General features: G+C 53.0%; 1 protein-coding gene across 1 annotated transcript; it reads right to left on the bottom strand.

Annotated features, from left to right (window-relative positions):
- Window positions 1–439: 439 nt before the first annotated feature.
- Window positions 440–77,045, bottom strand: JPH3 (junctophilin 3). Its single transcript, XM_061386959.1, has 5 exons — window positions 76,236–77,045; window positions 44,928–45,705; window positions 5,689–5,813; window positions 3,806–4,704; window positions 440–2,247 (listed from the first exon to the last, which is right to left on the bottom strand). The coding sequence occupies exons 1-5, from the start codon at window positions 76,615–76,617 to the stop codon at window positions 2,167–2,169; spliced, it is 2,265 nt and encodes a 754-aa protein (XP_061242943.1). The 5' UTR covers window positions 76,618–77,045; the 3' UTR covers window positions 440–2,166.
- Between the last annotated feature and the right edge of the window lie 41,510 nt (window positions 77,046–118,555).

Raw genomic sequence — 118,555 nt, 5'->3', positions numbered from 1 at the left:
GCTTGTTGGGAAACCCGGGGTGCCAACAGGTTGGCCGGCCAGCCGGCCTGCGGGGCAGTCCCGTCTTTGACCACCATCTGGAAACCGGTTAAAGACTAGCTTGCGGAGCCCGTCAGCCCCAGGGTGTGATGGTCTTGGCGGAACCCACCTGGGATTCCCCATTCAAGCAGGCGCTGCTCTGTTTTTCAGGGGTGCTGCCAGCAGCCGGACGCGGGATGGGATGCCAGCCTGCCTGCGGTGAGACCCCTGCCTCGAATGATGGGTGTTTGTGCTGCCGCTGTCTTGCATGCGGCTCAGGGTGTTTGCATGTGAATGAAAACCTGTGCGGGTACCTGCCTGCGCGGGTACCATCTGTGTCCTGCAGTGCCCGGAATGTACCAGAGGTCTCTGACCTTTACCAAGTGTCGCGGATGGAATCACAGGACACACACCCAGCACAGACGACGCGCAGAGCTGCGAGGAGCAGGCATGTTTATTTGGTTCTCTCCAGGGCTGCGGCAACCACGCGGTAGTAAAAAAAAAAAAAAAAAGAACCAAAGATGTACAAAAACATGGAACATCCCTTTAGAATGTAACAGCATCAGAAATGTATCTTCTGCAGATCCTCCCTCCCTCTCCTGTGTCCCCCACTCCCCCGAAGAAGACCCCCAAACTCAACCCAACTGGGAAAAGGAACAGGGGGTGAGTCTGTAACAGAAAAAAAAAAAAAAGAACTGAATTTAACTGGAACATGCTCTAATCTTTAGTTTATTTCTGGTTAAAAATATAGCAATCCAGTGCAGTGTAGTAAAGAAATCTGCTCGAAACGCAGCAGAGAGACAGCTGAACAGAAGCAGAGCAAGCAGAGCCCACGGGCGCCGAGCCCTGGGCCTTCCCAGGCTGAGCGCGGGCCCCACACACGCATCCGCGCACGCGGCCCGCCAGGCGGGCACCCAGACGGTCTGGGACCTTGGTGTTTAGTTTGGATGGTGGACAGCGCTGGCGGCAGACACACCAGAACCTGGTCTTGTGGGGCTGAAACAAGTACGTTGCATATTCTGGAGGTGGATATGTCATGACTGCTCAGGAGCTGTCAAGCCCCCCTGGGTTGCGACCACATTCCTGTCCTGGGACCCGACCAGCCCCCAAGTGCGCGTGAGGCATCTAGGAAGAAAACGCGTGTCTGCCGGGGCAGTGGAGGCAGGCACAGGACGAGAATGTGGAGACTGCGGGCTCAGAGACAGCCAGAGAGGACCACGTGGCGTGGGGGCCGACCGTGCTGTGGACCTCAGCAGGAGCCTGGACTGTGGACCTCGGCAGGAGCCTGGACAGTCATCTTGCGCCCGCAGTGCACGAGCGCCACGTGCTGGGGCCCAGGCCCAACGGCAGGCTGTCCCCATGAGGCCTCTCCCCCATCCCCAACCACAGTGCTCCCTCTCTCCTGCCCCCAGTGCCAGTCCCCTGGACGCCCACTGCACAGCAGCCCTGGGGGCCTGGGTCGGTGGGAGAGGGAGAGACAGAAAAATAAGGACTTGGCTATAAGACTTGGTGTGGGGAGGTGGCCTTGTGAGGAGGGCCGTGGGGCAGTGCCAGGGACCGGGGTGTGATGGCTTCACGGGCAGGAGAGAGGGCAGATGCCTGCCCCGCCTCCTGGTGTGCAGCAGAGGTCTGAGACGGAACAAGGCCCAGGGGATGCCCACGCCTATCACCCGCTCGTCCAGAACAGGAACGCAGGGTTACTGGACTCCCTGTGTGCAGCCCGTCCCCAGCCGCTGGCCCCCGCCCCACCCCGCCCCATCCCCCCACGGCTGGACCACCAGATCCTCTGCCCAGGCTGCCCCCTCCACGTCCCAGATGGAGTGTGATGACGACGACGATTTTTTTTTTTTGCCGCGGACTTGCCGGGATCCCTTTTCTTTCCACGTCAAGCTGGAGGGTCGGCGTGCTGGCCTCCTTCTGCCATGCCACACAGCACAGTGTTATACAAGCAAGGAACTGTGGCTAAAATCCAAAAAACATTACCCAGAAAAAAAGGCAAACTGTGAGTAATACCCAATCGTGTGGTTCTGTGAAAAGACTCGGAAGTTGTCATTGGGTGTCCAAGCGACGAGCCTTCCCTTTTGTTGTTTCGCTTTGAAACGTCTCCTGTTTGTACCCCAACTGTTTTTTGCGAACGTGACAATCTCCTCAGATGAAAAAGTTAATAAACAAAATGGCGACTCCGATGTTTAGCAAGATCACCATGGCAACCAGGATCGGCGCAGAGCCCTGGAACAGAAGGAGAAAAGGTGAGGTGAGCCTGAGGCCGCTCCCCTCCTCCTGAGCCAAACTAGGGGTTCCAGGAGGCTGCGGGGGGACGGACATGGATCACTGAGGAACCAGTCAGAGGCTCCCTCGAGCGTCCAAGTCTGGACTCTGAAGCCCTTCAGGCCCGCACCTCTCCTGCCCCGGGTCTCTGAACACGGTCGCCCCCTGGCCTACGGTGTCGCTGCCTCCAGCTCTGCACAACCAGGCTTCAGAAGTGGCCCCTCCACCCAAGCGTGGCCCCAACCCAGGGAGGGCAGAGCTCTCCCAGTCCTCTCCACAGGCTTGTGGCGTGCAGCCGCTGGGAGCCCCCTGTGCAATCCTGGGACACGCAGCCCACCAGGGCACGCGGACCCCAGCCCTTCCCTCCCTGGACCTCAACTCTCTGCAGGCCCCAGGGCTGTACAGGGACAAACAGAGCGCTGCCCCCGCCACCCCAGGTCTCTGTGGGAAGCCCTTCCATGGAAGGGTTCGGCAGTGGTGGTGCTCCCATAAGTAGCTTTGTCTTAAAGCACCCAAGACGCGCTTTAAGAGGTTTTAAAGCAGGAGCACGGTTCAGGGGGCTAAGTATAAAGCCCTTCCTGCATCTCCCACTCTGCCCATTGCTTGGCTTCCTAAACTAACCGCGTGTGCGTGCACACACACCACACGTTTCTGAAGGAGAGCTGGGTGCTCAGTCCGCGAGGACCACCTGGGTTCAGAGAGGGCAGGCGTGTCTCAGGACAGCCCTCCACTTGGACACAGGCTCACACTGGCTGCTGGGGACTGGGCACGCTGCGAGGGGCCCTGAGGGCTGGTCACACGGGGCGTCTGTCAGCCGCTGGGCCGTGGTCGGAGAAGTTTCATGGGTCCTGCCTGCTGCCATGCGGTCGAGGAAGCAGGGAGTGTCTACTTCCAGGTGGGAGCCAGGGGTGGGGTGAGCAAGGGACCTGGGGGGTCCCTCCAGGGTGCAAGAGCCCCAGCGCTCAGTCTGGCCCAGGTCTCTGTCCTCTCCTCCAAACCGCCTGCCCTCCGCGGTGGGTGTGCAGGAGACAACGTGGACTTCACAGCTGAGCAGGAGGCGCCCCACCCCCAACAGGCCCGAGGAACCTGGCTCACACCCCGCCCCGGGTATCTGATCCCAGGGGCCTGAGGCACTATATCCATCTCACCCACGTAGGAGCGGACACGCCTGTGTCCCACCTGCTCTGTCTGGCCTCTGGGTTTCCGTCCAAGACACACAACTTTTCTTAAAGGTGAGGACAGCAGGGGGAGAGGTCTGAGAAAGCTGGAGTAAGGTCTGGGGGTGGGCGTTCCAGGATGCCCATTTCTTTTGGGGGAGCTTTCAGAACCACCCAGGTGCTTTTGCTGGAAAGATGGCCCGGGGGAGTAACCCTCTCCTGGAGCTGTCAGAGGCAGTTGGGGAATCCCCGTAGGTGGGCTTCCTGCGGGGGAGGGTACTGAGAGCTGGATGGGCGGGGTCGGGCTCTCGCTGTCCACCCCCCATCCCCGACCCTGCCCCGGACAGCTGGTGCCCACTCACTGTGCTGGCCTTGAGCTCGTCCCCGTTCTCATCGTCAGACTCCAGCGCTACGGGCGAGGACCTCTGGGGTGGGGAGAAGGTCAAGTCCCAGCGCAGCAGCCGCGGCTCCGCCCTGTCCCCCAGCCTCAGGCTCTCCAGCCTCTGCACTGCGGGCTCCGCGCAGGGGGCCGGCCTGGCGTGCTCCTTGTTCTGGGACTTGGACCGCAGTCTCTGGGCCCCGAAGGCCCGGTCCTCGGGGCGGTGGTCCTCCCCGGGGCCCCGGCCGGCGCCCCCCTTGCTGTAGCGTCTTTTCGGGGGGTGCACGTCCTGTGCGTACGAGTCCATCCTCAGCAGGGGCTTCATCTCCATCTCGTAGTTGCTCAGCTTCTCCTCGTCCAGCTCCAGCAGCTTGGGGCCCCCGGGGCCGGGGTTGCCGGCCCGGTGGTGGGAAGTCCAGGAGAACGTGGTGGGGGACTCCGTCCGCCGGTCCCGGGGCTTGGGGTTGCCGGACTGCTTGTGGCCCGCGCCCCGGGTGCGGAAGTCATCGGCTGGCTGGCCGCTGCGGAGGACGCCGCTGCGGACGCCGCGGGAGCCTCCGGCCTTCTCCTCGGCCCAGCTGTTGCGGGTGTAGTCCCCTCCCCTGCCCTCCAGCAGCATCTGGATGTCCCCGCCCCGCTCCTCGTCCACCGAGACCTGCCGGGAGAAGTGGGCCATCTTGTTCCTCGCGGAGGGGGCCGGGGGTGGGGTGGCCGTGGGGCTGGCGGGGAAGCTCTGCAGGGGGCTGTCGTCGGGGGTCAGGTCCGAGGGGGTGGTGCCCTTGCGGTACAGCTCGGGGCTCTCCTGCTGCGGGGGCGTCCCCGTGGAGGTCACCTCGATGTCGTCGCTGGAAAGCTGATGCTTCGGCCGCTGGTACTCGAGCCCTGTGGCAGGGAGGAGACAGGTGCCGGCGGGCAGGTAACTCGGGGGGTTCTGTGCTCAGGCCCAGAGGGGACCAGGATTGGGCCAGGCAGCACTCACTGCCTGCCAGCGGGTGGCGGGGGTGCAGAGAAAGTGGGAGGACAGTGTTCTCAAAGTCCCGAGGAGACCCCCATCCCCATCTGTGGCCACTTTTGAGGGTGACCGGATCAGGATGATGGGGTGGCCCCCAGCTGCAGAGGTGACCCGAGGTCCGAGAGTGCATCCCCAGGCTGCACCCCCATGCGTTCCTGCTGAGGACAGAGTGTCTTGTGCTGGGTGACCCTCCGCAAGGCAGGACGTGGAGTTTAAGTGACAGTCCCACTGCCCCTGCCCCATCCTGGGTCCTGGGGTTCTCCAGGCCGCTGTGAAGGCAGGACTGAGAGCAGAGCTCCAGAGGGTGGTCCCAGGATGGATCCGACCCCAGCACCTCAAGAGCCTCAAGTCGCTCTGGGAGACGTGCATCTAGAGGAGTGACCCTGAGCTGCGTGAGGAGGGTGGCTGGTGGGCTGCCAGGACCTCGGCCTCGGCAGGCCCTTGGACCAGTCACCCCCCTGCTCCCGAGGAGGGAGGAGGGTCCCCAGTCTGGCTGACTCGAGGGGCTTCTAACTCCTTTCATCCGCTTCCCGCTCCGAGAGCACAGGTGGGCACCCCCTGAGCGTCTCCGAGCTTCACTGACCAGCTCGGCCACCAGCTCAGTCATGTGTGGCTGCTGATGTTTAAATGTGGACTGAAGAGCAGGCTAGGGGCTTCAGCGGTCACAGTTTCTGCGTGGCGGGCAGCCACCTGGTCGGGCAGAGCAGGGACAGAGTTTTAGAACAGCCCTGGGGGGTGCGGAGCACACCGGAGTCTTGGGGGACAGGCAGGCAGGAGGGATGCAGTGGGCTGGCAGGGGGCTCTGGGGCACAGCCTGTGGGAGACGTCCAGGGACCCCGGCCGCGTGGACTCACCATTTTCCCGGTGCTGGAAGGAAGGGGAGAACTCTTTGGCAGTGATCCGGGCGATGCGCGCCTCCTCCTGGGCCTTCTGGGCCGCGGTGAGGGCTGCCTCCGCCTTGGCCCGGGAGTGGGAAGTCCTGGGCGGGGGAGACGGGAGGGCAATGAGGGCCCGGGATGGGCCAGGACAGGGTGCCCGACACCTCACTCACCCACACAGTCCCACCAGGGCCTCGGTGTCCTCCAGCCGCTTCGGGCACAGGGCAGGCCACACTCGAGAGCGGAACCTGGCCTGGGACGAGCCCAGTCCTGCCTGAGGAGTGTTCCTCCTCCCCGGGTCCTGGCCACAGACTAGACCCCTGGCTGACTCGTCTCAGCCTCCAGGGGTGGGCTGGTGCTCAGTGTGGCCCTGACCAGAGACGGGGATTCTGGGGGTGGCTATTCCCTGATGGACAGGGCAGCCTGGTATGCTGCAGTCCACGGGGTCGCAAAGAGCTGGACATGACTGAGCGACTGAACTGAACTGAACTGATGCCACCGCCACCAGCGCTCAGAGTGGGCCGTGCTCCAGGTGGCCGGCCTGAAGTAGGAAGGGGCAGGACCCACCAGCCTGGCATAGAGAGTGTGCCAGGGCCCAAGGAGTGTGGCCTGCCTGCATACCAGCTCTGACCTGCCCCAGGCGACCGCTTAGCCTCTGTCCCACCCTGTGTGAAGGGCCCTCACTCAACCCAGCTGAGCCAAGAGCTGCGCAGCTCCCATTCCCAGGACACAGGCCAGGATGGGTTTGCTGGCCCCTGGCCCCCAGCCCAGCATTTCTTCCCCCCAGACCCTGTCCCGGCCACCACAGTGTCTCTGCAGGCTGGTGCCACCAACCCTGTGGACGTGGAGGAGACACACCCAGGGGGTCTGAGAAAACCTCCCAACGTGGGTGGGAGCCGTGGTCTCCAGGTGCTGAGAGAAGGCGAGGCCTGACTCCCCTTAGCACTCAGGGTGATGGTTCTCTGCAGTCACTTGGATTTGGTGATGGCACTGCCCTCATGTGGGGGCACAGGCCCAGCGTGGGGACCTCACACCCCAGGGTGGACACGGGAGCCACAACTCCAAACAAGCTTGATGTACGGCCCAGAAACTTCCAGAAGGACAGCCTCCGGCCCAACGCTCGGACCTGTCCCTCCCCAGCTGAGTCCACATGAGACACGCTGGGGGCAGGGCTGGGTCACCCAGATGGAGGGTCTCACCTGCCTCTGGGTTCCACTTGTTCCTGCCTCCTGTCCTGGCTCCAGGGGCCTGCTTCCCAACCGCCAGTCCCCTGAGACGATTGCAGCCTGCCCCTCCAGGGGTCTGCTCCCTCCCCCGGAGCGCTCTGAGCAGCCTGGCCACACACCCCTCAGCGCCCATGGGACCTGCTCCATGGGTTCCACCTGGAGACCCCTCACTCCTTGTAAGCCACAGGGTTCTGTTTTTTTCAGAATGCCCCTGTGCTAACCAGGATGAGTTTACAGAAGAAAACAGGGTGTGACATACAAAGAGAGTGTGCACGTCATCACGTGAGCAGGAGTGCAGGACCCAGAGCAGCCGCCTCCAGGCTCCCCCTGCCCGCCAGCCCGCCGCCTCACCTGGGAGCCGGCCGCTAAGACAGAATTAACCGTAAAAGCGCAGTGTTGGGGAAATTCTTCCCTTCCACACGGTTTCCGAACAACGGGGAAAGACAGAGTCCCTCAGTGTGGCTGCCGCCCGGGCCCCTCGGAGTGGAAGTGGAGAAGCAGCGCCCTGTGGACGACCCCTAGGGGAACCCGTGGTTGTCATCATGACAGACGAGGGGCAGGAAGCTTGGGGGGCGGCAGAGCCAGTAACGCGGGACCAATTTCGAACACGGAGCTCATCGGTTGTCATCAGTTGATAAGCCATGGCTGCAGACCACGGGCTCCCGCGGGGTGTCCCCCACCTGCACCCCTGAAGGCACAGGGCGTGTCTGTGGCCCTCAGGGGCTGTCCCGTCTGCCCTGATGGGGGCACAGCTGGCCGAGGCCCGTGTTCACTTTGAGAACTGGCAGGGTTGCGTCAGACCCGGCGAGGGCCACTGTGAGGCCCTGGCCGCCCAGGCCCATCTTGGGGCCAGAGCCCTGGGGACAGAGGGGCAAGAACCGAGGCAGGGTTTCCGGCTGCGGGGGTCCCGTCGGGTGAGCCAGCTCCCCTCCACGTCTCCCCCTCCTTCTCTGCCCGTCTGCCGCATGGGACCCGGTGAGCGACCCCTTCATGGAAACCCCGACCTGGAGACCAGGGCACCCTGAAATCGTACTCGAAGTGCTCCACCTGCTTCCTCCTTCCCCTCAGCAGGGGCCCACAGTTTTCATCTGACCCCGTGAGGCCCCACAGCCCCACACACGCTGGACTGGACCAACGGTCCAAGACTCACACCGTCTTGGACTGACGGTGTGACCTGGTTCCTGTAAGGCAGCTCCCGTAGCTGAGAGGGCTGCGGTCGGGGCAGGAGGCCAGCTCCCTTGGAACCTGCCCGTGGGCCGGGGCTTGCCTCAGCTGATGCTGCAGCTTCTCCAGAATGTGCCAGGGGCTGGCTTTTGTAGTAACACTTTATTGAGATATAACTCAGAGTGTGTATATATATATATATATATATATATATATATATATAATATATATAATAATGTATATATATATAATATATATGTAATAGTGTGTATATACATAGAACAGTGTGTGAATATATATATCGGTGTGTGTATATATAATTGTGTGTATTCATATATAATAGCATGTGTGTGTGTATAATAGTGTGTATGTATATATATAATAAGTAGTGCAGTGGTAAAGCGGAGAAGGCAATGGCACTCCACTCCAGTACTCTCGCCTGGAAAATCCCATGGACGGAGGAGCCTGGTAGGCTGCAGTCCATGGGGCCGCTAAGAGTTGGACACGACTGAGTGACTTCACTTTCACTTTTCACTTTCATGCATTGGAGAAGGAAATGGCAACCCACTCCAGTGTTCTTGCCTGGAGAATCCCAGGGATGGTGGGGGAGCCTGGTGGGCTTCCGTCTATGGGGCCGCACAGGGTCGGACACGACTGATGTGACTTAGCAGCAGCAGTGGTAAAGAATCTGCCTGCCAATGCAGGAGACGCAAGAGATGAGGTTCAATCCCTGGGTTGAGAAGATCCCCTGGAGGAGGAAATGCAACCCACTGCAGTATTCTTGTCTGGAGAATCCCATGGACAGAGGAGCCTGGTGGGCTACAGTCTATGGGGTCACAAAAGAGTCGGACACGACTGAGCACACATCCACACACACATGTATGTAGTAATGTGTGTGTGTCTATATCACAGTGTCTGTGTATACACATTAGTGTGTGTATATTGTATGTTAGTGTATTATTTAATAGTGTGTGTATATATATATGTATTGTGTGTATATAATAGTGTGCATGTATATACTGTAGTGTGTATATATAAAATCGCATGTGTATCTGTAATAGGGTATCTATAACAGTGTGTGAATATGTATAATTGTGTGTATATCTATAATAGTGTGTGTGTATGTATAAATATAATAGTATATGTATATATATAAAAGGGCTTCCCTGGTGGCTCAGTGGCAAAGGATCCGCCTGTCAATGCAGGAGACGTGGGTTCAGTCTCTTGGGTGGTAAGAGCCCCTGGAGAAGGAAATGCAACCTACTCCAGTCTTCTTGCCTGGAAAATCCCATGCTTAGAGGAGCCTGGCTGGCTAGAGTCCTTGGGGTCACAAACGAGTCGGACATGACTTAGTGACTAAACAACAATACGTATGTAACAGTGAGTGTCTGTATAATACATGCACATGTGTATATGTGTGTGTATATGTATGTATCTGTAACAGTGTGTGTGTATATATAATACTGTGTATCTATAACAGTGTGTGTCTATGTGAGTTTGTATATATAACAGTGTCTGTATACATATATATAGTTAAGTGAAAGTGAAGAAAGCAGAGCTGCCCAGTCATGTCCGACTCTGTACGACCCCATGGACAGTAGCCCACCTGGCTCCTCCGGCCATGGGATTTTTCAGGCAAGAATACTGGAGTGGGTTGCCATTTCCTCCTCCAGGGGATCTTCCCCACCCAGGGATTGAACCTGGGTCTCCTGCACTGCAGGCAGACTCTTTACCATCTGAGCCACCAGTGAATCCCATATATATATATATACACACACACGCACACACACACACAATATGTATATATAAAAATGTGTGTATATATAAAATAGGGTGCATATATAATTGTATATAATAGTGTGTATCTATAATAGTTTGTGTATATGTGTGTTTATAATAGTGTGCATGTCTATAATACTGTGTCTATATAATAGTGTGTGTCTACAAAATTGTATCTATATAATAATGTCAGTATATATAATAGTGTGTCCATATAATAGTGTTTGTATCTATATAATAGCGTGTGTATATATAATAGTGTGTATACCATATCTAAAATAGATAGCCAATGGGAATTTGCTGTATGGCTCAGGAAACTAAAACAGGGGCTCTGTATCAACCCAGAGGGGTGGGATGGGGAGGAACATGGGAGGGAGGTTCAAGAGGCTGGGGATATATGTATATCTATGGCTGATTGATGCTGAGGTTTGACAGAAAACAATAAAATTCTGTAAAGCAATTATCCTTCAATTAAAAAATAAATTAAAAAAACAGTGTATATATACATTAGTGTGTGTATATATGTGTGTGTATATATACATGGATATATAGTATATATATTATATACACACAACTATTGTATATACACCCACTATTATATATAAAATACTGTGTATCTGTGTAACAGTTACAGTGTGTTGTATATAATATATATGTAATAGTGTGTGTGGAAGATCCCCTGGAGAAGGAAATGGCAGCCCACTCCAGTTTTCTTGCCTGGAAAATCCCATGGACCGCAGAGCCTGGTAGGTTACCATCCATGGGGTCGCAAAGAGTCGGACACGACTGAGCGACTTCACTTTCACTTTCATACATATAATAGTGACTATATACACATAATATATACATATATAACTCGCCCATCTGAGGAGTACAATTCGGTGGTTTTAGTCCATTTGTGGAGCTGTACTACAACCACTGCAGTCAATCTTAGAATCTTCTACCCACCCCCAAAGACCCCGCTCCCTCTATCAGTCACCCCCATCTCCCCCAGAGCCTCCCCACCAGCCCTCGGTGGTCAGCAGGGTTCCCTCTGTGGACGTTTCATGCATGTTTGAGTTGACCGAGGGAGACGCACGTCACAAGGGCGCCGCCTGGGAGGTTGCAGGGCAGGGGTGTCCGGCACGTCCACAGGCCACGCAGCCACCACCCCTGTCCAGTGCCGGGACCTTCGCACCAGCCCCAAACAGCTGCCTCCCCAGGGCAGTCACTCCCACCTGCACCCCCAGCCCAGCACCAGGGGTCTGAGCCTCAGTTCAGCCCCTCCCATCGCTGCATGGAGACGGTGACCCCCTCCTGGGTGGAGTGGCGGGGGGAGTCCCAGGGCTGCTCCTGGGGTCTGAGTGGCGCGCCGCCACCACCCTGTGCTGTCCCTACTCCCGGGGACCCGGGGTCGTCACCTGGCTAACGAGTGTCCCCCAAGCCGGTGACGTCCACGCTGAGCCTCCTGAAGGCCCTCAGACGTGACGTCGGGACGGGCCTGGCCCCCAAGTTGAGTGTGCTCCTGTCATAGACAATGGAACCCTGAGAAGTAAACGTGTCCGGGTTGTGAGCCGAGCAGTGGAAGCGCCTCAAGCGAGGAGGCTGCAAGGACAGGAGGGTGGGGACAGGGCTCGTGTGTCTCCAGGTGTGCCTGTCATTGGAGCGGGTGCCTCGAAGCCCTAAGAGTTCCAGGGACAAGGTAGGTGATTAAATCGTTACTCCCACTGGGGGTTGGAAGCAAAGAAAAAAGTATGGGAGACCCTGTATGTTCACGTCACTCCAGAAAGCAGGTTTGCTTATCCCCAAAACCATGCAATAGGAGCAGGAAACATACCCTAAAACAGCAGAATGGTGGTGGCACGAGACCCGCTCCCTGCCCAGGGGGCTCAGGCAGTTACTGATTCCTAGGACGTGTTCATTAAAGCTATAAGGAAAAGGCGACATGATACTGAAGCCTGGGATGATGTCCCATTTTTAGCATATGTTACCACCTTTTCGCTCATTTCCAATGCCTCACAACAGTCCTGGATTGACCAAGCAGGGACAAGAAGACTCCCCTGCCCAACCTGGAGGAGAAGCTGATGATGGAAGCCTGACGCCTACTCAAGAATGAGGAAGAAGGTGGTCTTTTTCTCCTCCCCAGTCTTCCTTTGACTATAGAGCTGTAGCCCACCTCGTCCACCCACCTGTAAGCCTCACAAGCTTCCTGTTCTAATAAGCGGCTTCTTATCTATGGTGTTGTGTGCTCGTGCGCGGATGCTAGGTTGCTTCAGTCGTGTCTGGCCCTTTGCGACCCCATGGACCGTAGCCCACCAGGCTCCTCTGTCCATGGGAATTCTCCGGGCAAGAACGCTGGAGTGGGTTGCCAGGCCCTCCTCCAGGGGATCTTCTTGATCCAGGGATGGAACCCGAATCTCTTGTGTCTCCTACATTGTCAGGTGGGTTCTTTACCACTAGTGCCCCCTGGGAAGCCCTATCTATGACTTTGCCTCTTGCTAACTTCTTTCCATGCTGAGCAGGCTGATGCATGAACAGACAGTGGGGTATTCTAGGGTCAGGAAGAAGGAAGGATGTGGGCTGAGCACAGAGAGGGTGCTGGAGGGCCCGGGCCGGGGAAGGACTCTGAGCTCCCCGGGGCCCAAGGCAGGCTTGAAACAGCATCGATCCCATTCAGGGGGTTTGCCGGACGGAATTAAAGCCTCGGCTCAGGAGAGAGGTGGCCAGCCTGGAGGAAGCGTCTTGGCTTCCAGCCTTCCTCAATGCAGGATGGGGAGCCACACAGGCTGAGTCCAGTACTAAGTGTGGAAGGCTGGAATGACCCAGAGATCAGCACTGTGGGCCCGGAGGGGACAGTGCACGTCCGAGTAGGTTTGGTGACTCCACGTCAACACCCCTCCCCCACCTCCAGGGAGCATCCCCTGACGCCCGCTAACGGCAGGTCCCCACACTCACTGTGACAAATGCCGATGCTGGAGCCCAGGGATGGGGCGGCAGGAAGAGGGCCGCAGGGGAGCGTGGGCAGGGCAGGCCCCTGGGGCAGAGGCAGGGCCAGACTGCGGGCCATGGGGGATGTGGCACAAGGAGGGTTTGTGCGCTGTGAACTAGTGGGGCTGCTGGTCCGTCATTAGAGGAATGACGTGAACCTTACTGTATCAGCGCCCACCTGGAAGAACTCAGTGCAAATTCCCCCAGAGGTCAGGCCAACAGGCGTCACCTAGCGCATCTCTGCACACACATCCTGTGTAAACACGCGTGTGCCATCCCCCCTGTCCCAAGGGAGACGTGGCTCAGACATGACAGCAACTCTGGGGACGGCTCATCCAAGAGGCTGATGGAGGCCCTGCTTTCATCAGGCCCAGCGTGATGGGCTGTTTCCCTGTTTATTCTGAGCCCATGGAACTAAGAATAAGCACCTCCTGCCCACCCTCCTGGGAGGCCCGGCTGGACGGCGGGAGCTGGGTCCCCATCCTCAGACAGCCACCTTGGCCTGGCCTCAAAGTCAGCGTGGTGGGTGTGGCTGAGCCCCAACCCCCATATCCAGCCCCCTTCATGGTCTATTTGGTGAACACCCCCTCGACCGGAGGCTCCCAGAGAGGAGGTCCCGCTGTTCCCGCCTGCTCGGGAACACACACACACACACCCCCCTCCCCGAGAGGGAGGGATGAGAGACATCCCAGAGGGGCCGCGGTCTGGTTCCTGCAGCTTTGCTTAGTAAAAACACACGGACATTAATCCCCCAACATCATACGTATATTTACACATATACGTTCACACATATATAAAAAGAACACGCTGCGGCAACCCTAAAATAAAATTAAATCAAGCAACTGCATTTAATAGAGAAGAAACCTCCCAAGGCATCGCGAAGGTTCCCCGGAAGTGAGACATTCAGGGCTCTCGGCTGGCAGTGAGGTGACGGCCCCCATGGGGACCTGCCCGCTGGGGATGCTGAGCAGGGTTCGGGCCGGCACTGTGAGCCGGCTGGGGAGTGCTGGGTCCCTACCACCTGGCAGGTCCACCTGGTGCCCTGCACCTCTGCCCCCTGTACCCCAGCTCCCAGAGAGGAGGGCCGGGCGTTCCCGCCAACCAGGGGGACACCACCTCCCAGACACAGGGCTGCACAAAACAAGGCCATAGGTGCATCAGACGGATGGACAGATGGGTGGGGCGTGCAGTGACCTGCCTGGGTCCCCTCGAGCTCTGTCCATCTGGGAACTGGCAATGTCACCTTATTTGAGGGTGGGGTGTGTGTGATAAAACCCCAAATGGCCAAGCCCCTCCAAGTGTCTGACTCAGCAGGTCTGGGCGGGCCTGGGAACCTGAGCTTGTCTGCAGCCAGCCCTCTGCCCCCAGCTTACACTGCAGTGAACTGGTTCGACGTGTTCCCACACCCCAGACTGAGGCGTGCCCACCCCCGGGGCTGCCCCTGGCCGCCCAGCTCACTGTCTGCTCAGCAGGAGGTGTGTGGTCCCACTCGTGGCCGCCAGCCCCCCTCCCCAAGTCCAGGCTTGACCTTCTCATGCCCAGATTCAATTCAGCACTTGTTGAGCGCCTGCTGTGTGCGTGTGGGGATGCCCAGGGTTCAGGGGTCCTCTACACACTGTTGTGGGCCCTGTTGACCCTGGAAGCTGGCTGGTTTCCACACCTGTGATGACCCTGAGGTCGGTGTGTGGGTCACTCCTCAATGACCAGTCAGGAGACTGAGGCACCGGGATCTGGCGCGCTCTGGGGCTCAGGGCGGGGGACAGGTACACACGCTTCTCCAGCCAGTGAAGGACCGTCTTTCAGAGGTGGAGACGTGCCTTGAGCACCTTCAAGGGGAAGGCGCCAAACGGAAGCCAGGTGTTAGGGCTCCCACCCACCCCACTCCTCCTCCTGACGGCCTTCTTGAGGGCCTCCAGGAGCCTCTGGAGCCCACCCACATGTGATTCCAGCCGGGATGGCCAAGCTGAGCATGAGGCCCTCGGTGCCAAGGGCTCCTCCACAGGTCCAGGAAGAGGTGTTCTTGGCCCAAGGAAGAAGGATCGTGGCCCTGCCCGCCTGACAACCTGGGGCCCTGCCCTCGCTGCCCAAGGCCACGACCAAGCTCCACGTCCATCTCTCATCCCCACGGCCCCTGCCCTCTGGCCTTATACTGTCCTCCCAGCAGGTCTCCCTGCAGACAGCACCTGACCTCGTCACCACCACCTCCTCCCTCTGGTTTTATAACGGTTTAACTGAGGTCGATCCATGTCCCTCCATGACTGCCTTCAAGGGCTGTCTTCTCATGTATGGCATCCCCTCCCCCAACCTCTGTAAGGGCGCTGTCCTTGGACTCAGACCACCCCTATCTAGGATGACTACGTCTCCAGACCCTCACTCTGGTTGATCTGTTCCCCAAAGAGGGCTGCGCTGGGTCTCCAGGGTGTCTGCAGGTGGAGGTGACTTCTCAGGGGTACCACTCAGCCCACCCTGGTGGGTGGGATGTCAGGCTGGGGACACGGGGCGGAGGAAGGGCAGGTGCCCCACTGTCCCTCCAGCCCCAGCCCCACCAGCCCCCACCCCGGCCACAGGATCTCTTCTTTCTAACTGTTGTGAGCAAGGCCGCCCCCTGCCTGGAGGAGGGCAGAGCCAGACCTGTATCTGTCCCCACCTGCGCGTGGCCTGAGGAGTGTGGGCATCTCTAAGGGCAGAATCCAGGGCTTAGTTCCCTTGAAGAGAGGCTGGTAGGCAAGCCAGAGTCGAGGGGAGAAAGAAGGGGAGACGGAGGCGCACAAGCCTTCCTTTCATAGGCAGGGCCCGTGCAGTAACCCTTTGCCTTCGCATCGTTAGGTCCTTGCTAGGGCTTCCAGCCGAGGAGCAGTACATCCCTATAGATGGAAATATGCAGGCTGTGTGTGCACCAGTGAGAGCGCAGTCCCAGGCATGGACGCTCCCCCAGGACGACTGGGCTAAAGGCAGGTGGCTGAGCCCTGAGCCCCGAGTGGGCAGACACAGCAGAGGGGCCCCCCGCACTGCGTCGCCAGGAGACAGGGTGGGGCAGTCAGGCCCCTGAGCAGCTGGGCTTCGTCTCCTTCTGACACTTCAAGGTAACGGTAAGGTGGAAGGGAGGAGCTGGGCCCTGTTTGAGTAAAGGTAAGGAGGCCATATATTTCTCATTCCCAGGGTCAAGGAGATCTCCCAGACTACACATGTGCGGAAATCAGAGGAAGGAGTGTCAGACCATAATATGTCCCACCAACCTCCCAAAACCCTCGTGCTGGAATCCATCTTGGGTAAAAGATGCACGTATCTGGGAGGGCCCTGGGTCAGATCGAATATGGACACGAAGCCAGACAATGCGAGATGACTGGCCAGAGAACACCTGGAAACTGCCCGCCATGTGAGCATTTAAACCATCTCCCAAAGTGCAAGACTCCCTGAGCCTGCCCACATATCCTTCTTCATGTTTTACTTATAATAAACATTCTACCTGTTTCACAAACTTTCCTTCTCTTTGCTGAACATTTTCTTCAAAGAAGAGAAGACCTGGAGACCCACTTCTAGCTGCCAGTCTCTGGTGGTCTAGTGGCTAGGATTCGGTGCGCTCACCTCCAGGGCTCGGGTTCAATTCCCCGTCAGGGAACTCAGATCCCACTTCAAGCCGCTGCAAGCTGTGGCCACCCTCCCTTCAGCCCCATGGCCCCTTGAAGTCGGCAAAGCCCCCATCTCACAGACAAGACAACTTGGGGCCCCAGGGGTGGAGAGGCTTGCTCGGGGTCCACAGGGGTGGTACAGAGCCCAGGGTGCGTGGGATAGGCCAGGGGAGGACCAGACTCCCAACCCCTCTGAACAGAAGCCGCATCCAGGGCCTCATGTGGCCCCATCAGCTGCTCGCTGGCTCCCCATTCAGGACTGCCCTCATGTCATCTCTCCCTGTCCACACCTTCGGGCCACAGAGGAGAGCAGAGACGGGGCAGAAAATGGAGAATGGAGGCTTTTTCACTAGGAGAGGCGCCGACCAGAGCCTGCTGGCTGATGGGGACTCCGACGGTGCCAGCCAGGAGCCAGGCTGTGGCGAGCACCATTGGGGGGGCATCAAATCCCCACATGACCCAGTTCACAAGGGAGAGAACCGAGGCAAAGGAGACCCAGCATCACCCTCAGGGCAAGCGTGGCTCTCAGCCCCCACGGCCAGGTGTGTTACAGAGAATACTCGTATGTTGTAGACATTGAGAACACGTGTGTGCTGACTTGTGTTCCCCCAAATATACACGCTGAAGCCCTAACCCGGGCACCCTCGAGTCTTTACTGAGGTCATCGAGTTAAAATGAGGTCACTTGGGTGGCCCTGATCCAGTTTAAACCCTTAAACCCTGATGACCGGTTTAAGAAGAGAGACCAGCACACACACAAAGAGGGAAGGCCACGTGAGGACGCAGGGAGGGGGGAGGGTCTACACGCCAGGGAGAGACGCCCCCAAACCAGCCTGCCCAGAACTCGATGCCAGACGTCCGGCCTCCAGGACTGGGAAGGAATAAACCTGCCATTTGAGCCCCCATCCACTGCCTCAGTCCATCCAGACAAGTAAGGCAGGGGGCTGGCAGGATCTTCAAAGATGACTCAAGTCAAAAAAGGACAGTAGCTGGGACTTCCTTGGTGGTGCAGTGGTTAGGACTCCACGCTCCCAATATGAGGGGCCTGGGTTCAATTCCTGGCTGGGGAACTAGGTCCCACAGGCCGCAACTGAAGATGCTGCACATTTATGGCTCAGTGCAGCCAAAAAAGCAAACAAACAAAAAACAAGCCAGAATAAAACAAGGCCCTTATTGCAGCTATTTTAATGGCATTTTCTACTGAAGCCAGGAAACTGGTAAGGGTCTGTACTGCCTGAATCCCACCTGAGGCCCTGAAAAGGGTCTTTCATCTGGTCAGACCCAGTTAGAGCGTCTAAGATGAGCAGCCCAGAAAACCAGGGAACATTCTGGATCAAACTGCGACAGCTGGCCTCTCTTCCTCCTGTCATATTTCCCCACTTCCCCCTCCACCTCTTTTTTTTCTATTAAAAAAACCTTCAAAGGAAGAGAAAAGAGAACTCAAAGTGATGAAGGAACTGCCGTCCAGTGCCCCAGCAGGTCCAGCGAGGCTGACTCACAAAGCACAGAGCAGACGGGGGTCAAGATGCCTCACAGAGGGACGTCCGGCCCCAGCGCTGAGACGAGAGGGGGCGGGGGAGGCCCTGAGGTCACGGGTCTGACGCTGAGACCCCACCCGGTGAGCAGCCTTGGGGTCTGTAGGAGATCCTGGGGCTGCAGTAACAAGTGACCACCAACTGGGGGCTTAAAAGAGAAACCTATTCTCTCCCAGTTCCAGAGGCCGGAAGTTCACACCCCGAAGCCCTGGAGAGCTGTTCCAGGCCTCCCTCCCGGTTCCTGCAGGGCTGGTGGTCCCTGGCAGTCCTTGTCATGGGGCTGCGCCGGTCTCTGCCTCCATCTTCCCGTGGCCTCTTCCCGTGTCTGTGTCTCTCCTTGTCTGCCTCTTATAAAGACACTCATCATTGGATTTGGGCCACCCTAAGCCAGAATGATCCCGTGTCAAAATCTTTAATTACATCTACAAAAACCCTTCTTCCCAATAAGGGCATGGTCTAAGGTTCCAGCTGGACAAGTCTTCTGGGGTCCACCACCTAACCTACTGAAAGGTACTGCTGTCACTGTTCAGTCATGTCAGACTCTCTGTGATACCATGGGCTGCAGCACGCCAGGTTTCCCTGTCCGTCACTATCTCCTGGAGTTTGTTCAAACTCATGCCCATCCAGTTGGTGATGCCATCCAACCATCTCATCCTCTGTCACCTCCTTCTCCTCCTGTCTTCAGTCTTTCCCAGCATTAGAGTCTTCTCCAATGAGTTGGCTCTTCACATCACGTGGCTGAAGTATTGCAACTTCAGCTTCAGCATCAGTCCTTCCAATGAATATTCAGGATTGATTTCCTTTAGGATTGACTAGTTGGATTGCCTTGCTGTCCAAGAGATTCTCAAGAATCTTCTCTGACACCACAATTTGAAAGCATCAATTATTCGACACTCAGCCTTCCTTATAGTCCAACTCTCACATCCATACATGACTACTGGAGAAACCACAGCTCTGACTATACAGACCTTTGTCAGCAAAGTAATGGCTCTGCTTTTTAATATGCTATCTAGGTTTTCCAAAGCTTTTCTTCCACGAGGCGTCTTTCAATTTTGTGGCTGCAGTCACCATGCTACAGATGAGTATAGTCCTGTAGTCACTATAGGGTATTAATTCTCCACTTCTCTGAAACCTTTGATCTCAGGCCAAAATAACTCCCAGAAAGAGACCCCCCCGCAACTTGCCCCTCTGAGAGCAACCCAGGTTTCCCAGGACCCTCATCAATTCCCAAGAAGGTATGATGGGAGTGAGTGTTGGCATCCAGGCTCCATCCACCTCCTTCTCCATCTGGGGCATGTTATGCCTCTCTGGGTCTCAACTGAAAAAGGTACAGTAACAAGGATCCTGTGGGGTCTCAGTAAAGGTTCCTGAGACAGGGCGTAGATGGCACACAGCTCAGTTTTCCTTTTTAGTGGGTATTTCATAGACGAGGTTTGCACTGTGGGTAATTTACATATCATAATTATGACATAATAACTTCTCCTATTTAACGGTGCAGTTCAATGATATTCAGGGTACTTAGTCCTGTAACTGTCACCATAACCGGATTTTACATTTTCAGCACCACTAAGAAATCTCATGCCCATTAGCGCTCACGGCCGTTCCCCGGGCTCACGGCAGCAGCCAGTCTGCTGTTCTGTTGTTGTTTTGATGGAAGTATTTCTCTGGGGAGGAATTAAGGGCCGGCGCTGGCCGGGGAAGGGCGGCTGTGTTTGACTGGGTGCAGCTGAGGGGGTGGGAGACCGGGGGCAGGGCCTCGCTGCAGCCCTCTTCCTGCTCTTCACGGAGCCTGGCCACTTCTGAACTTCCTTTGTTTTGGACAGTTCCTTTCTGAGTTAGAAAATACAACAAACTCTGTGGATAGCAGAAACCAACGCAATACTGTAAAGCAATTATCCTCCAATTAAAAATAAATACATAAAAAAAAAATACACCAAACTCTAGAAAACCACCCTCCTGGATCAAAAGAGGAAACGGCAGAGAGGAGGTATAAAACTCAACCCAGACACAGACACGCCCTCCCACGGCAGGGCTCCATCACCGCCAGACACCCCCTGGGAGAGCAGGGCTCGCTCGTCCCCTCGCTCCAGGTGGGCTGACAGCCACGCGCTGGACACGTGGGGGCACCAGGGACTCCGAGCACAGGGGGAGGACCCGCCCTGAGGAAGTGGGCGGCCTGATGGGGAGGCTGGTTTTGACACGACCACGGAGCAGTGTGCACTGGCCGTACTCTGGAGTGGACACGGGTCTTCCCGAAGCCTGAGAGGAAGGAGCTGGCCAGGCAAACAGTCCTGGGATGAAGTGGCAGCGGGGTTCAAGGCCCGGGGCAGGGGAGCAGGCTGTGTGCTGGAGAAGCTGGGGAGGCTGATGTAGGTGTCTGCCTCATAGTGGGGCAGTGGGACCAGCCCGGAAGATGTAGGTTTAAAAATCTTCCAGTGCCCGGCTATTGTGGCTGGATGCTCTCTCTTTAAAAAAAAAAAAACAAAACACAATATATACATACACAAACACACACACACATATGTGTGTATATATAGAAATGTGAGTTCTTTTTTTAAAAAAGGTTTAAATAAAAACTGTGGAGAATGAGTGTGAATTCCCCTTCCACCCTCCCCATCTACTCAGCTCCACAGTGCTGAGTAGACAGCGGCTCTGTTGTGTCTGACTCTTTGCGACCCCATGGACTGTAGCCCACCAGACTCCTCTGCCCATGAGATTCTTCAGGTAAGAATACCGGAGTGGGTAGCCATTCCCTTCTCCAAGGGATCTTCCCGACCAAGGGATGGAACTCGAGTCTCCTGCATTACAGGCGGATTCTTTAGCACCTGAGCCACCAGGGAAGCCCCCAGCCCCACAGTAACTACTATTAACTCTGGCCGACGCCCTTCCAGCTCTCCTTCTACATAAAGGGATCCCTTGCTTCTCCAAAGTTCACTTTATGCCACTTTGTTTTTAGGAAAAACCTACATTCATCCCTGTTTTCCATCCTTCATATGAGAAGAGAGGAAAACTGAAAACAGAGTTCAGGGCTGGCTGTGCGGCGAGAGGGGCCAAGCCCCTTCCCAGGGAGCCACAGCCAGAGTCTCAGCATCAGCCGCTGGCACTGTGACCTCCATCGGAATCTGTGGGGTTTTCTTAAAAAATATAATTGGATTTATTTATTTATTTTGGCTGTGCTGGGTCTTTGCTGCATGGGCTTTTCTCTAGTTGCGGCGAGCAGGGGCCACTGTCAAGTTGGGGTGGGAGGGCTTCTCACTGCGGCGGCTTCTCCTGCGGTGGAGCACAGGTCTAGGCACGCGGGCTTCAGTAGTTATGGCTCACGGGCTTAGTTGCTCCGTGGCGCGTGGGATCTTCTGGAGCAGGGGTCGATCCCGTGTCTCCTGCACTGGCAGGCAGATTCTCTACCACTGAGCCGCCCGGGAAGCCCCTGTACTTTGCCTGGACTTTCTTGTGCATCTGAGAGCCAGATGTGCCCCGAGGTCCTTGTAGTTCAGTTGCTCAGTCGTGTCCACCTCTTTGTGACCCCACGGACTGAAGTCCTACTTCTTTGCTTCACATCATTCCAGCTCAGGAGAGAGTTCATACATGTGCTCTGCTTTTGGATAGCGGGGGAATCCCACACGTACAGGCACGCTCGTTTGAATACAACTGGGGTCACACTCCACGTACTGTTTCCTGAGACTTGCTTTTGCCTGTCGCATGTCACACACATTTCGACGAATGAGTTCCCTGTAGTTTTCCACACTGTTTCTGAAGCCTGTACAGGCTCCCACGCTAGGAAGTCTGGACGCCGGCACCAGCCCCGCCCCCGACCTGGTTCTGCCTCTCGCCTCTTCTGTTATCCGCCTTCCACTGTGTCTTGGACATTGTTCCACACCAGCAAATGCAGGCCTTTCTTGTTCTCTTTCGTGGTTTTTGAGCCAAACACACTGGGCCTGCCCCACGGACAGATGGGTAGGCTGCTCTCTACTCAGTTGTTTTTTTTTTTTTTTTTTTTACAAATCAAGGGCCAGTGACATCCTTGTGCCTTTGGTACTGACACACAAATCCACCTTCAGGACACGTTTCCAGAAGTGTGGCTGCCCATTTCCCACATGTCCAATTCAGTGGGACACTTTTTTTTTTCCTTCCCAAGCTGACAGATGAAACAATATTATATCCTTGTAGTTTGAACCTGCACTTTGGTTATTAACAGTGAGGGTGGGTTTGTTGTTCATTTCAGGACCGTTTGTAAAGATATGTTGAGGCTGCCAGCACCATCCCCTCTCCCCATTTAACAGGTGAGAACACCAAGGCCTCTGCAGGTAGGGCCCTACTGGTACTGCTGGTGCGTTGACAAGCCCACCTGTGTCCTGAGCTGGGCAAGCCCAGAGAGAAGGGCCATGATCAAGGGGGTGGGGGTGGGGCTGGAGGTGGGGAGAGGCACACCCTAGTTGCCATGGCAACCCACAGGCTCTGCCGCTCATTAGAAACTCGTCTCTTGAAGAGTTGATTTTCCACCATCATCTCTCCCTCCTTCCCGCCACCTCCCTCCAGGCTGCAGTCTATGTTTAGAGCGAGCACCCCCCTTCTCCTCCCGCACCCCGCACCCCAAGCCCCCGCACACCAGGAATAGCAGGCGAGCTGCCGCCCCATGAGTAGCCTATATTCCCACCCAGCGAGGGGGAGACGGCTGATGCCAGCACTACCTTCCAGCGGGCAGGCCGCATCTGCCAGGGGTTGTCTGTGTGCCCAGACAGGGTGGGGGCCAGGGAGAGGGCTGGGCAGGGGTGGGACAGAGGGAAGGGGACCAGGGTAAGGCCCCATGGAATCCACAGTCACTTAAAACCCAGTTAAAAAAAAAAATTTTTTTTTTTAAAACCAGTTTAAAAGGAAGCAGGTCCCTGCCCTCTTTGGTTTGCCTACTTACTGCTTGAAACTTGAAATAACTCAGTTGTGTTCAGTTTCACAAGGCACCAGACTGTCCACATCTGGACTGGGCCCAGGACTCTGGCCCCCATGGCTCTCCAAGAACCCTGAGGCAGCCCGCCCCATCGCCCGCCAAATTTCTGTGACCCGGCTCAGCTCAGCGTGGCCTGTGTGCCCAGCCTGACATCCCCGGTCCCATGGAGCAGCAAGCAGTGGCGGGACATGGGCCCCTTAACAACACTGGCCACACTGTGGGACTGGAAGGGCAGGCAGGGCCCGGAGAGGTCAGGGGGCAAGCAGCCGCAAACTTGCCCCTGGGATAAAGGACAAGACCTACGTGCTGCCCCATCGAACTGCACTGAGTTAACACAGATGCCAAGGATCAGGCATGTCAAGATGGTGACGCTGAGCATCAGGGCCCTTTGGGGTCGGGGACCCAGATGACCACTCTACCTACAGCCCACCCAGTGCCCTGCTTACCCCCGCGGCCCCCTCTGTGATGGCAAGACTGCGTCCTGACTCCAGGAGGGCCAGGACCCGATCCCACTGGCCCTGGGATCTCTTGACCAAAGTCACTTCTGTGGGGAAGTCCTTCCTGCACCCCCCACCCTTTCCCCTTGGCACTCAGGGACCAGATCCTGTTCCTGCCTCAGTGCGGATGCTCCGTGAACAGCATCTTCCTTCTTCCTGCCAAGTACCAAGGACAGCGGCAGGGGCCAGACCGGCCCCACCAGGCATCCGGGGACTGAACAGATGGTGGATGGATGGTGCAGGTGAGTGATTCTTCAGGAACACTGGCTCCCCAACCCTGCCCCATCCCAGTCCCTTGAGAATGGCTGTGCCCATCTCCGGCATCTGTCTGGGGCACAGAGGTATCTCAGGAGACACTCTCCTGATGAATGAGCGGATGGAAAAGAGGGTAGAACGGCAGGGCCAGTCGGGGGATGGCGCTGTGGGTGAGGCATGGGCCTTCGTCCAGGGTCCACCCACGGATCCAGCACCTAGCCATTCACACAGCAGAACCCACGGGCGCTGCTGGCTGGTTGATAAACAAAAACCAGGCCAGGTGGGCCACGTGTGCCCAGGCCTGCGGGCCGGCCCTGCACTGAGATCCTGTGGGTGGAACCTGTGGGCTCCCTCCTCCAGGCCTCAGTTCCATGAGGAGTGGAGACAAAGGCCGCTCAGAGGTGGTGCCAACTTTCTGCCAGGTCCCTCTACCTGGGCCCCCGTGGGTGCAGCAATCACCCACCATTCGGAACCGCCACTGGTGACCCCATCACTGCTTTTGCTCCTGCAGAGTGACAGCGAGCTCGATCAGGGCCGCAGGCTTGTAGGAACTGGCTGCCAGTGGTGGGATGGGCCTCGTTCAGTCCCTGACTTGCTGTAGGAAGCCCCCACAGTCCAGGAAGGGCTGAGCTATGCTGGTGAAAAAGTCAGTCGCTCAGTCGTGTCCAAATCTTTATGACCCCACAGACTGTAACCCACCAAGCTCCTCTGTCCATGGGATTCTCCAGGCAAGAATGCTGGAGTGGGTAGCCATTTTCTTCTCCAAGGGATCTTCCTCACGCAGGGATCAAAGCCAGGTCTCCTGCATTGCAGGCGGATTCTTAACCGTCTGAGGCACCAGGGAGCTGTGCTGGAGGCAGAGCTAAAGGAACAACTCCCACAGCCTCCTGGACACAGGGCTGGGCTCCACATGTAGCTGGGTTCTTGCTGTGTGATGCTGGCCCCCCATTTCCTCCGATGTTTGTTCCTTGTCCTCCCTCCGACTGCTCCAGGTCCTCTGCCTGCAGTGGCACTTCCTTCAGGAAGTCCTCCAGGTCTCCACCAGCTTCTCTGAGCCCCAGAGCCCCTAAACATAAGCTCCTCAGCCAGAGTGAGCACACGAAGGCCCCTGCAGGGCCGGGCACAGGGTCGTGCCCTGGATCAGCTGCCGGTCTTGCCACGAACGTCATTAATCCTCCTCCCTCTGCGCCATCCAGCCTGCCCCCCTCCCCTGGGCTGGCAGCTCTCAGGCATCCGGCCTACCGGTCCCAGCAACCCGACGCCCTGCACTTTCCATGTGGCATCCGTCCCAGTGGCTGGTGTGAGGATCACCCCGCTTTACAGAGGAGGACGCTGTGGCCCAGGGGAGGTTGATAAGCTGCTTCGGGTGACAGACGGGGCAGAGGGTAAGATCCTGCCCGCTGAGCTCAGGTGCCCGCTCCTCCCACTCTGATGAAGCTCCAGTCTGGGCACAGGCTTCTGTCTAACAGTAACCAGTCTCTCCTTTTCTTTTTTCAGCATCTCCCAAGTCAGATGTGGGTGGAACAAGACACCTGGTCTGGGCTCGGAGCCCCACCCTGCAGGTGAGCATCCTGGATCAGGAATCTACTCACTGACCTGACATTTCCTGCAGGTGTACAGGGGGGACCAGGGGCTTTCAGCCAACTCCACCCGGGAGGACCCAGGGTGGACCCCGACCCTGGACTGCAGACGTCCCTCGTCCTATGGGACATGAGGCGGTAGACGCCAGCAGCACCTCAAGGCTCTGCGTCCAGCTGGAGAATCTGGGGGAGATTTCATAACTAATCATCAGTTCTCCAAAGGCACAGCTGCGCGGGCTTAAGCTCGCGGGACCTCACAGAGGATTAATGAGATGTTTGTAAAAACTCTGGAGCTCCCTGGAGGCCAGATCCCCGGCAAGTGCTAGAAGCAGGCAGGAGGAACCCCGCCCAGCGGGGTGGCCCGAGGGGGTGGGGGCTCGGAGGCCTGGTCCCAGGGGAGGAAGGGGAGGAGATGGCACTGGCGTCTAGCTCTTAAGTCGGTAATCTGAGGGCACAAGGGGCTCAGCACTGGCCATGAAAGATCTCTTTAGAGATTGAGCCCCAGTCACTGCCAGGGAGGGAAGGACAAGACCTTGCCCCCTCCATCGGCTCTTCCGACTCTCCCTGGATACTGGGCAGGGCCAGCCTGACAGGTCACTGTTCGTGAAATGAAACCCCCGGCCCTCACACAACAGAAAGGGAGAAGTTATCACCTCCTCTATGAAATTAAGCAGGATGAAGGCTCAGCTGTGCTCATCAGCTCCCCACCCAAGTCCCACCAGTGGGGCCCGGATTTGAGATGGACCAGAAAGGGTGTGAGCAGGCACCTCACCTCCAAACACCTGTAGGAGGGGTGGGGCTCGATGGGACCCCAAATCCTGGTGTCCACATCAGAGAATGCAGCATGGTGCTGGAGCAAGGCTGCCCCCAAGTGCCAGGTCAGCCCCGGCCAAGGCCCAGCTCTCAGGCGTTCAGGCAGCAAATGTGGGGAGTCTGGGTGGAGACCAGGACTTCCTGGAGGAAGTGCCACTGCAGGCAGAGGACCTGGAGCAGTCAGAGGGAGGACAAGGAACAAACACTGGAGGAAATGGGGGCCAGCATGCTCCGCTCACCGATGCACAGCCAAAGAAACACCCAAAGCAGGATGGACAGAGCCTGAACACTCCCCTGGTGGGCCAGTGCCTGTGGAGCCAGAGGGTGGTGTGACACTTGGACACAGAGTCAGAGGCCCCTCTTAGGGCGGGCACTGCCACTCACAGCCCACCAGCCAAATCCAGCTGATGCCTGGAGCTGAGAGTGGGTTTTGCGTTTTCAATGATTTTAGGAAAAATGACTTCCTCGCTTGCTCCTTGGAAGAAAAGCTATGACAAACCTAGACAGTGTATTAAAAAGCAGAGATGTTACTTTGTCGACAAAGATCCATACAGTCAAAGCTATGGTTTTTCCAGTAGTCATGTATGGATGTGAGAGTTGGACCATAAAGAAGGCTGAACACCAAAAAAATGATGCTTTTGAACTGTGGTGTTGAAGAAGACTCTTGAGAGTCCCTTGGACTGCATGAGGATCCAACCAGTCCATCCTAAAGGAAATCAGTCCTGAATATTCATTGGAAGGGCTGATGCTGAAGCTGAATCTCCAATACTTTGGCCACCTGATGCGAAGAACTGACTCGTTAGAAAAGACCCCGATGCTGGGAAAGATTGAAGGCGGGAGGAGAAGGGGACATCAGAGGATGAGCTGGTTGGATGGCATCACTGCCTCAATGGACATGAGTTTGAACAAACTCTGAAAGATGGTGAAAGACAGGGAAGCCTGGCACACTGCAGTCCACGCGGTCGGAAAGAGTCGGACACGACTGAGCAACCGAACAGCAACAAACGGCGGTCCAGTGCTAACACTCCAAGCTCCGACGGAGGAGGCCCGGGTCCCATCCCTGGTCAGGAAGCTAGATTCCACGTGCCGAAACCCAAACCCAGAGCAGCCAAATAAATAAGATAAAAATAAATAAATATTTTTTTTAAAAGAAATAAAAAAAAAAAGAGATGATTCTATGACAGGGAGCTCAGGGCCACCAAAGCCTAAAATATTTACTGTCTCATCCTTTACGGAAAAGCACGTTGCCACTGATGGAGGGGAACTTTGCAGGCCAAGGACTCACACCATTCCAGCTCTGAGGCCCTGAGATGGAGGTGCCTGGCTCAGGAGCCCAGCTGTCACCACCAGGACCAGGAGCGGGTTCTCCACGCAGGTGTGGGGGTAGTGGTTCATGGGCTGCCTGGGGTCAGGGCCGACCGTTAGATCTAACCTCAAAGCCGAGGACGGAGCCACGATGACCCACCTGCCAACTGAGGACGGAACACTCTGGACAAGAGACAAAGTACTTTGAACAGCCTCAGGAAATGGAGGAGTGTGGATGTGGTCGCCAAGGTGAGCTGGGCTGGGCGGGATGCGGCAGAAACCGGACTCGGGCAGGCAGGTGCAGGTAGGGGACAGTTTTAGAGGCTGGTGAGTGGACCAGCCTGTATCCCATCCCCTCTGCTCCCAGCTTGGAGCCACAGGGGAAGGCGTGGTGAGCGCTTACCGTCAGGGGCTCACAGGAGACCATTCCCACAGCGGTCAGGGATCAGCCTACGGTCATTATCATGGACACAACCTCACAGCAAGGCCCAAGCTCAAGGCCCAGGGAGGAAGGGGTCTCTACCCCAACCAGCAGGTGGGAGAGACCACAGCCCTTGCCAGCCCTGACCTGGCTTCTTGGACCAGCCCCTGAGGTGAGACAGGAGGTTCCAGGCAGGCCCACGGTCCAGGGCGGGGTTCCCTGAGAACTCCCTGGGGAAGAAGGGTCTAGTCTGACCACTTGCAGTGAGCCCCTTACCTCCCACTGAAGACAATGCCTGTCGGCACCTGCCCCTTGTGGGTATAGACCCAAAAGAACTGAAAACAGGGTCTCAAAAGGATATCTGCACACCCACATTCACTCCAGGATTATTCACAACAGCCAAAACGTGAAGTGACCCACATGTCCATCAACAGACTCGTGGATAAACAAAACGTGGTTCATCCACACAGCGGAGTATCATTCAGCATCAGAAAGGAGGATTCTGACACACATCACCACGTGGATGTACCCTGACCTTAGGCTCAGTAAAATAAGCTGGATGCAACTGTACAACTCCACTTTCGTGAGGTTCCGAGAACCACCAGGCTCACACAGAGAGTAGAAGGGCTGTGGCTGGGAGCTGGGGAGGGGGCTGGGGCTGGAGAGGGGATTGGGAAGGGGCTGGGGAAGGACTGGGGATCCAACTCTTTCGTCTCCTGCATTGGCAGGTGGATTCTTTACCACTATCACTACTGGGGAAGCCCATACATATGGTGGTGCTACTGGTCAAGAATCTGTCTGCCAACGCAGGAGATGCAAGAGACGTGGGTTCGATCCCTGGGTCGGGAAGATCCCCTAGAGTAGGAGATGGCAACCCACTCCATTGTTCTTGCCTGGGAAATCCCATGGACAGAGGAGCCCGGCAGACTACAGTCCATGGGCCACAGAGAGTCAGACACGACTAAGTGACCTCAGCACAGCATGTTATGTATGTTTTACAAAAATTTTTTACATTAAAAAAAAAAAAAGTGCTGCAGGCACCAAGGGCCAGAGAGGGTGAGCAGCCCACTCTGGAGAGCTTCATGTCCACAAGTGGGAGCCCCGGTCCGCTCCCACAGCGCCTCCTGGTGTTCCTCCCAGCCCCTGCCCAAACCCACAACAGACGGTCTGGATCACTAACAAGGCCCTTCCGTTGAGCCCAGACTTGGCCTCAGAATCCTTCTCAACCCGGAGCCCAAGGTGGCTTCTGCCCATCAGACAAGGTAGGGGGTGGTGCTCACCCCAGGGCCTCACAACTCATGCAGTCCAGCACGAGGCCCCAGACGCAGGGCAGGCCATCTCAGGCCTTGGCTGGGCCCCCTGGCTGGCCAGATGCCTCCGCCAGAGCCAGTGATGACCGAGGTCACGGCCACGGTGGCACCCTGCCTGTGATCGCGCCCTTGTTCAGCTACTTCACGCAATTACTGGGCCTGTCAAGTCTCCTGCCGGGCAGACAGCTAACAAGGGCACGTTCAGTCGGAAAGGGCAGGAGCCGGGCTGTGGGGGGGCAGACGCCACACTCCAGGCCGGCAGCCAGCAGGGCTCCCAGCTGCCCGCCCACCAGGCTGGGGTTCAGACTCCCATAGACTCTGCCAGCAGCCGCCCAGCAGCTTGTCCAGCTTCCCCACAGCGGAAACAGGGAGCACAGCCCTGCTGCACCCCACCTCACTGCCACCAGCGCCCACCATTTGGGGTCAAGGGCAAGTCCCCTTCTCACTGTCCTCCCTGTGCCCAGGGTCTGTGTCAGAACCCACAGGGAGAGACAGAGGCAGAAGGAGACACAGAGATGGAACCCCTGTCCCAGTGCTTTTGGGAAAAAGGCAAACGGCAAACACAGAACGCTCCAGCCAGATGTCACGTTTGGGGTTCAAATCATGGCCCTGCTGTTGAATAGCTGTGACCCCCAGGAGGGGACTTTCACCCACTCTTGCTCACTCGTGAAGTATTTGCTGAGTATCTCCTCAGTGCCAGGTTCTCACCTGGCCCTGGAGATGCCAGTCAACAAACAGGCAGCACCCTGCACCCAAAGAGCAAGAGTCTGGGGCAGGTGGGGTGGAGGAAGCCAGGTTCCACCTCCCTAATGTGGGCAACACAGTGCCCGAATCCTGGGGCTCAGGGGAGGCTGCACAGAAGAGTGGAAGTTAGGTCCTCAAGAATGACCGCCCTGTGACCAGGTGTGCCTAGAACAGCTGCTGCCCACCCAGGAACCCTGGCCCCACTCCTGCATAGCAGTGCATGGCTGCCCAGAATAAGGACTACATTTCCCAGCCTCCCTTGAAGCTGGGTGGCCATGTGACTCCGTTCTGGCCAATGGGGTGTGAGCTCAGTGTCCTGGGCACCTTGGAGGGGACAGTGTGGATGTTCCATGCAAGACATAAGCACCTCCTTTGCACCGCTATGAGCTTCTTATTGTGGCAAACGATATGGAGTTAACCCTCTGGAGCGTGCAATTCGGCAGCAGGGGTGACATCCACAGTGTCGTGTGACCATCAGCACAATTTATTTCAAACCCATTTCCAGTGCCCCAAACAGAATCCCAGTACCAGTCCCAGGGACTCTCTGCCCTCCCCTGCACAGCCCTGGGAACCTCTGCTCTCCTTTCTCCTCTTCTAGGTATTTCACTTGAATGGAGTCAGACAGGACTTGTCCTTTTGTGTCTGGCTTCTGTCACTCAGCACCACGTCCCCGGGGTTCATCCACGTTACAGCCTGTATTAGACCTTAAAACCGATGTTATTTTAGGTCTTGTCAATCTGCCTCCTTCCTAATACACCAGGTGCTGTGGACTGAGTTTTGTGCCCCCTGAAATTTTTATGTGAAGCCCTACCACTGCAATGTGACTATATTTGGTGAGAGCACTTATAGGAGGTCCTTATGGATAAATGAGATCATAAAAGTGGGGTCCCCATCCAGCAGGACTGGTGTCCTTAAGAAGGGGAAGAGAGCTCTCCGCATACACAGAGGACATGCCACGTGAGGACACAGAGATGGTGCTGCCTGCCCCCAGGGAGAGAGGCCAGAGCCGACCCCACAGGCACCCTGACCTCAAACTCTGCAGACTCCAGACCTGGGAGAGACCACGTCTCGTGTAAGGCCTGTGTCTGCGAGATTTTGTCACATGTGTAAGACACCAGGGACGGAGCAGGACAAGGATGCCAGGAGTGGGTTAGGCTGAGGAAGGTGCTGTGTTTCCTCAGTTGTGAAGCAGGCACACAGGCTCCTGTGCTGCCCTGAGGGCCAGTGAAGATGGGACACGGAGGCCTCAGCGTGACCAGTGGCATCCCGCTCGTCTGACCAGCTCGGGGAGGCCAGTTCACGGTCGGGGCACTGACGAGTTAACTCTGGGGGTTGCTGGCAACCCTGGAGAGACCTACTCATCCAAGCCCCACTGTCACGGCCCCGCCTTTGGCGGCCCCACTCAGGTCAGCTTGCAGAGGGTGGCCGGGCAGTGGTGGGGCCGTGACGGCAGTGGAGCAGCCGAGATTCCAGGTGTGCTCGGGCCCTGTGCTGTGCGCACTTGCCTCCCGCCTCATTTAACCCCGACTCCCCAGGAGGCGAGCCGGGCAGAGGCACGGATGGAGACAGGTGCTCGGTTCTCCACGTACTGGTAGGGACGCCGGCTGATGCTGTGCTGATCGGCAGTAAGTAGTCTAACTGCCACTCCTGGGAATAGTCATGATTGTTGAGGGGAAAGAGGAAATGAAAATCAAAACCAAAACAGAAAATGATCCTGTCCTACAGACAGAGAAACCAGCTCAGCAAGGAGAGGCAACACTGCCAAGGTGGCCACTGGCCGGAGGCCAGCTCTGCACCTCGTGTGCGGGATTCTGTGCTCACAGGGGTTGGCGGGAGGGGCTGTTATTGATGGAGGTCCCCACCTCTTGCCGAATACACACCAGCAAGACTTTGAAGCAGGAAGACCAGGGCCATGACGAGGCTGGAGACATGAGTCACGGCTCTTTCTAGCCCTGGAGTGCCACCCCCTGACCCCCGAGGGAAATGGTGGCACACGGCCCTTGTCCACAGTGGGCCACGGGAGCCCGCGTAGCCACGCCCTTCGGGTGCTTGGCAACAAACAGCAGCTTGTCTGCAGTGACAATGTTTTCCTGGAGTCAAACCAGGGCAGGGATTTATTTTGAGTCCTTGTTGGGAGGTGCCAGGTGACCAGTCCATGTGTGCGGTCACCCTTCCACAAGAAGACGGTGGACTGGTGACCAGAACCTGAAGGACAGTGTCTGTGGGCAGCGAGAGGACCAGAGTCTGGCAGGAGAATCCTTCTGATTCCTGAGTTAGTGTTTAGGTAGCCTCTTGTGAGCTCCCACCACCCTGAAGATCCCAAGGTGGAAATATAATTCCTGAGGGTTTCCTGGAGGCAGGGACATGCTGAGCATTCTACAAGTGTCCTCCCGGTCCATCCCAACTGCCCCCAAGAGTGGGTCTATCATCACACCTGACATACTGACAGGGAAACCAAGGCTCAGTGAAGGCTCACATGAGAGCCCACCACGGCTGGCCTGACCCTACAGCCCCTAACCCTTACTACTCAGACATGTTTCTCTTTATTAGCGAGGCCCCCTCCTTCCCTTTCTCACTCCTTTACCTACTGGGTGCTGAGAAGGAAACAGTCCTAACTTCAGGGAACTCATAACCCAACAAACAGACAAAAACTGCACCGCCAGACAGACGCCAACACAGAGGGGAAGAGAAAGTGCTTTGGGATCACAGAAAGGGAGCAGCTGATCCCTGCCTCAATCAGGGATGAGTTTGGAAAGGTATATCTGAACTGGGTCTTAAGGGGTGCACAGGAGTTGGCTGGTGGAGCTGAGGCGTTCCGAGCACAGGGAACAACGTGTGCAAAGAAGAGGCTGCCCAGAGGGTGTTGGGGCGGGTGTGTGGGACAGAGGGCCAGAACACAAGGGCAGCCGTCCAGCCGGGGATCTGGACTTTATCCTGAGGCCTGGAAGCACTGGGACAGAGAATAGCAGACTGCTGACCCTACGGCTGCAGATGCGCCCGTCTATCCACTGCAGAGATGTACGCAGTCTCTCACCAGCCCCTCACCGGTGGGTGGCAGCACTGAGACCTGAGACTCACAGCTGGAACTCTACTGCCCACACCGTCCCTCCCCCGAGCCCAGAAGCCCAGGGCAGGGCTAGGAGCTCAAGGGAGAGAAGCCAGAGAAGCCAAGGTGGGATGGGAGAGCGGCCAGCATTCCTGACACGGCAAGGTCCTGGAAGCCCAGTGGCAGCTGAGGTTCGGGGAGGGGTCAGGGTCCTGGGCAGCTTCAGTCTCTGCCCCGAGGGACCCCAGCCGGGGAGGGCTCTGCAGTAACCCCTCTGGAAGATGAGCTCACCGGGGCCTCGGGGCTGGAGGGACCGGGTCTCCCTGGTGACAGCTAGAGTCGAGTCAGTTCTGTCCCCAGCAGGGCCCTCCTGCTCCCCCAGGACAGCACTGTGGCCGAGGGCTCCGAGTCAGGCGGGTCAGTGCAGACAGCTGCACAGCCCTGCTGTGGAGGAGGTCCCTCCCTTGGTGCCCGCCAAACCCAGCCCAGAGCTCTCCCGGGCACCACCCCGGGGAGGCCCACCCTAGAGCACGGGGCAGCTCTGCTTCCCGGGGCAGGTGCCTCCAACCAACACACAGAGCCCACAGGGGAGAGACACGAACATTCACTAAAACCCAAGCTGCCGACAGATCTCCCAAGAAGATGCCCAGATGGCCAAGAAGCGCAGGGAAAGATGCTCGAAATGTCAATTGAAACCACAAGGAGGGACTTCCCTGGTGGTCCAGTGGCTAAGACTCCATGCTTCCAATTGCAAGGGGCCAGGGTTCAATCCCTGGTCAGGGAACTAGATCCCACGTGCTTCAACTGAAGATCCTGCATGCCACAACTAAGGTCTGGCAGAGTCAAATAAAATAAATATTAAGAAAAAACTACCATGCAAGGAAATTCACTCCACACCCACGGGGGTGGCTAAAATCAGAGACGCATGGGAACAAGTCAGGGAGGATGCCGAGACACGGGACCCAGTGCTGACAGGGAAGTCAGAGGAGCAGACTGTGGGAAACAGCGGGGCAGCACCTCTGAACATTAAACCCGGAGTCGCCATTCGGCCCAGCAATTCCTCTCCCAGGTACCCACCCAGGGGAACGGAAAATGGACACCCACCCGAAGATTCCTACACGAACACTCACAGCGGCACTATTCATAACAGACAGAAGCAGAGACCACCCAGCTGCTCATCAGCTGGGGAGGGGATCGACAACACAAGACCCATGCGCACGGCGGGCTGTCACTCGGGTGGAGAGGGATGAAGCTCAGACACAGGCTGCAGCGGGGCTGAACGCTGACAGCATGACAACACTGCACTGAATGAAGAAGCCAGACAAGCCGCACCACATACTGTCCTGAACAGGCAAACAGAAAGAATTAGATCTGTGGCTGCCAGGGGCTCGGGGAGGCTGCTAAGGGGTACAGGTTTCTTTTGGGGTGGTGGAAATGTTCTGAAAGCAGCAAGGACAGCTGCACCACTCTGAACACTCTAGAGACCACTGAGTGACCTGATGGTATGTGAATGTGTCTTCATGGGAAGAAGCGCGGCTGAGGCACCTCTAACCTTCCACATGGACGGGAGAACATGATCTGAGAGTGCTCCCTTCTGGAGCTGGACAGAGGTTTGCTTGCCCAGTGCCCCTCATCAGGGACCTTCCCTCCTCCACTGCACTCCTGATGGGGTGTCAGGATGTCCATCCTCTGACCACACCCCTCACATCTCAGGTGGGCACATGACCCAGTGTGGCCAATCAGCAAATTCCATCATCAAGGGCAATTAGCAGGCAGGTGACTCCTGCAAAGCCAAGCTGAGCCTTTCCAGACCATAACTATACGGGCCCGGGAGAAAACCATCTCGCCTCCCCACCAGGACCGAGAACTCTAAGGAGTATGTGAATGCAGACCTGGTGGCCTTTCCCACCGCATGCAGAGAACCTGCTGGAGAGTGGAATCAACACACAGAGGAAAGCAGAACCAAGAAAGGGAGAGAATGACAGAGCCCTGACATTATCGGAATCCCTGGATCCAGCTGTGCCTGAAGCCAACCCAGAGACTGGGAGCCAACACAGGGCCTCTCTGCTTGAGCTACTTTGAATGATGATGCTACTGCTTGCAACAGAGTCCTGATTAATGGAACCAAGTCACATTCTACAAGACTTTAGGTTTAGAGAAAACTTCAAGTGGTCACAATGACTCTTCAAGATCCCCCAAAGTATATACACTGAGCGGCTCTACTGCGCAGAATATATAGGTCTTTAAACAGCAGACACCAGTAAGTTCAGAGGCGCTTACACACCGGATGTTCTGTTCTTCCCAGCTTCTGTTTCTCCTTCCTGCCTTGTCGCTGGTAAGGCTGAATCCATAACTTGTTTGGCCTGTGTCATGCAGCATGTGGGATCTTAGTTCCCCAAGCAGGGATCAAATCTGGGTCTCCCTGCAACGGAAGCATGAGGTCTTAACTACTGGACCACCAGGGAATTTCCAAATCTGTAACTTCAGTGCTCACACGGTTTATGACACCTCCGGATACCAGACAGGCTGGGAGAAGATGACCCCTCCGCCCTGGCAGAGCCTATAAGTGGATCTTTCGAGAGGCAGAGGGGAGCCTGGGGCAGAGTCTGGGGTGGCAGCGGGGGTAGGTGGGGGTGCTGTTGGCAGACAAAGCCTGAAGCTCATATTGGAGCAGAGGCTGGGCATTGTGAGAACAGGGTGGTCAGCAAGCAGTGACCGAGGAAACCCCTTCTATCTCCCCAAGCCATCTGCAAGCTGCACCCCTCAAACACACACCCCTTAAATGAGGATAAGGCAGCTTCTTATGGAAGATATTCAAGGTTAGAAAAAGCACGGGAAAGCTAAAGTGGCCCCTCAGAGCTTGGGACACGAAGACCCAGAGCACATAAGACCCTGAGACCCAAAGACACTTTGTAGGGAAGCAGGGAGCTCCCCAAGAGAGTAGTAAGTTTTGTTCCAAGCCCTCCGGAGGCCAGCCTAACTCCGAGGCAGGAGCTGTGATCACAGGAGTTAAAGTGAGGCAGTGGAAGAAGGCATTCACATCTGCAGGAGCCGTGGCCATGCAGCAGCCGTGCAGAGTGCAGACCCCAAGCTCACATCCACTGGGGATCTCAGAGTGGGGCCTTCTTTGGAACAGGGTCTTTGCAGATGTAATAAGGTGACACTGGATGGTGGCGGCCCTAAGTCCAATGACATGTCCTCATAAGAAGGAAGGACAGACACCAGCAGAGGTTGGAGGGATGTGGCCACCCCACAAGGATGCCTGGACACCCAGGAACTGGCAGAGACAGGAAGGACCGCTCCCCCACCCACTAGAGAATCCAGAGAGACGGTAATGCTGCCCACAGCCTGATGGTGGGCTTCTGGCTCCAGGACTGTGAGAGAACATTCCCGTTGTTTAAGCCCACCCCATTTGTGGCACTTTGATATGGCAGCCCCAGGACACTCACACAAAGGATCAGGAATGTTCCCCCAGAGGACTAATGGTCTAGCGTGGCCGGACCCACACTGTGTGCGATAAGCACAGTGATCCTTTTATCCAGGATCACCCACGAGGGCCGTAGCAGTCAGCGATGCCAAACAACGCCTTTCAACAATCCCCCATCCCCAAAAGGAGGTGATTTAAAATAATCATTATTCTTGCTTATGCATCCAGGTGTCCCCAAGTGTCCCTCTCCCCCACCCCCAGGGATGGGGGCTCCCAGGGCGTGTTGTCACGGCGACGGCAGAAGTACAAGGAGAGTGAGCAGAAACACAGAGAGCTTCCCAGGGCCTCAGCCTGGGACGGGGCCCTCCATCACTCCAGGCTGGTCCCTCGGACCAGGCAAAGCCCGTGGCCGAGCCTCCAGGGGGCGGACCATAGTCACAGGGCCAAGGGCCTGGGGGTGAGGAACAAACATGCAATCTACACACATGCCTGGCTGTTCCAGGCTGCACTGAAGCGAACTTTGGTTTGATGAAACTCCTCAGTTTAAACTCAAATTAAACTCGGATCTGACGAGTGTGGATATGGTCGTTTCCACATCTAGGGAGGTAGGCACTCGGGTGGGGAGACTGAGGCTCCATGGCTGCCCAGGGGTAAAGGGGTCAAGGGCAGGGGAGTCTCCTCTACACCCCCTCACCCCTCTTGCCTGCTCTAACACTTCACAGGGAAGACAGCTGCGGTCCTGTCTTTCCCGGTGACATGTCACTCTTCACAAAGACCCCACTGGGCACATCACCTCTTCAACCCATTTCACAGGGTTGAAATTGGATACCCAGGGAGTTTCTGTCCCTTGCCTGAGGCCACAGACCTACTAACAGCAGATCAGTTTACTATTTCCCTCAACGACGGGAAAGAAACAGGCTCGGGCAGTAACAGGAGGGCTTGGGTTTAGATTAGGATGAAAAATCCCTGCGCCACCAAGTCTGGGGACAGGTCACCAAGGCCACGAGGGAGGCCCGTCCTCCAGGCCGTGGAAAAGGCCACAGCTTCTCTGTGAAGGGGCGAGTTCAACAGCCCCCCAGCCCAGAACCCTGGGCCAGGGCTCTCCTGGACACGGCCAACACAGGGCCCAGGTCACCCCAGGCGCCTTCTGATGCCAGGTGGGAAAGCTGCCCGTGGGTGAGTCAGAGCTCCGCGCGTCTGTCTGACAAGTGGCCCAGAGCAAAGTGGGCAGCGATCCTAATCCCATCTGACAGCCTGAATCCCCGACCCCATGCGCAAGGACCGGAGGTGACAGAGGTGTGGGCACAGGCTGGCACCCCAAGCCGACACCCTCCAGCCCCGGGAAGCGGCTCACAGACGCGACACGCAGGCCCAAGGCCAAGTGCTCCTGGGTCTCTGGGGTGGAGCCAGGTCTGGGGGCTCCGTGGCCTTGCACCCCCAGGAGCCCTCAGGCTGACCCCTGACCCGGGCATTTCCAGGACCTGGCACCCCACTCCCCAGCCTCTTCTTCTCCTTCCTTTTTTTTTTAATGTTGGGAGGCCAGAGCCGGAACAGATGGCTGTCGCCCACCAGAAGGCCTCTCCTGGCGTGTGGCCGGCCCTCCCCCGGAGGCAGGAAGCCGCACGTACTCCTCACCGAGAGTCCATCTCCGCAGGGCCTGGAAGCACGGCTGCAGAGCAGGTCTCCTGCCGGGGGCGGGAAGGGGCCGGGCCTGCCCCCTCTAGAAGGGGGACACCAGGTGACACAGCCCACCCAGTGCCAGAGCTGGGGGCTCATGGGCTCCCTACGGAGCTGCAGCAACCCAGAACAGCACACATTTATTATTCTACGGTTCCAGAAGTCAGAAGTCCAGAACGAATCTGTCTTACAGGCTGAACTGGGGCTGGTTCCCGATGGAGGCTCCAGGGAGATCCATCTCCTCCCCTCTTCCAGCGTCTGGAGGCACCAGCACCCCCTGGCTTGTGGCCACGTCTTCCTGACCTCCACTTGCAACATCACTTACTCTGCCCTCTCGCCTCCCTCCAACAAAGACCCTTGTGATGACACTGGGCACCCACCCAGGCAATCCTGAGTAGCGCCGAATGTAATCACATCCGCCAAGTCCCTTTTCCCAAGGAAGGTCACACATCTGTAGGTTCCAGGGATGGTTAGGATGTAGGCTTCTTGGTGGGGGGCAGGGGGCTGTTACTGGCTGACTGCAGGGAGAAACGCCTCAACGACAGAGCAGTCACTCAAGGCCGCCCCACCGCCTCCTCTTGCAGCCCTCCCTCCCAGCCAAGGTAAGGTGATGGAGCCTGGCGCCAGGCAATGAGGCAGCACCTTGCACATGTCACTCAGCCACGCACACTTGCTCTAGGGGGTCGTGGTGGGAAAGACCTGTGCCAGCCGCGGAGCCAGGCAGACAAGAACAGTCTTAGCTGCCTTGTAAGACTGCAGGATGGGATGCAGACTTGGACCAGGCTTCCCAGGCGGCGCTAATGGTAAAGAACTGCCTGCCAATGCAGGAGACATAAGAGATGAGGGGCCGATCCCTGGGTTGGGAAGATCCCCTGGGGGAGGGCGTGGCAACCCACTCCAGTATTCTTGCCTGGAGATTCCCATGGACAGAGGAGTCTGGTGGGCTACAGTCCCTGGGGTGGCAAAGAATCAAACACGACTGAAGAGACTTAGCACACACGTAACAGCTGGACGGTGGTACACCCGTAACACAGAACATGACGCAGATGCCAGGGCAAAACCCTGACAAGGAAAGAGGTCTCTGACATAAGTGATGGGAAAAGGGAACCAAGCTACAGAACAAGTCGACAGTACAATTCCTTCACCGTGACCCAGGATCCTGTAGGTGTGATATGGTTATCTGCTCACATGTTGAAAAAACTGTGATTTCCTCTAAGGAGACGGACAGCCCACGTGGGACACGGCTGCTCGATACTGTCTGCCTTATCGTGTGAGTGCTCCATTACTCAGCTGTGTCCAGCTCTTTACAACCCCAGGGACTGTAGCCCACCAGGCTCCTCCGTCCCTGGGATTCTCCCAGCAAGAACACTGGAGTGGGCTGCCATTTCCTTCTCCAGGGGATCGTCCCGACCCTGGGATCGAACCCTCATCCCTTGCATTGGCAGGCAGATTCTTTACCACTAGCGTCACCTGCGAAGCCATCCCCCTTATTGCTTTAGTATTTTTACAAGGATGTATTATACTTTAACAAGGAATGATATGAACATATTTTAAACCCATAATAAACCACAACCCCCACCCTGATTTCAGGTCCTTAAATATTTTGTTTTCTTTAGGATGGAAAGATGCCCCAGTGAGATAGCCCCAGGCAGTCTCCCCTGCAGATAATGCGCCCTCCCTGTCTTGACCCACATGGGGCTCATGCACTGTCCCCCTGCCCCCAGGGCTCTGGGGATGACCTGCTGAAGACACGTAACTGACAGGAGCAGAGAAGCCACAGCAGGGCTTCCCTGGTGGCTCAGTGGTAAAGAATCCACCTGAGGAAGCAGGAGACATGGGTTCGATCCCTGGTCCGGGGAGATCACACATGTCGTGGAGCAACTAAGCCTGTGAGCCACAACTATTGAGCCTGCGATCTAGAGCCCAGGAGCCACAACTCCTGAAGCCCGTACGCCCTAGAACCTGTTCTCTGCAACAAGAGAAACCACCGCAATGAGAAGCCTGCACACCGCAACTAGAGAGCAGCCCCTGCTCGCGGCAACTAGAGAGAAGCCCGCACAGCAATAAAAAAAGAGAGAGAGAGAAGCCGCAGCAGAAAGCTTAAAGCAAACAGGTATCCCCGGGGCCCAGACAGAAGCCAGCCCAGGATCGACATAAAAAGGTGACTGGGGAGGTAGGCGCCTGTCCCTGAGCAGACCTCACCGAGGTTTCACGCATGAAGCCCTCCTGTCCAGGGGCAGGGCTGGATTTCGAGAGCACTTCACGGAAGGCAGCCAGCACCCCTCTATTCACAGAGCCCCCAGTCTGGGTCCAGGTCTGAAGGGGCTGAGAGCAGGTGCAGGGCAGCAGGCAGCGCCGAGATGTGAGTTCTAGTCCTGCCTGGGCCACCGCCTGACTCTGAGACTGGCTCCGCCCTGCCGGCACGGGGGCCTGACTCTCAGCCAGGCTGCCCTCGGAGCCCGCTTTCCCACCTCCCTGGCGGGGACCACCCCCGTCCTTCAGAAGGGCCGGCCGGCCTGGCGCGAGGATGTGGTGTGCAGCCCCCCATGGGTGCAGGAGGGAGGAATGGCTGCCCCCTGCCAGGAACTTGTTATCTTCCACCTAAACATCAGGTCAAGGTCCCTCCTAGCTCCACCTGCCCACAACTGCTCACTCAGCAAAGCATCAGGAGACAGAGGTATCAGCTGATGGGCAGCACATGGGCCTGTGGCCATAGCCCTGCCGACCACCACGACCACCGGCAGCCTTGGCGCACCTCCTGCCCCCACACCCCTGCCCCGTGGGGACCCTGCAGCCTGGAACCGTGAGGCCGCCCCGCCCACACCTCCTCCCCTCTCACCCCCGAGCACAGCAGTCACTCCCAGGAAGCAGAGCTGGCCCCATGCTCCAGGCTGCGGGTTTAGCGCCAGAGGGCAGCCTGGCCAAGAAGAGGCGGCGGGGACAGGAGTGACTGTTCCACCCCCCAGCCCCTCCCTCTCTGGCCCCTGCAGGGTCTCGGGGTGAGGACAGCGAGCTGTTATATTCATCAGATTCAGGCTCTGGTGTAACCCCTACAATCCAGGACCTTGGGGGAAATTTACCTCTCCTCCCCCATGGAGCCAGCTGACCCACCAGGCCCCACAGGACTGACCACGTCTCCGGGAGGTCGGGCCAGAGACGACCAAGCCCACGGGAACTTGCAGTTCTACCCTGTGGGCTTTGCCGAGGACGCTGCCCTGCTGGACTGCGGCGGGTCCGTCTCTCGCCCTGGAGAGTCTGCGGGCACCCAGGAGCAAGAGGGGACCTGTGATCCTCCTGGGATGAACGATGTGGCTGTGGCTCCTGGGGAACCTGGCCCAGCCCCACGGTAGCCACGGCCTTGATTCCAGGTCTCAGAACCGAAGGAGGTGGCCAGGCCCCTGACGATGAGGAGGGGCAGGCTGAGCATCTTCATTCATTCGTTCAGAACCAGCTTCTGTGCAGACAAGACATTGCTGAGAAGTCCCCAGGGTAGGCCAGCGGGGCCTCTGAGCCCGCCTATCTCTGCAGACCGACTGGCCTGGCACACCTTTCCCTCAGCCCCGGCTCCACGTTACCTGACTGGGCAGGAAGCTCCTCCACCTCTCACCTTGGCCGCAGGCATGTCTGCTCCCCCCATGGGGGCCCAGCCAGCACCAGCATCCCAGGGGCTCCCCAGGAATGCAGGTTCTCAAGCCCCACCCGGATCTGCTGAGGCAGAAGCTCTGGGGGTGGGGGGCATCTGCATTTTACACACGTCCTGAGGGGGCTGGGGCAGGGCTCTGGAGCCCAGGTGGCACCCCTGTCGAGGAGCTTGGCATCTCTGGGTGGGCTGCCTGTGTGTCCCTGGTGATGCCAGCCTGCATGACGGGTAGCGATGATGGGGACCAGCCTGCAGACCCGGTGCTCAGGAGGAACCCGAGCTCCCCATCTCAGCCATGTGGCCTGGCCCTGGCCCTAGAAGCCAGGGTGGGTGTGGTTCACCCTGAAACAGAGGGAGCAGGACCCCGTCTGGGACCCGAAGCTCCGTGCCGCCCCCCTCCCCAGGAAGGCCCGTGCCCGTCCTCACGGCAGCCGCCCTCAGGGAGGTCCCCGCACTGGGAGAGAGGGCACATACACACAACCGTTTCTGGCTGGCTCGGCTCAGCGACTGCGCCCTCCTAGGCCTGAGGACACGGCTTGCTGACGCCAGGCCGGCTGCTGGCTGTGACAGTGACCACAGCCCGCCCGGGGCCAGGCACTCCGCGGCCCCACGCGGCTGCTGCGGCTGCCTTCACGCTCCGGTGGAGGGCGGGCCTTGGGGCTCCGGGGCGTCCACTGGCTTCGCTCTCCAGGACGGCAGCCTCTGGCTTCTCTCTTTTTTTTTTTAATCTAAGCCCATTGAGAAAACGCAGGCAAGTGCAGCTCCTGCCGCAGCCTGGAATGGAGGCTCGTCCTCACCGTGTCTGGGGACCGAGGACACTGTCCCCTCCCACCTCTGACGGTGGCCTAGGGCACTACGAGGTTGCCAGGCTGAGACCACGTCAGGGTGTGCATTCACACCCACCTCCCTGCAAGGCCGGGGCACGAGGGGAGGGGCCAACCTGGTTCAGGGGTCACCTGGGAGGGTAGCCAGGCCCCACACTTGCCGAGGGCACTGCATGCTGCTCCATACCATCTGTCCACAAGGACCCGGCCCACAGAGGGTGAGCGCCCTCCCCAGGCTGCTCAGCAGTGGTGGGCCAGGCTGGACGTTCAGCGAGCCAGCACGCAATACACGGAGCCACCCTCAGGCCTTTGCAGCAGGCAGGCAGCTACACGGGGATCCAGGTAGGGGTCCTCGGGGAGCTGGCTCTGAGCTCCGCCCACACCACCACCTCCATGTACTCCTTCTTAGAGACCAGCACCCCCAGGTTCTGGGGTATGTCAGAAAACTGCCCCGCATCCCATGTCCCCAGTCCCAAGAGGTTCACTTGAGTGACAGACTTTCAAATAAAATCAGAACTTCCCTGGTGGTCCAAAGGCTAAGACGCCACACTTCCAACGCAGGGGGCCCGGTTCAATCCCTGGTCAGGGAACTAGAGCCCACATAGGCCACAACTAAGAGTTCGCGCACCACAACTAAAGATCCTGCAGCCACAACAAAGACTGAAGATCCCGTTACTACCGCCAAGACCTGGCGCAGCGGATAAATAAATATTAGCAAAAATAAGATAGCCAATTCCGGGGAATGCTGTCCATGAAACCTTTGTGCTTCTGCCTCACAAGCCCCTAAATCTCTGACGACACTGACCCCCTGCCCTGTAGAGTGCCTTGTATCCACTAAGGTCAACAAGACAAACAAACACAAAAGGTAAAAAATAGATGAACTATTGGAAGGAAAGAAAAATGCCCAACGCCAGCAGGGTCTTTGGGTGATGCACGAGACCCGCCTTAGGCTGCTCTCTGCCTTCACGTTCCATCATCCAGTTTTTCTATGTGGAGCAAGGGTTATATATTCATAAAGGAAAAAATAACTAGGGAACCAAATTCGATTGTAAAATACCAGAGGAGCAGTGATAAACGCTGCTCCTATTTATCGTTGAACACTTCTGGGGGAACTGGCAGGGGTGAACAGAGCAGGGCTGGACCCCGACATTCAGGCAGTAATTCCTTTTTCCCCTTGGCTTCTTGGAATGGGTTCTGTTCCCCTCTAAGACCTTGGATGTGAGTGGCAGATATCCTGCCAACAAACCACAGCCACCTTTTTTTGTTCTTCCAATATGGATGGAAGGTCGCTGAAAACCAGAATCAAATGGGCTAAAGTTTTATTAGCAATGAGGTTGGGAAGGCCTGAGCCGTAACTGAGCTGGGTGTCTCCCTGGAATAATCCCAGGCCTGCCCTGGCCAGGAATTCAGAATCATCCAGAAAGACTCAGTGTCTGTCCTCCGGGACACCTCCTGTCCGGGCAGCCTGATGCATCTAAAGGGCCCCAGACTCCTGTCCCAGGCCCCATGACCCTCGGGGCTGACCCCAGGGCTCTACCCTGACCCAGGAAAGTACACAGATGGCAGGAAGCTCTTGACACACTCAAGTCAGGAAGGTTTCCTGAGAATCCAGGAGCGTGGCCACCTGGGGGCCCTGGTTTTCAACTGGGTGGCTTCCTTCAACCTGGGGCTGGCAGTTCCTGCTGTCCACGGCCTCCCACAGCAGCGCGGGGCAGAGCCAGGCTCACACACTTTCATCTGCGCTTCCCAGGAGGACCCAGGGACCCCTTCTACCAGTTCTGAAGTTCCCACCCCTGCACCAATACAAAGCCACCTCAATAGCCAACACAGCGCCCGCCTACAGTCAACTCTGGACCCTGCTTAGGGTCTGGAGGCTGCTGAACCCACACAGCGAGCCCCGTGTCCCACGAACAGCTGATGGCCGACAGCACCAAGTTGTGAGTGACTCCTGGGCAAGCGCCCACAGCCCAGCCCTGTTCACTTGGTGCCATCTCCAGGGCCTGTGGAGAATCTGCCTCAGGCTGGGGTGGCCGGGACAGCTACCCCCTGCCTCCCACATCCCTGCAGCACCAGGCACTCCATGCCCACCTGGGAATGAGGCCGTGGGGGCACACACCTTCCTCTCAGCCAGCAGCTGTGCTATGCATCCTAAGAGAATGGCCAACATTGTTCTCCATCAAACACCAGCATATAAAACAAGGAAGAGAGGGGAAGGGAGGTTTGCTCCATTTGAGGGGAGGTTGTAAGACCCAGAGCCTCCTCAGATCAACCATCTCCTTGCACCACCTCTGAGGAACCCCAGGGTTCCACGGGGCATAGTTTGAGAAACACACACGTAGGCATCGAACCAGGCAGCACAACCAACCAGACCAGGTCCAGCGACCCAGAACCGCCCTGTGCCCCACCCCCCATCACGCTGCCCCTCATCCGCCTACCTGGAGGCCGCGATCTCCGCCTTCTGCTTGGCGATGGTGGCCGCCCGCTCGGCCGCCTCCACGGCCCGGTCCACCTTCTCGCGGATCTTGCTGGCGCGCAGCGGGATGAGGTTCTTGCGCTTGCCGCTCACGAGGATGTTCTGCTTGTACTTGCCCTCCTCCTTCGTGCCGTCGGGGAAGGTCATGCAGCCGTAGCCATGCCGCCGGTTGCCCGCCCACTCGCCCTCGTACTTCAGCCCGTCCGAGCGCTGGCTCACGCCGAAGCCCGAGCGCTTGTCGCTCTTCCACTCGCCCACGTACGTCTCGGTGGTGGTGGCGTCGATGTCGTCCTCGATGGCCGACAGCTCGGCCTCGCCCTCGCCCAGGCTGATGGTGGAGTGGATGTCGCTGGCCGTGGAGCTGACCGAGCTCATGCCGGCCTCGCTGCGGAAGGAGCTCTGCTTGCTGCGCTGGCTGGCCAGGCTGCTCTTGGACTCCGACTTGCGCAGCTTCAGCCCGCTCAGCAGCGAGCGCCGGAACAGCCCCTTCTTCTTGCTCTTGAGGATCTCAGAGTCGCTGTGCGCCACCAGCACGAAGCCTCCGCGGGACACGGCCGGGCTGCCGGCCACGGCGGGGGAGGCGTCGGGGTGGAGCGCTGCGCCATTGGTGTGCTCGCTGCGCAGGGAGTTGATGGAGGTCCTCAGGGGCGAGCGGATGACCGCCGCCATGCCGTAGGGGACACTCTGCCGCACGCCGTAGCCCTGGCGCATGCCGCCGACCCACTGGCCCTGGTAGGTCCCTGCGGAGACAAACGAGAGGGTGAGGCTCGCGGGCGGGAGGGGTGACACGGCCGCCACGGTTCACCCCGTCCTGGGGCAACTCGGCCAGGTTTACATCGAGGCAGTCAGACTGTCAGCCCCCAGGTGGTGTGACGATTTCTATCAGGGGTGGTCATTTTTTTGAGTGCTGTCTAAAGTATACCATTCTTTTTTTTAAATTTATTTTTTAAATGTGTTTATTTTTTATTAAAGGATAATTGCTATGGATGTGAGAGTTGGACTGTGAAGAAAGCTGAGCGCCGAAGAATTGATGCTTTTGAACTGTGGTGTTGGAGAAGACTCTTGAGAGTCCCTTGGACTGCAAGGAGATCAACCAGTCCATTCTAAAGGAGACCAGCCCTGGGATTTCTTTGCAAGAACTGATGCTGAGGCTGAAACTCCAGTACTTTGGCCACCTCACGTGAAGAGTTGACTCATTGGAAAAGACTGTGATGCTGGGAGGGATTGGGGGCAGGAGGAGAAGGGGACGACTGAGGATGAGATGGCTGGATGGCACCACCAACTCGATGGATGTGAGTTTGAGTGAACTCCGGGAGATGGTGATGGACAGGGAGGCCTGGCGTGCTGTGATTCATGGAGTTGCAAAGAGTCGGACACGACTGAGCAACTGAACTGAACTGAATTCCTTTACAGAATTTTGGTGTTTTCTGTCAAAACTCAACATGAATCACCCATAGGTATACATATGTCCCCTTTCTTTTGATCCTCCTTCTCATCTCCCTCCCCATCTTACCCTTCTAGGTTGATACAGAGCCCCGTTTGAATTTCCTGAGCCTTACAGCTATTTCTCCGTTGGCTATCTATTTTACATATGGTAAAGTAATTTTCCATGTTACTCACAGGTGGTCATTTTTAAAGACCCTTCCCTCCTGTTTCTCGAAGCTGAATTCTGCTCCCTTAGGGCTTGGGGAGAGGGAGAGAGGAGTAAGAGTCCGATGCCGTCAGGAGTGAACCGCAGAGCTCCTCAGGCACATGGGCACAAGGGTGTGAGAGAGACAAAGAAGCACACCCTAGGTGAGTGGCTCCACACTGGCCTCGTGGGGCCCATGAGTGACAGATATAAGGACACAGAGCCAGGCTACAGACTGAGTACTGATGAGACAGTCTTGTAAGGTAGTGAGTTCTCCATTGCTGGAGGCATCCAAGAAGAGTTGGGAAGACCACCACACCTGAAGGCATGAGAACTGGCAGACCTGATGTCTCCAAAAGAATCCAAAGTGATAGAACAGTCTTATGGACTCTGTTGCAGAGGGAGAGGGTGGGAAGATTTGGGAGAATGGCATTGAAACATGTATAATATCATGTATGAAACGAGTTGCCAGTCCAGGTTTGATGCACGATACTGGATGCTTGGGGCTGGTGCACTGGGACGACCCAGAGGGATGGTATGGGGAGGGAGGAGGGAGGAGGGTTCAGGATGGGGAACACATGTATACCTGTGGCGGATTCATTTTGATATTTGGCAAAACTAATACAATTTGTAAAGTTTAAAAATAAAAAAATTTAAAAAAAAAGAATCCGAAGTGGAGACTCAGACACTCGTACCTGCACGAGCCCAGCAGCATTACTCACGAAAGCCAGAGAAGGTGTGGTCCATCCAACAATGAAACATTGTTCATGCAGCCTTCAAGAGGAAGGCCATCCTGCCATTTGCTACAACATGGATGAACCCTGAGGATACCATGTTCGGTGAAATAAACATGTCACAAGGGACACTCGCTATTTGATTCCTCTCACAGGAGATATCCAGGAGTCAAACCAGACAGCCTGAAAGTAGATGGTGGGGCCGGGGCTGGGGCAGGGAATGGGCAATTATTGCTTATTGGGTACAGAGTTACTGTTTGGGGGGACGGTAGTCCTGAAAGCAGACAGAGGTGATGGCTGTGTGACACTGTAAGAGTGACTGACGCCACTGAATTGTGCACTTAGAAATGGTTCAAGTGGCGAGTTTTATGTTATCTATATATCTTACCACAATCAAGCTAAAACATCACAGCACTGGGCTCATATTCTTGCTCTGCTTATTGGCTGTGTGACTCTTAACAGGACGAGTCTCCATTTCTCCTGCATTAGGTAGTTATGCAAATTAAATGACACTCCACACACAGCAGGGCGGGGCTCTCCATCCTTTCTTCCATCCTCCCACCCCCCCAATATCAACAGCTTTTCCTGCCTCGGGCCACAGCTGCCCATGCTGGGGCAGAGAGCCAGGACTTGCACCCTGGGTTGTGAGAGGGACGCTGGACTAGCCTCTCGGTCCTGGATGGCTCCTCCCCTCCTGGGTGGGTGGCTGTGTGAAGCTGGCCCTTTAAGGCCAGACCCTTCCACCAGACAGTGGCCTTCCTGTGGCCAGTTCAAGCTGGGAGCCAGCAGCTGTTGCAGGGATCTCTCACTCCCAGCTTCCTGCCACTTCCACTTGTGGGTTGGGGACAGATAAAACACAGGGCCCCGAGTTAAATCTGAATTCCACATGGACAAGTAATTTTTAGGGAATGTTACATGGGACATACTTAGGCCAGAAATGATCAGACTGATGACCTGAAATTCAGGGTTAACTAAATGTCCCACGTGTTTATTTGCTGAATCCAGTCGCCCCCGCTGGGGTCTCCAAAGATGTCACCCCAGGTTTCTCTGGCAGCCCTCCACAAAGCTGAGGATGCCCTTGCATGAAGAGACTCAGCCCACCTCCTCACCAACACCCCTGCACCCCCTCAAGGCAGGCTGAGCATATAGCTGAGGACACATGGGGGCTGCACACCCAGCCTTGTGGAGGAGGTGGGTATGGGGGTAGAGGGAGGAATTAGGAGGGGGGCAGACACGGGATCGAGTTCCCAGCTCCATTCTTTCTGCATCTGTGACCTTGGGAATGTCTGCTTTAAGTTCCCATGCCTCAGTTTCCTCACCTGTAAAACAGGGAAGATGGCTGTGCGATTAAATGCGGTAATCCACGTAAAGTGTGGAAAGGTTGTTAACGCTCAGTAATCAGCAACTATTGTTCATCACCGTCATTAAAACCTTAGGGATACGTAAAACTGAATCCCTTTGCTGTACACTTGAACCTGTCACAAGACTGTAAATCAACTATACTCCAATATAAAACAAAAAGTTTACAAAATGAAAGAAAAGTTGGTTAAGGAAGAAAACCTCAAGGATAAACAGCACTTTACCTGGCAGGTGAGGAAACTGAGGCTCAAAGAGGGACAGGATTCAACCCCAGGGTTCGCATCCTCCCCCTGCCAGGGCTCTGCACGCAGTGAGGTCCTGCCTACCCTCGTCCAGAGGGCACCAGGCTGGAAGCCACACCTGGCATCCTGTGAGGTGCGGGCCACTTCCATCCCTGAGAAAATGATTGCCCACACTCCCTCCCTCAGATAAAAGGGTAATAACAGGGAGGCGTCGGGAAGCGGGCCTCCCTGTGTCTATCTTGGAGTCTGAACGACGTCCCCACAGGCTGGAGGGCGTGGTTCCACCTTCCAGACGTGGACGCGGAGTCCATCGCATACACAGAGGCAAAGGCAAGCTGCAGCTTGCTCTGAGCATCGGCGCAGGCAAAGCAAGGGTCCCAGGTAGGGATTCGAGCCTCCCTCCCACTCTGAGCTCCTGAGTCCTGCTGCCCTGGCTTTCCACAAGCCACGCAGATCTGCAGAGGTGAGTTTGTTTTCACATCAGCGAAAAAGCTGCTCGGCATACTATGCCTGAATTCCATGATTCCAGGGGTCCCTGGACAGGTGAGCTGAGGCTGGAGAGGGTCAGAGATGTGTCCAGAGGGTGTGCCCAGACAGGAGCAAATGCTAAAGAGAAGGCTCCGCACAGCCAGCCTCCGCTTTAAAATACACAGCCTCAACGGACAGTCCAGGGAGATAGCAGGTTGGTGGTCGCCAGGGGCTGGGGGAGGGAGGACGAGAGTGATGGCTATCAGGGTCAGGGTTCCTTTTGGGGTGATGAAGACAGTCTGGAATTAGATACATGGTAATAGCTGGTAGCAGAAAAATGAGCAGAAGCAGAGAAACAGGCTTCCCAGGTGGTGCTAGGGGTAGAAAACCCTCCTGCCAATGCAGGAGACGTAAGAGACGCTGGTTCGATCCCTGGATCGGGAAAATCCCCGACAGGAGGACATGGCAACCCACTCCAGTATTCGGGCCTACAGAATCCCATGGACAGAGGAGCCTGGCGGGCTACCGTCCACAGGGTCGCAAAGAGTTAGACACGACTGAAACAACTTTGAACGCACAGTGAGAAACATCAAGACAGAAGATGAACTGGTCACATTCTAGGTGATTTAAGCAGAATGAGGGCCTCGGGGCTTTGAAACAAATGCCTGTGGTTGCTGGGGCCCTGCTGGGCCAGCCTGCCCAGCGGTGCTGGAGCCTGGGGCGTGGGCACCAGGAGTCAGGAGCCCCGAGTTCAGAGCTGGGGCTTTCCACTTACCCCAGACCCGGGGACCTCACTCCACCTCTCAGATCTCCTAATTCACCTGTGACATGGGGGTGACAACCATGAGCATCCTCTAGACACATGGAGCCGTGGGTGTGGCCTCCTGCACACGGTGTGATGCGGGCAGCTGAGCCTTCCGTGCTCAGGGCGTGCAGCTTTATTGTATTTGCACTTTTGTTCCCAGTCGGAACACATTTCTGAATTTACACCTGATGTCAGTAAGAAAAATGAATTTCGATATTACGCTCTTGATCAGCTCTGCTGTGACCTGCTGGGATAGCTGGGCCCAGTTTCGAGGCTGGTCCAGATCAGGAGAAAGAAGACAGGCCTTCAGCCAGGAGCCAGCTTCTCCCAAAGCTGGGGCTCTGGGCTGGCCCCCGCAGGGCCAGGTCCTTTCTTCTCCTCCCATCTCCCTTTCTTGTTTGGGGCCAGTAGAGGACGGGTTGAAATCAAACCCCTGGTTCTCCATGGCTGTTTCACTGAATGTGGTCGGTTCTTGAAAAAGACTAAGTCCACCGTTTTGTTTTATATGCCAAGCAGCCTGCATGTGGAGAGACAGAAGCCAGCCCAGTGCAGACAGAAGACCGCTTGTGGCCCTGCATGGGCACCCTTGCAATGCTGCAGGGTCAGTCTGGGTGGCGCAGACCCCAGGGCAGGGGCAACTTCCTGTTTGCACTCTGTACCCTGACCCGGGGCCCTGCAAGCCCTGTGTCTGCCCCTCACAGGGAGACACCCAGATGAAGATGAATCATCCAGGGGGCAGCTGGGGGTGGGGGGGCAGGTAACCTCAGGGTGGGTAGGGTGGCACACAGGCGACCCACTCAGGGACTCTGCACATTGCAATGAAGATAAGGGATGACCCCCGTCACCCAGAACTCAGAACCAGATCTCAGTGGACCTCAGGTAAGGAAACAAACCTCCCAAACGCGGCCTGGGAGATGCCAACTGGAGTGACCCAGGCCTGCAGAGAAAAGCCAATAGGGTGTGAACACCAGCGGGTCTCAGGCTTGTGGGGCTGTCCAACATCCCCCGAGCTCCTGGCCACAGCCCCTGCATTCCTGACGAGCCTTCCGGGAAGGCCAACACTGTGCCCAGGGACCCACTCGAGCGCCACTGTGACCGTTGCTCTGGGCACACCATGGACACTGGCGCCGTCTGGTTCTGAACACCACCAGGTCCAAATTCAAAAGCTGGCTCTGCCCCACGGCCCTCAGCCAGCGGAGATCCAGGCCTCACCCCCGCTGCCAGCCTCTTGGGTACTGTGCACAGTCTGCTCTTGCTGACTTATTCAAGTCTCCCCAGAGCCCTCGCGTCTCTCACACACTTGTATTTTCTTACCCCTCCCCAGCCTCATCCACTGAAGTTCTTCCAACACGTTCATCACAGACACAACGTGTTCAACTGTCAATGTTGTGATAGTTTCAGGGACCAGTCTGGGGACAAGACAGGTCAGTCCAGCCAGATGCTGTGTCCTCCAAGAGCAAGCCCTGGGCAGGATGGGGACTGTTCTTCCTGGGAAGGGCATGGAGCCCACAGCAGATGGGGGGCGGTGGGGGTGCTCAGGCCAGGGCCCCATCCTGGAAGGATGCTCACCCATGGCACCTGATGGTGAGGGGGCAAGAAGGAGCCCCACCTAGGGGAAAACTGGAGGGAATCATGGGAAATGCAGGGTGTGGACACCAAATAGGAAATCCTCATAGAGATAAGATGCTACACCTTCAAAATGAGAATGAAATGCAATTTTTAAAAAAAGGAAAAGGAAATCAGAGAAAAAGAGTTCCTGGAAATTAAAAGTGTAATGGCCAAAATAAAAATTTTGATGTGAGTTGGATGATAAAGTCAAGGAAATCTTTCAGAAACTAGAACAAAAAGAAGTAGGCAAAGTAGTGAGAGATAGAAGAAATTTAGAGCCATCCATGAGTCATGTAGATGGCTTCAAATCTATATACTAGGAGTTCCAGAAAGCAAGGAAGGAAAATTACCAAATATGTAAAATGGGAAAGTGTCCCAGAATTGAAGGATGTGAGAGTCCAGGCTGAAAGGGCTCAAGACACCCTGCACGACCAAGGAGAGAGACACAGGCCAAGCCCAGTGAAACTTCAGAACCTCGGTGGGCAAAGGAAGACCCCAAGTGCTTCCAGAGAAGAAAAAGAGACTTCACACAAAGGGCTGAGAGCATGGCATGAGACCTTTCTGTGGCAACACCGAGACCGAGACGTTGGTGGGGAATTTCTCCCACTCAAACTCGGAACAAAAATGACTTTCAATCTAAAACTACATATACAGCCAATCGATCAAATAATCAAGCCACAACAACTATCTTCCATGCATCCTTTCTTAGGAAGCTACTGCAGGATGTACTCCACCAAAACGAGGAAGCAAACCACAGAAGAGGGAGGGCACGGGGGATCCAACAAACATGAGGGGAAGCGGTTTTACATATGCGCACAAAAATACCACGGGTTTGAGAGTCCAGTTATATTGATTTTTTCCCAATGGTAAAGCCTACAGTGGTCGAATTCCCAGATGCAGAACTGCATATACTGTAGAACTACATACACTGAGGTTGACTATCAATTATACATAGATTTTCAAATTCATGGAGGGGCGGAGCTCCTCATCCTGACACTGTCCAAGGGTCAACTGTACATAACTTATAGCAAGCAATGAAAGAAAATATACAAAATGAAATGTGTGTATACTGTATATATGTAGAGAATTTGGTGGATTTGTTCAGACAAAAAGCTGTATGGAGTAGTATTTTATTGAGCATTTGGAAGGTGGGGAAAGAAATGACCAGCATAGTGGTGAGTATTCCCGCCTGTCATGTGGGAGACAGGGGTTTGATACCCTGACGGGGGAATCAGGACTTCCGTAGTAGCTCAGCTGGTAAAGAATCCGTCTGTAAGGCAGCAGACCCCGTTTCGATTCCTGGGTCAGGAAGATCCTTTGGAAAAGGGATAGGCTACCCATTCCAGTATTCTTGAGTTTCCCTGGTGGCTTAGGTGGTAAAGAATCTACCTGCAGTGTGGGAGACCTGGGTTCAATCCCTGGGTTGGGAAGATCTGCTGGAGAAGGGAATGGCTACCCACTCCAATATTCTTGCCCGGAGAATTCCAAGGACAGAGGAGCCTGGCGGGCTACAGTCGATGGGGTTGCAAAGAATTGGACACAACTGAGCGACTTTCACTTCATACATTTGAAAAATGAGGCAGTTACTAACTTATGCTGCACAGGAGAAGTACTTGAGTGTATACAGAATCAGTGCATTGCTTGCCCCAGGAATAAGTAATGCTTAATAGTCTCGTAATAATGACAACTCACAACGAATTTAACAGAAGAATTGTAACCATGCTGAAACAGTTAAAGGGAAGAGGAAGGTGGTTCTAAAAGACTGAGAAGCTTTTATTTAAGTCCGACTCAAGTATACACACAAATATACATAGGCCATGCGGTTCTTTGTTGCTGCACATAGACTTTCCCCAGTTGTGGGGTGTGGCTTCTGATCGTGGGGGCTTCTTTTGTTGCACAGCACGGGCTCTAGGGCAAGCAGGCTTCAGTAGTTGCAGCACACGGGCTCAGTAGCTGTGGTCATGGACCTAGCTGCCCCAGGCACGTGGAATCTTAGTTCCCGGATCAGGGATAGAACCTATGTCCCCGGCACTGGCAGGTGGATTCTTAACCACTGGACCACCAGGCCAGTCCCAAGACTAAGAATCTTCACCTAAGAGTCCCATGCTGACTCTGAGGAAGTCAGTGCGCGTGTGTTCAGTCGCTCAGTTGTGTCTGATTTCTTTGCGACCTAATGGACTGTAGCCCCTTAGGAAGTCAGTACCTAACAGCTGAAAGACGATGAGCCAAGAAGCAGTCAGCACACAGATGTAGAAACTTGGAGGTGGGTCTCTGAAGACACAGCTGCAGGAGTTTAAATCTGTAGCTCTGGGGCGCAGTAGGTGTCGGGATCCTGCTGATTTTGTTCTAAGTGCTACTGTTTGCAGCGCCCACTGACGTCTTAAACTCTGGGCACGTCATCGTGACAAAGATTAAATGTTTCAAGGGGGATGAGACTTTGACGAGAAAATTCTCACAATAGTGGTCTTATGCCTGTTTCCCAGCTGCAGAAACTAAGCCTCGGGATCTGTGTCTCGTGGGGGCCCAAAGGTGAACCTGGATGTCGAGCTAAGCCCTGCTCCTCACAGAGGACGCTGACCGGGAGGATGCCCAGCCCAGTATTTAGCAGGTGGGTAGAGGAAGTTATAGAGGAAGCCCAGGCGGCAGGTCGGTGGAGGTCTTGGAGGGATGGAGGGGACAAAACTCCCTGAGAAGGCATCAGATATGTCAGATGAGAGGCAGGAAAGGTCAGTGACCTCAGAGGCCGTGAGCATCGGGTGCAGGTGACGGCCACTCCCACGCTGAGGACAGGACACCAGCCAGGAAGCCACCCCAAGGCTGGGAGGGGCTGAGAGCAAAAGCAGAGCCCGTGGAGACCAGCGAGTATGGGCCCTCGTGCTGCCCAGAGGGCAGGGGATTTAGGCGTGCTGGCCTTGGACCAGGAAGCCACCCAGGGAGGCCCACCTCCACGGTGGGGGACAGGGTCCTCAAAGGCTGGGGGAGGACCAGGCTCAGAGCCAGCCTCAGCCGGCATTCTAGGTCGTGCCCACTCGACCAACTTCACACCAGCAGTGCTCCTTCCGCAATTCATCTTTTACTGTCTCCTTATCCACTCATCCTGGGAAGGTTTAGGGTTTTTTTTATTTTTTAAGATGAATAAAGATATTTCTTATGGATTAAAATAGAAAAAGCTTAAAAAAAGATTAAATGTCAAGAGGGGATGACAGAGGATGGATGGCATCACCGACTTGATGGAATTGAGTTTGAGCAAGCTCTGGGGGTTGGTGATGGACAGGGAGGCCTGGTGTGCTGCAGTGCAGGGGGTCGCAAAAAGTCAGACGCAACTGAGCAACGGAACTGAACTATAAAGTCTACAGAAAAGCGAGTGCAAGTACAGACGCACACGAGTGTGGCGCATGTATTACAGTCAGCGAGCCAGTACTGACACATCTCATCACCCCTGGTGTGGCCCATCCCCTGATTCTGGATAAATGCAACATGTATCCGCTGTTACCGAGACATGCAGTGTCTCCATGCTCTAAAAGCCCTCTGCACTCGGCCTGCTCACCCTCCCTCCCCCAGCGCCTGGCCACCGCTCAGTTTTTACTGTCTCCACCGTTCTGCCTTTCCAGAAAGTCGTGGGGTTGGACTCAGTATGAAGCCTTTTCAGACTGGCTTCTTTCACGTTGCAACACGCACTTCAGACCTCCGCGCCTTTTGTGGGCCTGAACCATACTGTGTCCTCCACTCCAACTCAGGAGTACCTTTGCTGCTTAAGTTTTGGTGATTACGAATAAATGGAAGGTCTTTTCCACATCAGAAAAACAAGAGATGGGTCTAACTTCAGATAAACGAACACTGTTAAGTGAAGTGAAAGTCGGCTCAGTCGTGTCTGACTCTTTGCGACCCCATGGACCATACAGTCCATGGAATTCTCCAGGCCAGAATTCGGGAGTGGGTAGCCTTCCCTTCTCCAGGGGTTCTTCCCAACCCAGGGATCGAACCCAGGTCTCCCACATTGCAGGGGGATTCTTTACAGCTGAGCACTGTCAAGCCAGGGTTCTACTGAACTTCCTTGCACTGGCTGCCTTCTCAGTTGGAGGCACCAAGAAAACCCTCCAGGGCACTCAGGTCGGGAACCACAGCCACAGCGTCCAGGGACACCATCCGCTGACATCTGCTGAGCTCTTACCATCTACGGAGGGCCAGGACCTGCCATCACATCAGGGAGCTCAGAGCGGTGGGGTGACTTGTCTGAGGCCACTCAGCAGGCAGGGTTGAAGATCTGAACCTCCCTCCTCTGCTGTCCGCAGAGCTGGAAGGGGCTGTGGGGAAGAGGGGCCGGCTCACCCCCGGCACCACCAGCTGACGCGTGCACCTCTGGGGCGAGTCTAAGGAGCGGCTGGTCTGTAGACCCCAGTCAGCGGTCCCTTCCCTGAGCTTGCTTCTCTCTGGGCTGCACTCCCTGGGGAGAGCCCCTCTGCTCGCCTGTCAGTCACTCTGACCTCTCAGGGAGGGCGGGGCTTCTGACCTCCCTGCAAAGTGCTCACAGCGGGCCCCAGGGAGCCACGAGGGAGACACTGCCCATTTTACAGACAGAAAAACTGAGGCGTGATGAGGTTAAGGCTCTTGCCCAGAGTCCAGATGGAAGCGGCTCAGCTTAGGACCCCTGCCACATGTGCCGGATTCTCAGGCCTGCGACCTTTCTCCACTGCCCACCGGGAAACTCTGAGAGCGGTCTGCATCGAAGTACACAGCCTCCAGCTCCCCCCACACCAGGCCCCCTGGCCCAGCAGTCCTCACTCAGGGTGGCAGGACGACTCACCCCATAGGAGGTCCCTGTAGGATGCAGCTCTGCGCCCGGCATTAAGGGGCTGGCCCCGGGCGGCGGGAGGGCCCCGGGCTTCGCTCAGCAGCAGCAGTTGCTGCTTCTGACCCAGTCATGTCAAGTCAGCCTCCTCTCTAGGGGCAACAGTTTCAAGGCACAGGCTGGGGAGAGCTGGGCATCCCTCCCGTAGCCCCACCTCCTCTCGGGCCTCAGTGAGCAGGGACCACCCCTGCCCACCTCTCCTGCCCCTCCCCCTGGGCCTGAACAGGGGAGACAGGAATAGAAGGCAGGGCTCCCAATCCCGCCACCCAGGAAGCCTCCTTCTGGGCCCATGCCTCCCTCTCTGGTCACCCAGGGGATATCGTGATTCAATTGCAGAGGCTGGCAGGGCTGGCCTCTTAGAAGTGAGGGGTTCATGGAAGCAATTGTGAGGTGTGGCAGCGGGGGCCATTGGGCAGGAGTGGGAGGAGGAAGCAAGGGAGCCCCCTCCTCGGGGAGGGCCCTTCACCAGAGTGGCTGGAAGTCAGGCAGGTCTGAGCACAGATCCTGGAAGGATGACCCGACCTGGGCCTCTATCTGCAAAATGGGGGTAAAATTATTTCCCCTCAGGCTAAAGAAAGGGGGGAGGAGAGAGGAGCTGGAGCCAGACCGACACTCAATGCCTCCAGAGCTGCCCTGAGACACCTGACGTGGCTGTGACTCTGTGTCCCCTTCTGTGGAGGTGACAGCAACAGTGTCCACCTTGTGGGACACTCAAGGGGAGAAAGTGGATTTGTACTTGCAAAGCGCCTCACGATGGTGCGTGGCAGGTTCTGCATTAAGTACATCACATCAGAAGCCACGATTGTCTAGCACGTGACCGGGCAGAGGCCTTGGGGGCTGTGAAGGACAGTGGTGGCCGTGGCTGCTCTGGGCTGGGGTCTCCAACAGCATCCACAACCTTGGTGAAATGCAGATTCTCGGGCTCCCCTGGGCCCCTCAAAGCAGAAACTGTGGGGGTGGGCAGACCACCAGGGCTATAACACCCTCTGGGTTTCTCAGCACTCGAGGTCAAGAACCCGGGTTGTCCTGTTAGAACCCCTGCAGGACCTTAAACTAATGACCGACGCCCCATCCACCCAGAGACGCTGATTCAGCGGTCAGAGGCAAGGCCTGAGCAGAGGTGGGTTTTAAAAAACTCAAGGGGGACTTCCCTAGAGGTCCAGTGGCCAGAACTCCACATTCCCAATGCAAGGGGCCTGGGTTCGATCCCTGGTCAGGGAACTAGATCCCACATGCCGCAATGAAGATGGTGCTATGACTGAGACTCAGAGCCGCCAAATAAATAAATAACCATTAAAAAAAAAAAAAAAAAAGCTGGCGTGTGATTCTTATTTCAGGACCAATAACTGTTTTCTTTGTTACGTTTTTTGAGGACCAAGATTTTGCTGAAGAGCTGCCAGAGGTCAAGCTCCCAGCTTCCCCCCAGGCCGCAGCCTCTGTTTCACACTTTCTGGGGAGCCCTGCCGGCTCTTCTCAGGGACAAGTGATGCACACACACACCAGACACCCCAGGACTATGGCCTGGGCCCAGGCTGCAGGCTGAGCACCCGGGGAAGGATGGAGGATTGGGGCTCAGGCAGGTCAGATCCCTCTGAGATGTGACTCGAGTTCTGAGCCATTGTCACAGGAAAACAGCCAAGCCCACCACCAAAAGCAGGGGCTCCCACACCCCCGCCAGCCTGGGCCCTAGTGTGCAGGGCTTTTTCCAAAGCCCTCAAACGTGGAGAACAGGCTTGCTGGTCACGCTCAGTGTGAGAGCCTCCCCAGGGTCCCTCCCTGTCCCTCCCCGGCTTCCTGTGGCTTGGGGACAGCCCCTCCTCTAAATGACAGGTTATCCCAACCCATAACCACCAGACATCTTCAGAGTGCCAGGGGCGGGAGGGTATAGAGGACAAAGAACTTCACGGACCTGAGATTTAGGGGGACAGATTTAGAGACACTAGGTGAACCGCACCCTGAAGAAAGCTAGAGCAGGGCAGCGGGGGTTGGGGGTGGCGGGGAGGAACATGGGTGCAGCCACCTGCAGGGGGCGACACTGAGCGTTCTCCACGCTCGGCACAGACCGTGTGCTCAAGAAATGATTTTCTCCAAACACAGACTTCACCATGTCCAGGAACAGATTTTCAGGTTTGGGTGAGGGGTGGGGGGCTTCGTAAAGATGTCTCAGCTCCCAGGAAACTCTTTTAAAAAGAAGCTGAAATGTAAAAGGGTTCAGACTCTGTGGAAAACAGTCTGGCAGTTTCTCTTAAGCGGAGAGGTCCAGCCTGACCCAGCAATTTCATTCCTGGCTTGATACCCAAGAATGAAATGAATAAAACACACGTCGACACACAAACCTGTACAAGAACGTTCACACAGCAGTACTGTGTGAGACAACCCGGAGCTCCCTCACTGGACGACTGGATAAACTGAATGTGGTCCTTCCACACGCTGGAATATTACCCAGTCTTAATACCCACGTGGCCTGTAGTCAAGCTCTGACATGGATGGACCTCGCAAACGGTACAGGGAGAGAAAGAAGCCAGACAGCACAGGGTTCCAGCTCCATGAATTGTCCACGGTGGACAGATCTGCAGAGACAGAGAGCAGACTCCTGGTTGCCGGGGGCTAGGGGATGAGCAGGGGGTGATGACAGCTGTGCACAGGGCTTCTTTTGGAGGTGATGAAAATGCTCTAAAATTGCCTGGTGATGGCTACACAACTCCAAATATACTAGAGGTCACGCGATCACACGCCTTAAATGGGGGAACTGTATGTTGTATGAACTGTAGCTCAAACTATAAAAAACAGAGCCTCGTTCCGCAGAGCCTCTGCAGTCTGAGCGGGGTGGGCCCCGGGCGGGGGGAGCTGGCCCTGCCCTTCCTCTGCCTTGGGGAGGGCCCTGGGGGTCTCTGTACATCCCCCCACCACCACTGACAGGCATCACAGCTACCCTGACCACCCCAGTGGGGACATGACCACTTCCTGTCAAGGCCAGGAAAAAACCCTCTGATTACTGGGTTCCATGGGGGCTCCCACAGATGAAGACTCCCAGAAAGCCTGCTCTGCAGCCCAGGGGGGCCCCACAGCTGAGGAGTATTTCCAAGCGGTGCCCTGAGCTCCCACAGAACACCCCCAAACCCAGAGGCCCTGGCAGCAAGTGGTGTGGAGAAGGCTCCAGTCAGGACTTCCCACGGGACACGGAGGTGGGCTCTCTGATTTCAGGCCATACATCTGCTCCCGAGGTGCGGGGGTGCTGGGGCAGGGACCCCCCACCCCAGGATCGGTGGGCTCCCAGGGGGAGGGAGGCATTGGGGATTGTGGGGGAAGAAACTGTATCCTTATTTCACTGGCAGCAAACTGTGGTGGTGGTCGCCAAACCCGGGCCTCTGTCACCCCCGGAAATGGCAGGTCCAGTGTGGGTGGCTGCAAACACCCTGGAAGAGCGTTACACCCAGGCCCGCCGGCCGGAGAGCTGAACACAAGGCTCACACGCCCACCGTGCCGGATGCTGGGCCTGGGCCCGGGACACGCGGCACCACCGCCTTGAACCCGCCCCGTGGACCCCAAGGGCAGAGGGAGGGGCAGGAGAGTCCCACATGGTGTCCACGGGCCAGCAGACCCCCCACCTCCACCGCCCCTCCAACTCAACGCCCAAGGGGCCTGGGGACCTTCTGGAGAGGCAAGGGCGCTGGGAGGACTCAGGAGCCCCCAGCGCTGCCCCCTGCAGCCTGACTGGCCCAGGCTCAGAATCACCCCCGATGACCCTCAGGCAGCTTGCTGGGCAGGGGTCCAGGCCTGGGGTTCTCCTACAGGATAGCCCAGGGAGCGGCTCCGGGCAGAAAGAGGGGGTGTCCCCAGGTCGGGGGGTTCTGCTCCACAGGTGGGTGAGGCGGCCCTGAGTTTTCACCCCAGGACTTTGGACCAAACTGACAGCAACTCAAGTGGGATCAGGCCGTGGGCTGCTTGGGGGATGGGGACCCAGTTGTACCGAGGGCCCCTCACTGTCCAGAGAAGGGGGCGCAGGGCTGAACACTGAGGCAGGTGCCTGCCTGGGACACGGGAGCAGCCTGGCTGCCGGCAGTGGGACAGACCACCCACCCCCGATCGCCCCCGGCCCTGCTCAGGCTGCTCTGAGCTTCAAGACAGCCAGCCTCAGGGGACAGCTGCTGGGGCTTTACGGGAAGGTGCGTGGGAGGGGCTGGGCGCTGGGCTTCTGAACAAGGGGGGACTGAGAAATAACATGTGTGCCCTTGGAGGGGCGGAAGGGCTCATTCTCCCTTGCCGCCCCCGCAGCCCGCCCCCAACTCCCTGGCTCTTCCCCCTGAACCCTACCTCTCTGCCCTCCATCTCTCTCTGCCCTTCCTGTCTCTCCTTCCTTCTGTCTCTCTCCCCTGCTCTCCTCCCTTCCTCTCTCCTGTCTCTCCACTAATACAGTCACTAACACGGCAGCCTCCAGCCCCAAGAAAACCCTGACTTCTGCTGGGGACTCAATTCATTTCCTCCACGTTTGGGCCCGGCCCTGTGGACACAGCCGCTCAGGCCCCCACGCAGGATGCGCGGGTCCCCAGTCTGTCTGGGCAGCGCGGGATGCTGGGAGAATCCGGCCCGGCTGTGGACTAGGACCTTGGGCCCCAGCGGGTTACCTCCTGGCTCGTTTCTCCTGACCATCGAGTTGATTCTGTGCAGACAGAAGGGTCAGGCCATGGTCCCCATGCACCGGGCGGGGGGTCTGGCCCCTAGGCACGGCCCGTTGTGCCCAGCCAGACATAGCCACACTGGTCCCCCACCCCTCATCCGTACTTCCCGGGGCTGCCTTGTTCTCTCTGCCTCTGGGGGTGATTAAACATCTCCTCCTTGTGCACCTCTGACACCTGCCTCTCTCCTGAAACTCTCAGGTCTCTGTGGAAAAGCGCTGCCCTAGAAGGTGTTCCCAGATGCCCAGACATCTGCCGGTCCTGTCCAGGATTCGCTGACACAGGTCCCCAGCCTGTGCAAACGCACACCCTGCCCTGGGGCTCTCGGACCCCTCTCTCCCCCAGGCCTAGCTCACTGCCCAGTACAGTCAGTGCTCAGTAAATACCTGCGTGGGTCCCCGCTTCCCCACAGACACCACTGCCGTTCTCTCTTGGCTGGTAACACAGAGCCTAAATGGAACCCATCACAGCCACCTCACTGAGGTAGACAGGACCGCCTGGCCCCTTAGCTGGTGTGCTGAGGTCCCAATGTTTACTGAGCCCCTGCTGTGTGCCTGGCACTGTGCTAGGAATTCGGGCCAAGAGAAAGGCACCCACAATGTATTTCAAGGAATCTGTCACCCAAGGGGGCGGCAGCATGCCAGTGGGCACCCTGGGGGTGGCTAAGAGTCAGGTGCTTCAGTTTAAGTCACTGTGGTATCTACAATACATAAAAAAAGCTTTAGAACCAAATAATATAAAGACAAATAACCCCATCTTAAAGTGGGCAAGGATCTGGACAGACATTTCTCTGAAGTCTCACAAATGGCCAAGAAGCACGTGAAAGGATGTCCACCTTCACTGGTTATCAGGGAAACACAAATCAAAACCACAGTGAGACACCACTTCACACCCACCAGGATGGCCATAATCAAAAAGACAGACATAACAGGTGTTCGAGAGGATGTGGAGGGATTGGAACCCTCAGACCCCTGCTGATGGGACTGCAAAACCGCGCAGCTGCTTTGGAAGAGTCCCCCAGCTCCTCAAAAGGTGAAACATGGCTACCATCAGACCTCGCAGTTCCACTCGTGGGTATTTACCCAAGAGAATGGAAAACATTTCCACATGAAACTGTGTCCACAAACGTTCACAGCAGCCATATTCACAGCAGTCCAAGGGTGGAACCAATACAAACGTCCATCGACGGATGGATGGATAAACAAACCGAGGTCTATCCATATAGACTGCTATTCAGTCTTAAAAAGGAAAGAAGCGGCTTCCCTGGTGGCTCAGTGGTAAAGAATCCACTTGCCAATGGAGGAGACGCGAGTTTAATCCCTGATCCCACATGCTGTGCAGCTGAGCCCGTGCTTTAGAGCCCATGGGCTGCGACTACTGAAGCCCACATGCCTAGAGCCCGTGCTCTGCAACGAGAGAAGCCATCCCAATGAGAAACCCGTGGAGCACAGCTAGGAGTAGCCGCTGCTCACCACAACTAGAGGAAAGCCCACGTAGCAGTGAAGACCCAGCACAGCCAAAAATAAAATTAAAAAAAATTTTAAACCAAAAAAAAAGGAATGAACTTCTGATACATGGCATGTGGATGGACCTGGGTGCTGAGTGAAATAAGCCAAACCCAGAAAACCACATGCAGAGTGTAGGATTCCATCCACATGAGATGTCCGGAACAGGCAGGTCCACAGACAGCAGAACAGGGCTTGTCAAGGGCTGGGGGGCGGGGGGCAGTGGGGAGTCACTGCTTAATGCAGAACAGGGTTTCTTTTGTGGGTGATAAAAATGTTCTAGAATTAGGCGGTGGTGACAGCTGCACAACCTTGTGAACGTTCTAAAGAGCACCGAGTTATGCACTTTAAAAAAGTGGATTTTATGTAAATTATATCTCAATAAACAGTATGATTTGTCTTCTCTCAGGGCACAGGCGTGACCTGGGACCACCTATGGGATATAATAGGATAAGTGGGGAGGATGTGAAGCACAGAATGGGGGCTACCATCCACCCTTGGGGTTTGTGAAGGATCCACAACAGCAGTAATAGCAGCTTATTCATGGAGCATCTGTGGGTACCAGGTGCGAGCTTGGAAATCGTCGCCTGAGCTCATGGACCTTCAGGAAGGCCCGCGCAGGCTTGTAACCAGTGGCCTGTGGTCTGAACTCAGCCCTGTGCTCTGTGATTCCATGGCTTCTGGAACCCAGCTCTCCCTCATGACTTGGGCAGGTCACTCTATCCTCTGTCCCTGCTTTCCTGGTCTGTAAATGGGCACACTATGTGGGAGTGATCAGATGGCCTAATGGAGGAAAGTGGTGGCCATGTGGACGGGACAAGCGAGGACCGAGTCCCTGGCCCGCCTCTGTCCTGCTGCCCCCTCGGTCTGTCTTCATCCCCCACCCTCCTCCTCCTCCTCCTCCAATTCTGAGTCCTAGGGCCCCTCTGGGAAGACGCCTCCCCTGACTTTCAGCATCACCTCCCACAGGACGATGTCCCCTGAGACCCAGACTCACAACCCTCACCACACCCTGTCCTCCTCCGACCCCACATCCACTCCTCCCCAGGGTCCCCTCAGCCCCCAGTTCCTGGGCACTGTCTGCACTCCACCCCTCTGCTCTGCCCACTTCCAAATCCTCAGGCCTCTGGTTCTCCCCTGTGCACTGTACCCACCCAGACCCAGACCATCATCCCCTCCCTCCTGGACACCTGCACCCCTCCTGGGAGCCCCCAGCTTCCTCTCTAGCCCCTCCTTTTCCTTCCCCACCCAGCAGCCAGAGTGATCATCCAAACACAGCCAGACAGCTGCTGCACGGCCCAGCAAGCGCACACCTGGGCATTTATCCCAGAGAAATGGAGGCTTAGGTTTGCACAAAGCCTCTGCATGGAAGAGTGCAGCGGTGGTATTCATGGCAGCCCCCCGTGGGAACACCCCAGACGCCCCTCAACAGGGACAGGGCGCCTCTCCATTCATGGAGAAGCACAGTGGGCAGTGAAAGGAACCAGCTGTTGGTGCGAACAATGGCCTGGATGGTCTCCAGGGAACCACAGCGAGCGACAAAGGCAGCTCCCAAGGGCTCCATCTGTAGAATATTCTTGAAATGAGAAATGACAGAAGTGGAGAGCAGGTCTATGGTCCCAGAGGCCGAGGAGACCGGTACAGGGGGAGCAGGGAGGAGGGACGGATGTGGCCCTAAAGGAGGACGGAGGGTCCGGGTGGTGACGAGATACTCTGTCTGAGATAGTATCCAGGCTGGCATTCGGACTGTAACGCTGTACTAGAGTTTTGCAAAATGTTACCGCTGGGGGCATGTGGTGGAAGGTTCAGGGGATGTCCCTGTATCATTCTCACAAGTGCGTGTGAATCTACAATTATCTGGAAACAAACATTTAATTACGAAAGCACAAACACCAGATCGCACGCTGCCCTGCTTAAATCGTTCAGAGCCCTTCCCTGGCCTCTGGACAAAATCCAGCATCCTTCCCGCAGCCCGGAAGCTGAGCCCGGACACTGTTCCCCTCTAACCCCTCTGCTGCAGACCAAGCCCTGCCTCCGGCCTTTGCACGTGCTGTCCTCCCCGCCAGCACCTTCTCTCGCTCTCCACAGGGCTGCCCTCTCACATTGCCAGCTCCCTGCTAAGGGGTCATTCATTCACCATCCAACCATGGTCCCCCGAGGTCCCCCTGCTGCAGGCGCTGTGGCTGGACTGGGGGTCACAGTCAGGACCACAGATGGGCCTCTGCCCTTCTGGAGCTTCCAGTCCAAGGAGAGAAGATGCCACAGGAGCCAGTGCACAAGCACGGGTACACAGGGAGGGCCCAGGGGCACCGAGGGGCCAGCGGGGGGAGGGGGTGCCACCCCTGCAAAGCCACAGACCACCCTCACTGTCCTCACCAAAGTGCGTTTCGACTGCTGCTTTTCATCTCAGAGCGACCCACGAGCAGCCAGGTCTCCAAACTCACCAGTAACAACCCAATGCTTGGGGGCAGGGCCCCGAAACACACATGCATTGGCTGAACATCTCCAGGTAGGCAGTGGGGCCCCCGCTCATGCCCCGACTTTCCTCTTACAACCAGTCTCCGAGAAAGCCTGCGTGGCTTGTGACAGCGGCCGGGCACGTAGAGTCTCACCTGGCACTCCTGGCAGGGCCCTCCCAAGCCCCCTTAGTCCCTGAAACCCTCCCACTGAAAACCCCTCCAGGGCTTCCCACAGTGCAGGTGCCGCCCGGCCCACATGGAAACACCTCCTGTCCCCATTAGCCGTCCTCAGCCCCGATGCAAAGACCCGCTGGGGTGGGCATCAGGTCTTCTCAGCACGCTCCTCACGACCACCCGCATCAGGCAGTCCCCCTGCAGGCCCCTGTGCTCTCCTCTGAGAGCCCATCCAGGCGGCCCTGGTCAGACCACAGGCAGTTCAGTGCCTGTTTCAGCATTTCCCATCTCCCCTACCTCCCTGAGCCTCGGGCCACCCCCCATCTGTAAAATGGAGGGGTCACGCTTATCTCACAAGAGGACCACAGGGAAGAAGCCTGGGCAGGGACTTCCCTGGTGGCTCAGTGGTTAAGAATCCGCACTTCCAATGCGGGGTTCAATCCCTGGTCAGGGAACTAAGATCCTACGTGCTAAGGGGCAACTAAGCCTGCGCGCCTCAACTACTGAGCCCGCACCGCAATGAAGAGCCCACACGCAGCAGGGAAGACCCAGCACAGCCAAAACTTTTATAAAAAGGAAGAAGGAGTCTGGCTCACCCCCAGCTCAAAAGGCCAGACACTCACCAGGCATGGGAGTGAGGGTAGCTGACAGAGGGCAGCTGCAGGGAGCAGGGTGGGAGTAAGGTCAGGGCGTCAGAGGCTGGCTGCAAGCGTGGGCCCTGGAGTCCTCCAGGAGAAGCCTCGGGCTGTGGGCCTTTGGAGTGGAGCATCCTGAGAAGGAAGGAGGGATGGAGTGGCAGGGGAGGCCCAGTGCCCACTCCTGCCCTATGCCTCGGACTCAGACCCGTAGGAGTCTGCAGGTCCTCTGTCCACTTCCCACTGGCTGTGAAATCTCAGCTGTGAAATCTACGGACACCCATGGAGAATGGCGGGGTTCTCATTTGGGGTCTACGGAGAAGCCTCAGGGAGTCTGCAACCCCCAGAGCTGCCCACAAAATGTCACAGGACTTGCCTGCCCCTGGGAGAGGGCCAGAGTTCTCGGGGCCTGGGAGAACCCACGTGTTTACAAATGTGGACGAAGGCCCACTGGAGGTCCAGGCTCAAAAGATGGTGTCACCCTCTCCGGCCTCTGCTTCACAGTGAGATATGGGCTCCTCTGGCCCCAGCTTCCTCAGCTGTAAGGAAGGGGAGATGAAATGATGGCTCCACTGGGGAACACCATCGCTTGGGACTGTGGGCGGCTCTGGGCCAGCTGAGCCCAACACCCAACAGTCATGCAACCTCCTAAAGCCACGGAAACTGCACACTTCACCTTCTCATCCCCTAAATGAGACCCCATGCCTTACCCCAAGGGCTTCCCTGGTGGCTCAATGGTAAAGAATCCACCTTCAGTACAGGAGACTTGGGTTTGATCCTTGGGTTAGGAAGATCCCCTGGAGAAGGAAATGGAAGTATTCCTGCCTGAGGGAATCCCATGGATAGAGGAGCCTGGTGGGCTACAGTTCATGGGGTTGAAAAAAATCGGGCATGACTGAAGCAACTGAGCATGCACACCTTACCTCAAACCACTGATTTAAGGACTACAATTGATGCTTGCAAACTGTGGTACTAGAGAAGACTGTTGAGAGTCCCTTGGACTGCAAGGAGATCAAATAAGTCAATCCTAAAGGAAACCAACCCCAAATATTCATTGGAAGGAATGATGCCAAAGCTGAAGCTCCAATATTTGGCCACCTGATGTGAAGAGCCAACTCACTGGAAAAGACCCTGATGCTGGGAAAGACTGAGAGAAGGAGGGCAAGGGGGTGACAGAGGATGAGATGGTTGGATGGCATCACCAACTCAATCGACATGAGTTTGAGCAAACTCTGAGAGACAGTGAAGGACAGGGAAGCCTGGCGTGCTGCAGTCCATGGGGCTGCAAAGAGTCGGACGTGAGCTAGTGACTGAACAAGCAGCAAAGGACTAAAAGAAATAACACTTGTGGTAAGTGCACAGCTCAGCCCCTGGAACAAAGTGGATGTGAAGACAGTGAGTACCTTTCTTCCAAAGGAATCTCCTGGCTTCAGGATTCCAGTTAGCACGTATTCACCTTGGAGCTCTTTCAAACCAAAACTGGTATGACATTGCAGTGGGTTGAAAAATGTCCCCTAAAAGAGATGTCCAAGTCCTAAACCCTGATACCTGGGAATGTGCCCTTATTTAAACATCTTAATTTATTTTGGGCTGGGCCAGGTGGCATGTGGGATATCAGTTCCCCAACTAGGGCTCAAACCCATGCCCTCTGCAGTGGAAGCATGGAGGCTTAGCCACTGGACCGTCAGGGACATCCCCTGTGTGCTCTTATTTAGAAAAAGGGTCTCTGCAGATGCAGCGAACATAAAGTCCTTGAGATGAGATCATCCTGGACTTTGGCTGAGCCCTAAATCTAATGAGAGGCATCCTTTCAAGAAACAAAGGGGAGACACAGAGAAGGAGGCTGCTGGTGATGGGGCAGAAGTGAAACATCGCTTACCCTCATGGATGTGGTGCTGGGGAATGCTAGTCTATTTCATTGTCGTGAGCCATGTGACCCGGAGTTTAAAACACTGTCCAGAGCGGTGACTCTCAGCCCTGCCTCCTTTGTCACACACCCAAGCCGGATGCCACCATCCGAGATCCTGGCTGGAGAGGTGCCGCATGGAGCCCAGACACGTCCCTCCCTCAAACCATCCTAGTGATCCCAACGTGTGGCTGAGGCTGCTCTGGACGCAAGGCCATTGACCAAACCACACATAAGAATCACCTGGGCAGCTTGAAAAAGGACTCAAATACCCAGGCCACACACAGATCACCCCGTCAGCATCTCTGGGTGGGGCCAGGCACCACGTATTTTTCATAGTGCCCAGATGACTCTGCATGCAGCCAAGGTAGGAACTTGAATGGAGCTGCCCACATGTGAACCTCCTGGGCATCTTGCAAGCACGAGGATTCTGATCCTGCAGGTCTATGGGAGGCCTGCATTTCTAACAGTCTCCCTGGACACCATCCTTGGTGGAGCTACTGTGTGGCTGGGGATGAGAAGGGCTGCCTAGCACCGTGGTTCTAGAGGTGGGGTCCTCGGACCAGTAGCATTAGCATCAACTGAAACTTGTAAGAAATGTAAATTCCTGGGGGTACCTCTCAGACCCAGGAGGTCAGCAACCTATCTTAACACACCTCCCAGGCGACTCACACACAGTCAGGTGGAGGACACCCTGGCCTGGGGTAAGAGACAGTGACAGCAAGACTGACCCTTGATTCAACCGGAGGTCTCCAAAAGCACCAGGGAGCCCTCCCTGTGTCCGAATCAATAACTTTGACATTCCAGGGAATTCGTGAGATGACACATAGGGAAAAAATTGCTATGGTAGCTCAAATGGCAAAGAATCTGCCTGCAATGCAGGAGATCCCTGGGTCGGAAAGATGCCCTGGAGAAGGGAATGGCTGCCCACTCCAGTATTCTTGCCTAGAGAATCCCAAGGACAGAGGAGCCCGGCGGGCTACAGGCCATGGGATCACAAAGAGTCGGACACGACTGAAGTGACGAACACTTTCATCATGGAGATGAGAAAACCGACGCTGAGGACAAGCCTCCTTCAAGGCCAGCAACTTCAGTCCTGGTGTAACGACCGCACTACCCCCCGCCATTCAGACTCGGCTCAGGTGCCCCTCCGAGGATGCCTCTGGGGCTCACTTAAGGACGGACATGGCTCTCCCTTCCCTTCACAGAACCCTCACCTGTGGAATCTCCTTTTGAGATGCCGAAGTCTGGCATGAGAAACTCCTAATTATTTTACATATTATAGTTTTGTACCCAGACTACATATTTTTCTGTAAAAGTCATGTCATGCTGTTTCTTGTGTTTTAGATTTTATTTGCTTCTTTCTTTTCCAACAGCCTACATTACTTCAAACTATGTACTGTATACATAGTGCTATGGACTATGCTTGTGTACCCCCAGAACCGTACGGGCTTTGGGAGGTGATGAGGTCATGAGGATGGGGCCCACCATCATGGGACTGGTGCCCTTATGAAGGAGACCCCACAGAACTCCTCTGTCCTCCCCCCATGTGAGGACACAGAGAAGCCAGCGGTCTGCAACCCAGAAGGTCCTCACCAAACACTGAATCTGCCAGCGCCCTGATCTGGGACTTCTCAGCCTCCAGAAGCATGAGAAACGAATGCTGTTGTTTATAACCTCCCCATCCCCCACCTGGTCTATGGTTTTCCGCTGCAGCAGCCCAATGGGACAAAGACACAGAGTCAGGCGCAGCAGATACTGCCAGGTGGACCCACTGAAAATGAGGTTTTAGTCTTTACGCTGTGAGCATAGTAGGAACTTGGTAAATGCTCCATTATTGAACGAATCAAGCTGAGGAAAAGGGACCATTAGAAAGTGGACAGATGAAAGGGTACTTATTTTTCTGCTTGTGTTTCCTAGCACTTAAAAAAATATTTATTTATTTGGCTGCACTGGGTCTCAGTTGCAGCACACAAGCTCTCTGTTGTGCCGTGCAGGCTTCTTTGGTTGTGGCACACGGGCTCCAGAGTGCGTGAGCTCAGTAGTTGCAGCACATGGACTTCCTTGCCCCATGGCACATGGGATCTTATTTCTCCAACCAGGGTCCAGGCTTTCCTGGACCACCAGGAAAGTCCCTTGCCTAGCACTTTACAATGAATGCTGTTCATTAGACAGTATTCCAACAATGTCTCCTGGCCATGACTGCCTCACAGCATTAGAACATCTTCTCTATTATTCACTGTATTCAACACCATCCATCTTACTCATGGAAAACGCTGGCAGGTCTATGAGCAACAACAGAGCTGATAACAAAACAAAACCAATCAGGGAATTTTAACAGTGATGCTTTAGAGGGTTTTAAAATTTCCCTTTAACTGTCTACATCCAGTTCTAAGCTCTTGCAACAGGATGGATGTGTGAAATGATGACAGTGAATGAAATTACCAAATACTGCTTCCTTTGCCCAATGGATTCATCCCACACATATTTACTGAGTGACCACTGTATGTGGGCACTACTTTAGTGACGGGACACACAGCCCTTCCTGCACGACTCTTATGCTCCACACTGGTGCTGTACAAGACGACTTTCTGCGATGACAGAAATGCTCTGTCTCTGCACTGTCCAAGGTGGTGGCCTCAAGTCACAAGCAGCATTTAAGCGTGTGGAATGCAGCTAGCATGGCAGAGGCACTGAGTTTCTAAATTTCATTTAATTGCAATTAATTCAAATTTAAATTCAAATGGCCACATGCAGATTGGGCAGAATTGCTTCAGATGACTAATCCATTGATGCTGATTTAAACAGAACGGAGGCAAGACCATCTTTCATTGTCTGCAACAGACAAAATCCTTCCTTTGCTGCCGTGTGTGCACTTCCTGGTGTGCACGTTTTCTCTTTATTTGGCCGTGCCACGTGGCATGTGGGGTCTTAGTTCCCTGACCAGGGATTGAACCCACACTCTCTGCAGTGAAAGCTCAGAGTCTTAGCCACTGGATGACCAGGGAAGCCCCTGGTGTGCACTTGTAACCCTTGTACACCCCATGGGAACTGAACACACACAACCCAAGGCAGAAGTAAACCTCAGGTTTGATTTGCATGAGTTCTACTAAAGGACCCCATTCCAACCCTGCCCACCCTAGCTGGGAAATGCCCCCTTGGCTCACAAGGAGACACCGAGAAGGCATTCAACTGGCCAGTAGACAAGGTCTTAGTGGACGAAGTGCCCAGAGGGAATCGGAGCAAGGCAGTCTCTCCCAGCAGCTCAGGCAGAACAGGGGAGCGCTCTCCATGGTGCTGAAGGGGCCGCTCCCGTCTCTGGAACAACTGGTGAGCCGGCCCCTTGCGCTAGTCCACAGAACCTGTTTGGCAAAGCCAGGACCCCACATAACACCACTTTCATCAACCACGTGCCCTTTCCCAAGCCAGGAAACTATAATCTGGGGAGCAGTTGATCCAAGAGGAGACGAATCACTGCAGAAAATTCAAACATCACCCGTCCTTCCAGGGCTCACAAATCTAATACTGTACTGACATTGAAGGACCTGAGGAGTGTTTTATACAGACTTACCAGCTCAGGGTTGATAGCTAGCTGTCTTTAGAGCTGTGGAGACCTGGCGGAAGATGAGGAAGAGGAAAAATGGCAGACACTCCTGGCCCTGCCCTCTTGCCACCATCACCACCTTTTCCCGGGGGCTTCCTCTCTCCACAGGCATCCTCAGAAGATGGACCCACAGTCCCCTGTCCTTGGGTTCGTTGCATGAACTGTTAGCGTCAGCGAGGGCCACTCACTAGCTACCCAGTGGATGGCTATTTTCGGAGGGTGCTGATCTTCACCAGTTCAGTTAGGCTTCCTAATATAAAGCCCGTCAAATTGCTCCAGGGCTGTGCTGGGTGAGGGGACTTTTCAGTAACACTCCTCTCTCAGCTATTACTGGCAACAAAGAACTAGTTATTTGCTTTCCCTTCTCCTTTCACCTCACGGAGCCTTCTCCCTCCCCAAAGGGGCTGAAAGACTCTCTGAAGACACACTTTCATCTCCAATTGCCTTTTGTTTCTGAAATGATTTCCTACTGGCTCGATATCCCTGTCCAAGGACCTGCTTCCTCCTAAATTAAGCATTTGGATTAAAAAAAAAAAAAGTTCACTTTTCACATATTCCAAGCACCAAAAGTCATTTATTTTGATAGAGGGTTTCCCCCACTTAAAGGGGGAGGGGTACTGACTGCCTAAATGTGTATTTAAAGTGGAAACAAAGCCGCAGACCCATATAAGTACCCAAGCCCTGCTCTGTGGCTGGCACCCTCTCTTTACGGGGAGTGCCGCTTCTCGGGAGGAGCGGAGGTGGGGGGACCTGGAGTACCTGGCAAGCGAACAGAGCTGGAGGGCGCACGTGGCTGTGTTTTGGGGGACAGGGTGGAAACCGTCTCCAGTGACAGGTGTACTGTGTGCACGCACGCAGGCGCAGGGGGTCTGAATTTTGACTGTGGGCGTGTGTGATTTGTGTGGGCCGAGGGATCTGGGCCAGTGAACGGAATCTGTATGTGAGGGGGAGCGGCCGGGTGTGTGCAATGACTCACATCTTTCGGGCTGTGGGAGGGTTTTATTTGCGGGGGGTAACTTTTGGTCCAAGGGATCCTGTGCACATGGCACCCGACAGGAAATATTTACCTGTGCAGCAAAGCAGGGGTCCATCAAGCGGAGAAGAGGGCCCGGGTCGGGTATCTGGCCGTGTGCTCCTGCCTGCAACTCCTCTGCGTGCCCAGAGGAGAAGGAGGGTGTGGAGGGAGAGGAAGAACCAGCATGGAGCTTTGCACAAGGGAGTTCAGGGAGAGGTGTTCCGCACAGAAGCAAGAGCTTGGGAACGCCGCCCTGAGTGTGACTCTAGGTGCCGCCCAGTGTGCAGCATCAAGTCACCGGGCTCCTCTGAGCCTCTGCTTCCCAAAGTGGGAAATGGGAGGAAGGAGAAAACCAAGCCCGGAAACGAACAGGGACTGAGTGCTGTGGTCATGCAGACACTCGCCACATGCCCGGCACACAGTAAGTGTTGAGCATGGCCGTTTATTAACATTTTCATGATCATTATCGTCATGTCTGGCTTTTGGTTCTAATAACGATCATTGTAAGTGACATTCATTGCATGTGAACTCTAACAATAAAACGGTGCTAAATAATAATGAATGCTTACTCTATTCCTGGCACTGCCATGTATACCACCTCAATTAAGCCCCACCTACTTCACAGTCGTTGCTATTGGCCCTTTGTATGGCTTCAGAAACAGAAGCTCAGAGACGTTAAGTAACTCACCCCAAGGTCACAGAGAAGAACAAAGGCACAACCGGGATTCAAGCCCAATGGGTGTCGACCCTACAGCATGTGCTCCTGACACCCTTGTGCCCTCAGGCCTCACCATCTCTTCAGGGTCACCCGACAGACAGTGGAAGCCACTCAGCTCAGTTGAGTGAGCAATGCCGGCCTTGTGCCTGGGGGAGGATGAACCTGGAGGAGGAGGAGTTGGCAGAAGTGTCCCCAGTTGAAATGGATTCCATACCAATTCCAGCTAAATGTAGAATACATTTGCCGTTGGTGCATTATTCATGAAAATCGCCGTTTCCCCAAGTCAGCACTGGGAGCTGGGCGGCTGCCCGCCCCACATCCCCATCCCGTGTGCAGAGGAAAGCAGGGTTGGAGGCAGGACCATGAGCTCGTTAAGACTCTGCTGGCCCTCTCCAAGCATGACCCACGCTGCCCACCAGTTGACTTGGGAGCAGGCGTGGAGACCATCACTCAGTTCTGGTGGATTACGAAACATCATGTCAACTCTGCTCGCCCCGCGCACTGCTTGAGGGCAAACATTCGCAACAGCCACCCCCTTCCTAGTGAGGGGTGGGGACTGGGTTCCAGTAGCCCCAGACGTCTGGCCTGATTATTCCAGGCCACAAAGGTCGGTTCGACTTTCTGTGCTGCCTTGTCGCCAACCAAAAGGCAGCAAGTTGGCCTGGCACCCTGCATCCTTGTGCCTGCCTTGGCTGGCACACAGGTGATGGGATGTGAGTGAGGATGGGGGGGTCCCACCCTGGACAGACTAGGGGTTCAAACCCTCGCCTCTGCCACCAAAGGTTGGGGGCTCAGTCCTGTCCCATGGGCTCCAGGGCCTCCCTTGGCTCGGTAGGTGGTGGACATGACTCCCTCCCCTGCAACCTGTGAGATTCAAGCAAGATGATGTGGAGGAAAGCGTTTTAGGGGGTGGACACAGTGGAGCTGGTTGGTAGCCGACGGAGACCCAAGGACGTCCACCCAATGACAGCAGCGCTTCTCACAACAACACAGCCCATCCTACACCCGTGGCCCCCACAGGATCGGATCCTCTCCTCCCAGGGAAACCACCACCCTTCCCTCTAAAATGGAAGCTCCGTGAGGGCACAGATTTCCATCCAGCAGGGTCCCGAGCACCTGCTCATGGTAGGCACTTGGGAGGTGTCTGATGAACAGAGGCTAGAATTCCATGGGCCACTGAAGATCTCTGGGGAAGGGGGGCCGACCACGGTGCTGGACCTCCCTCGCAGACACCCTGCCGAGTCCCACTGGGGACCGGCCCAGCCCCTCTCCTCCCAGGCTCCAGTCTCCAGGCACAGACACAGCTGGCAGAACCTCCGGAGGGAGGGATCTGCAGAGCAGCCAGACCAGAGCCGCGGGTGACGGCTGCCCTGGGCTCCCAAAGTGCCCAGCTGGGAGCGCCAGGCTGCTTGGCCGCCCACTTCAGCCACCCACATCTGCTGCCTGGGCCTTGCCGTGCCTGTACACACACACACACACACACACACACACACACACACACACGCCCACAGCCTAGAACCCAAGGAGGGCTGTCTGTTCGGCCTGCCCCGGGCACCCCAGGGTCAAGGAAACTCTCCAGCCCACTCCAGGAGAACAACAACAGCACAGAAGAGGCCGCCTGGGACGGGGCGCCATGGCTCTGACAGGCAGGAGCGTTATATAATTAACTGCCCCCCACGCCTCCTCCCCTCGCAGGAATAACGAACCCTGCCTCTCAGTTGCATAAGCCAAAATAATAATTACTCTCCAGCCCTCTGACACTCCTGGATGTGGCCGGGGAGCAGGTGTTTAGCACAAGCTTCAGGAGCCTCAGAGAGCGAGCAGGGGACCGCACATATGTTTGTGACTCTTGTGCCCAGCAGAAGCACACAAGTCCCCTCCAGTCCCCACTCCTTTCCCAGGCATCCGAGCCTGAAAAATTAGCCAGCCGCCAAGAGGGAGCCACTCATCAGGATAAGCTCCCAGATGGGGGAGGGGGCCTCTGGGGAGCAGGCTTGCTTGGGGTCTGGCTTCCAGGAACAGAAGTGCCCCACACCTCTCAGATGCCCCGAGGAGTGGACACTGGCGTGTCTGGGACAGCCAGGGCTCCCTGCACAGAAACCATCTTAGAGCCGCGGAGGGCGGGCAGCACGCTGGCTTCCGGCGCCGGCTCAGCCGGGAATGTGGCGGCATCTTGGAATGAAGGCACGGAGCATCCCTGAACTACCGGTGAAAATGATTCAGCCGCTGAAGGCGAGACTCCTGGGCTCACGCTAAACAGATGGGCCTCCCTGCCTCCCTCCCGCCAGCAGCCTGCTCCAACAGCGCTAGCCCCGCGTCCAACCACCTAGAAGTTTATTGCCTTGTTGTGACGGTTTGGGTGCGCGTCCCCCGCCTCTAGCCCTCCCAGCCGCTCTCTCTCCATTGGCTTGGGCTGATCAGGACTAAGAGAGGCCCGGAGGCACCGCAGGAAAAACAAGCAGCAGAGCAGGGGCCTGACTCCCAGAGGCCGACACCCAGGGAGCTGGGCCAGCAAGGGGGGGGCCCTCTCCCAGCCCCCCTGCGCCCTTGCTGGGTCCCAGAGGAGGCCGCGGGCCCAGCCTGGCCTTTCCGGCCTGCTCTTGGACGATGCACTAACACCCGGCTCAGCTCCGAGGCTCCCGGGCCTGGCACTGCTCCCAGAAAGCCCCCAACACCCTTCCACTGGCACAGGGGCGCTGTCCCCCACCAGGCAGTGAGGCAACCTGTAGCCAAGGCCGCTGTGGCCTCCAGGGAGCCCCAGGAAATGCCCCAGGTGCCCACGGTCCTCTGGAGGGAGAAGCTCGACTTCCCCAGAGATAAAACAGAAGAAGCGAGAGAAGAAGGTCCCTCCTCCGCCAGCCCCCGCGCGCCGGGCGCACCTACCTCCATCGGAGTAGGTCTCCGTGCCGTAGCCGTCCTGCAGCCCGTTGCTCCAGGTCCCTTCGTACTTGGCCCCGTTGCCCGTGCACTCCCGCACCCCGTAGCGCCCCTTAAATCCGTGCGTCCACTCGCCCTTGTACACCCACTTCCCCTTGCTCTCCAGGCCGATGCCGTGGCGCTTGCCCTGCGCCCAAGTGCCCTGGTACGTGTTGCCGCTGGGCCAGGTGTAGACGCCCAGTACCTCGAAGCCGTGGCTCCACGAGCCGGTGTATTCGCCTTGGCCCTTGGGGCCGGTGCAGACGCCATGGCCGTGCGCCTTGCCGTCCTCCCAGCCTCCACAGTAGGACCCTCCATCGTCAAAATTAAACCTGCCCCCACTGGACATGCATGTAACTCGGTTTGCAAATCCCGCAAACGGTGAAAAAAAAAAAAAAAGGCGATCAACAAACCGGAGTCTTGGTTGGCTGGCTGGCTGGTTTTGTTTTGCTTTTTTTTTTTTTTAAGGAAGAATGGAGAAAGCAAAAAACACAGCGAACAGATCCCGGGCGGCGGACGGCCGCGGCGTCGGCTTCGGAGGAATTCAAGTCAATTGGGGGCGATTATTCATTTTCGAGCTGCGCCGCGGAGCCTGACCAGCGTCTCGCGCTCCCGCTGGAGACAGGACCGGAGGGGAGGAGGGCGGGGGAGGGGAGGGGAGGGGGAGGGAGGGGGCAGGAGCAAGAGCTGCTGGTGCGAACGGCTCCACCTCAGCGGCAAGTGCCCCTCGGAGGCGAGCCCGCCGGGCTGGCCGCGCAGGCCAGGCGGGGACGGCGGCGCTCAGGCCCGGGGCGCAGTCCCCCACCTGCGGCTGCCGCGCTGCGGGCGCCCGAGGGCGGCGGCGGGGCCCGCGGGCGGCGGCGGCACGGGCGGCGGCGCGGGCGGCTGCACCATATTGGGGGCCGCGGGCCGGGCCGGGCCGGGCCGGGCGGCGGCGGCAGCAGCAATGCGGCGGGTCGGGCGGCGGCGGCGGCGGCGGCGGCGGCGTTGGTGGCGTGCGCTCTGGGCCCGGCTCGCGCGCTCGGGCCGGCGCGGCGCGCGCCCGCACCCCGCGCCCCGCCCGCGCGCGCCCCCGCACCCCGCCGCCCGCGCGTCCCCGCCCGGCCGCCCGGACCCCCGCCCCCGGCGCGCCCGCGGCCTGGAGAGGGGAGCTGGCCCGCCTGGCTGAGGGCGCGTGGCGCGGGCGGGGACTCGGGGCGCCCCACCCGCCCGGCGTCACCTCTTGCTCCGATCGGCCTGGAAATAGGGGTCCAGCCGCGGCGCCCCAGACGCCCCCCCTCCCCCCGTCTTTCCCGGGACTTGGGTTTAAAGGGACAGGAACTGCGTAACGGGAAGGCGCCCAGCACCCAGGGCGCTCTCTGCCCCCTCCCGGGAGCCTCGAGGTGAAGCCGGGGCCGTAGGCCTTGGGCAGGCCAGGGGCGCCCCGCGCGTTTCGGCTAGCCCACCGCGCGCCTCGCCCCTCGCGCCCGACTCCTGTCTGGGACGCCTGGCCCTGACTTGACTGGAGAGGCTCTCTGCGGACCACAGGTGGTTTTCTCTATGACAAATGATCCTTCCTTTTTCCTTACAGGCGATTTGGGTCCACATGTGGGGGAAAGGGGATGCTCGCCTTAGAAAGAAAACTGGTATTTGGCCATTGGCCCCTCCCCATAAATTAAGAGAAAGTCCAGCTACGCACAAACCTTGAAGTAAAGACACCCAAATTCCGTTCCTCCCCTGCGCCCCGGCCAACAGGTAGCCCCCCTCCATCCCGTGAGCCGTTGCGCTTTGGGGGAACAAAGTGGAATCGCCTCTCAGGCGTAATTAGGTCTCTCTCCACACACACTCCCACCCCCCACCCCCAAAAGATGGTGTCTGATTCCTGGATCCGGGTATCCTGGGACCAATTTGAAGTGCATTTCCTGGACCATAAATCCGCAGGCAGGAGCCCGAGTTCCCAGCTCTCCGGAACGTGTTGGGCAAATGGCAGCAGCCAAGTGCTGCGCGGCGAGATTGCACAGGGTCGCGGCTGGTTGCAGTGGGGGATGGGGGTTGGGGGTTACTCAGAGGAGCAGACCTTGCCGCCGAGGTTTAGGCAGGCCAGGAGAGCTGCACTTCCGGGGGCAGCGTGGGGGGACGGGGTTACACCTCCAGCCAGCAGTGTTCCCACCTTTGGCTCTCAAGAGAAAACCAGCCCCTCCTCCTCCTAGAATTCAAGTCCAGTTTATTTTCTCCCCGGGATAACCAAAGCCCCCTCTCTGAAGGGCCATCGGCCTGCAAGGCTGTACCCTCTTCACCACCCCTCATCAGAGAGACAATTAGGGAGTTTTCAGTTTTGTTCTGTGACTTGGAGTTACTGGGATTCCGTGCACCTTCTAGGTGGCGCCTCCCTGTGCCCTCTGGGAGGTTTTCCTACATACCTAGGGGTGGAGTTCTTGGGCCTAGCCTGTCTTAGACTTAATGGAAGTAGCCCAATGGCCCTCCAGAACACCTGGAGCAAGTGCCCTGGGTTTCTGGTTCTCTGCTTCCTGGCTGAAACTCAGTATTATCAGGCTTAGGTCTGCTTTTATTGTATTTTGTCTCTCTAAAGTCAAGTCACTCAGTCGTGTCCGACTCTTTGCGACCCCATGGACTGTAGCCTACAACGCTCCTCTGTCCATGGGATTTTCAAGGCAAGAGTACTGGAGTGGGTTGCCATTTGTCTCTCTAAATGGATATGAAATAGCATCTCAGGGCTGTTCCGTGTAAATGAAAGATTAAATGTTGTGAAGGGCTACAGACTTTCCTCACAATTCAGATTGAAATCCTGCCTCCACCAACTGGCAGCTGTGTGGCTCTGGGCAGTCCCTTAAAGTCTCTGAGCTCATTTTTCTCATCTGTAAAACGGGCACAATAACAGTTTCCATCAGAGCACTGTGAGAATTTATCTGAACTGAGTGCCCAGTGCCTCATAGGTGCTCAAGATATGGGACATGATGTTATTAGAAGGCCAATCCCCAGCGAAGGTCATGGCTTTCTACATGGGACACCCAGCCTTCAGCCTGCTCCCCTTAACACAGCTGACATAAAATTGCCATTTCTCTTGGACACTCTGCACTTTCTTTCTTCCATTTTATTTCCAAGCTGTCTTTTGCTGATTCAGCGGCCCTTCCTCACACAAGCAGTGGATTGCAACTGAGATCTCATTGGGAAATGGTGATTGGTTCCAAATAATTACTGGCCAGCACCTTCTACCTCTAGCTAATGCATACCCTTCCCCCAGGCAATTCCAGCACACACCCCCAGGACCCCTCCCTCCCCTCCAGGTTTGGTCAGATTAGCTCCAGCGGTTTCAGACTCTTTCCTGAAATGCAGATATTAGAGGGATTCATTTTGTGCAATTTGGAAATCATTCTCCCATAAAGTAGGGCTGACAGTATTGATTTCATTTTGGAGGAAACTCTCTAAGTTTATAAACGTAGTACCACCCAGCAATTTCAAAACACAGACCAGGGAGAAAAAACAAAAAGCCAGACCCCCATGTGGAATTTCACGACTCTCTGCACCAGGCTTTAGGGTGAACAGCTCATGGTAGTGACCTCAGGGAACTCCTCAGGTGACCTGGGCTTACCCACTCAGCTTCCGCAAAGGCCAGCTTGGAGGGGACTTCTCTGGTGATCCAGTGGCTAGGACTCCATACTCCCAATGCAGGGGGCCTGGGCTCCATCCCTGGTCAGAGAACTAGATCCCACATGCTGCAGCTAAAGATCTCCCATACTGCAACTAAGACCCAACACAGCCAAATAAATACTAAATTAAAAAAACAAAAACAAAAAAAAACACCAGCTTGGAGCTCTCTCTGTGAAGTGCCTGGCCAAAGGAAAAATAATGACTGAGCAGGATTCCAGCCAAAGCTGTCCAGTTTTCCAGCCTCCAGGACTGACAGCCCCCATTTCCCTGCCCACTCCCTCTTCCTATGACCAAGAAGTTTTCTGATTTTGGCTTCAGAAAGGCTTCTTGGTTTCCCTATCTAAAGAATGGCCCCATTTCACCTCCACAGAAGCCTGTGTGTTTCCTTCAGGGAACTGAGCTTCAGTCTACAGTTTACGGTTCGTCTTCATCAATCACTGCTGATGGTGACTGCAGCCACGAAATTAAGATGTTTGCTCCTTGTAAGAAAAGCTATGACCAATCTAGACAGCATATTAAAAAGCAGAGACATCAGTTTGCCAACAAAGGTCTGTGTAGTCAAAGCTATGGTTTTTCCAGTAGTCATGTATGGATGCAACAGTGGGACCATAAAGAAGGCTGAGCACCAAAGAATTGATGTTTTCAAACTATGGTGCTGGAGAAGACTCTTGAGAGTCCCTTGACAGCAAGGAGATCAAACCAGTCAATCCTGGAGGAAATCAACCCTGAATATTCATTGGAAGGACTGATGCTGAAGCTGAAACTCCAATACATTGGATACCTAATGTGAAGAATCGACTCATTGGAAAAGATCCTGATGCTGGGAAAGATTGAAGGCAGGAGAAGAAGTGGGTGACAAAGGATGAACTGGTTGGATGGCATCATCTACTCAATGGACATCAGTCTGAGCAAACTCTGGGAGATAGTGAAGGACAGGGAAGACTGGTGTGCTGCAGTCCATGGGGTCGCAAAGTGTCGGACATGACTGGGTAACTGAACAGAAACTTCATGAATGTGCCCGTGTTTACCCGACACTGTGAGATGCCTGCATCAGGAGCCCCCTTCATTCCTGCTCTCTTAGAACATAATGCTGATACTTCTCCTGCTGGGAGGTGGACTGGCTGGTGAGTGTAGCAGAGGGGGCGCAATGTGATTTTGAAGGTTACAGTGTAAATGCAGCTTCTGCTTCATGCTCTTGAGATCCTGGAGAGCTTGGACCCCACTCACCATGATGTTAGGAAGCCCAAGCAGCACTGGGAGAGAAACAGAGCCTCCAGCCGTCAGCGCAGCTGGACTCCTGGCCCACAGTCAGTCCCAGGTGACAGCTCTGTAAGCATACCATTTTGAAAGTAGGTCTGCCAGCTCCTGACTAGGCGCTGCAGCAAATACCATGTGGATCAAAGACCCCACCCACAGGGCTTTCTTCACCATGCCTTGTTATAATTCCACATAATAATATTTTATCATATCTACATGATGATCTATATTTCCTTTATCTGACATGGATAAAGAATACGGTGTATATATGTATACATCCAATGAAATATTCAGATCAGATCAGATCAGTCGCTCAGTCGTGTCTGACTCTTTGCGACCTCATGAACTGCAGCATGCCAGGCCTCCCTGTCCATCACCAACTCCCGGAGTTCACCCAGACCCATGTCCATCGAATCAGTGATGCCATCCAGCCATCTCATCCTCTGTCGTCCCCTTCTCCTCCTGCCCCCAATCCCTCCCAGCATCACAGTCTTTTCCAATGAGTCAACTCTTCGCATGAGGTGGCCAAAGTACTGGAGTTTCAGCCTCAGCATCATTCCTTCCAAAGAAATCCCAGGGCTGATCTCCTTCAGAATGGACTGGTTGGATCTCCTTGCAGTCCAAGGGACTCTCAAGAGTCTTCTCCAACACTACAGTTCAAAAGCATCAATTCTTCGGTGCTCAGCCTTCTTCACAGTCCAATTCTCACATCCACACATGACCACAGGAAAAACCATAGCCTTGACTAGACGAACCTTTGTTGGCAAAGTAATGTCTCTGCTTTTGAATATGCTGTCTAGGTTGGTCATAACTTTCCTTCCAAGGAGTAAGCGTCCTTTAATTTCATGGCTGCAGTCACCATCTGCAGTGATTTTGGAGCCCAGAAAAATAAAGTCTGACACTGTTTCCACTGTTTCCCCATCTATTTGCCACGAAATGGTGGGACCGGATGCCATGATCTTCGTTTTCTGAATGTTGAGCTTAAAGCCAACTTTTTCACTCTCCACTTTCACTTTCATCAAGAGGCTTTTGAGTTCCTCTTCACTTTCTGCCATAAGGGTGGTGTCATCTGCATATCTGAGGTTATTGATATTTCTCCCGGCAATCTTGATTCCAGCTTGTGTTTCTTCCAGTCCTGCGTTTCTCATGAGGTACTCTGCATATAAGTTAAATAAACAGGGTGACAATTTACAGCCTTGACGAACTCCTTTTCCTATTTGGAACCAGTCTGTTGTTCCATGTCCAGTTCTAACTGTTGCTTCCTGGCCTGCATACAAATTTCTCAAGAGGCAGATCAGGTGGTCTGGTATTCCCATCTCTTTAAGAATTTTCCACAGTTTATTGTGATCCACACAGTCAAAGGCTTTGGCATAGTCAATAAAGCAGAAATAGATGTTTTTCTGGAACTCTCTTGCTGTTTCCATGATCCAGCGGATGTTGGCAATTTGATTTCTGGTTCCTCTGCCTTTTCTAAAACCAGCTTGAACATCAGGAAGTTCACGGTTCACATATTGCTGAAGCCTGGCTTGGAGAATTTTGAGCATTACTTTACTAGTGTGTGAGATGAGTGCAATTGTGCGGTCGTTTGAGCATTCTTTGGCATTGCCTTAGCCATAAAAATGAATGAGATAATGCCGTTTGTAGCAACCATGGAAGGACCTAGAGATTTTCATTCTTCTTTTTTTCTTTGAGGTATAACTGACATACATCATACTAGTCTCAGGTGTACAACGTAATGATTTGATATTTGTATATATTGCAAAATGGCCACCACAATAAGTCTAATTAAAATTAACATCCATCACCACACAGAGTTATAGATTATTTTGTGTGTGTGTGATGACAACATTTAAGGTTTACACTCTTAGCAGCTTTCAAATATGCAGTCAGTGTTGTTAACTAGAGGCCAGGTGATGGCACCCCACTCCAGTACTCTTGCCTAGAAAATCCATGGACGGAGGAGCCTGGTGGGCTGCAGTCCATGGGGTCGCTAAGAGTCGGATACGACTGAGCAACTTCACTTTCACTTTTCACTTTAATGCATTGGAGAAGGAAATGGCAACCCACTCCAGTGTTCTTGCCTGGAGAATCCCAGGGATGGGGAAGCCTGGTGGGCTGCCGTCTATGGGGTCACACAGAGTTGGACATGACTGAAGAGACAGCAGCAGCAGCATGCTGTGCATGACATCCCCTGGCTTACTTGTTTTATACATGGAAGTCTGTACCTTTTGACCTGCTTCACCCATTCTGCCCACCCACCTCCCCTGCAACCTTCAATCCAATCTGTTCCCTGTATCGGTGAGCTTCTTTCCCCCTTTTTAAAAAAAGATTCCACACATAGTTGCAATGAAATATTTGTCTTTCTCTGCCTGACTTAATTCACTTAGCATAATGCCCTCAAGTTCTATCCATGTTGCTGCAAATGGCAAGATTTCACTCATTTTTATAGCTGAATAATATTTCATCATATCTATATCTACCTATCTCACATGGTTAAAGAACATGTGAGATAGATATATATATATATATATATATACACACACACACATGTAATGAAATATTACTCAGCCATAAAAAATGAGGTATTGCCATTTGCAGCAACATGGATTGACTTAGAAATTATCATACTGAGTGAAGTAAGTCATACAGAGAAACACAAATATCATATGATATCACTTATATGTGGAATCTTTTATAAAAAGATACAAATGAACTTATTTACAATACAGAACTAGACCCACAGACATATAAAACAAACTTATGGTTACCAAAGGGGAAAGGGTAGGGAGGAATAAATTAGGAGGGTGGGATTCATTTATACACATGACTATATGTAAAATAGATAACCAACAAGGACCTACTGTATAGCACAGGGCACTATACTCAATATTTTATAGTAGCCTAAAAGAGAAAATAATCTGAAAATAATATATATATATATTATATATATACTTTTTCAGATTATTTGTATAATATATATACACACATACATATAATACAAATAATACATATATTCTATATATATAATATAACATATATACACATCATCATATCATCACATCATATATATATGTATATGTGTGTTATACATATAACTGAATCACCATTCTCACATTTGAAACTCATACAGCATTGTAAGTCAATTGTTCAATAAAATAAACTAGGATATGTGTCCTGTCAATGGGACAGATAATTTGAAATTGAGAATAAAAGAGCTTTGAAAAATGGCAGGTGTCATTTTACTTCCTTATTTACAAAGATCTAATGGCAACCCACTCCAGTGTTCTTGCCTGGAGAATCCCAGGGATGGGGAGCCTGGTGGGCTTCCGTCTATGGGGTCGCACAGAGTCGGACACGACTGAAGTGACTTAGCAGCAGCAGCAGAACTATCTATGACCCCAGGGAGCATTGTCACTGGGTCATTTCCATTTCTAGATAAAGACAATTATGAAGAAGAGAGAGGTGGAAGAATAAAGAAGGAAGAGAAGGATAAGGAAGAAGTGATTTGGATGGATTAATGAGAAGGAAAAAGAGGCTGTGGTGATGATGGTGATGATGATGCTGATGACAGTGGTGGTGATGGTGGTAATGGTGATGGTGGTGATAGTGATGATTGTGGCAATGGAGATGGTGGTGATGGTGATGATTGTGGTAATGGTGATGGTGGTGATGATGGTGACGCTGAAGGTAGTACTGATAATGATGGTAGTGATGATGATGGTTATGGTGGTGATATGGATGATGGTGGTGATGGTGATGATTATGGTGATGATACTGGTAATGGTGATGGCGGTAATGGTGGTGATGGTGATGATGGTGATGGTGATGATTGTGGTAATGGTGATGATGGTGGTGATGGTGATGATGGTGTTGGAGGTGATGGTGATGGTGATGATTGTGGCAATGGAGATGGTGGTGATGGTGATGATATTGGTAATGGTGATGGTGGTAATGGTGGTGATGGTGATGATGGTGGTTATGATGATGGCGGTGATGATTGTGGCAATGGTGATGGTGGTGATGATGGTGACGCTGAAGGTAGTGCTGATAATGATGGTAGTGATGATGATGGTTATGGTGGTGATACTGATGATGGTGCTGATGGTGGTGATTATGGTGATCAGGATTAATTACTACATTCATGTGTCTGGCTCTGTGTCAAGCACTTGACATTTGCTATCACATTTAATCCTATGACAACTTTATGAGGCTGGTATTATTATTATCCCCATTTTACACATGAGGAAACCTGAGACTTGGACAGGTCAAATCAGTTGCCCAAGATGGAAATGAACCCAATCAGTTCAGTTCAGTTCAGTCGCTCAGTCGTGTCCAACTCTTTGTGACCCCATGAATTGCAGCAGGCCAGGCCTCCCTGTGCATCACCAACTCCCAGAGTTCACCCAGACTCACATCCATCGAGTCAGTGATGCCATCCAGCCATCTCATCCTCTGTCGTCCCCTTCTCCTCCTGCCCTCAATCCCTCCCAGCATCACAGTCTTTTCCAATGAGTCAACTCTTCGCATGAGGTGGCCAAAGTACTGGAGTTTCAGCTTTAGCATCATTCCTTCCAAAGAAATCCCAGGGCTGATCTCCTTCAGAATGGACTGGTTAGATCTCCTTGCAGTCCAAGGGACTCTCAAGAGTCTTCTCCAACACCACAGTTCAAAAGCACCAATTCTTCAGCGCTCAGCCTTCTTCACAGTCCAATTCTCACATCCATACATGACCACAGGAAAAACCATAGCCTTGACTAGACGAACCTTTGTTGGCAAAGTAATGTCTCTGCTTTTGAATATGCTATCTAGGTTGGTCATAACTTTCCTTCCAAGGAGTAAGCGTCTTTTAATTTCATGGCTGCAGTCACCATCTGCAGTGATTTTGGAGCCCAGAAAAATAAAGTCTGACACTGTTTCCACTGTTTCCCCATCTATTTGCCATGAAGTGATGGGACCAGATGCCATGATCTTCGTTTTCTGAATGTTGAGCTTAAAGCCAACTTTTTCACTCTCCACTTTCACTTTCATCAAGAGGCTTTTGAGTTCCTCTTCACTTTCTACCATAAGGGTGGTGTCATCTGCATATCTGAGGTTATTGATATTTCTCCTGGCAATCTTGATTCCAGCTTGTGTTTCTTCCAGTCCAGCGTTTCTCATGATGTACTCTGCATACAAGTTAAATAAGCAGGGTGACAATTTACAGACTTGACGTACTCCTTTTCCTATTTGGAACCAGTCTGTTGTTCCATGTCCAGTTCTAACTGTTGCTTCCTGACCAGCATACAAATTTCTCAAGAGGCAGATCAGGTGGTCTGGTATTCCCATCTCTTTAAGAATTTTCCACAGTTTATTGTGATCCACACAGTCAATAAAGCAGAAATAGATGTTTTTCTGGAACTCTTTTGCTTTTTCCATGATCCAGTGGATGTTGGCAATTTGATCTCTGGTTCCTCTGCCTTTTCTAAATCCAGCTTGAACATCTGGAAGTTCACGGTTCACATATTGCTGAAGCCTGGCTTGAGAATCTTGAGCATTACTTTACTAGCATGTGAGATGAGTGCAATTGTGCGGTAGTTTGAGCATTCTTTGGCATTGCCTTTCTTTGGGATTGGAATGAAAACTGACCTTTTCCAGTCCTGTGGCCACTGCTGAGTTTTCCAAATTTGCTGGCATATTGAGTGCAGCACTTTCACAGCATCATCTTTCAGGATTTGGAATAGCTCAACTGGAATTCCATCACCTCCAGTAGCTTTGTTCGTAGTGATGCTTTCTAAGGCCCACTGGACTTCACATTCCAGGATGTCTGGCTCTAGGTCAGTGATCACACCATCGTGATTATCTGGGTCGTGAAGATCTTTTTTTGTACAGTTCTGTGTATTCTCGCCATCTTTTCTTAATATCTTCTGCTTCTGTTAGGTCCATACCATTTCTGTCCTTTATCGAGCCCATCTTTGCACGAAATGTTCCCTTGGTATCTCTAATTTTCTTGAAGAGATCTCTAGTCTTTCCCATTCTGTTGTTTTCCTCTATTTCTTTGCATTGATCACTGAAGAAGGCTTTCTTATCTCTTCTTCCTATTCTTTGGAACTCTGCATTCAGATGCTTATATCTTCCCTTTGCTCCTCTGCTTTTCACTTCTCTTCTTTTCACAGCTATTTGTAAGGCCTCCCCAGACAGCCATTTTGCTTTTTTGCATTTCTTTTCCACGGGGATGGTCTTGATCCCTGTCTCCTGTACAATGTCACGAAGCTCATTCCATAGTTCATCAGGCACTCTACCTATCAGATCTAGGCCCTTAAATCTATTTCTCACTTCCACTGTATAATCATAAGGGATTTGATTTAGGTCATACCTGAATGGTCTAGTGGTTTTCCCTACTTTCTTCAAGTTAGGTCTGAATTTGGCAATAAGGAGTTCATGGTCTGAGCCACAGTAAGCTCCTGGTCTTGTTTTTGCTGATTGTATAGAGCTTCTCCATCTTTGGCTGCAAAGAATATAATCAATCTGATTTCGGTGTTGACCATCTGGTGATGTCCATGTATAGAGTCTTGTCTTTTGTTGTTGGAAGAGGGTGTTTGTTATGATCAGTGCATTTTCTTGGCAAAACTCTATTAGTCTTTGCCCTGCTTCATTCTGTATTCCAAGGCCAAATTTGCCTGTTACTCTAGGTGTTTCTTGACTTCCTACTTTTGCATTCCAGTCCCCTATAATGAAAAGGACATCTTTTTTGGGTGTTAGTTCTAAAACGTCTTGTAGGTCTTTACAGAACCGTTCAACTTCAGCTTCTTCAGCGTTACTGGTTGGGGCATAGACTTGGGTTACTGTGATATTGAATGGTTTGCCTTGGAAACGAACAGAGATCATTCTGTCCTTTTTGAGATTGCATCCAAGTACTGCATTTCAGACTCTTTTGTTGACCATGATGGCTACTCCATTTCTTCTGAGGGATTCCTGCCCGCAGTAGTAGATATAATGGTCATCTGAGTTAAATTCACCCATTCCAGTCCATTTTAGTTTGCTGATTCCTAGAATGTCGACATTCACTCTTGCCATCTCTTGTTTGACCACTTCCAATTTGCCTTGATTCATGGACCTGACATTCCAGGTTCCTATGCAATATTGCTCTTTATAGCATCAGACCTTGCTTCTATCACCATCAGCAAACAGTAAAAAGCAGGCTTGCAACTACCACACTTTTCTGTCTTGAGTGTGTAAATATCCCCTCACTGGGAAAGTTGTCGTCTATGGTCAAGCTACATGTTTGTACATTTTAATGAATGGTTATATAGCATTGTCCACGAACAACCACCCAGGCAAGGAATTGAACATTATCAGCATCTCAAACCCCCTAGTGTGTTCCCCTTAATCATAACTTCTCTCCCAAACAGAACCATTAATCCGAGTTTCTCATTATCTTTTTTTCTTTATAGTTTTACCACCTGTGTATGTGTATTCCTAAGTCCTGTAGTTGAGTTTAGTTTTGGAACTTTATGTGACCGAACTTATAATACATGCACTCTCTTTTACCCAACATAGCTCTATGGCTCATTCATTTGCTTAACAGTATAATATCCCACTGTATAAATACATCAGATGTTACTTGCTCCATTCTACCATAACTAGCCATTCGGGTCAGTTGTTTCCAGTTTGGGGCTATTAACACAGCTACTTTTGCTTTCTAGTTTATGCGTTCTGTAACGTGTGCACACACTTCTGTACCGGGAACACTTCCTCATTCACAAGACTCACCATCAGCCTCCCTCCCCAGGAACCAGGCTCGGCAGGTGCATCTCCTCTGAGTTTTGTTGACACCTGTGCTCATCTGGTTGTAGCACATGTCGCTCTGCCCTGTAGTTATTTGTAAAGTCATATGTCTTAATTCATGGTCTCATCCACTTACAGGCAGGGGAACACTGCAAGGTGGGACCCTATCTGATTCCTCTCCTCCCCTCTCTGTGCCTGGCATGGTGTCTGGCACACACCAGGAGTGTGATCGTTGCAGTCGAGTCAATGATGAATGAACAAGCCGATGAATGAATGGACAGTGGGTGTTCCCTAAACATTTGCTAAACCAGAGCTTGTCACGTAAGTGAACGCTGGAGCCCGGAGGTGCTGTCAGCTGGGGCTGCTTTCGATCCGTGTTTGACCTTGTCTGACACTCTGATGTCACAGTGGTGGCAGTGGGGACACAGACTATGTATGGGCAGAGGAGTGGGAGGATTATGGAGGCTTCTCGCACACTCCCTGCTCAGCAGGCAGGGTGTCGGGGTGGGGGGCAGAAAGGCGTCCAGGAAAACGCTTCCCCACCCCCGTCCAGATCGCTTGTCTCTGTTCCCGCCTCCTTCTCTGCCTCCCAGGGCTAATAAGGGTGATTAGACCTCATTAGACTGAGGCAGCTAGTGGTTTCCTCCTGCCATTCCCTTATCTACTCTGTATCCGATTCGTCCATCCCTGTGATGATTAGCGAGATGGCAGCGGGGTTGGGTGTGTGTGTGTGTGTGCTGCAGGGTTGGCCTGAAGAGGCTTGTAAATCTGCTGGTTCATCAAAGGGGAGGATGAAAGTCCTGGAGTCTGGGCAAGGGCCATGGGCAGGGGCTGAGCTGCCGTAGGTGGTGGGTTTACCAGGATCAAAGACAGTGTAGAAGGGCTCAGAAGCTGGGGAGGTGAAGTCGCGGTCGTGGATGGGAGCCTCAAGCAGTGTGGACCAGGTATGCGGGCCAGGCCAGGTGAGTTCACACCTGTCCTGTCAGGAAGTGTCTCATCAGAGCCCACTGGAGGTGGGATCACACCCAGCCTCCCTAACCCGGTTTACAAGGCCTCCCTGACCGGTGCCTGCCTCTCCATCCGCCTCCTCCCCTCCCAGCCCCTATGTCCCCTTGGCCTGGGCTGCTGGCTCTGCCCTCATCTGTTCTGCTCCCCCTCCTGCCGCATCCTGTCAGGTCTCTGCTCTGTAACTCCTTCTCCCAGGAAGTCTGCCTGGCCCCCCGACCACTTCCAAGGCCAGGGTGGGTGGCCCCGCCTGTGCTGCCACAGACCCTGGGGCTTCTGTGCACCCGCAGCGTGTGGTCCACACTTGCTTCTCCCCAGGGTTCTCTGCCAGGTGGCTGATGGCAGGGACCGGGGCTTGCTGGGCTGACATTCTATCCTGACTCAGTGTTGGTCCAGAGCAGTGCTCAACGAGTCCCTCAGGGGATGATGGCATGAAGATGGTGGGCCAGTGTTTGCCCAGGACCATAGAGTAACTTAGAGGTACTGTGGTCTGAGGACCGCCTCCTCCCCTCTTCCAGTCCTTCCCTACCCCCACCTTGCTTTCCCATGGATGTAGCCTCCCCCAACCCCTCTGTGCCAATTGGAGCCGGCAGTGCACGCAGGGCTGCTCAGAATCCAGTACTCTGCTCACACAAACGCACTCAAGAGTCTTCCCAAGTCTTAGCCCACGTGCTGGGCCCCTTCACCTAAGGGCTGAGGACCTGATTTAGTCCCCCAAATCAGGTGGTACCTGAAGGCCGGTGTTGTCTGAACTTACTGACTTACTCAAGTACAGAAGCGAACGAACCCCTTTTTGCACACAGCTCTCTCAGCTGGGTTCTCCAGGTTTTGCAAAAGGGTGTTTTTAAAACATCTTTATTGAGGGGCTTTCCTGGAGGTCCAGTGGTTAAGAATCCACCTTTCCATGCATGTGGAAAGGTGATGTGGTGATGTGGGGATGTGGGTCCAATTCCTGTTCAGAGAACTAAGACCCCACGTCTTGTTAGTGTCCAACTAAGCCTGGACACGGCAAGTACTGGGCTCCCACCACACAGCTAGAGAGAAACCTGCACACCGCAACAAAGATCTCTGGTGCTGTAGATAAGACCTGACACAGCCAAAAATAGGTTAAAAGAAAAAGACTACATAGTACATAATTCATATAAGATATGAAGTCCTCAGAAAAGGCAGATTCATTGAGACAAAACTGAAGAGTGGTTATCTAGGGCCAGGAAGGTTGGTGAGAAGGGGAAAGTGACTGCTGACAGGGACAGGAGCTCATTCTGATGCAATGAGAAGGTTCTAAAGTTGATTGTGGCGATGACTCTGTGAATATACTAAAAAAAGAAATTAATAAAAAATTTTCAAAAACTTTATTGAGATATAATTCACATACCATATAATACATACACTTAAAGTGTAGAATTCAGGGTTCTTAGTATAAAGTTGTCAACCAGCATTACAATGTAATCTTGCCTTTTCATCACTCCCAAAGAAGCGTGGTACATATTAGCAGTCACTCCTTACCGTCCCCTCCCCCAACCCCCAGCAAGCTCTAATCTGCTTTCTGTCTGCACGGATTTGCCTGTTCTGGACGCCCCATATAGAAGGACTCATACAATGCAGGCTCTTTGTGACTGGCTCCTTTCACTGGGCATAATGTCCTGAAGGTTCATTCATGTTTTAGCATCAGTACCTCGGGCCTGTTTGTGGCTGAGTAACATTCCGTCATGGGGATGGACCTCATTTGGCTCACCCATTCATCAGCTGATGGACATTTGGGTTGCTTCTATTTTTGCCCGCTGTGAACAATGCTGCCATGAGCATTTGTTTCCAAACGTTTGTGTGCATGTATGTTTTCAATTCTCTTGGGTATAAACCTAGCAGAGGAATTGCTGGGTCACGTGGTGACTCTCTTTCACTTTTGGAGGAGCTGCCAGACCGTTTTCCAGCCCAGCTGCACTGTTTTCCTTGTGACTTGTGACGCTGAGAATCTTTCCATGTGCTTACTGGCCATTTGTATGTCTTCTTGGGAGAACTGTGTATTCAAGTCCTCTGCCCTTTTCTAAATCTGTACTTTTCTTATTAAGCTGTAGGAGTGCTTTGCACATTTTGGATACAAATCCTTTAACAGATAAACTGTTTGCAAATATTTCCTTCCATTCTCTAGGTTGTCTTTTTACTTTCTTCATGGTTTTATCATTTGCAGCATGAAGGCTTTTAATTTTGATGAAGCCCTTTGTATCTGCTTTTTCTTTTATCCCTCCTGCTTTTGGTCTCATTCCTGAAGGATCTTCACTAACACACCCAACTTCTTTGAGACAACTGGCCACTCCTCTTCCATCTGACCCGGCTTGTATCCTCAGAGTGCAGTAGTCTTGCCTCCCAGAGAGCCTCATGCTCTGGGGATGTAGGGGTAGTTGAACCAGTGATGAGTCATCAGCACCCCCAAAAATGTGTTCTTGTGGAAAGCATCTCAGGTACCTGAACAGACGGGTTCTGAGACACACACATTCCCATTCCCGCTGTAACCACAGCTGATAAGACACTGGAGGGCTTCCTAGAGGAAGGGTCAGTGAGACATGAAGTGGCAATCACAGAGCGTGAGCACCAGTCAAGCTCGGACTTTTGGGGGCCTACACCCTGGAGTGTGCTTTAATCTGGTGTTTCCAGCCCACTGAAGCCTCCCTGAACCCCGACTAGTCAGAGAACATGCCAGGCCTTGAGCTCACAGGAGCTGGTCTGTGCTCTGCTCGGCCAAGTGAATTGCTGACCAGACAGGCTTCTTTCCCAGCCCCTTCTCCCAATCTCTCCTGCCTCCCAAACACAGGCTCTTTACCTCAAACCCTCAACAGCTCACTTAACATTCATTCAAGAACCCCTATGCCAGGGCTGGGGGTATGGCAGAGGACAAGTGTGGTCTTTGCCCTGGTGGCAGAAAGCCGTCTGCGGAAGCCCAGTGCGCTCTGCTCACAGCCGGCAGCCACAGTTACTGGTGACGTGGAGACCAGACTCGGCTGGTACAGAGCTGTCAGTGGAGGGATCCCCACCCGATGAAGAACGAGCCTGGGGCAGACTTGGGGGAATGCGTCTTCGGTCCTAAGCCTGCCGCTTGCTCCTCTGTGGCCTTGGGCCACACTCTCAGGGCCTCAGAGTCATCACCTGTCATGTGGGAAGAAGAATCAACGCCGCCTTCCTGCGGAGAGTAGGTGACGTGTGACTGTCACTGTTGACCCAGCTGCAGGCAGTGACAATCCCTTCATTTAATGAAGAGCTGGCCTCAGTGTTACCCACTGAATCCATCCCTCCCTGTGGGAGGCACCCCCAGGAAAAGAGGCAGAAGCTCAGGAGTGGGGAGGGCCTGAGCCTGCTGGCTCAGGGGTCTCTTGCTCCCTGGAGAGCTGGGGATAGAGAGATCAGGGTTCTTGTAACTTCTCACCGGTCCACCCCCCACAGTGGGGCCACGGCTTTGGGAAAAGGAAAGACAGCTCCCCATCATGACAAGAGTCGGGGGCTCCCTGAAATATAGCTTTCTTCTTTGTGGGCAGGTTTTTAAAATGTATTTGGTTCATCTTATAACCATCAGATTTACTGTACACACTTTGGAAAATACAGGAATGCACACACAAAAGGTGAAAGTCATCATCGCCCCCAAGTCCAGCAGTTACACAGTCAACAATTGATTTCTTTATTCCCAGGCTTTTTCTTCTGGGTGCAGTTAACACAGATAGATTTTACAAAAGTAGGAAGACGCTTTTTGTACTTCCTTTTTTTTCCATTTAGCACATGTTCTGCACATTTTCTCATTTCATTAAATTGTCTTCTACGGCCCAGGTTGCTAGTGTCTGTCCAGAGCCATCAATAATAGCGAATGTTAGATTTGAATATAGTTTCCATCCCTTTAGAGCTTTATAATGTTTGCATTGTGCTCGTATGTTCTCCGTGCTCTCCATATGTTAATTCATTTAACCCTCACAACAACTGCATGCTCTCAGTGGACTATTATGACTCCTTTTACAGAGAAGGAAGCTAAAGAACAGAGAGGTGAAGCCACTTGTCCAAAATTACACAGTTCCTAAGGGGCAGGGCCGGAGAAGGCAATGGCTCCCCACTCCAGTACTCTTGCTTGGAAAATCCCATGGAGGGAGGAGCCTGTTAGGCTGCAATCCATGGTGTCGCTAGGAGTCAGACATGACTGAGCGACTTCACTTTCACTTTTCACTTTCATGCGTTGGAGAAGGAAATGGCAACCCACTCCAGTGTTCTTGCCTTGAGAATCCCAGGGACGGGGGAGCCTGGTGGGCTGCTGTCTATGGGGTCGCACAGAGTCGGACACAACTGAAGTGACTTAGCATAGCAAGGGGCAGGGCCAGGATTCGAACCTGGGCAGTCTGGCTCCAGGGTCCACGCTGACTCTGAAGTGCCCTGGTTATGAGCAGAAATGGGACAGGGAGGGCACTTAGGGTACAGGGTGGGGTAAAGGGGCAGACTCCCCCTTCTCTGGGGCTTTGGAAGACACATGGAGTGGTATCTCTGGGTCCAGCTTGTGACTGACGCTGGGCTATCTGTGCCTCTGATGGCCGGGAAGCCATTGTGCTCGTCTTGTGGACTTGTGCACCTGCCAGCCCCTTTGAGAACCTGGGAACCCATTTACAGTGACGCCTTGGAGCTGCAGCCATAGGGGCTGGGGGTCCTCTTCTGCCCCTAATCCCCAGTCCCTTGGTCTCAAGCACCAGGTTCTAGGATGTGGGTTGCCTCAAGCTACCCGATGCGATGCCAGCCTGAGTCACCACAGACACGTGCTTTCCCGGCCAATGGCAGCCATGGCAGGAAGAGCAGGCTCACAGGCCTCAGCTGGGAGAACCAGAGTCCCCCACACCCCCGGGAAGCCACGGCAGCCCCTGGGGTTCCGGGGCGTCTTACAGGGGCAGGAGGAAACTGTGGACCTCAGCCCAGTTTCTAGGGGTGCTATTCAAGTGCACAGGCGGGCCTATCAGGGACTGGTATCCACACCCCCAAACCAGAGGCAGGGTGCCTGGTTGTAAAGACAGACCACGTCCCCCTGCGCCCACGCCCAGTGCGAGGTGCCCCCATTCTGCCCACTTCTTGTAAACAGCACCACCATGGCCATGCTCACCCAAGAGGCAGGGGACTGCTGGTGAGCAGCCCGAGCTCAACTCCTCACCCTACTGTGCCCTGGCAGGCGGCCTGGGGGTCCTTAACTTTTGTGAGCCTCAGTCCCCTCTTGGCCAGCCAGCCCCATCCCAGGGTTATGCCCAAGGACATGAAATGAATGAGGTGTCCGTCGTGTCTGGAGTAAGCACTGCATTACTAGGTCAGACTTTTCCCTGTGTGGATCTCTGATTGCTTCCTTGGGATAAATTCCAAAATGCAGACTGGCCACGTCGAAGGGCACACACGTTCTGCAAACCAGCTGCTGCTGGATGGTCCTCCCTGCTACAGTTCAGCCTCTCATCACAGAGCCTCCTGGCTCTAGTTCTGGGTTGGCAGGACTGGACAGGCCCTGAGACTCTGCATTTCTAAAGTGGGCAGTGCTGACACCCAGGTCCAGGACCACCCCCCAATGGCAGGGGTCATCAGGTGCACACAGGTTCTCCGCCAGCCCTCCTTGTAGGAAGCCGGGTTCTTGGCGGGGCAGGGCGGACCACAGCCCCAGGCAGTGTCAGTGGCAGGGCTAGAAGGCCGTCCTGGCGTGCTGCCTGCATCTCAGCGTGGAGCCTGAATCTCTGCCGTTAGCCGCCAGTCCAGCGGAACTGTTTATGCGGCCAGTTCCAGAAAATGCACTTTATCCAGAGAGGCCAAGAGAGACCAGCTCTCTGCACCGAGGCCAGGTGACTGGGGTCCAGCCCTGCACCGCCCAGAGGGCCTTTCCAGCAGCCTCTGGCCTGTGGCTTCAGTTCCTGCGGCGGCGCTGCAAGCAGGCCCAGAGCAGACGGTGGGCCGAGGGAGACCCCGTCTGGACGGGAGCGTCCGTGCAGCCGCCTCACCTCGCTTTCTCCCCGCCCGTCAGATGCAGTGTGCACGCTGGGCTTCCACTCCAGCCCAAGGGGCTACAGAGCCTGGGCATTTCTTGAAATCAGGGATCAGACAAACAACCAGCTCCACTCTGGGTAAAAGGAGGGGGGAAGGCACAAAATACATAGGGTGTTTTTGTTTCCTGTACAAACCACATGAAGTTGCTGAATTGGGGCCTTTTTTGCCCTCCAAAAGGGCAACTTCATTTGGTTCAGTGCTAAGTTCGTGGCAAACCTCCGAGGCTGCTTTATAATCGGCCTGTTCTCAGGATGCACCGTCACTCTTCACACACATTGCCACCAACACTGACCATATTTCAGGGAATCAGACGTCAAGGGTGCTCCGAGCCCCTCTGTCCCCTGACAGCTGAGCTCACTTTCAGTCCCCTGGGGGGCATTAGAGGGCCCGGGCCCCCCATCTTCCCTTTCCAGCATTTTAGGGTCATTTCCTGGAGGAAGTTCCCGTGAGCACTGTTGGCCAACGAGGCAGACAGAGCCCCCAGAGGCCATTGTCCATCTCGCGCCAGAGGGAGCTGCCCTTCTCTTGTCTCCCACCGAGACTCCAAGGGTCATCCCAGGGAAGAGCCGTGAGGTGGGAGGGGAGACGGAATCCAGACAGAGGGAGACCTCTGTCTGATTCCCGGAGACAAGATGCCCATGTGTGATGGACTAGGGACTCGCCTGGCCCAGCCTTCCTGAGTCAGGAGGTAAGAGCTCCCAGGTATCAGAGTGCTGCGGCTGGGTGGGAGGGACCGGGTGGACCACCCCCTCCACCGCCAAGCGGGGGGTCTCAGGTCGGGAGAGATGAGCAGCCCATGCACCCATGATGAGGCTCACTGCGGGGAGCAGGGTGGCCAGCCATGTGGGTCCGAAATGGCAGGGAAGGGAGACTGGCCTGGGTCTTGCTGTCATTGGGGGTGAGGTGTCTGCTCTCAGAACGGAGCTGCCAGCAGCCACGAAGGAGGGAGCACCCACTTCCTATCAGCCTGCCCGGACGTGGGGCGTTGGTGCGGAGGCTTCATAGCTGCCAGCAGTCCAACATCCAAGTCGGAGTCAGACTCTGCTATGCGCCGACACGCCTGCCTCCCGTATCGCGACTCAGTGACACGAGTGACCCAATCCAGGCCCAGGGAGGGAGATGACCCTAGGAGTCTCCAGCACCTTAGTGTCTGGGGCAGGGGGTGCATTCAATCCACCTCTCCCCACAGCATCCTCACAGCAGCTCCGCTGTCAAAACACACTCAAGACTTTACATTGTGCCTGGTTCAGCCTGTACCAGACACCCATGTTCCACCACCCAGACTGAACAAATGTTCATCTTTTCCGTATTTGCTCTGCAGTGTTTTTTAAGGAGATCAGCTTAGAGTGGAAGCTCCGCCCCGTCCTTCCCCTCTCACCTGGCTCAGCGGCCACTTCTTGCCAAGTTACTGTGTACCCCTCCCACTATATGCCATCGTCACGTGTGTCCCACGAAATGTCCGTAAAGATGGTCATACCATTCAAATCCTTTAGCAGTTCTTTTTCCCTCCACCTGATATAACATTTTAGGTTCATCTCTATTGATTCAAGCAGCTGTCATTCATTTTAAAGGTGAGGATAGAGGTTGGCTTCTCCAGTGGTTCAGTGGTAAAAATCTGCCAGCAATGCAGGAGACTCGGGTTCAATCCCTGGGTTGGGAAGATCCCCTGGAGTAGGAAATGGCAACCCACTCCAATATTCTTGCCTGGAGAATCCCATGGTCAGAGGAGCCTGGTGGGCTACAGTCCATGGGGTCATAATGAGTAGGACACAACTGAGCAACTAACACACACAGAGGTTATTCCACTGTGAAACTGAGCCCCAGCCGAGTTAACCATCCCACATCCTGCTAAGATCAGGGATGGTTCCTGGGTTTTGCTTTTAGTCTTTTTTTTTTTTTTTTGACAAAGAAGATAGGATGTTCAGCGGGTAAGCAGTAGAGGCAGGAGACAGGTCGTCATCTGCTTTCCCAGCAGAGCATCACCACAGTCTTGGACCCCTGTTTAAGCCACACACCCCAGCAGGGCAAGGCCATCTGTTGTGGTCGCTTTAAGGTATGTGCACAGGGGCCTTCCCCAGTGGTCCTGTGGCTAAGACTCCATGCTCCCAATGCAGGGAGCCCGGGTTCCATCCCTGGTCAGGAAACTAGATCCCACAAGCTGCAACTAAGAATTTGCACACTGCAACTAAGACCTGAGGCAGCCAAATAAATTAATTAAAAAAATAAAAGTATGCCCACAAATTCCTGGACTCTCCACCCCTCAAGAGGGAAGCTTTATTCTCCTGCCCTGAGTGTGGGCTGTACTCACCCACTTGCTCACCCCTGACAAATAGAACAGGCAGGTGTGGTGTGGCATCATCGCTAAGTTACAAGAGGACTGGGGCTTATGTCTTTGTCTGTCTGTCTTTCTCTCCCTGTCTCTGATCACCCACTCTGTGGGAAGCCAGCTGCCCTCCCCAGAGATGTGATGAGGAACTGAGGCCTTCCGAGAACAGCCAGTGAGGCCCTGCGGGCTGCTGGTAACCACAGAGTTACCTTGAAAGTGGATCCTTGATGCCCTGTGTGACACCTTGACTGCAGCTGCTCAGGCACTTCCTGGACTCCTGCCCCACGGAAACATGGGCTAACTAATGCACACGTGCTATTTAAGCCCCTGATTTCGGGGGGGGGGTATTTGTTATGCAGCAGCAGATAACTGACACATCCATTCTGCATCACTCAGAGGCCAGGAGGCTGGCAGACTTGGGAGTCTGGCTGGCTTGACCACCCATAGTCTCGAAGCATCTCCTCCTCACAGCATCCTAGCCTCAGAGTGAGTGTGCTGGCCCAGGAGCCACCAGCATGGACCTGTCACAGCACCTGCGGCTGACCATGATGGCAAATGCCTCCTCTTCCCTTTCTCCTCTGACTCCATCATCCTTTGCCAGTTCCCTCACAGCCCCGACTGGCTGCATCTCCAGGGACTGAAATACTACAAAATAAACTCAGACCTAGCCCCCAGCTACAGAAAACTAGCCCCCCATTATGCTTTTTTCCTGGGCTTCCCTGGTGGCTCAGATGGTAAAGAATCTGCCTGCAATGCAGGAGACCCCAATTTGATCCTGGGTCAGGAAGATCCCCTGGAGTAGGGAATGGCTATCCACTCCAGTTCTTTCCTGGTAAATCTCATGGACAGAGGAACCTGGTGGGCTACAGTCCACGGCATCGCAAAGAATTGAACATGACTGAGAGACTTACACACACACACACACACACATGCTTTCTTCCTGAGGGTAAATTTCTGATACAGCATCCAACAACTTTTGCCACAGACAGTGTTCTGGAAATTTTAATTAGGTTGGTTCAAATGTAATTGTGGTTTCAGATTGTGAATTTTAAATCATTAAAACTAGGCTCAAACACACCTTTATTAATCAAAATAGGAACTATTACAATCAACATATTTTTTCCAACGGAATATGTTTGTTTATTCCTGTGGTGTAGAAATCCATGCTTCAGGATTTGACAAACCCTTGTAAAGAATTTTCTGCCTCCTTCTGGTTATGGAAGTGTTTTCCCTGCAAAAAGTTGTCGAGATGATTGAAGAAGTGGTAGTCGTTTGGTGAGAGGTTAGGTGAATATGGCGGATGAGGCAAAACTTCATAGCCCAATTCCTTCAACTTCTGAAACACTGGTTGTACGATATGCATTTGGGCGTTGTCGTGGAGAATAACTGGGCCCTTTCTGTTGACCAGTGCTGGCTGCAGGCCGTGCAGTTTTCAGTGCGTCTCATCGATTTGCTGAGCATACTTCTCAGCTGTAATGGTTTCACTAGGAGTCAGAAAGCTGTAGTGGATCAGATGGACAGCAGATCACCAAACAGTGACCATGACCTTTTTTTTTTTTTGGTGCAAGTTTGGCTTTGGGAAGTTCTTTGGAGCTTCTTCTCGGTCCAACCACTGAGTTGGTCATCACTGGTTGTCATATGCCGCTGCTGCTAAGTCGATTCAGTTGTCTGACTCTTTGCGACCCTATAGACCATGGCCCGCCAGACTCTTCACTCCATGGGATTTCCCAGGCAAGAGAAATTTCCCACTTCCCAGGCAAGTGGGAAATTTGCCTGGGAGTGGATTGCCATGTCCTGGAGTGGGTTGCTATGTCCTCCTCCAGGGGATCTTCCCAACCCAGGGATCGAACCTGCATCTCTTATGTCTCCTGCATTGGCAGCCAGGTTGCTACCTGGGAAGCCTGGGTTGTGTTATAAAATCCACTTTTTGTTGCTGGTCACAATCTGATCGAGAAGTGGCTCACTGTTGCATAGAATAAGAGAAGATGATTTTTCAAAACAATGATTTTTTTTTTTTTTTTGCAGTCAGTTCATGCTGCTGCTGCTGCTAAGTCACATCAGTTGTGTCTGACTCTGTGCGACCCCATAGACGGCAGCCCACCAGGCTCCTCCATCTCTGGGATTCTCCAGGCAAGAATACTGGAGTGGATTGCCATTGCCTTCTCTAATGCATGAAAATGAAAAGTGAAAGTGAAGTCACTCAGTCATGTCTGACTCTTAGCAACCCCATGGACTGTAGCCCACCAGGCTTCTCCATCCATGGGATTCTTCAGGCAAGAGTACTGGAGTGGGTTGCCATTGCCTTCTCCTAGTCAGTTCATGAGGCACCCACTTATAGAGCTTTATCATCTTTCCATTTTGCTTCAAATGCCAAACAACTGTAGAATGGTCAATATTGAATTCTTTGGCAACTTCTCATGTAGTTTTGAGAGGATCAGCTTCGATGATGGCTTTCAATTGGTGTCACCTCCTGATCACTATACTTCTCATCTTCAAGGCTCTCATCTCCTTTGCAAAACCTGAACCACCACTGAACTGCAGGCTCTCGTTTCCCTTGCAAAACCTGAACTGCACTGTATGTTCATTAGCAGTTCCTTGGCCAAATGCATTATTGATGTTTCAAGTTGTCCCCACTGCTTTACAACTCATTTTTAAAAATTAATTTATTTTAATTGAAGGCTAATTACTTTACAATATTGTGGTGGTTTTTGCCATACATTGACATGAATCAGCCTTGGGTATACATGTGTCCCCCCGTCCTGAACCCCCCTCCCACCTCCCTCCCCATCCCATCCCTCTGGGTTGTCCCAGTACACCGGCTTTGAGTGCCCTGCTTCATCCATCAAATTTGGACTATTCATCTATTTCACATATGGTAATATACATGTTTCAATGCTATTCTCTCAAATCATCCCACCCTCACCTTCTCTCACAGAGTCCAAAGGTCTGTTCTTTATATCTGTGTCTCTTTTGCTGTCTTGCATATGGGGTCATTGTTACCATGTTTCTAAATTCCATATATATGCATTAATATACTGTATTGGTGTTTTTCTTTCTGACTTACTGCACTTTGTATAATAAGCTCCAGTTTCATCCACCTCATTAGAACTGACTCAAATGCATTCTTTTTTGTAGCTGAGTAATATTCCATTGTGTATATGAAACTTTCTTATCCATTTGTCTGCTGATGGACATCTAGGTTGCTTCCATGTCCTGGCTATTGTAAACAGTGCTGCAATGAACACTGGGGTACATGCATCTCTTTCAATTCTGATTTCCTTGGTGTGTATGCCCAGCAGTGGGATTGCTGGGTCGTATGGCAGTTCTATTTCCAGTTCTTTAAGGACTCTCCACACTGTTCTCCATAGTGGCTGTATTAGTTTGCATTCCCATCAACAGTGTAAGAGGGTTCTCTTTTCTCCACACCCTCTCCAGCATTTATTGTTTGTAGACTTTTTGATGGCAGCCATTCTGACTGGTTTGAGATAGTACCTCATTGTGGTTTTGATTTGCATTTCTCTGATAATGAGTGATGTTGAGCATCTTTTCATGTGTTTGTTAGCCATCTGTATGTCTTCCTTGGAGAAATATTTGTTTAGTTCTTTGGCCCATTTTTTTATTGGGTCATTTATTGTTCTGGTATTGAGCTATAGGAGCTGCTTGTATATTTTGGAGATTAATTCTTTGTCAGTTGTTTCATTTGCTATTATTTTCTCCCATTCTGAAGGCTGCCTTTTCACCTTGCTTATAGTTTCCTTCATTGTACAAAAGCTTTTAAGTTTAATTAGGTCCCATTTGTTTGTTTTTGCTTTTATTTCCATTACTCTGGGAGGTGTGTCATAGAGGGTTCTGCTGTGATTTATGGAGAAGGAAATGGCAACCCACTCCAGTATTCTTGCCTGAAGAATCCCAGGGATAGGGGAGCCTGGTGGGCTGCCACCTATGGGATCGCACAGAATCAGACATGACTGAAGCGACTTAGCACCAGCAGCTGTGATTTGTATCAGAGAGTGTTCTGCCTATGTTTTCCCCTAGGATTTTTATAGTTTCTGGTCCTACATTTAGCTCTTTAATCCATTTTTATTTTATGTTTGTGTATGGTGTTAGAAAGTGTTCTAGTTTCATTCTTTTACAGGTGGTTGACCAGTTTTCCCAGCACCACTTTTTAAAGAGATTGTCTTTTCTCTAGTGTATATTTTTCCCCCTTTGTCAAAGATAAGGTGTCCCTAGGTGTGTGGATTTATCTCTGGGCTTTCTATTTTGTTCCGTTGATCTATAGCTCTGTCTTTGTGCCAGTACCATACTGTCTTGATGACTGTAGCTTTGTAGTATAGTCTGAAGTCAGGCAGGTTGATTCCTCCAATTCCATTCTTCTTTCTCAAGATTGCTTTGGCTGTTCAAGGTTTTTTGTGTTTCTATACAAATTGTGAAATTATTTGTTCTAGTTATGTGAAAAATACCATTGGTAGCTTGATAGGGATTGCACTGAATCTATAGATTGCTTTGGGTAATATACTCATTTTTACTATAATGATTCTTCCAATCCATGAGCAAGGTATATTTCTCCATCTGTTTGTGTCATCTTTGATTTCTTTCATTAGTGTTTTATAGTTTTCTATATATATGTCTTTTGTTTCTTTAGGTAAATTTATTCTTAAGTATTAGATTCTTTTTGTTGCAATGGTGAAAGGGATTGTTTCCTTAATTTTTCCTTCTGTTTTCTCATTGTTAGTATATAGGAATGCAAAGGATTTTTGTGTATTAATTTTATATCCTGCAACTTTACTATAGTCATTGATTATCTCCAGTAATTTTCTGTGTGGTAATTTGAGCATTCTTTGGCATTGCCTTTCTTTGGGGTTGGAATGAAAACTGACCTTTTCCAGTCCTGTGGCCACTGCTGAGTTTTCCAAATTTGCTGGCATATTGAGTGCAGCACTTTCACAGCATCATCTTTCAGGATTTGAAATAGCTCAACTGGAATTCCATCACCTCCACTAGCTTTGTTCGTAGTGATGCTTTCTAAGGCCCCCTTGACTTCACATTCCAGGATGTCTGGCTCTAGGTCAGTGATCACACCATCGTGATTATCTGGGTCACGAAGACCTTTTTTGTACAGTTCTTCTGTGTATTCTTGCCATCTCTTCTTAATATCTTCTGCTTCTGTTAGGTCCATACCATTTCTGTCCTTTATTGAGCCCATCTTTGTATGAAATGTTCCTTTGGTATCTCTGATTTTCTTGAAGAGATCTCTAGTCTTTCCCATTCTGTTGTTTTCCTCTATTTCTTTGCATTGATCACTGAAGAAGGCTTTCTTATCTCTTCTTCCTATTCTTTGGAACTCTGCATTAGGATGTTTATATCCTTCCTTTTCTCCTTTGCTTTTCACTTCTCTTCTTTTCACAGCTATTTGTAAGGCCTCCCCAGACAGCCATTTTGCTTTTTTGCATTTCTTTTTCTTGGGGATGGTCTTGATCCCTGTCTCCTGTACAATGTCACGAAGCTCATTCCATAGTTCATCAGGCACTCTACCTATCAGATCTAGGCCCTTAAATCTATTTCTCACTTCCACTGTATAATCATAAGGGATTTGATTTAGGTCATACCTGAATGGTCTAGTGGTTTTCCCTACTTTCTTCAATTTAGGTTTGAATTTGGCAATAAGGAGTTCATGGTCTGAGCCACAGTCAGCTCCTGGTCTTGTTTTTGCTGACTGTATAGAGCTTCTGCATCTTTGGCTGCAAAGAATATAATCAATCTGATTTCGGTGTTAACCATCTGGTGATGTCCATGTATAGAGTCTTGTCTTGTGTTGTTGGAAGAGGGTGTTTGTTATGATCAGTGCATTTTCTTGGCAAAACTCTATTAGTCTTTGCCCTGCTTCATTCTGTATTCCAAGGACAAATTTGCCTGTTATTGCAGGTGTTTCTTGACTTATTACTTTTGCATTCCAGTCCCCTATAATGAAAAGGACATCTTTTTGGGGTGTTCTAAAAGGTCTTGTAGGTCTTCAGAGAACCATTCAACTTCAGCTTCTTTAGCGTTACTGGTTGGGGCATAGACTTGGATTACTGTGATATCTCAATGCTAGTAAAGTAATGCTCAAAATTCTCCAAGCCAGGCTTCAGCAATATGTGAACCGTGAACTTCCTGATGTTCAAGCTGGTTTTAGAAAAGGCAGAGGAACCAGAGATCAAATTGCCAACATCTGCTGGATCATGGAAAAAGCAAGAGAGTTCCATAAAAGCATCTATTTTGCTTTATCGACTATGCCAAAGCCTTTGACTGTGTGGATCACAATAAACTGTGGAAAATTCTTAAAGAGATGGGAATACCAGACCACCTGATCTTCCTCCTGAGAAATTTGTATGCTGGTCAGGAAGCAACAGTTAGAACTGGACATGGAACAACAGACTGGTTCCAAATAGGAAAAGGAGTACGTCAAGGCTGTATATTGTCACCCTGCTTATTTAACTTATATGCAGAGTACATCATGAGAAATGCTGGACTGGAAGAAACACAAGCTGGAATCAAGATTGCAGGGAGAAATATCAATAACCTCAGATATACAGATGACACCACCCTTATGGCAGAAAGTGAAGAGGAACTAAAAAGCCTTTTGATGAAAGTGAAAGTGGAGAGTGAAAAAGTTGGCTTTAAGCTCAACATTCAGAAAATGAAGATCATGGCATCCGGTCCCACCACTTCATGGGAAATAGATGGGGAAACAGTGGAAACAGTATCAGACTATTTTTCTGGGCTCCAAAATCACTGCAGATGGTGACTGCAGCCATGAAATTAAAAGACGCTTACTTCTTGGAAGGAAAGTTATGACCAACCTAGATAGCATATTCAAAAGCAGAGACGTTACTTTGCCAACAAAGGTTCGTCTAGTCAAGGCTATGGTTTTTCCTGTGGTCATGTATGGGTGTGAGAGTTGGACTGTGAAGAAGGCTGAGTGCCGAAGAATTGATGCTTTTGAACTGTGGTGTTGGAGAAGACTCTTGAGAGTCCCTTGGACTGCAAGGAGATCCAACCAGTCCATTCTGAAGGAGATCAGCCCTGGGATTTCTTTGGAAGGAATGATGCTAAAGCTGAAACTCCAGTACTTTGGCCACCTGATGGGACGAGTTGACTCATTGGAAAAGACTGTGATGCTGGGAGGGATTGAGGGCAGGAGGAGAAGGGGACGACAGAGGACGAGATGGCTGGATGGCATCACTGACTCCATGGAAGTGAGTCTCAGTGAACTCTGGGAGTTGGTGATGGACAGGGAGGCCTGGCATGCTGTGATTCATGGGGTCACAAAGAGTCGGACATGACTGAGTGACTGATCTGATCTGCTCTGATCTGAGTAATTTTCTGGTGGTGTTTTTAGGGTTTTCTATGTAGAGGATCATGTCATCTGCAAACAGTGAGAGTTTTTCTTCTTCTAATTCAATCTGGATTCCTTTTATTTCTTTTTCTTCACTGAATGCTGTGTCTAGGACTTCAAAAACTGTGTTGAAAAGTAGTGGTGAGAGTGGGCACCCTTGTCTTGTTCCTGATTTTAGGGAAATGCTTTCAATTTTTGGTTACTGAGGATAATGTTTGCTGTGGGTTTATTATAGATGGCTTTTATGTTGAGGTATATTTCTTCTATGCCTGCTTTCTGGAGAGTTTTTATCGTAAATGGGTGTTGAATTTTGTCAAAGACTTTCTCTGCAAATCTATTGAGATAATCATATGTTTTTTATCTTTCAATTTGTTAACATTGTGTATCACATTGATTGATTTGCAAATATTGAAGAATCCTTGCATCCCTGGGATAAAGCCCACTTGGTCATTATATCTTTTTAATTTGTTGCTGGATTCTGTTTGCTAGAATTTTGTTGAGGATTTTTGCATCTATGTTCGTCAGTGATATTGGCCTGTAGTTTTCTTTTTTTGTGTGGTATCTTTGTCTGGTCTTGGTATTAGGGTGATGGTGGCCTCATAGAATGAGTTTGGGAGTTTACCTTCCTCTGAAATTTTCTGAAGGAGTTTGAATAGGATAGGTGTTAGCTCTTCTCTAAATTTTTGGTAGAAGCCATCTGGTCCTGGGTTTTTGTCTGTTGGAAGATTTTTGGTTATAGTTTTGATTTCCATGCTTGTGATGGGTCTGTTAAGATTTTCTATTTCTTCCTGGTTCAGTAGTGGAAGGTTATACTTTTCTAAGAATTTGTCCATTTCTTCCAAGTTGTCCATTTTATTGGCATATAGTTGCTGATAGTAGTCTCTTAGGAGTCTTTGTATTTCTGTGTTGTCTGTTGTGATTTCTCCATTTTCATTTCTAATTTTATTGATTTGATTCTTCTCTCTTTTTTTCTTGATGAGTCTGACTAATGGTTTGTCTATTTTATTTATCTTCTCAAAGAACCACCTTTTAGTTTTGCTGATTTTGCTATAGTCTCCTTCATTTCTTTTTCATTTATTTCTGCTCTGATTTTTATTATTCTTTCCTTCTATTAACTTTGGGGTTCTCCTTTTCTTCTTTTTCTAGTTGCTTCAGATGTAAAGTTAGGTTATTTACTTGATGTTTTTCTTGTTTCTTGAGGTAAGCTTGTATTGCTATGAACCTTCCTCTCAGCACTGCTTTTACTGAATCCCATAGGTTTGGGGTTGTACAACTCATTTTGAACTCAAATAAGAAAATTGCTAACATTTGCTTTTTGTCTAACATAAGTACAAAGTAAACAGTCAGTAATAAGTCATTAGCAAAAATAAAGCAAAAAATGCGTTAAAATGGTGTATAACATAACCACATTTATGGAAGAATATATTCCAATATCAAATGGCAAAATTAAACAATGCAAAACCGCGACTGCTTTTGCACCAACCTAATTAATTTTTTGGCTGTGTTGGGTCTTCATTGCGGCACGTGGGTTTTCTCTAGTTGCAGTGAATGGGGGCTACTCTTGGGTTGCAGTGTGAAGACTTATTGCAGTAGCTTCTCTTATTGCAGAGCATGGGATCTAGGCGTGCAGGCTTCAGTAGTTGTGACTCATGGGCCTAGCATGTGGAATTCCTCAGCATGTGGAATCTTCCCAGACCAGGGACTGAACTCACGTCCCCTGCATTGACAGGTGGATTCGTAAACTCTAGACCACCTGGGAAGCCTGGTCCTGGGTTTTCAAGCCTCTTCTGCCACTTTTCTTTGCCCCCAGCCTCCCTCTCCTCATCTGTGCAGTGGGTCAAATTGTACCCATCTCCAGGACCACCTCCAGGACATCAGAGAGAATTCAGGCAGATGAAGGAGCTGATGATGATTAGGAAAGAACCTTCAGGGAAGAGGGCTGTGAGGTTAGCATCCGCCTAATTAATACCAGACAGCAGGAGCTGGGCAGCCTGGGTAATGCCCTGGTGATTAGTGATGTTAAGCATCTTTTCATTTACCTGTTTACCATCTGTATGTCTTCTTTGTAAAAATACCCATTCAAATCCTCTATTTTTAAATTGGATTGTTTTGTGATATTGAGCTGCATAAGTTCTTTATACAGTTTGGATATTAAGCCCTTATCAGACATAAAGTGAAAGTGAAAGTCTCTGAGGTGTGTCCGGCTCTTTGCAACCCCATGGACTATACAGTCCACGGAATTTTCCCGGCCAGAATACTGGAGTGGGTAGCCTTTCCCTTCTCCAGGGGATCTTCCCAACCCAGGAATCAAACCAGGGTCTCCTGCATTGCAGGCAGATTCTTTACCAACTGAGCTATCAGGGAAAGCCTATCAGACATATGATTTGCAAATTATCTTCTTCCATTTGGTAGGTTGCCTTTATTCCTTTTTACAGCTGAATAATGCTCTATTTTATGGACTATGTGTATGTACATGTGTTCATACACCTAATAATAGTTATTGAATGCTTATTATGAGTCCATTGCTGTCCTAAGAATTTTACACTTATTACCCTTTCAAACCTCACAACAGCTCTATAAGTAGGTCCTACCATTATCCCCATTTTGATAAGGGAAATGAGGCTGAGAAAGGCAAAGTGATTTTCATAAAGCCACCCAGCTGGCAGATGGTAGGGCCAGGATGCAAAGCCAGACAGCCTGATTCCAGGGGCCATGCTCTGAGCCTCTGAGGCCTGCATTTGAAGATGTGAACAAACCTCTTTTCCCTTCTGAGCCACGCAGTGGAGTGATGCCTCCACCTGCTAACTTTCCTTCTGTTCTGGCTTCTTCACAGGAGAGCAAAAAGTCCCAGAGCATATCCAGTCTGTATGTTCACTTTATAGTCGGGATGAAGACATTGGGAAAGATTGAGGGCAGGAGGAGAAGGGGACGATGGAGGATGAGATGGTTGGATAGCATCACTGACTCAATGGGCGTGGGTTTGGGTGGACTCCAGGAGTTGGTGATGGACAGGGAAGCCTGGTGTGCTTCAGTTCATGGGGTTGCAAAGAGTCGGACACGACTGAATGACTGAACTGAACTGAACTGAAGACGTTCAAGGAGAGAAGTGACTCCTGCAAACTCACACAGCTGGAAGTGACAGGTGGGTCTGGACCCTGAGGACCCAGAGGGGAACCGAGACCTCCATGTGCCTCCAAATTGCAGAACCGTCCCCAGCCAGCAGTCTGATGAGCTGTGTCCTTTCTCCGACGGCCACCAGGAGGAGGTGAACCTCTGCCCACAGCAACGCTGGCTGTGTCCCCTCCCCCAGGCACCTCCCGCAGGCACATTCATTCTTCCGAGGGTGGTTTCCTTTTTCACTACTGCTTTAGTGGGAAAGAAAAAGGCTAGAGACCAAAAACCTGGGAGCAGTGCTCCTGGCAAGCAGAGGCATTCGCTGTCTCCCCCCTGACTTCTGGCCTCCTCAGCCACCGCTCCTGGCAGGCGGGTCATGGGACTGGAGGCAGACGTTGCCTGCGGAGACAGCTGCCCGTGCCCCCGCCCCGCCACCCCCCACCCAACTTGGCCGACAGACAGGCTGGCCTTGGCCAGAAATTATATGTTTTGAAGCTGTTTCTGAAGCAGAAGCCCCAAGACTGTGCCGTCTTTGTGGTCAGTGTTTGAATTCTTCTTGCAATTCCTTGAATTCTCCCAGCTTTTCTTTTTACCCTTTGATTTTTTAAAAGTATGTCTCATTATGGAATATATATTTGCTGTAGAAAAATGAGAAAATATAAATAAGCATAAGGGTTTTAAAACATCCCAACTCTACTACACAGAGAGGAAATGAAACCACCTGATCTGGCATAAGGATAACCCTCACAAGCAAGAAACCAGGCCCTCTAAGGTGCCCTGACTCACCTGCGAGTGAGAAGCCAGGAGGGCGGCCAGCCTGGAGGAGGTGCAGGCCTGGGAGGGAGGCTGGGCGTCTGCTGCTCAGAGCACACGGCGTTCGAACAGAAGAAAAGGCACCAAGTGTGCATGTGGGACCCATGCATGTTCCACGTGCAATCTCAAAATCACCATCACTAAAGACCTGCCCTTTCTATTCCCAAAGTCACCACTATTATTTTGTAATTAATGTATTTGGCTGCAATGGGGCTTAGTTGTAGTACAGGGAATCTCAGTTGCTCCATGGCATGTGGGATCCTTAGTTCCCCGACCAGGGATCATGTCCTACGAAGTGGATTCTTAACCACTGGGTCACCAAGGAAGTCCTGGGGTCACCACTAGTAACATTTTCAGGGCATTTCCTAGCAGACATCTTCCTGTGCATACATGCAGATTTTTTCATAGACTTGCTAAATCTATGTTAATTTTCTTGCTGCTAAGTTGCTGCTAAGTCACTTCAGTTGTGTCCGACTCTGTGCAACTCCATAGATGGCAGCCCACCAGGCTCCCCCATCCCTGGGATTCTCCAGGCAAGAACACTGGAGTGGGTTGCCATTTCCTTCTCCAATGCATGAAAGTGAAAAGGGAAAGTGAAGTCGCTCAGTCGTGTCCAACCCTCAGCGACCCCATGGACTGCAGCCTTCCAGGCTCCTCCATCCATGGGATTTTCCAGGCAAGAGTACTGGAGTGGGGTGCCATTGCCTTCTCCGAATTTTCTTGCTAAATCTATGTTAATTTTTGTGTCCTTGTTTATTGCTGCCCTTCAGTCCCACTATAAGGACCCATGTCACCTGAGGTCAGTTCAGAGCAAGGAGGCCTGGGTGTACTGGTTACTATTAATGACTAAGAGCACAGAAGGGCAGAAGGCAGAGGCCATGGGGAGGACTCTCATGGGTCTTGTGGGTCAGGTAGGAAAACACCAGCGAATGAGCTCTCGGAGCTCCAATTGTCTGCATCTTGAACTGAGCAATAACTGCGGCGCTAAGAAGGCAGGGCTTGCTCCTGGCCCATTGTGCCCCCGACTCTGGGTCTCACCTGACAAATGACCTGGACCCAGGCCTCCCAGGCTGTCCATGACCCAGCCTCATCCGCCGTTCTCATGCACGGACTGCTCTGCCTGCCGCCACTGCTGCTGGTCTTCAGTTGTCCTATCCCCAGGGTTGAAGGGGCTGCTCACTAAGTGGCTGGTTGAACCCTGAGTCTGCAATGCAGCTCATCACTCCAGGATCAAAGGACCTCGTCCAGGCCCTCAGTCTAAATGAGAGGAGGGAGGCCGTGCTGCCTCCATCAGATACTGGGAGCCAGACCCACCCCCTCAGTCTCTGATCCTTGATGGTCTTGGTCACTTGGGCAACTCACTGACCAAGTGAATTGACCAACTCACTGACCAAGAGGCTCGCTGAGCACAGGGGAGACCCCCCTACCTGCCTGTCCGCCCAGACCTCACCCGCCAGGTGTGGGGCAGGAAGCATGATATTCCTGTCAAAGGCTTTGGCTGTGAACTTGCCCCTAGCGAGTCTGGGTTGGTGCTGAGAAGTGAATGGTGTCCAGTGGTCAGAGAAGTGGCTTCAGGGATGAGGTGGGGCCAGATGGGAGTCAAGGCTGTGGGGTCCTTCCTGCTGGTGCTCACCTCGCCCTGAGCTTATAGGGCATGCTCCGCCATGCCCAGAGGAGGGCTGCTGCCTCGGTGACGTGGCCTCTGCAGTGGGTGTGCTCCGTGTGGCCCCCATTTCTGAATAAAGCTTTAATATAATATTTTTCATTGAGTGAATAAGCGAATGAATGAATCATTCACTCACACACATTTGTCAACACACAGAGTTAAAAGCTGAGCAAATGAGAGAGAAGAAAAGAGTCTCCTGGTCCAAGCAAACCCCAGGCTGGTCGGAAGGAAGCTCTGGGCCCCCAAGAACTGTCCCTTCTCCTTCCTTACTGCTGGGGGGCTCGAGGGCTCTGCGGATGCTGGGTGGGTGGCTGGGCTCCACGTAATCAGGTACCGCTCGGCTTTGGAATATAAACACATTCTGTGGGCCTCTGGAGAGTACAGCCCTGCTGTGGACTCAAAGGACTGATGTCAAAGGCCACTGTGAGGCCCGTCCTCTTCCCGAGAAAGCTGGGGGTGCCTTGAGCATCACTAGGTCGACCCCAGGCCTGTCGATGGGCAAACTGAGACCAGGATGGGCAGGGACTTGCTCAAGGCCACGCAGCAGTCAGGAGCAGAAGTCAAGACCCCGTTACTCCGCTGGGTGCACTTTGTACCTGACTTCTGGCCTGGTTAGAGCGGGAAGCATAGAGCTCAGATGATGGTGGGGGGCCCAGGAAGCTGCATTCCGGTCTCCTCTCTGGGCACAGGATTGTGCCAATTGACAGCCCCGATGTCTAGTGCTTTGGCACCAAAGCTGTGCTGTGCCTCCTGGTCAGAGCCTGCTTGGACCCTTCCATGTGGAGAGTTTGACCGATGTCCTTTCACAGATTCCTGTTACCAGAGGTATGAGTGCAGGATGGAGGGCTGAGGCCATGGGCAGCAGAGCCCACTGGTGACTCCGAGCCTGACCCATCTTGAGGCACATGTGGCACTGCATTCGTGGCTCATCATGGCATCACGGACACACCCCAGATACTGGCCCTTCCAGGCTGGCCACGTCAGCACAGAGGCACGTCCATCCCAGGCCAGAAGATGCTGTGTTCGCTGAGGCTGGCCTATGGGGGAGTGTCATGTTTTTTTAGGCACAGAGAGGGCTACTGATAGGGCTGTAAACAGAAACAGCTCCTGCAGAGAACAGTCTGGTGGTTCCTCACATGGTTAAACACAGAGTTAGCCTGTGTGCGCGTGCTAAGTCACTTCAGTTGTGCCCAACTCTTTGCAACCCTATGGACTACAGCTCTCCAGGCTCCTCTGTCCATGGGATTCTCCAGGCAAAAATACGCAGTGGGTTGCTGTGCCCTCCTCCAGGGGATCTTCCCGACCCAGGGAATGAACCAGCATCTCTTATGTCTCCTGTATTGGCAGGCGGATTTTTTACCATGAGAGCACATGGGAGCCCAGAATTAGCACATGATCCAGGAATTCCACTCTTAGGTTTGTATCCAAGAAAATAAAAACACACGTCCACACAAAAGCTTCTATAAAGACGTTCATAACAGCCAGAGTGGAAACAACCCAAGTGACCATCAGCTGATAAATGAATAAACAGAATGCAGCATATCCACGTGGTGGAAGATTACTCAGCCACCAACAGGATAACCACTGACACACGGCCCAACATGGATGGACTTTAACAACATGGTGCCACGTGAAAGAAGCGGGTTGTAAAGACCAAATTCTGCATGATTCCCTTTATGTGACATGCCTGAATCCATAAAGACAGAAAGCATGTCAGTGGTTGAATAGGGCTGGTCAGCTGGTGGGGGGGATGCTGGGGGGACACCTAGCAGGTACAGGGGTTTTTTCACACTGACTGTGATGATGGTCCCACAGTTCTGTGAGTGTATGAACCACCACTGAATTATTCCCTTTACAGGGATGATCTGTTTGGTCTGTGAATTCTACCTCAATAAAGCTGTAGAAAAAGCAAATGTTAATGATAGGCAAGGGTGTGGTGTCACTGGAGATTTTGGACACTGCTGGAATCTGCCATTGCAGAACTTTGTAGAATTGGCAATATGTACTCAGATGAACTTGCACACCCAGTGACCTCCTGTCCCACTCCCAGGCCTGGACTCAACAGGAACACCACATCTGTCCACCAGAATATGTCCACAGCAGAATAATGGCAACAGCCCTCACCAGGCTGCCACTCGTGTGTCCGTCAATACTAGAATGAATAAATTTGCTGTTGCTATTCAATTGCTCAGTTGTGTCCGACTCTTTGTGACCCCAGGGACTGCAGCACATCAGGCCTCCCTGTCCATCACCAACTCCCAGAGCTTGCTCAAACTCATGTCCATTGAGTCGATGATGCCATCCAACCATCTCATCCTCTGTCACCCCCTTCTCCTCCTGCCCTCAATCTTTCCCAGCATCAGGGTCTTTTCCAATGAGTTGGCTCTTCGAATCAGGTGGCCAAAGTATTAGAGCTTCAGCATCAGTCCTTCCAATGAATATTCAGGACTGATTTCCTGTAGGATTGACTGGTTGAATCCCCTTGCTGGCCAAGGGACTCTCAAGCATCTTCTCCAACACCACAACTTGAAAGCATCAATTCTTCTGTGTTCACCCATTTTTATGGTCCAACTCCCACATCTGTTCACGACTACTGGAAAAGCCATAGCTTTGACTATATAGACCTTTATTGGCAAAGTGATGTCTCTGCTTTTTAATATGCTGTCTAGGTTTGTCATAGTTTTTCTTCCAAGGAGCAGGTTTCTTTTAATTTTATGGCTGCAGTCACCATTCATGGTGATTTGGAGCCCAAGAAAATAAAATCTGTCGCTGTTTCCATTTTTTTCACCCATCTATTTGCCATGAAATGGCATGATTGGATGAGCGTGGTCTATTCACACAATGGCACAGAATGAACACTGCTGAGCTAAAACCATACACACAGTGATGAATTGTGCATATACAGCAAGGAGGGAAGGCAGCTCCAGCCCTGGAATTTCATGTGCTCACATTCAGAAACCAACTTCTGCATCAAAGGTCAATCGATGGCTACTCTCAGAGGATGGACAGGAAAAGGTGCTCCTGGGGCTGCTGACAGTCTATTTCTTGATCTGAGTACATTCACTCTAAATTTAAACCACAGTACACCTAGGATTGGACTTCCTTTATGGCCTGGCTGGTAAAGAATCCACCTACAATGTGGGAGACCTGGGTTCGATCCCTGGGTTGGGAAGATCCCCTGGAAAAGGGAAAGGCTACCCACTCCAGTATTCTGACCTAGAGAATTCCAAGGACTCTATAGTCCATGGGATTGCAAAGAGTCGGACACGACTGAGCAACTTTCACTTTCATACCTAGGATTTACACACTTTTTGCCTCTATGTCATATTTCAATAAAAAATCCACTTAGTCTTAATCAGATTATTTTTCTGATATTGAGTTATATGAGTTCTTTACATCTTCAGGATATTAACCCCATATGAGAAATCATTTGCAAATATCTTCTCCCATTCAGTAGGTGGCCTTTGCGTTTTGTTGATGGTGTCCTTTGCTGTGCATAAGTTTTTCAGTTTAATGTGATCCTGTTTGCTTATTTTTGCTTTTGTTGCCTTTACCTGAGGAAACAGGTTAAAAAAAATATTGCTGAGAGTGATGTCAAAGAGCATACTGCTTATGTTTTCTTCCAGAAGTTTTGTGGTTTCAGGTCTTATATTTAAGGTTTTAATCCATTTGAACTGGATAATGTATAAAGATAACATATAAAGTCTAAAATAAAGAACTCATACAAGTCAGTATCAAAGAAACAAGCAATCAAACTAAAAAATGGTCAGAGGATCTGAATAGAAATTTTTCCAGAGAAGATGCTCACAACAGACACAGGAAAATATGGTCAACATCATCAATTACTAGGGAATACAAATCAAAGTCACAATGAGATATCACCTCATATCTGTCAGAATGGCTATTATAAAAAAGACAGCATGTAACAAGCATTGGCAAGGTTGTGGAGAAAGGGAAGCCTTCATACACTGCTGGTGGGAAGGTAAGTTGGTGCAGCCACTACAGAAAATAGTATAGATATTCCTAAAAAACTTAAAAATAGAACTACAATATGTCCAGCAATTCCACTTCTAGGTATTTATCCAAAGAAAATGAAAACACTAACTGCAAAGATATATACACTCCTATGTTCACAGCAACACTATTCACAACAGCCAAGATATGGAAACAACCCAACTGTCCATCAACAGAGAAATGGAAAAGAAGATGTGGTACAGATATACAGTGGACTATTCAGTTCAGTTCAGTCGCTCAGTTGTGTCCGACTCTTTGGGACCCCATGGACTGCAGCACGCCAGGCCTCCCTGTCCATCATCAACTCCCGGAGTTTGCTCAAACTCGTGTCCATTGAGTCAGTGATGCATCCAACCATCTCATCCTCTGTTGCCCCCTTCTCCTCCTTCCCTCAGTCTTTTCCAGCATCAGCGTCTTTTCAAATGAGTCAGCTCTTCACATCAGGTGGCCAAAATATTGGAGTTTCAGCTTCAACATAAGTCTTTCCAATGAACACTCAGGACTGATCTCCTTTAGAATGGACTGGTTGGATCTCCTTGCAGTCCAAGGAACTCTCAAGAGCCTTCTCCAACACCACAGTTCAAAAGCATCAATTCTTCGGCACTCAGCTTTCTTTATAGTTCAACTCTCACATCCATACATGACCACTGGAAAAACCATAGCCTTGACTAGACGGAACTTTGTTGGCAACTAATGTCTCTGTTTTTTAATATGCTGTCTAGGTTGGTCATAACTTTCCTTCCAAGGAGCAAGCATCTTTTAATTTCATGGCTGCAGTCACCATCTGCAGTGATTTTGGAGCCCAGAAAAATAAAATCTGGCACTGTTTCCACTGTTTCCCATCTATTTGCCATGAAGTGATGGGACCAGATGCCATGACCTTAGTTTTCTGAATGTTGGGCTTAAAGCCAACTTTTTCACTCTCCTCTTTCACTTTCATCAAGAGGCTTTTTAGTTCCTCTTCCCTTTCTGCCATAAGGGTGGTGTCATATGCATATCTGAGGTTATTGATATTTCTCCCAGCAGTCTTGATTCCAGCTTGTGCTTCTTCCAGCCCAGCGTTTCTCATGATGTACTCTGCATATAAGTTAAATAAACAGGGTGACAATATACAGCCTTGACGTACTCCTTTTCTTATTTGGAACCAGTCTGTTGTTCCATGTCCAGTTTTAACTTTTGCTTCTTGACCTGCATACAGATTTCTCAGGAGGCAGGTCAGGTGGTCTGGTATTCCCATCTCTTTAAGAATTTTCCACAGTTGTGATCCACACAGTCAAAGGCTTTGGCATAGTCAATAAAGCAGAAATAGATGTTTTTCTGGAACTCTCTTGCTTTTTCTATGATCCAGCAGATGTTGGCAATTTGATCTCTGGTTCCTCTGCCTTTTCTAAATCCAGCTTGAACATCTGGAAGTTCACGGTTCACGTATTGCTGAAGCCTGGCTTGAGAATCTTGAGCATTACTTTACTAGCTTGTGAGATGTGTGCAATTGTGCGGTAGTTTGAGCATTCTTTGGCATTGCCTTTCTTTGGGATTGGAATGAAAACTGACCTTTTCCAGTCCTGTGGCCACTGCTGAATTTTCCAAATTTGCTGGCATATTGAGTGCAGCACTTTCACAGCATCATCTTTTAGGATTTGAAAGAGCTCAACTGGAATTCCATCACCTCACTAGCTTTGTTCATAGTGAAGATTCCTAAGACCCACTTGACTTCACATTCCAGGATGTCTGGCTCTAGGTCAGTGATCACACCATTGTGAGATTATCTGGGTCATGAAGATTTTTTTGTATAGTTCTTCTATGTATTCTTGCCACCTCTTGTTAATATCTTCTGTTTCTGTTGGGTCCATACCATTTCTGTCCTTTATTGAGCCCATCTTTGCATGAAATGTTCCCTTGGTATCTCTAATTTTCTTGAAGAGATTTCTAGTCTTTCCCATTCTATTGTTTTCCTCTATTTCTTTGCACTGATCACCAAGGAAGTCTTTCTTATCTCTCCTTGCTATTCTTTGGAAATCTGCATTCAAATGGGTATATGTTTCCTTTCCTCCTTTGCTTTTCGCTTCTCTTCTTTTCATAGCCATTTGTAAGCCTTCCTCAGACAGTCATTTTGCTCTTTTGCATTTCTTTTTCTTGGGGATGGTCTTGATCCCTGTCTCCTGTACAATGTCACGAACCTCATTCCATAGTTCATCAGGCACTCTATCAGATCTAGTCCCTTAAATCTATTTCTCACTTCCACTGTATAATCATAAGGGATTTGATTTAGGTCATACCTGAATGGTCTAGTGGTTTCCCCTACTTTCTTCAATTTAAGTCTGAATTTGGCATAAGGAGTTCATGATCTGAGCCACAGTCAGCTCCCAGTCTTGTTTTTGCTGACTGTATAGATTTTCTCCATCTTCGGCTGCAAAGAATATAATCAATCTGATTTCGGTGTTGGCCATCTGGTGGTGTCAATGTGTAGAGTCTTGTGTTGTTGGAAGAGGGTGTTTGCTATGACCAGTGCATTCTCTTTGCAAAACTCTATTAGCCTTTGCTTTGTTTCATTCTGTATTCCAGGGCCAAATTTGCCTGTTACTCCAGGTGTTTCTTGACTACCTACTTTTGCATTTCAGTCCCCTATAATGAAAAGGACATCTTTTTTGAGTGTTCTAAAAATCTTGTAGGTCTTCATAGAACCATTCAACTTCAGCTTCTTCAGCATTATTGGTTGGGGCATAGACTTGGATAACAGTCAATCTGAATGGTTTGCCTTGGAAATGAACGGAGATCATTCTGTCATTTTTGAGATTGCATCTAAGTACACTGTGTCTGCATTCCAGACTCTTGTTGAGTATGAGGGTTACTCCATTTCTTCTAGGGATTCTTGCCCACAGTAGTAGATATAATGGTCATCTGAGTTAAATTCACCCATTCCAGTCCATTTTAGTTTGCTGATTCTTAAAATTTCGACGTTCACTCTTGTCATCTCCTGTTTGACCACTTCTAATTTGCCTTGATTCATGGACCTAACATTCCAGGTCCCTATGCAATATTGCTCTTTACAGGATCGGACCTTGCTTCCATCACCAGTCACATCCATAACTGGGTGTTGTTTTTGCTTTGGCTCCTTCTCTTCATTCTTTCTGGAGTTATTTCTCCATGATCTCCAGTAGCGTATTGGGCACCTACCGACCTGGGGGCTTCATCTTTCAGTGTCCTATCTTTTTTCCTTTTCATACTGTTAATGGGAGCGGCAAGCGGTGGCTGTGCAGCACTGGGGTGGCAAG

Source organism: Bos javanicus, chromosome 18 (assembly GCF_032452875.1).
Source record: "Bos javanicus breed banteng chromosome 18, ARS-OSU_banteng_1.0, whole genome shotgun sequence".
Classification (NCBI taxonomy): domain Eukaryota; kingdom Metazoa; phylum Chordata; class Mammalia; order Artiodactyla; family Bovidae; genus Bos; species Bos javanicus.
Note: the sequence above shows the minus strand (reverse complement) of the source record. Positions and strands in the feature narration are given on the sequence as shown.

Coding starts and splice junctions, on each gene's coding strand:
- JPH3 (XM_061386959.1), bottom strand. CDS start 76,617: ATGTCCAGTGGGGGCAGGTTTAATTTTGACGATGGAGGGTCCTACTGT. Junction 45,706..76,235: donor GGAGACCTACTCCGATGGAG/GTAGGTGCGCCC, acceptor TTGTCTCCGCAG/GGACCTACCAGGGCCAGTGG. Junction 4,705..5,688: donor CTTCCAGCACCGGGAAAATG/GTGAGTCCACGC, acceptor TCCCTGCCACAG/GGCTCGAGTACCAGCGGCCG.